Source organism: Adiantum capillus-veneris, chromosome 1 (genome assembly GCF_014529385.1).
Source record: "Adiantum capillus-veneris isolate H3 chromosome 1, ASM1452938v2, whole genome shotgun sequence".
NCBI classification, from domain to species: Eukaryota; Viridiplantae; Streptophyta; class Polypodiopsida; order Polypodiales; family Pteridaceae; genus Adiantum; species Adiantum capillus-veneris.
Genome location: NC_140931.1, coordinates 104840739 through 104984917, shown reverse-complemented (window position 1 = coordinate 104984917; position 144179 = coordinate 104840739). Strand labels below are relative to the sequence as shown.

The 144179-nt window shown below is 43.1% G+C and overlaps 1 protein-coding gene across 1 annotated transcript; it reads right to left on the bottom strand.

Annotated features, from left to right (window-relative positions):
* Positions 1 to 57900: 57900 nt before the first annotated feature.
* Positions 57901 to 135949, bottom strand: LOC147465306 (tobamovirus multiplication protein 1-like). Its single transcript, XM_086519341.1, has 11 exons — positions 135546 to 135949; positions 120818 to 120908; positions 120660 to 120712; positions 120501 to 120593; positions 120333 to 120404; positions 120187 to 120259; positions 113431 to 113476; positions 113294 to 113357; positions 112639 to 112692; positions 112486 to 112563; positions 57901 to 58197 (listed from the first exon to the last, which is right to left on the bottom strand). The coding sequence occupies exons 1-11, from the start codon at positions 135705 to 135707 to the stop codon at positions 58105 to 58107; spliced, it is 879 nt and encodes a 292-aa protein (XP_086375467.1). The 5' UTR covers positions 135708 to 135949; the 3' UTR covers positions 57901 to 58104.
* Between the last annotated feature and the right edge of the window lie 8230 nt (positions 135950 to 144179).

Below are 144179 nucleotides of genomic sequence, written 5' to 3'. Positions count from 1 at the left end.
TGTAAGATGTTGTGGATAGAGCATGACATAACTAAGTTGGAGGTACCTACAAAAATTTATTTTGACTTGCTAAAAGTAGGGTTAATATTTAGTATCATTTGTGCAACCAAGACTTGTTTGCTAGATTTTGGACCCTAGGGTTGGTCTAGATGGTCTTCTCTATCATCCTAGCAATTTTGGTAGTGATTGGTTATCATATGCAAGGTGAAATGTATGAGTTTGTCTAGCGGCTGTAGACTAGTTCTCAATGATTTGGTGATCACTTGAGTTTGGGTATTTGATTGTAGTGCACGTCACATTGTTTTTCAAGATTCTAACACATTCTTACTACCTCCATGTCCTAGTTGAGTTGGATAGGCCCCTCGTATTGACATTAATATATGAGATCTTGCTATTTCTATAATAATATTAGTGGAGTTAGGGAACCATGCTAGCATTTGGCACCGGTCTCAAGGACATAGCCACCTAAACTAGTGAATGTTTTTTTTACCAATCGTTGTTATCTCAAAACTTCCTCTAGATCACTCCCAAAGTATTTTTTTTATTGAACACATAATGATTGGTTTTACTATGGGGATTTGGAGGTGCTTTGGTACTTATTGTAGGCCTTTTAGAGTAGTTTGGACCAGTGGGATACACTCTTGGGTGAGGAGAAGGAATAATCATTGAGTCAAATAGGTTAAGTGAGTTGTCTTCATTGTTTTAACATCATATACATATTTTTTGTTTTTCTATAGGAGTAGGGCAAGTAGGCACTGTATTACAGGTGTAGCCACCTCTAATAACATTGTTTTCATAAAGATCAATCTTGGTACATTTTAGGTTCTTATGCAATTTGTGATTTAGAAGTATATTCTAGATATTTGCATAATCAATACTAGACAAGGATGGCATGAAAAAAGTGTACACATTGATGTATGTCTCTTGCCATATTTCAATATTTAATTTGTCGTTCTCTACATGATATTTGTTTCATAACTTGAAATTTGGGTATCTGATTGAGAAACTATAAGTTGTTATGGATAGAGCACGCTATAACTAAGTTGTAGGATGCTCATAATGTTAATTTTGACCTACTAGAATTTGGTTACTACTTAATATCAATTTTGTAACTGGCTCTTTTTGGTGAATTTGAGACCGTAAAGTTAGCCTGGCTAGTCTTGACTATCATTCTAACAAGTTTGGTAGCAATCGGACATCATATGCTAGGAGAAATATATGAGTTTGGCTAACATTTGTAAACTATTTTTGGTGATTTGGTGATTGATTGAGTTTAAATATTGTATGTAGTGCTACATTTCAAGAGTTAGAAACACTCTTATTGCCTCTATACTCAAGCTACTTCAACTACACCTCTAGTTCTAACATTCAATATAAGAGATTCTCCATATTTCGATAAACAAACTAATAGAGTTGGGAACCCAATTAACATGATAATTTAACTTTACTCATAGAGATGATTAATCATTTCATGATGCAAGTTGATACATGTTCATCAAAGACCATTGCTATGGCTGGGTAGGGGGCCAATGGAATTTTGTCATCTCATCAAAGTCTCCTCGTTTGTTGGGGAATGACAAGAAAAAACTTAACATGGATAAAGGATCATCCAAATAATGCACAAAGTTGTCGTCGAGCGAGGTAAGCAAAATGCCGAGAGCTTGCTCGTCTTTAGCTGCAAATTGTGCTAAGATTTGTCGTGTTTCTGCTGTGTCATCGTCACTTACCAGCTTAATGATGGACCATAAATCCTTTGGCATTAAGTAGCCCTTAGTTTTTGATTTCCACGTGTGAAATCCATGACCGTTGAATTTGTCGATTCCCCTTTCTCCCACGATGATGCACTCTTGTCTGTGGTGAGAGGAAAATCTTACTCGGGTGATTGGGCAATATCTAATCCTTGTGAACAGTCAATTGTAGTGATGTTTACAAATGTTTGTGAAGTCACTCTCCATATTCAGAGAGTACCTCTTCACAAAACATGAAAAGCTTTGGTGGGCACACATATAAGCACAATTGGGGAAGATAATTTTGGGCGTCACCGGAAGAGTAGCCAAGGCGATGAGACGGGCTATTTTTGAAAAAATCCACCTTTAGAGCGAGTTTTATTCGCTTGCCGATGGTTTCCAAGAATAGAAAGGTTTTTTTATCATTATTGATCTGAGTTAAGAGGCAAAGATGTTGGCTATGGGAATAACCTTTCTGGCCTTCTTGAGGTGCAAAGTTTGTGGTGGTTGGGATAGCTGCTTGCAAGTTTTAAAAAAATTATAAGAAAATTAAGTGGCCAATACACACACACACACACACACACACACACATATATATGTATCTTCACACAAAGGTGGGTGAGCAGGAGTGTGGTTAGAGGATGACACGAGGCTGAAGGTACGTGTGAGCAAGACGATACAGGGGTCGCAAGAGTTGATGGGTGCAAAAATCACAATGTAGAGAGGGAAATGGGTGGGGTTTTAAGTGTAGGTAAATAACTTGAGGTTGAGTGCTTGGGTAGGGCCTCGAGGCTTCTCAAATTGTTAGGATCTACAGCAGTTATGGTGGTGCGAGCTGGGTGATGCAACTGGTTTGGCGAGTGCAGGTGATGACGTCAAAGCGTTATACAGAGGGTTTGGCTAAGAATGCTGAGGGATAGATGAAAATGCTTGTGTGATATTGAATTGGGCTGATCCAATTGTAGAGAGGTAACACTACTTACCGGGCGGTACACCAATGGGGAGTTCAAACGGTTGCCGAATCGAGCAGTTGGAGCTGACGAGTTGCAGGTCAGAATGCTTGAAGGAGGCCTGAACTTGGCGATGTTGAAGGCCTTGTGATGTGAGCTTCAAATCTTCTATTGAAGCTGAAGGCAGAGAGAAAATATAGGCCAAGTATAGATCTCACAAAAGATAGGGGAAATTTCTCCAGCTCCACCAAAGTTGGTCGAGTAGCTTCAAAAGCTTTCCAGTGTACGTGTTTGGTTTTAAACCTTTTGATAATAATGGATGAAAATCAGACCCTCTTCATTTAACTTTCTTCTCTACAAAAGAAAAAGAGGTGGATCCTTCCCATTTTGTCCCCATATCCACACACATCCACATACACAAAAGCACTTTCAAGCTATTATTATGCAAAGATTGTGCATGCTAACGATGCACTTAATCATACAAAACTAATTGGTTGCACTAACAAAGCCCAATTAGAACAAGGTGATGCTTGATGGAAAACTCTTATCAAACACCTTCTTCACACACAAGTAATGCAAGCATGTTGTGATTTCAAAAGAGCTAATTGAAGATCAAAGTGTGTAGAAATCGACACTAAAATGCAAAAACAATTGATAGATTATGCAAAACATGAGAAATTAACTCCCTCTCTCCTAATCATCATGGGTAGTGGAGCATGCTAATATCCCAGGTGATAATTAGAAAGTGAGATCTATTAAAAGTGCAAACGAATAAGCGCAACCAATACAGGTACTAATGATGATCGAAAGGAAGAGGTTAATACGCCTAGGTGTGGAACCATCGGCTTTGATACCACTTGTTAGTTATGGTGGATGGATTAGTGTGTCATTCATTCTAGGAATGCTTGGAGAGGTTAGTGTAGTGCTTGAGAGAGAGACTATTGCACAATACAATAGAGTATAATTTCAAATGGTAGACTTCATTTTTATTTAGCACAATGTGCCTCTATATAGGCATATACAAAACAATAGCCTTTTGACACATGAGCATAAGATGTGGCTGCCTATGGACAAACACAAGTGGCTAGTCTTTACACCTGGGTTGTAAGAGGTTCTTCACATGGGTCTAGGTGGAATAGGTTGTTCACACACAAAGATGCAACAAAAGCCAGTATCCCAACATATTTGAGATGGCAAAAGAAGACAATTTGTATGTAGAACAAAATGGCTTGATTATTGAGCCTCTTTCCTCCTAAAATCAGATCGTCCTTGAAAAAATAGATTTTCAAAGTCTTTTGCACCCACCTGCACATTTCAGCCATGAGGCCTCCCGTGGGCAAGCAATCTCTAAATAGATGGAGGGGTTCTTTGATTGAAATTTTACATCCTAAACTTAGGTTAGTGCCTATTACTCTAGTTTTTCATTTGATTCCCATTGGCAAAGCCCCCCACATCACATTATAGGTGAAGATTTTCATTATGCTAGGCCAAGGAGGATCCCATATGTTGTCTAAAACTATACGCACTTTGCCTCAGACGACTATAATATTCATTGTTTGTTAAGTGGATGAATCTTTCTGCCTTGTTTAAAAATTTGATGTCAGTTCTCTTTGTTTATGGTAGAGTGAAATCATTGTTCATGGGTTAGTGCCAGACATTCCAATCAAATTCAACCTCATAAATAGGCCCTAATAGCACTCAAACCTTCGATCACTCTAGAGATCAATAGGATTTCATCTCCATTGAGGTTGATTGGAGTAGCCAATTCTACATTTTTCCAATTTAGGCTGTTTTTATCCTAGAACTGAGCTAAGTGCATTAATCATTTATTGTTGAGTTTCTTGGCTATTTCTCTCCAAAAAGGATTTAATGAAATACCTCCAATCTTAGGGAGCCATGGGGATCAATGGGTGATGGACTTTTTGCAATATCTACTTGTATCGCCCCATTTGAGTACTTATGATGCTTTGGCACACTTTCACACAAGCTCGCATGTGATGCTGCCTAGTTTCCTATCCCCTTTCCATGGGTCCCTCATAGAGTAGAGCTTTACCTTGTTTTTCATATCCCATGTCATAGTGTCCTAGGCCTGATCTTGATTTGCTATTGCCACTAGGAACTTGACACATTGGTTCTCTCTATAGATTTTTGGTTTGAGTATCCCATCTTTTCTATGCTCCTTGGGTCTAGCAACTGAATTTCATTTTACTCATTTCCATGGTGTCGTATCTATTAAACTATTTTTCATAAGAAGCATTTCACAGGTTTTAAAAAACTCTTTCCAATTGCATTTGGACATCTTTATGATAGGGAAGAAGATGAAAAAGTATGGGATCATGAAGGAATAGTTTACCTTGATTCTATTGTGAAAGGGAAGAAGCACATATTCCCATCCTTCCATCTTGCTCCTATTTTTGTCCATGAGCCACTAAAATTTTTTCTTATCAAAGACTCCTACGCCTAGTGGGCCCCCAAGGTGTCAAACCATTTCCTTTAGAGACAATTTCACTCGACAATCAATAGGAGCAAATGAATCATTCTCTAACAAGGAGATCAATCTTGACTTCTCAATGTTGCATTTGGAGAGTGATGCAGTGGTGAGTATTTGCACTATCTCTAGTACTTTTTTGAAAATTTTTGTGGTGGTTTTTAGGAATAGTAGGGAGTGGAGCCTAATGTGGTTGCAAACATTTGCACTATGTTTAGCACTTTTTTGAAAATCTATGAAATGAGTTTTAGGAATAGCAGGGAGTGATTGGTCTCAATGTTGCATTTGGAACCTAGTGTGGTGGCAAACATATTTACACTCTCCAATCTTTTTAGAAAATATATGGATGGATTGAAGGAATAGCAGGTAGTCATCAACAGCTTGGCCAAGTGCTGTTTGTTATTTGTAAGAGAGAGGCCTTGAAAGTTTGCTTTTGTAGTGCTATCCTCGAGTATGGTCGCAAGGGGATGTGACCATACTCTAGTATGGCCGCAAGGGATGCGAACCAATTCCAAAGAATATTAGAGGGGCTAGATAACATCCTTATTTTCTTGATCTTATGGCTATGAGGGATTCCACAACTTTTCTTTTGAAGAGAAGTTCTCAGGCTCTTATGGTGTGCACCCTTTGACACATACATGGCCTTATTGACTTTCCTTTAATACAGTCACATTGGTGGGGCATGATTACCTTTTCCAAAATTGAGACAACCTTAATACAATAACGTAAACAATAGTTTTGTAAACCACTATCATCATTGTGATAGGCCGCCGGTGTTTTAGCTAGGAGCATCACACTTGTTTAGGGATTGGCTTAATTATCCATGAAGACTTTGTTAGCCAAGTGAGTGATGGGAGTTTTCATGTCATCCCAAAACTCCTTGAAAAAAACACAAATTGATAGGCCATCCAACCAGAAGCACCACTTGGATGCTTCTAATAAAAGAGAGCAAGTAGTGGGGAAGAAGTTAGTCTTCTATGGAAGAGGAATTGATGGGTACAATGGAATCCTCTCAATTGTGGACACAGAAGCCTATGGTAATCTTCAACCATCCTTTTCAGAGAGCTCTAGGATTGAAGGTCATGTGGGCATATCAATCTATTACCATTATCAACATCTATGGACCCTCCACTGCGAAGGAAAGAGACAGACCATGGGAGAAACTCAAAGATTGTTTTGTTGAAGGGGAATGGCTCTTAATTGGATACTTTAATATGATGTATAAGAATAAGGACATAATAGGATCTTTAAGTATCTTATCTAGATCCAAAAAGACTAAATGGCTAAGCTTGCGTGAGAAGTAAGGTTTCTTTCACATAATGCAGTGCTCACATGAATATGATTACTCTCTAGTTTTAATTTATTTGTGAGTCCAAGTTCTCCATTGAGAATGTAATAGACTCTCTCTCTCTCTCTCTATAATATATATATATATATATATATATGAAAATACATACACACACACACGCACATACATGTATATGTATGTATGTATGCATGTATGTGTGTATGTGTGTCCCAAGGGGTTCACCTTTCAAAAATACCTATAGCACATGCATTCAAGAGGTATTTTAAAATTCCTCTACACACACACACTTCATCATGAATTAAAAGCCCCCTGTTCCTTCATAAACCTGTAACTTTATCTCATTTTTTCCTTTTTTAAACCCCTCTTTTACATGTAATTTTGTAACTCTTTGGTATACAGAATACCACTCCGAGTAAAGTCACATGCTACACTTACATATTTTTAGGTGGGCCCCTAGGTGTGTGTGTGTGTGTGTGTGTGTGTGTGTGTGTGTGTGTAATTTTGGTCTAAAATGAATTTCTCTCTCTACAATTTCTTGTTTCAAAGAGAAAAAACAAAAAGAGTGGAAGGACTAAGATTATGAAGATGACTGTAAGGTGCATCTTGGACCTTAGGATACCAAAAGGGTGAAGCAACCTTCAAAAATACCAATGCAATTAGTCTAGGTGCATCTCAACACCTTAGAGTGCCAAAACAATGATACAACCTTCATAAGTGCTAATGGAACTTTTTCCAAAATCAAATGTGCTTTTAGAGACTAAAATGCCTCAAACTTTGTAAGTAAAGCTCCTTCAAGAGAAGCATGCACATGTTTTTGAATTCTTTTGTGTGTTTTTGTGATGCTTCTATAGGAGGAAGAAGAGATGTCAAAGAAAAAAAAAATGACGCTTTTTCAAAGAGGGGACTTTGCGAGTCTATGTTTTTTATCAAAGAAAGTCAAGATTGTTGGCTTGATCAAATAAGGCCATTATGTTGGCATGATACAAGGCCACCTTATGGACAGATTGATGTGTCAAATTGTATTTATCTCCACTGAAAGCTTATGTAATATAAAAAGCCCTAATGGGGAGGTAGGCTCTTCCAACCCTCAATACTATGTCGTATTTCTTTCCCTCTTCCTCTCTAAGTTTTTAATTATGCTTATGTGATTTATGTTATGAATCTCTTATTTTGATGATGTTTGAGTGATGGTGGCTGTATATTTTTTTAAAATTTTATTACATTGGTGTCAGAGATCAAGCTGCTTTATTCTTCTATGAAGCAACCTAGTGTAAGAAACTCCACCATTGCAAGGTGAGATTCTATCAACTTGAGCATCTTATCTATGAATTTTTCACAAAGAGCTGGATGTTCTTTATGCATTAAGATTTATATCAAGGAGACAATTCGAGCAATCATACTTACTCTTTCTTTGAAGAAGGAAGAATTATTGGGGAGATATATACTTCCAGTAAAAAAAGGTACACTCATTTTTTATTATGGATTTGATTTTTCATGTTTCTTACATTTTGCAAGCAAAGACATGTAAATTATGATTTCTCATAATGCATAATATTTCTATAGCATATCTCCATGGCTACTTAAATGATAGATATTGTAGAATTCAGTACTATAATTGGTGCACAATTTTGTATTGCATGAATGAGGAGAGAGAAGATCGTGCTTAAAACCCATGTCGTTTTTTGCTACTAGGGGTAGTGTGGTATTTAAGTTACATTTAACGGTTTCTTTTTTGCCAAACTCACAATGGTGAGTCGGAAAAAAAGCAACCTCAAGCTCAGAACAAGTCTTGAGGTGTCTCTCAACCACTCCAAATATTACAAAGGGCTATCCCAAAACTAACCAATTTCCATGAGTACTTACTCTTTGCAACGGAAAAAGTGGCCCGATTCCACTCATCTAAGCTCCCTAGTTTTCCAAGGGCAAGAATATTTTCCCTATTTTCTTAAATAATTTCCATGAAGCTGTAGAACCAGCTACAAAGTGCAAGAGAGGGAAGGGGATGAGAAGAACACCGTCTATTTTTGGTGGAGCTTTAGAGAGTGGAAACTCTCTACTCCTTATTCTTCATTATAACCAGACAATAGAAGTAAAGATGGGCAGCCGGCCATTGCCTAGTGGCCACTTGGCCTAAAACCCAACAATCTTCCACTTGAATGCCAACGTGTCCCAAGTGGCTAAAGAATGTAGGGGATATTATGTACAGTTGTACAAAACCATGAAGCATAAGTGTAGCTTCATCCTACGCCCATCATCTCTATGCAATGTGCAAATGGCTCAGAGGCTAAGCTATTTGTTAGATCATCCGCATGGTTTTCATCCATGTGAACTTTTGACTAACTCAATGCGTTTGCTAGCCAAAATATCTCGTACCACATGATACCTAGCCTCTATGTGTTTTGACTTGGAGTGAAACATCGGGTTCTTTTGCTAATGCAATCTCACTATGACTGTCGCAATGTGGTATTGGAGTATGGTGTATACCAAAGTCTCCCACTAGACGACACAACTTCCTTACTAGAACTAGAAACTGCAACATACTCTACCTCAGGGTGGTGGAAGACGAAGTGCAACTTTGGATACATGATACTCCAAGAAACTTCCACTCCAGTAAACAAGAAAACATAGCCAAATGTGGATTGCCTAGTGTCCACAAAGCCTGGGTAATCCAAATCAGTGTATCCAGCTATGGATGCATCATGGTTCCCAAAGCGTAAGCACTTGCTAGCTGAGCCTTTGACGTATCTCAAGATGTGCTTCACTTCTTCCCAATGCTTTCTACCTAGATATTCAATGTCTGTTTGTGTGCTAACCATGGCAAACATGAGACTACCAACTGGCAAAGAATATGGCACCTTTGCTATCTCTACCTTTTCAGCATTCGATTTGGGACAATCATGCTTGCTAAATTTTTTGTATGCATCCATTGGGATATTCAATGGTTTCCCCCCTTGTATATTAAAACGTTGCAATACCTTGTGAATATACTCTTCCTGTGAAAGTTCAAGTATACCACTTTTGTGATCTCTCTTGATACGCATACCAAGAAAGTGATGTGCATCGCCCAAATCTTTCATAGAAAATTGGTTACTTAAGGTATCCTTGAGAAGTGCAATCTCATCTTTTGACTTCTCGGCTATGCGCATATCATCCACATACAAAATCAGGATGTTGAGAAAACCATTGTTCAACCTCTTTGTGTACAATTAGTGATCCTCTTGGCTCCGTACATAACCCTGGGACTAAATGTACTTGTTGAACTTGATGTAGCATTGCTTTGAGCCTTGCTTTAATCCATACAAAGATTTCTTGAGTCTACACACAAATTCTAACTGTGTTGGCTTGTCAGGCTTTATCGCAAAACCTTTTGGCTATTTCATGTAGACATCATCTTCAATATCCCCATGAAGAAACATTGTCTTCATATCCATTTTTACCAATTCCATGTCATTAATGGACACTAAACCAAGCATAAGATGCAATGTAGTCATCTTGACCACTAGAGAAAATATTTCATCAAAATCCATGCCTTTCATTTGCGTGAACTCTTTAGCAACCAATCTAGCCTTATACTTAGGCTCAAGATCATCTATGATATACTTCTTTTTGTACACCCATTTGCATGGCAAATCTTGTTTACCCGCAGGTAACTCTATCAATTCCCAAGTTTTATTTACTAAGATCAAGTTATACTCAAATTAAATAGCATGTACGAGTAGATATCCAAAGTGCTTGACTACTGGATTCCTCTCTCTCTGGAGAATCATGTGTGTTTGTACTAGTGGAAGGTGCATTACTAGCACGTCAAACATTCTGTATAACTAGTGGTGAGGTAACATCCTCAAACCGTACTCTATGATACTCAATGTGTTTCACTAGCTTTCTATGCATCTTAGACTCGTTGAACATCACCTTTGAGATTCATATAACCTTATTAGTTTCCAGTGCCAGAGACGATATGATATCCCATCTCTCCATCCACACAATATCCAATGAAGGTGCACTTGTGTGATTTGGGGTCCAGCTTTTGTCTAAGCACTTGTGACACATGTGAGAATGCCTCACACCCAAATACATGTAACCTGTTCTTTGCCCGTTCACATCTCCTGCAGAACCTTGTACTCTAGTGGTATACTAGGTGATCGATTGATCAGATAAGCAGCCATCATAATAGCTTCTCCCCAAAATTCTTGACGTAAGTTGGTCGTAGACAACATAGAAGTGACCCGTTCCTGAATGGTATTATTCATTCTCTCAGCCACACTGTTTTAGGTGGGTGTGTAAGGCATGGTAAATTATCTTCTAATGCCTCGTTTACTGCAAAATTCCTTGAGATCGGAGGAGATGTAATTGCCTCCATTGTCATTGCACAAAGCTTTAAGCTTTCTACATGATTTAATACTCTACCAATGCTAAGAACTTTTGAAAGACACTAAATACGTCACTCTTTTGCTTCAAGAGATAAACCCACACCTTTTCTAGTAGATTCGTCTATGAATGTTAGGAAGTATAATGCTCCCCCTAGTGACTTGACTGGCATAGGTCTGCACAAGTCACTATGGACAAGATCTAGAGGACTCCCTAACTCCTTGCCCAAAGTGGATGATGTCAACCTATAAGTCAATTTGCCATAGATACAATGCTCACATAAAGAGAAGTTAGAGTAATCTAACACAAAGATATAACCAGAATTCTGCAAGACTTTTTTTCCATTTTGACTCATATGTCTTAGCAGGCTATGCCACAACTCTGTAGACGGCAGATCGCCTACACAAATAGAACTCTATTTCACAAAAGAGGCATAACGTGAGTACAATGAGCCAGATTTATGGCCTTTAAGCATGACCAAATTTCCTTTCTTGATAATCCAAGAACCATGAGCAAATATGGTAGTGTAACCCAGATCATCCAGCTATCCAACTGACATCAAACTCTTTGTCAATTTGCGTACATGTACGACATTATGTAGCATAAACTCAGTACCATTACGCATAGAAAATTTGACGTTGCCCACACCGCATATATCAAGCTCATAAGAATTGCCTAGCTTCATCGTGCCATCTATGGTAGTGTATGTAGAAAACCACTCCTTGTGAGGAGTCACATGAAAGCTAGCACCTGAGTCCACAATCCAGTTCTGTGTATAACACTCGCCAAGAGCTAACAGTGCATCAGGACTTAAAATGTGAAAATCAACACATCATTTGACACTTCAGAAACTTTTTCAATGGCTAGAGACTCAACCACATAAATTTCTTCAATCTTCACGCTGCTTTTGGGTTTGTTAAACTTTGCTTTCTCTTTGTCCTTATCACGCTACATTATGCGGCAATATTTCTTCAAGTGTTCCTTTTTATGGCGGTAGTAACACTCAACATTTTTCATGTCTTTGCTGCAACTCTTGTTACGACCTTGCCTGCAATCCTGAGAACGAATGCGGCTATGAACACCCTACCTTTGCTTGTCAGAATTGCCACTAGACACATATGCATTACCATGCCCACTCGCATCAAGAGATTGACTGTGAATCTCCTCAATGAGCAACACACCAACAATCTTGCTGAAAACTAGCTTTCCAACCGGTGCAAAATTGCTTATGGCTGTGTTGAAGGTATCCCATGATGATGGTAGTGAACATAGTAAGAAAATGGCCTTCATTTCATCATCGAAAATTGAGACCTTTTGAAATAAGCTATGAATACACATTGTTGAACTAACATTAGTGCCCTCTTTCATATTTTTGTGCATCAATTTCTTCATCAAGAAAACCTTGTTTGAGGCATTGTTTTCATCGCAAGCCTGACATAGAGCATCCCACAAATCTTTGGCATTGGTCTTATCCATTATGGTAAAGTAAATGGATTCACCAAGGTGTAAGCGAATGGTCACCATAGCACGCTCATTCAAGTCATCCCACTTATCATCAATGTATACATTCTCTCTTTTTCATGCAAGAGTGCGGTCAAGCCTTTGTTATCAAACATCTTTCATGTGTTGCCGCCAAATGACAAAGTTTGAGCCATCAAACTTTTTGATGTAGTACTCCTCTTTTGAAAGCACTACTCACAGCCATGACTCAAGTTAATGTAGCCAAAAACTTTATGGCAAATTACTTGAGATAATTTTAGCAGAGTTTTCCTTAAAGTAGGAGAAAAAACGCAAACCAAAAGTAGTAAAATCATTATGTAAGAACATCTAGAAGTGCCAAGAACGCACAAAATGGACTCGCGAGAAAAATCCGACAGAGTCTCTCTATATGAGGAGCAAACTCTCAAACCTGATAGACCAAAAGTAAACACATAAACTGCATAAAACAACCACTAGGCATAAACTGCTCAAAACCACTGTTGTGTGACCGTCAGCTTAGCGTCAAAAGCACAAAAACCCGCCCAAATACATGTCCTATGGTGAGGGTACCATAAGAGGGAAACTCTAGCTACCTGTATCACCAAAGGTATCTCAACCTTCAAGAATACCCCAGCTCAAATAGAACCTCACGCTATTGACCCTCCAAATGCTAAAGCAGACTCAAAAAACACTAGCCACAGTCTCAGAAAGCGCTCTTTCGGAACCGAGTCTTGAAAACGGTTGGGAAAACTGCCAAATAGCCAAGAAGTGGCTTTACACGAAGTACAATGGGTAGTGTTTGCAACTCAACGTACTTGAGTGGCTGCGCTCAAACAGGTGCCAAGAAATGCTACATGCAGTAAAAAGTATCCATGTGGCAATATCTGTGCTCAAAAGAGCTCAATAGCACTATGATGCGCTAAAGCAAACATGCATCTGTCAATGCATTTGTTTGCAGAGAAACTTCTGTCAAAATGAGTCCCAAAATCGAATAAAAGGTGATGTGTCAATAAGTGTATGGAAACCAAGAGAAACTGGTGTAGGTAGGCTCAAAAAACCCCATGTGTACTTGCATGTCGATGTAGATATGTGCCAATTTTTTTTGCCAGACAGAAATGTGCTAGCTGAATAGCCACCAAAGGTGCTTGGAGTTGAAAAGGTATCATAGAGCACGATGGATGCACTCAGTGCCGATCTCGGGTGACACTCCTCTGTGGTAGAGGCATCTCACCCGTGCACGTGGCAAGCACAACTATCCGCGGGAATGGTCGCCTGCGGGAACATTGACATCAGGTTCGAATGTCAAAAACCCACCGTGTAAAGAGAGGTGTCGGTGCCAAGTCACAAGAGCGGTGTCGATGTTGAGTCCTAGAGGAAACTCGTCAAAAGCTGAGTCAATGTCGAGCCGTCTATGCCAGGCTCATCAGAGCGGGGAGTCGATCTCAATGATTGAAAACCAGAGAGATGTCAAGTCTTTCTCTCTTGCTCTCTCACCCTCTAGCCAAGGCCGAGGATCACGGGACGCTGTCGATGACTAAGATGATGTTGACATCGAGGTTGCCGAAAAAAAACTTGCTCGCTCTGTCTCTCTCACTCGCTTACTCTCTCACAGCTTCACTCTCTTACACTCGCTTTCTCACTCACTCCTCGCTGAGGTCTTTCTGTCTCTCTCACATACTCACACTCTCTCACAACTCCCTCTCTCTCTCTCTCGCACTCTCTCTCTATCGGGCTTGTGTGAACGGGGGTCAGAGAGTCGAAGGGTCGGGGTGTCGAGGTCGCTCATGTGAGCAAACCCTTGCACACAAAAGATGTAAGTTAACAATGATAATATATTTTTGCAAACTATCTGTCAAACGCTCTGCAGTTTCTGACGAGTTGACGAGCGGTGTGTGTGTGAGAGCTGCACACTGCCGACCCTGCTTGTGCCTCAACCCAATGCACACAAGGCTCATGCGCAATTTTTTTTTCTTGGAATATTCCTCACCTGCTCAGGATGCGATTTCTGGGTGAGCAATTTCTGGCGAGCGCTTTTTAAGAATCGGGCGAGCGGATTCTCAAAAGAAGAGACAATCTACCCATCTCTCTCTCTCTCTCTCTCTCTCTCTCTCTCTCTCTCTCTCTCTCTCTCTCTCCCTCTCCAACTAAAATTTGATTGTCATTTCACGACCAACTTACATTCAAACAAAAAACACCCGCGAATCATTCAATACACTATTAATAAGAGAAATAGAAGTTCCTTACACACAATTACGGTCTATTTCAAATAGAAAACCCCAAATCTATGAGTTCCATTGCATCCAAAATAAATACATATGGGGGGTGATACATCATGGGTGACGTGGAGGAAAGAAGGGCGGTGGGGGGCCATATCCTCTGGGAGGAAACAAAGGTCGTGCCAACGGGGGCAGTGCACCAAATGGTGGGGGAACTACTCCAAATGGCAAAGGGTATGAACTATATGTGGGGGGGGCTGCAGGTAGTGAAAGAGGCAATGGATCAACCCCGGGCGGAGCCTCAGATGTGGAGGCAATGAATGCACTGGGAGACGATCCAGTTGCACGCCATGCCAAAAATGGGGCTGTGAAAGTGGGATATGGTGTTGCTACTGCCCCGCCCTGACTGCTGAGTGGTGTCGAGAACGGTGGGTCAAGCGGATGAAGTTGCTCGGGCACCTGCTACGGTTGCTCAATTACCTGAGCTCTGACACTCCTATGAAACATCAATGTCGAGCCTAAATCGGAAGGTAGGCGCTGAGCTGGTTCTCACAACTGATGCAATGTCTACGTAGTAGTAAACATTGTGCTGCCAATGTCCCAACTCCTGTAAAACAATCCAACACAGCATCTCCCATGTCTGTGAAGGTACCTAGTAGCCATCTACAAAAAAAAAATTACCTTTAGATTTATTATACCTATAATTTTATAGGAACAATAAAAACAACTAACAAAAAAATTCTACCACCTCGCAAACGCTGGACTCCTCTCAACACCTCTACGATAAGGCCGGCCCATACGATCCAGCGTCCACTGTGTGGAATCTGATCCTGGTAGCTTCTCCCACAACATGTCGTCATCTGCAGAGAAGCCACATACATTTGCTGCAATCTCTCCATCCGCTCTATCGTACCTCGCAATCCGACACCTACCACTTCTAGGGGGTGAAAAAATGGCTAGCAACAAAGTACTAACCTGCGGGGAGCAAGTAAAACATTATTTTTTGACCCACGAACATCGAAGTTACTATTCATTATCAAAAAAAAAAAACAACATACCCCCTGTAAATAGTCCTAAACAGTCGTACAACTAGCCTCCGGTAGCCGTAAGTACAATATCCTCAACAGCTCGAAACCAACTCCCTCTACCTTCGAAGTGACGATGGAAAGATTTTCTGCACGACATGTCGCCACAATCATGCCATCCACCAAAAGAAACTCGGATGCCAGAAGGAATGCAGCATCCACAAGGTCACTATCCCATTGGATCCATAAAGGAACCCCACCCGTGCTAGCTGCATGTGACCTAGTGTGTAAGGGAAAGGCCATGTACACCAAATGTACGCCACCCAATCTCAAGATGGGGTTCATCTTCCCTGCTCCTGATAGAGAGCCCAACAATCTACGTCGTGACTGCATAGAACTGCATGCAGTTTTTGTTAGCACTATAAGTGTGCACATAACTATGATTGTAAATAAGCGTGGCTTACCTGTCATTGCACAACACATCTGGAATAGCTTTTGCCAACTCTTTGGCACTAGCATGCACTGCAAGGTGGCATGGCTCTACATGCATATCTGTATGTAGCAACATAAGATCAAATATATCTTTCAAGCAAAGCTAAAGAAAACAACACAACATTAAGCATTTTCACGTATCTAGATGGTTATCTCCCACAACTCTAGCCATGTCTAATAGGTCCTCTGCAGCCCTACCATGTGATGGTGAACATGGAGGGGACTCCTGGATGCCCCCCACTGGTCTGGGAGTCAAGGATAGTGTCGGTACACTGTGACTCATAGCACCAAGGCTATGAGCACTATCGCTGACTTCTACAGAATACTCCGCAACCACATGCTCGCTCTCACTGTCACTCGAAACTACAGCCCTCTTCTTTCTCTTCCCACGTTGCTTGTCAGCTTGTTGTGCTTGCGATTATTTCCTTGAGGTCTTTTTCTGTGCGCTCCTTGCCGCACTGTCGAAGCAAGGGACTTGCCAATACACCGTGTGCGAGCCACAAACGGCTCCAAGCACACAACAAGCCTAAACTAGCAAGCTCAAGAGAACAAAGGGTGTGTCACTCACCGCTCTACGCTCGCCTTCGTGGTGGATTCCTCGCCGCGATGAAGAAGAAGCTGCAGTCGTGCCGCGCTCAACCGCTTCGCCGCCGTCGTGCCTTCGTAATGCTCGATCGCACACACACTCTCCCTCTCTCTCTCTCTCTCACACACACACACACACACGAGGAGGTGAAGAAGAAGAAGATGGAGATGGAGCAAGAGCACTCTTCTATTGCACAAATGAGAGAATGAGTAAAAATTAGGTTTAGTTGGCTTTTATAGGAGCTCACCCCATTCACACTTGGGCGCCCATGCTTAACCAACTAATCCCTTGAATGTTCGTGTTAGAGTGCGCCTCTCATCGGCGATCACTCTTACCCTTTTCCTATTGGTCCGACAAGCCCAGTACCTGACTCTACCAAATACATAATACACGTCCGTCGTAGGTGATAGGGTGTCCGTGTGCCGTGAGGGTTAACATGCCCCCCTTCCTGATGTAGATTCCGTCCTCGGAAGCTATTGAGTTGAAGCTGGTTCGTCGAGGTGGAAGAGCATTTGAGATGAATGTCCTTAGCCTTCTTCACTCACTGCAAAATCAAACAACATTGGCACAGTAATTGCATTCTCTTAAAAAGCATATGCAGTTTTAGGTAGACAAATTGATTGGTAAAAGAATTTCAAACAATTGGTTAGCAATGAACATTAAATTGCAATGTAATCAAATGCATAAACAGATGTAAAGGTAAAAAATTAGACAAGTCTGGGGTCGCTAATTTGACGGTCGAAAGGCACTAGAGATCGAATATTAATACCATGGGTAAGCTTCTTAATTGTCTGTGGTCAATTAAGTTGTTTAATCGCGAGAGCCAAGTATTCATGTTCGAGGGCTGACTAGAGGCTATATCTAGAAAACCTTGTAGTTAAGCTACGATAAAAGGAATTTCTCATGAAATCATCGCGTGACTGATTACTTTTTCTTTGACCCCCCAAAGTCTTTTCACATTGATTCAATTATGATGTGTGTGCTTATTTTGTATGCCTTGGGGGTTTGCTTTTCAAGGAAAAGCGCCCACACTGGGAACCTCTAGGGCTCAAGTACCATAGGCAATACATGTGAGTGAAGTACCAAATCAAGCTGAGATTTCTCTTCCAACTTAAAATTTTACATTGTGGCACTTTGATTTTTTGTTTGTTCATTTTCAGCATTTTAATTTTGTAACTTTGGGGGGTCATATAACACTGTTACCCTCCCCAGGCTCATCACATTAGTAAACTCTCTTTATAATACTTAAGCTAAAGGTCAATAGGGTTAAGCCCACTAGAAAGCCCTAGTACATTTCATACAATGCTGCCTAAATCGGATTAAGAACCTAAGTAACCATTGTTTATTAGGAAGGCATTCCCCATGGTATTAAGAGAAGATTTCTAATACCTAGCTTGGTCAAACTAGCTTAGTCGGACTGCTTGATTTTTAAACCTAGACAAGTGATTATGACAAAACATCACATTGAATTAAATGTTTGATACTAAGCCAATGCGCTGAATATTATGCTACCAATCACAATCAAAGCAGACAATCATAGATGCAAAAAGATAACGGCAATGCTAATGGACAAGAAACACCTGTTTGTGTTGATGGTCGTGCTTGATTTGAAGGTTCCATGAAGGTCCAAATCCTATCAATAGCAACACGCTCCTGTACACACTAGGAAACAAAAGGAATACCTCCAGGAGGCACATCAGTGGGAAAAATTAAAACTCCTAAAAAACAAACTCAAAACACAATCTAGACCCCTAACCTACCTATCTGTCACCCCTTTTAGAATCAAGGAAAGAGGATATTATATAAACCGGGTGGCCACCCTAAGGCTAGGCCTCTATCCTCATCATCTAGATAAATAAAATCGTTGTCCGTGAGGCCATAGTCTTCCTCGGTCTCTATTAGTTCCTCTTCATCATCCTCTTGTGCTAGCATGCTAATCAAGAACCTCGTGATGCGTGGATACTCATCTTGTGCAAAAGAATAAGCATGTGCCATTGGAGACACATTCGCTACTGGGTAGGGATCACTAGTTAGCCATAGACGTATCAGCCATTCTAACTCCTCAAAATTTCTCTCACATGCAAGGCTCTCTATCAAATCCCATTCGCAAGAAAGTATAGGGTAGCATACGTAGAACACTTGTTGAAAAGACAAGGGGTACCTTTCATCAAAAATAGAAGTGCATGCCTCTGGTGAAGTAGCCATTTCTGACAAGACAGATATATTTGGTTAGGCCTTTAAAACATAAGAGTTGTTTTTGTGTGTTGCTTGAATTGACACGGTGAATTTGGACTTATATGTAAGATCTGATAGGGTGCTCTCTCATTGCTAGGCGCTCTTGCTCTTTACTATTTTTGTTTTTTTGTGAGTATAAGGCTATATATATACATTCACTAAGATCGGAGATTGAGACGTCAGGGAAAAAGGTTGAGAGGGAAACAAATGAATGATGACTGTCAGCAAACACTCCCCCCTTCCTTGGGTAGATCATACCGTTTGAAATGAGCTTGTCACCCTTTGAAACCAATTGTTCCAGTTGGTAATAGGTGAGGATTTTAACCAATAGTTTTGGACCGCCCTATGCGTTTCATCTAGTTGCAAGGGTGGTAAGGTACTCTCCCATGATTTTATTTGCAACGTTGTTGTAGGTGGTGAACTTACCCCAGAAGGTGCAAACTCTTTCGTGCTTGGATGGATATGTACAGTGGTAGGTGGAGGTTGTGTCGAAGCTTCTATTTGCGTATAGGAACTACATGAAGAGCAAGAAGCTTCATTTGATTTCCCTGTTCCTGAGCTAGGTGGAACAAATCGTTCTTTCTTTGGTACCCAAACTAGCTCTAGAACGGGTGTGTAACATTCCATGATTTTTTGCTTTCCGCGATTTTCAATTTGTTTTGGAGCCACAGGATTGGGTTTACATGGGTCAGGTGACAGGTAAGAGTACACTTTACGTTTGGGCACCCAAATTTGATCATTTCCTTCATAGTATCCTTGGGCTTCCAATAGTCGTTTAGGGATCCATCGCAACATTTTCTTATTTTTCTTGGAGCGAGTGGTACGTTTCTCACAAGGCTTCTGTTTTTTAGCACTAGCTATGGTCACTAAAGAAGCTTTAGGGACCCACTTGTATGTTTTCTTCGTTACATTAGGATGAGTCTTGTCAGAAGCGATATGCATCGCTTGTAGCATATTTAAGGGTATAGGCATTTCATCCCCCTCAGGTGTTACCCAGGTCGTCCCCCTATTTCCCCAAGTGTCTATGGTTGATGCTAGGTGGACCCAGTCTACATTGTCCGACTCAGTCATACCCGGTAACACATCCATGTAAGGAGAATCTTGGCCAATGTCTGTATCCTTCTTACAAGTGTAACAATATTGTAGTGGAGCCGAGTGAACTGTGGTGTCAGAGCGATGATCAATAATGGTTTTACTCCCTAAGGGGTGTACCTTACCAGTCACCAAATCCACTCTAAGGACAGAGTCTTGGAATTGCAAATAGACATGATTTTTAGACCAATCGTGAACCATTTGTGCTTCCCTCATGAATGGTCGTCCTAAAATCATCTCACATGACATAAGGTGTTTAGAGAAATCCATTACAATGAACGTATGTCGTACCTTGTGTCCTAGAAATTTGATCTTAAGATCCTTGAGCATCCCCATAGGTTTGGCTATGGTACCATTTGCCATCTTTACCACAATGTTAGTAACACTGAGGCGGGGTTTTCCCATGGATTCCCAACAATCTTTTGTAACGATGCTAACTCCCGCACCACCATCAAGAATTCCCTTTATAGTTAATCCCTTGGTAGTGATGGGTAGGGTCGCATTAGACTCGTCGCCTTCAAAATACTGCCCTAATTCGTTAATGGGTACCTCGATCACAGACTCGTGTCCATCTAAGTCAAGTGATTGCACATGATTTTCCTCATCAATCATAATCGAGTCAGGCCTATTTGGTTGTGCAAACTGCGGTAATCCCGTTCGTAGCTCTTCGTTAAGGAATGCTCGAAGTGCAAGGAATAACTCAGGATCTCCATACAGCTTTGCTATGATCGTGGTTCGGACCTCAGAAGACATGAAGTCCACTAGTTTGGCAACATTCATTGGCGTTTTGCAGGGTGTAGGTCCTTGACTAGGAACTGGTGAGGATGGAATCTCATATTCCTCAATGGGATCAGGTATTCCTTCGTTAAACATCCTTTCCAACAAGAAAGGTGTATGCTCACTTTCTGATGTCCCGTCCTCACTCCCTTCTTGGATGATACTAGATATGGCTAACGGTCTATGGTTCATGTGGGGTGGATGAACTTGCGTGGGAAACACTATGTCATGAATTTTGACCTGCATGGGTTCTGGTTCTAGTTTCCTTTGAGTCTCCTCCACTAAACCTCTTAGATGTTTCACCTGCTCAATCTCGTCTACTGGGTTTGGGTACGTCCCAATCTTCTTTTTACGATTCTTCCCTTTTTGCCCCTGCGGTTTATCTTGGGGGTCTTGGAATTGATTTGGAAACACTTGTGGTGTTTTCAGAGGCTCTTTATGGTTTTCTCTTATTCGGTTTTCATTTGGTTCCATGTTACGGTTTTCTTTGTCGGTCTTTCTCTTTGTGGTATTGGTTCTAGTCTCCATTGTCTCGACTGAATCTGAATCATCCTCGAGGTCATTCATATACACGGGGTCATCTCCTGTTCCTATGTTTGTTTTGGAACTTGGCTTTGAATTTTCCGTATTTTGCAACTTCTTCCTTCGTGTCTTCTTTTTCTTTGCTTGGATAACTGACGCGGTATCTCTCTCTTCGAGGATATGTCCGGGCCCTTGAAGCATGGACCGTGTAATCGCATAAGCGGGTGTGACGGGTGGTATTGGTGATGTCACACTAGCAATTTCGACCAAATTCAGGGGTGTGATTTTAGGCGCATTTGGGTTATAGGGGCATTGGGCAATCAAGTGATCTATGCCACAACGATTACATGTGAGTATTGGCATTGCAGACGTGCTCCCTTGATTCAATTGCATCTGTGCAGCATTCTTTTGCAGCCTAATAGGGCACTCCGCTGCTCGATGTGGTCCACCACACTCGTAGCATTGAAGAGGTGGCCTCCTAGCCTGGGTGTTGATATTTTGACCTCTGGATGCGAGAGCAGCAGCTTGATACACCGGCTTGACTTGTCCCCAACAATCTTCCATGTAGTATATAGGACACTCTTCCAATGTATCAAGTCCGTAGGCAATACTAGTGTCTATTTCCTCCTCACAGCCATCTGCATAAGCATTTGATGGCTCGCAACCCACTTGGTTCATAGGGGTGACTCTTGGATGCGGGGGCTGCGGTCATAGCACAGGAGGTGGTAGCGGTGTAGCTTGTACAACATTTTGAGATCTAGGGACCATGTGTTGCAGTAGTTGCTCAACAGGTGGAGTAGGCATCAATACAGGAGCTCGAGGCGCATCCGTCCAGGCTACAGGTGGTCTATTTGCCATCATACGTTTGATCATTAAACAATCCTTAGCTTGGTGACCATACCTACCACATGCATTGCAAGTTCCATTAAATTTTACTCTAAACGTAGGGCACTCACTAGTGCTATGTGGACCTAAGCAAATGGAACACCATTGTTGCTCCCTTCTTGGATACATGTGACTATTTTGAGGGGGTCGATTATCCTTAAGAGACTCTTGGATTGCCTTGGTGAGGTCTGTCAAGAATGTCTCAAATACCTTTGGCTCATTGGCAATGGGCTTTGCAGTCATGGGTTCATACTCAATGGCTTGTGAGCTAGTGGATCTCGTGTCAGTAGACACCCTCATGCCTGCTATCATCAAGTTGTCCTCTAATTGGATTGCATTGGCAGTGACATCTTCCCAGGTTGTGATACCTCTAATCACTAGTCCATTATAGATTCCTTCATTCCTCAACCCTCGAATGAATCGATCAAGCAGTTGGTTATTGCTGAAGCGCTCATTTACAGGGCAGCGAGAGTTTAAGTGCTTTAGACGACTAATGAAGTTCCTTACTGACTCTCCTTCCTTACGTTCGGCCTTCTGTAGCTGAGATGCTACACCCCAAAGCACACCTTCTCGTATGTACTCCTTTAGAAACAACCTTCGAAGGGTAGGGTAGATTGTTTTCTCGTCCACCCTTAGGGTCCTATACCAATCTCCAGCCTTCCCACTTAATGTCAAGCTTAAGGCATTGCACTTATGTAGTTCGTTGCGTTCCCCTAAGGAATCACATACTTGTTCAAACACTTCAATGTGTTTCCTAGCATCTTCGTCCCCATTGAATTTTTGCGTGAGTTTGGCAATTTGTACTGCCTTACTTCTAGGCTCTCTATCAGATGCGTGACGCATATTTTCCGCGATAGATCAACCTATGGTTTGAGCAAACGCTGCCAAGTCACCTATGTGAGGAGGCAGGGCCGGTGGAGGTACTCTAGGAATCATATGTGGGAGAGGAACGGGTACCGGTCTTGGCATATGTGTGGATGATGCAGGATATGGAACATAACCAGGCATAGGTCCACTCGGATAAGAGCTAGGGAGCGGCACTCGAGGAGCATAAGCAAGTGGTACTATTGGAGGTGTGGGGGCCATGTGTGCATAAGGGGCTAGAGGCACATATGGTCGAGGCCCCATATTAGGTACTACGACACTAGGTAGTGGCACTGCGCTAACCGTAGATGTCATCGGTACATTCTCTGTCAGGCTTATCCCTGGAGTGAGCACTGTGTTTTCCTTAATAGAGGGTTGAGCCAAGTTAGGGAAGCTAAAGTTTTCGCTCGGAGGCTCAGATTGCATAGAGAGCCCAGGTGAAATGACGTAAGATGGGTCCATGGGACTCATTAGAGGAGTCTCCATTTGTGATAGAGTAGGCTGTTGAGCCTTGCTCGTATCCAGAAATCTCATGGGGCCAGTTGAGAGTATATTTACCCCTCGGTTTTCCCTTTCTGATTGAATAATTCCATGGATAACATTACAGATCATTTTCTGTTGATCTTCGATGCTCGTGGCACTAGAGGTGGATTGTACAATCTCTATCCATCCTACATGGTAGGCGTGGCCAGAGTGTAGATCCGTCAACACCTCAGTGTGGAGGTCGTATGTCCAATGATCATTAATGAACAATCCTTCTAGAGTCGACGTGTTAACGGTTTCTTGTGAGGTAGAAGCAATGTTGCTCCCCGTGGTTTTACTTGTCACCAACGGTACTCTAGAGGGAACTTCTGAAGGAGGCAGCTCAATAGGGCCTTCTTGGTAAGAAGTTGGCAGGATATCCACATGGACACTCCTTGGGGGTGTGGGGTCCACGTGCGATGTGAAAGGAGAGTCCACTTCCCCACCCCCTTCGTGTGCTTCATTTGCATCAGGTTCTGAGCGAGTAGCTCTACCTAATGTTTCCATGAAACGGCTAAACATACTAGTACTAGGCTGTGGAGCTTCGGGAGGTGCATGGCCTTCTCTCTCAGTGTTTTGGGTAGGGTATGCTTCCATGATCTCTGAGTCGGAGGAGGAATCACTAGCGGCTATTTTAGGGTCTTGGGTGGTGCTACCTTGTGTCCCCGCTGAGGGTCTAGAGCTTATCGTGGATGGGTAATGGGTGTCCGTATGAACAGAGGCACCCTCAATATACTCGTGTTCTAGCACCCGCCCAGAGCGTAAGTGCATGTGCTTTTGATACCCTAAGGTGTCAAAAAGCTGCTCTAGGAGGCCTTGTGACTAGTTTTTAGCGTGTTTTTTGTTTGTTTTTTTGCTAGATTTTTTAGAGCGTGTCGTGGAATGGACCGTGTGATAGCTCGAAACGAGCGTATCGCTAGGAGGGACGCGCCGTGCTTTACAGCCCTCCGTTTGGTCACTCTATGCCCTCGGAATCCCTAAAACTATCAATTTCCAGTAGGGAACTAGGCCCAAACTAGAAAGTCTAAGGGTGCAAGTGGGAAGAGAAAGGAGGAGAGTGGAGGACTTGTCCCACATGCTCTCATTCTCTCATGAGGGAGTAGGGTATATATATAAGAGTGAGTCTAGTATATATCATAGGACTGAGGGCTAGGGCTTGGGCTTGGGCTTGGGAAAACGATCCCGATCTCGATCTACCTTTTATACAAACCAACCCGTCCGTTTTAAGAGTCACGTTTTTTATTTTCGAAAAATTTCGCTGCCCGCTCACTCGCATTTTTAATTTCCGATTTTATTTTTTATTTTTTTAAATCAATTTTTTTTTTCAGAATTTTTTTTTCAAAAAAACTTTTTTTTTTTAATGCAGAAAACGCAGAAATTGAAAATGCAGAAATGCAGAAAATTAAAAAACTGCAGAAAATTGCAGAAATTGAAAATGCAGAAATGCAGAAAATTGAAAAAACGCAGAAATGCAGAAAATTGCAGAAATTGAAAACGCCGAACTTGAAAATGCAGAAATTGCAGAAAATTGAAAAAACTAAGAAAATAGCAGAAATTGAAACTTGACAGCAAATGCAGAAAACGCAAAAAACAGAAATCTCCACACACTCCTTCCCTGCCTTTCCTATGATAGAAATTGCACCACAAGGAAGCGTAAAGTGCTAACCGAGCTTAGTGTAGGACATATCCCCGGCAACGGCGCCAAAAATGTGCGCTCCTTGCCGCACTGTCGAAGCAAGGGACTTGCCAATACACCGTGTGCGAGCCACAAACGGCTCCAAGCACACAACAAGCCTAAACTAGCAAGCTCAAGAGAACAAAGGGTGTGTCACTCACCGCTCTACGCTCGCCTTCGTGGTGGATTCCTCGCCGCGATGAAGAAGAAGCTGAAGTCGTGCCGCGCTCAACCGCTTCGCCGCCGTCGTGCCTTCGTAATGCTCGATCGCACACACACTCTCCCTCTCTCTCTCTCTCTCACACACACACACGAGGAGGTGAAGAAGAAGAAGATGGAGATGGAGCAAGAGCACTCTTCTATTGCACAAATGAGAGAATGAGTAAAAATTAGGTTTAGTTGGCTTTTATAGGAGCTCACCCCATTCACACTTGGGCGCCCATGCTTAACCAACTAATCCCTTGAATGTTCGTGTTAGAGTGCGCCTCTCATCGGCGATCACTCTTACCCTTTTCCTATTGGTCCGACAAGCCGGGTACCTGACTCTACCAAATACATAATACACGTCCGTCGTAGGTGATAGGGTGTCCGTGTGCCGTGAGGGTTAACAGTTTCTTCCTCTCTGGTTTCTTTGATGTGTTTGGAGATAGAGCATCCTCTATCACAACCGCTTTCTTCCGTGACGCACTATGCTCCACTATTAATTAAAAGAAAAGAGTTATTGAGCCCATTTTCTATTGCTTCATGGCAAAGGTAAAAACTACATAGAGGCATACCTATGTATAGCTCTTCCTCTTCGGGTGGTTACTCCTTGTCCGGGTAGTCCAGCCACCAAGGACACTTGAGCCACGCTCCCTTTGGTCGCAAGTCATCTATCCACTCGTTAGGATATAAGTCCGTCTCCTCTCTCTCCGACCTGCACCATGCATCACTGGGGTGCTCGAGAATGGGAAAGACAAGAGCATCTCTCCACCATCTACAAGAAAGACCACAATGTTTTCATTTGCATAGAACAAGATTAGTGTAACCTACTACATTCTTAATTTGTCAATTGAAGATGTCGAACCTGTACAACAAGCGTCGTGTCGTACAAGCAAAATGGGGTTGCTCTTCGGGTTCATGTGTGGATTTGATCCGAGCACTCCACTTCTTGAAGGCCTTCTCAAAGTGCTTGTGTCTGTATGTCAATAATGTGTGGGCAAGCGTGCAACCATGCCTACCTCCAGCCTTCTCATATTGGATAGCAACATCATGATTCTCGGCCTCCATTTTCTCGGCCATCTCAAGCACTCTTCTGCAGCAACAAATAATAAGTCACAATTTACATAACAAATTGCTAGCTGGTGCAAATGTTCACTAAATCTAACCTTTCCAACTGCCACCAGTACACGTGATATCGAAGCCACTGGATCCAGGCCTTCTCCGTCAAACCGATGCCCTTCTCCTTCAAGGATGCATCACCGCCTTGGAGCAAATCAAGCAATCGGCACTTCCTATCAAAGGAAAAGCGAGACTTATTTTTTATTGCTACATAATAAAAAGAGAAATATATCCAATGATTTAAACGACTATTACTTACTCTGTTGGGCTAATGCGTGCACACGCTACCTCTGCCACTCTCGAGGGTGTCATTTTCGTGGTCCTCTTGCCCCAACCTGTAAATGAAATACATTTTTGGAAAAAATCGTTGCCATTCTCTGGATTTGCAATGGTGGCTATCTCAAGCCCTTTGCGCGTAAAGTATTGCTCCGTTTGAGATAGCGCTAGATTGATGCTTTCCTCGTATGCATCAGGTGCCAACTCGTAGTCAAAACTCCCTTTTGATGGCAGCCCTTCCGTTTTACTACTAAACATATGATCGAACTCTTCCTATTATTTTCAAAAGAGTCGATCAAAATACACATAATAAGATTTCGTAATCAGAACATATTCTCATATACAATTGGTTTGAAGCATACCTTCCAAAGTAGTTGCGCAAGGACAGCCATTGGCAATTTTAGCCACTTAGACTTATTTGGACCTCTAAAATTCAAAGCCCTTTCTGCTGCCAAACGCGCTCTTTCGGGGAATTTTTGCAGAAGTGATGGAGGGTCCGCCAACCCTAGCTTTCTCATCATGAAAATATCATGAGCAGTCGTGTAAGGCACTGAAACCCTCGTGGCCCTGTTTAACAATCGATTGTAATTTATATAGTTTACAAATAAGATGCATTTACATTAGCAAAAAAACAAAGGGCTCACCTATTGATCATACCCAAAACCAATAAAAACTCCGCTGCCTCATGTGGCTGAAAGTCAACTAGAACGCACTCCACCTTTGGCGCTTTCTCATTTGGAATGTCATTCTCGTTCATCCACCGCATCCATGCCTCCAATCGGTGATTACCATCCCAAACCACAAAGTACCTCTCGACCATGTGACTAAGCTCGGGGATTTGGCGAAGCTCTTCATCCAAATCATATGACATTGCAAGATCCCTCACAGCGTGACCACGATGAGTAAATTGTTTGTGATCCTCCCCAGGAATTCGTTCACTAACAATAAATCTTGCCATCGTTGGTTGGTAGCTTTTGTTTGCAATAGAGAGTTGCAAATCGGCCACATAGTCATCATGCATGCGGATGGCGGGGTTTGAGAGAAGTCGACAAAGAGGCAATCGTGGAAGTTTCCCATCGTATGGTACTCTGTGAGAATCCACCCAACCCAAAGAGATGTGTTTGTCGACAACATTTCCAAACGCTTCGTCTTTGACATTCTCAATAGCGGTACCTGTTTCCACACGATGACTGGGTCCGACGCTTGATTGTGATGTTCTAGCCACTCCAGTTACAATGGATACAATACGATCCAAAGAACTTAATGCCTGAGATTGTTGGGTATCGTGTGTGCCTAACGGAGGTACTTCTTGTGAGGTAGTAACATCCACCTCATCAATTGCACCAGTATTTTTTGTTTGGTTTCTTGTTCTCATGCTTGCGAGAAAGAAGGATAATTTATAAGAAATAGATATAGGATGATTTATGAGAATTTGTAGGTTGGAGCTTGAGATGTGAACTTGACACACACACACACACACACACACACACACACACACACACACACACAGAGAGAGAGAGAGGTCTGTGTAGCAAAAGAGAATAGAGAAGAAGAAAATGAAGAAGAAAAGGTTACTTTATAAAGCTTTTAATTTTTAATTTATTTTTATTTTTATTTTTATTTTAATGACTGTGTGTGTGTGAGAGAAAGGAGTGTGTGTGTTGCCATGTGCGCACGTGTGTCCGTGTGTACGTGTGCGTTTGTGTGTACGTGCAGTGTGTGTGTGTGTGTACATGTAGCGTGTGTGTGTGCGCGTGCACCTGCGTGTGTATGTGTGCGTGTGTGTGTGTGCACACACACACACACACACACACACGCTACACGTAGGCGTACGTGTGTGTGTGTGCGTTTGTGTTTGTGTATGTGTGTGTGTGACATCCGTGTGTGTGTGCGCGTTTGTGTTTGTGTGTGTGTGGACACACACACGTGGCAAGGCACGTGGACACGCTGGTGCAGGTGGTCGTTGCGTGTCCACGTGGACTGGCCACGTGTACCATCGCCAACCGACAGTACACGTGGCCCGCCACGTGGTCACGCGCACTGCCACGTAGGCAATGAGCTGGCCACGCGTCCTGCCACGTGTACTGTCGCGACAATACACGTGGCAGGACGCGTGGCCAGCTCATTGCCTGCGTGGCAGTGCGCGTGACCACGTGGCGGGCCACGTGTACTGTCGGTTGGAGATGGTACACGTGGCCAGTCCATGTGGACACGCGCGCCACCGTGTCCACATGGACTATCGTGGGCCCGTGGGCGCCTCTGTCTCTGGCCAACGTGTGGCCAGAGACAGAGGCGCCCACGGGCCCACGCGCCCACGGCCAGCGCGTTGGCCATGGGCGGGCACACGCTCGTGTGGAGCATGTGTCCGCCCATGGCCTTGAGCGCTGGCCATGGGCGAGTATGCAGACCATCCCACTCTGCTCCTCCCCCCCCCCCCCCCCCCCCCCGCCCCCACTTGCCCCCTCATCCTGCCCCCGCCTCCGCTCCTGTGCCCACTTGCCCCCCCCCACCCAAATCTGCGGCCTTTGCCCGCCCCCGCCTCCGCTGTCCCCTTGCCTGCCCTCCCCCGCCCTCCCCCCCCCTCCCCCACCCCACCCAAGCTGCGGCCTCCGCCCGCCTCCTCCGCCCCCCTGGCACCTTGCCCCGCCCGGCCTGAGACCGCCTCCATTGTCCCCTTGCACCTTGCCCCGCCCGCTCCTGCGCCCCCCCCCTCCCCCCAAAACCTCCGCCCCCACCCAACCTCCGCCTTTGTCCATACTGGCGGCCCATCACGCAAAACCCGGTCGTCCATTGCCTTGGTCTCTCTCCCTCCGTCCCCCTTGCGTTAGTGCCTTGCTTCCGTCCACGTAAAACGTTCCAGCCCGTGATCACACACACGGTCACAAACAAATATTTTGTAATTTTAAAATATATATATATTTCATATTTTTTAGCATTAATTTTTAAATTAATAAAATAATATTAATTTTAAATTTATAACGACTACTTATTAGACGTGAGTATATAATCAATTTGTTTTAGTTTATACAATGTGATCTTGTGCTTAATTATTTGTTTAGCATATTATTATGGCTTGCTCTTTATTTTTCTTGGGTAAAGAGTTTTCTTATCCTTTTTACAATGGTAAATTCATAATATCTTAATCATTTCTTTTAGAATTAATTTCTCCAATGCAATTTACAACTTTAGATGCTGTTATCGAAGTAGGTGATATTGAAATGAATTTGCCTTGTGAGAGGACTCTCAACAATTTGGGTGAATTCATCTATGTATTGGATGAGCAGCTTTTACGTAAATACAAAGTCAACGTATCTCATCAAACACAGTATGCCGGCTCACCTAGTATGATTCCCATTTCCATTGTGGATAGTCCGTTAAAGATGCAATTCCGTCCAAAGGAGTACAAGACAAAAGCTCTTACAGGCCGAGAAGAAGGGCACATTGACAAAGCTGTTAATGCAAATCAAAGTAGTGGAACAAGTTACAGAGATTCCAAGAGATCTCATTCTAGAATTTTCACTTACCATGGGAAAGTTGCACCATATGGATGTGATGGAGCATAAGTATGATCCTCATTTGTGGTCGAAGCCTACTACATCCAATATTGTATTTGCAGGTGTAGTGCGTCTTAGTCATTGCATAGGATCTCTCAAGTGCATGAATGAACAATGTGTCCGCTTGGTTAATTACCATATTCCCAATACAAGTCATTTCAACGGGTACATACAAAAGGCAATTGGACCTGGGGAATATTGTAAGATTGGAGATAAGAGCCTTACATGCCATTTTTGTAAGGCAATTGCTTTTTGTATTGCAACATGTGATTGTGTAGTATACTATGTCATGCCATCCGATGAGACTGCCACTAGAGTCATGATTCATCGTGGCACACATCGACACGATGTGTACAACGGCACATCCAAAACACTAACGGACAACACCAAGCTAATGGTGCAAAGGATTTTGACTGTTGACCCACATGCAGGAGCCAGGAAGGTTCAAATGTGTTTGGCAAAAGAAATTATAAGTACAACACTTCTTCGCAACAACACCAACGAAGGTATTTTAGGCGAGCAACAGCTATTTGCAATCGCTGAGGAGTTGGGCCCATTGGTACAAGATAACTGGTATGAGCATTTCGTAGATTCTTATTTCGATGCAAAACTCTATGCTAAATTATTTTTTAATCTAAACACTTTTAACATTGACAGGTTTTGGAGGTCAGTATCTATTTTACGTAGAGGGGTTGACAAAGAATCTTTTGGCATTGATGCACTCCTAAAACTGAAGCGAGACTGCACATATGAGTTTTTCCATGGAAGCCAGTTTCCTGGTCAAGGTATGGAGGGGGAGAAATGTTATGTCTTCAAAATGTCCACAATTGGTCCGGCATCCGGTGTGGACCTAGTCAAGCGAATGAGACAAGATCGGGATGGTGATCTTCGACGTGCGTGGATCCAGTTTGATCACACCAGACGTGTTAACGATTGGGTGACTATGGCCTGTCATGTCTATGATCCAAGGTACATGGCCTATCTTAAGAGCTTTGTGGCTTTCCATTTACTCTCTCTCAAACAATTTGTTTGCAGCATGCAGGACCTTTTGACTATTGTAACTTGTGAAATGAAACAAGAAGACATGGAAACGCAATGTTTGTCTTGGGAGTGCCTTAATGATGTAATGATATCATGTGGGTGTGACAAAGCAAATTTCTTTGGCTACATGGCTGATGAAGCTCAAGCAAATTGGAATGCAGTTCGAATTGTCTTCAATGGTGGTTACAAGACCAATACAATGAGCGGCCGAGAGCGTTCTTGTCTTTTCCATTGGAAGCAAAGCTTGAATCAACACACAATGAAGTATGTGGTGCAAGCTTCTCAACACACACACAAAGAAATGTGTGAGAAGTGGAGGCAAGCACCAACAAAAGAGGCAGCAGCAGCAACAGCAGCAGAGGCTCGTCTGATACGCCAATGGTGGCGTAACGGTCATTGCATAGACCGTAACATTCCATACATGTATTCATGGCTTAGTTGGTGGGAAATTCGTATTGCACATTGGGGTGGCATTATGACATGCATAGAAAGTAGCTCTGATGGACCAAACACTCCACGCACTAACCTTGCGAAGAGCAAGCATGACAGCTGGCTAGCAGGGGAGGGTTTCCGTAAACGCATATCATTATATGATGCATGTACAACCGACTTTGCAAATTCCATCTTACAGAGCACAAAGGCCATTTCATACAGCCATGGAAAACACATTGGGAAGGGTCCATCAATACAAAAGCTTACGGAACGCCATGAAAAACGTCCTAGCCAAGTGATTAGAGCAGTGAATGTGGCTACTAAGGGCACTCCAATGTATAAACAACCAACTCCATTAACAAGAGATAAGGAGACATCAAGGCGAAAACGGAAGCCAAATGAGGTTATCAACGTGGAAGATGATGCATCACATAGGCCTGAGTACAACTCGGTCACCAAAGATCGCAAGAAGTGTGGAAGACCACGTAAGATCAACTTTGCAGAAGAAGGGATATCACAAACCCCAAAACGAAGTATAGGTTCTGATGGGTAGTATGTAGTTGAGCGCAAGGTCAATGAGGCAATGTGGGCCATACGTCGAACTCCACAAGGTAGTAGGGTCACATGTAGCGGCACACCAAGAGACGGACGCAGGTGTGGATGTAGTATAGCAGGTTCTAACCTTGGTATACCAGCCCCATCGTTTGAAGGATATCGAAAACATCCAAATGGTGTGGTGCATCAATGGTTTTGGTTTTGTCCGGATCATGTCTTGCATTGTCATATAGTAGACCAGAACATTGAGCCGCAGCCTCTTCATCCACCACACACTTGGCCCGTGCATGTGGGCACCAACCTATCGGAGGATGAGGTGCAAATATTGCATGAAGGGGGGTATCAAGTGGAGCTAAGCAAAGAAGGAGTATCTAATGTAACGCCAGTTTCTCAAGAACAAAATATAACAAACTCTCCTTTCAAGTCAAGAGATGCATCCACTCCTGAAGGCAGTGCAAGAGCCACAGTGCGAGATGGTCTACGTGTACGATATCGGACTTCCATTTTCAAGGATGCTGCTCGCAAGATCAGTCTAGCACTAGCCCTGAGAGCGAAGGTCGTAGAAGAGATATGTGCAGCAGATGGTGTTAGTGAGGTCTTCAAACTAGAGACGAACAGTGAAGATGGTCATGTCGGGATGTACAAAGTTTGTATTAGCAACCAGCCATCGTGCACATGCCCAGACTTCATGGAACGAGTGTCAAAGCAAAAACCATATCTTGCATGTAAACATTTGTATTTTATTTATCTGCGTGTGCTAGGGCTAAGCCAAAATGAGAACATGTTTATCCATCAACCAATCCTGGCAGATGTTGATATCTTCAGGGCACTGAGTCGAAGCCGGACTTATCCAGGCATGGATGCATAGCATTTGACAATGCTCACTTCTTCTTAGTATGCTTTACCTAAACAATTGTACTACTTTCTAATTTTATCTTAGGATGGTCACATTGGGATACATTCATTTGCAACTTTTTATCATATTTGAGTACTGGTTGTTTATGTGTCAAATCGTGTATAAAATAATATAATATTGCCACAGTGGCTATAAATTGCCATAGCTTGAGTTATTTTTGTGAAAGCGTCTACTAGCTTCCTAGCACACCTCTCCTTCTTTCACGATGTCCGATGATCTTGCGAGTAAAATAAAGTCTGTGTGGGATGCCATGGAAGCCATTCCAAACGGAGAGGCATTGTATGGAGCCGACTGGTTTCGTCAGGCTCTCAAGGCAACCATCAACGTATATCACCTCTATCAATGCCGCAAGGAACTCAATATGCACAGCTTAATCAATTTGAACGAGATGGGACAACTAGCTTTCTTTTGCTGGAAGAAAATTGGGCTCATCACAGAGGAGGATGAGGAGGAAATGAGGCAGCAACTAAGCAACATGGTGAATCTGAATATGCCAATCAAAGGGAGCACATCAACTACTAAAACCGGGCCTTCCAGAAGATGAACACTTCTTGTTTATGTAATGCAAGTTTAATAAAATGTAGCTAAGCAACATGGTGAATCTGAATATGCCAATCAAAGGGAGCACATCAACTACTAAAACCGGGCCTTCCAAAAGATGAACACTTCTTGTTTATGTAATGCAAGTTTAATAAAATGTAACTTTTTTATTATTAATGGGAGTTCTTGTTTTAAGTACCCTTGTCTATATTGTTTTTGAAACAATTTGTCTAGCTTCCATACCTTTGACTCTCTCTCTCTCTCTCTCTCTCTCTCTCTCTCTCTCTCTCTATCTATCTATCTATCTATCTATCTATCTTAAAGAGAGAGATAGAGATAGTCCACAAAGAGGAAGAGAGAATCTTTTTAGGAATCTGCTCACCTGAGTCCTCAAAAGCGCTCGTCGAAAACTGCTCGCCTAGAAATATCCCCCGCCTGCTCACAAGCTCAACTTTCTTTGTTGCTGCTTGGGAAGTTGCAGGATTGCTACTCAATTTTGCTCGGTTTCCTTTGCTCACCTGAGTCCTCAAAAGCGCTCGTCGAAAACTGCTCGCCTAGAAATATCCCCCGCCTGCTCACAAGCTCAACTTGCTTTGTTGCTGCTTGGGAAGTTGCACGATTGCTACTCAATTTTGCTCGGTTTCCTTTGTTGTGAGTGACATGTTGCCCGCATGTGCCCTCACTGCCTATTTCCTCTACTCAATGGCTCAATGCCTTTGATTGCTTTGTTTCTCCTTCTTGATGTTGTCCCGCTACTCACAGTCCTTGAGTTGCTAGACTTCTTGTTTTCTGCTCCAATTCCAAGCTCCCCGATTCCTTACTTTGAAGAACTTCCAAGCTCCCAACCCCTTGCTTGACTGGGAGGATTGCACACATAGATAGGAGCAGGGATCAGGGTTTGCCTCCTCGGCTCTGATACCACTTGTAGAACTGGCTATGGAGTGCAAGAGTGGGAAGGAGAGAATGGAACGGGATGAGAAGAACACAGTCTGTTTTTGGTGGAGCTTTAGAGAGTTGAAATTCTCTACTCCTTATTCTTCATTATAACTAAATAATAGAAGTAAAGATGGGCGGTCAGCCATTGCCTGGCAGCCACTTGGCCTAAAACCCAACAAAAGCTAGCTATTGATAGGTCACTTTCAAACATGTGATGATTTCTAGCCTTCCATGCATGCTGTAGGTAACAAAACCTACCAATTTACATTCAAATTAATAGCACTTGAACTTTCTTGTAGAACCCTATTTTCCATGTTCCTAGAACCCATTTACATAGCTTCCTTGCAAGGCCACTAATTGTCGAGCATACCTTGAAAAAGTGGGGGAGGTCCTCATTTGCATGTTTACACTTTGAACACCTATATGAGCCAATACCTCTAGCCAAAATCTTCACGCCTATGGACAGAACCCCCCACAACACTTTTCTTGTACAAGAATACCTTCATCGATAATGGCCATTGTGGATTCTAGATGTTTTTTGCTATCGTCACCTATGTTACTTACGGCCATTGCAAACCCCATTGTTTCTTAAGGGGTGAAAATCAATCATTTTGGAATATTAAGTGCAGTAAACACTCATGGATTGTGGATTACAAAATTCTATGTGCTTAGGCCATCGCCAAGCTTTCCACTCAAGGTTTGACTTGTAGAAAGACATCACACACTTTTCCAGCCCTTCAATAGTCATGTTCACCAATAGTCTTTCAGTGCCACTTAGATTGAACTGGGTAGCCAATTGTTCTACTTATTTCCAAGTCTTATTGTTGTCATCCCAAAAATGAGTCAACCATTGAAGATCTTTAATATTTACCTTTGTGCAGGATTTTAGAAGTACACCTCCTACTTTGGATATCCAAGGGGGCCATTGTGTTATGGAGTTCTAGAAATATTTGGTTAACTCTCCCCACTCTAAAGCCTCTCCCCACTCCAAAGCCTTTGTTGTTTTGGTACACTCGTGCAGTAGCTCACCTATTGTGCCACCTAATCTCAAGTTGGGAAATCTATGGGTAAGTAGTTTGTTGTGAAATTCTATCTTAGCCTTGGTCATCATATCCTTCCTCAGAATCACCCATGCCTGGTCTTGCTTTGCGATTAAACCACAAATTTGGCACATTGGGCTTGTGCATAGACATTAGGGTTAAGTTTTTTTGATACCTCCTTGCTCAATCTCCCTTGCAATCGACTCCCATTTGGCCCGCTGCCAAGGCAGTGAGTCTTTGGTGTTCTGTTTCCACAAGAATCTTTTTACTGGTTTCAAGAATTCTTTCTAGTTGCATTTGGTTATCTTGAAGAGTGGGCCAATGAATGCTATATAGGGGAGCATGAATGAATTGATCATTGTAATCCTGCTTGAAAAGGGAAGAAACACAAACTCCCACCTTCACATCTTGCAGCTTATTTTATGTAAGACCCACTAGAATCATAGTCATGTGGATATAAGCTACATTTAATGTTATGCTAGCAATGTCTTAACTTGCAATATTTGAGAACAAGACAAATGCTTGAATATATTTTAATTGCCACAAAGTGTATATACTTTTCTACAAAAAGGTATGTGTGTGATCTTCCAAATATAAAAGCACACCATCCTTTATGATACCAAGGATAAATGTTTGGCTAGTGCATCAAAGTTATGTTAAGATACACTCATTAAATGGTTGTTATGTCATGCCCAATAATACTTGTAAATGAGTAAACATAAGCAAGGACTATAAGGGTGAGAAATACACATCACCAGCCTCATGAAAAGTTACTCAAATTATCATAAACATAAGTTTTTTGTTTTATGAAAAAGGTAAATGGTTTGCTTATAGGCTCAAGTTGCCAACTATTTTTCTAAAAGTTGTGTCTTTCAAGTAAGCCTATGACTTCCTCTTTCAAGTAAGCATATGTTTCTCTAATTAAAGCTCAAAACACAATTTTCCCTTTTTGATCAAATACTCCATAATGCTTAAATTGAAGATGCAAATGTAATGGGAATGGTCATGCTAGACTTAAATAAGCTACATGTTTATGGAACATTCAAAATCCATTAAGGATATATCTATTTGACTCAAAGTTAATTTAAACTGAAAGATTAAATGTACTCAGTTAATGCTTATATTGAACTGCATAAAAAGTGATCATCAATGTAAATGCTGCAAAGAAAAATGAAGGAAAATATTTTAGTTTGTTTGAGTTTTTAGTTTTAATGATTTTCTTTTATGTTTCAAATGTTCCAAAGTGTAAGCATACAAAAAACACACTCAGTTGTGGAAGCTATGTTTTCCAAGTACTAAGTAGACTTGTTATCTATAGTAGAATTGTGTGCTAGCTACAATGAGTAGACACGTTTACAATAGCTTTGCCTTCCAAGCACGAGTAGACTCGTTGTCTATACAAAATGGTGTCACTATGCTAAGTTAAATTCCAATGGACCTAGTTGACCTTCCCTTGTATATGTGCATTATAGAGGAGGATTATGATTTCAAGGAAGGGGTAATGTCACCAAATATAAATTTGGTTACTTAAATGAATTTTTCTGTTTAGAATTTAAGAGAGAAAATAAAAATACTAAAAGGATTAAGATTATGAAGATGGTTGTAACGTACATCTCGAACCTTAGGGTACCAAAAGGGTAAACCAATCTTCAAAAGTACAGACACAATTAGTTCAACACTAGGTTGGTAACATAACAGGACATAATAGTGTCCTTTCAAGATTTTGAAAAAAAACTTCCGAAACCATAGTAGAACCATGCATTTTGGAAAATCCTTTCATGAGCTTATAGTTCTTGCAAAGGACTACTATATATGGAAAAGATGAAAAACTTGTAAAAATTTTCATCTCTTGGTCACAACAAGCCTCCAAAGTTGATGGACCGATACATTTTACCCAAAATAGCCATTTCTTACGGTTGATTGTATATAAATGAGAATAGGGATTTTTGTAGGAAATGAGATAAAATTCCATGTTAAATTCAATGGATTGGTGATCAAAGCATATGGTTGTGTTTGCCTCACTATTTTTCCTTTTGGCAGAAAAATGGGTACAAAAAAGTTACATTTTTGCCATTCTACAAATCTGTCATCAAAGTTTCTATAGTCACATTTAATACAGATATTATATACATGTCTTTTTAGTTCCCTTTGGGCCTTTAAATTCAAAAGGATCCATGGAGCATGTCAAAAGAATAATAGATCTCTTACCTAGTGGAACCTTACAGACAATGATGAGTGTTAAATATAGCAAATATGAAAAAACTCAGTTTAGCATTATGACCTATAGAATTTCATAGAAACTACACAATATCTAGCCAAATTTGAAGTTTACAATTAGATATGAGTACTACCAATAAAATGCACACAATTGGCTTAAGAAACTAGCAATATTGAGAAAGCTATACTTGTTACACTAGAATGTCTCGTATTCTTTTGCAATTGAAAAACTAACCATTGTCGTATACTATGCTATATAGCATATTATTAGATACCCCAAAACTCAAGGAAGATTAGTTTTATGTTACACATGCCACTTACACAATCAAAATTGCATTTGAATATCAAGAAAGCCACCCAAAAAAAATCATAAAAGTGCTAAATTTGGCTAAAAATTAGGATTAGGTAATTCTTATAATTTGGCCATAACTTTCAACTTTAACACTTAAATCTTCCTTGAAGCAAATCAGAACATGTTGAAAACTACTAAGGCTAATCCTATATCAATCTAAACCTCACAAAAATGAATTGTAGAGTGGTATAGTTGCAAAACTTTGAGAAAAAAATCAAAAGCAAGACATGTTCTTCCACACGGTTTAGGTTTAGAAATGTTGTGCAAGAGTAAGGTTAATAGTGAGATCAATATTCAAAAAAAAGTCAAGTATTTTTAAGCTCATAAGAAAACTTTGTGGATATATATACTACCTACAAATTCAGTTTCAAACTCTTCAAAAAATTCAAGAAAAATGGTCACTTAACAAAACATAAAAGTGTAATGGGACATAAAAGTGTCCCATTACCAACCTAGCGTTAATTAAGTGCATCTCATGACCTTAAGGTATCAAAAGGATGATGCAACATTTACAAGTGCTAATGGATTTCTTTCCCAAAGCAAATGTGTTTTGACGAGACTGAAATGATTAAAAAAACGGGGTTTGAATGCTCCAAAAGTGTGTGAGAATGCGAATTAGAAGAGAGATGTGGGCTAGCTTGACAAAAGGTTGAGGATCTCTCATTATCCATGCACTGCAATGATGGCTTACCTCTTGAATAAGTGAAGGAAGATATACTTGTACGAACAAGCTAATGGTAGTTTCAATGCTATAAACATTGCAAATTTTAACCTTATTAATCTCATGAAAATGTTCAAGGCAAGATTATTATTGAAATTTCAAGAGAATTTCAAAATCAACGCTTTATTCAGCTTCATGGGCGCATATATATATATATATATATTCTTTGGGAACTACAAACTTTAACCTAGACCTGGAATATAGCTTCATGGTCATAGATACCTTCTTTGGGAAGTACAAACTATAGCCTAGAAGAATTCGCTATGATGCAAGTTTGCTCTTTGATTCATTGGTGGGTCACCTATGACTTTAGTATAACCTAGAGGAATTCGCTTGGATGCAAGTTAGCTCTTTAATTCCCTAGTGAGTCACTTATGACTCTAGTTGACATGGGGTCCTAGAGGGGGCATCCATTGGGCTGAGGTTACGTGTTGCCCATCAGAGACATTCTCAGCCTAACTGAGGATAAACTAGGGGTAAATAGTTCACGCTCCCTTGTTTATAGGAGGGATATGGCAATCGAGAGCGACTACGAGCGGCAATGCCTACTGTCGATCGATGATCTCTCTGCAAGCAGCTTTGTGCAAGATAGGGATTAGGTGGGTAGCTAGGAAGTTGTATTTTTAGTGACTTAACATAAATGAGTAAATGGGGAGAGGCTTACTTCGACAATTGGGCTTAACACTCCACCAAAAAAACAAAAAAAAAAAAGAGGAAGGAAGGAAGGAAGGAAGGGGGCCCACAATAAGTTTTGGATAAATTCTCACAATAATTTCCACATTGTGACTTACCTCAACATCATGAGCTTTTGTGAGGGAGGCACCGTATACCTAGCTAGGTATGATTGGGGACAGGGGATTGCCGGCCCAGTGGGGGGGACCGACAATCCCTTGCCGCCGGTCGTACCTAGCTAGGTATGTGGTGCCTCTCGAGCATAAGCTCATGATGTTATGCATCGTATGAAAAACATTGAAAAAGACTCTGTTTTCCTACATGAGAAAATTTCTAAATCTTCTTTTGGGTAGGGGGGCGGGTTGGGGGGGGGGCCGCGGGGTTGTGGTTTTTTTCCTTTTTTTTTTTTTGGAGGGGGGGGGGGGGGGGGGGGGGGGGGAGGAGAGGAGGGATACGGCTGATTGTTGTTTCTTCCGCCCTAGCGTGGTTTCTGATGCTTGACGCCCTTCCTAAATAAAATGCGCTCGTGGAGGCTCGTCTGCATGCAGATTTATGGCAACCAAACTTTAATGGATTGCTCATTAGCTTATGATTTATCTAATCTAGTTGCTTAATCAACTTGATTAGCAGCCTGATTAGCAGCTAGCAAGCTTAGCTTATCCATACTGGTTTGAATAATCAACTAGATTGCTTGTTATAAACCATGGCTCATCGAGCTGCTCATGTTGCTAGAGCTACTACCAGCTTCCCAACGTGGGCAGCTTCAGCTATGGTGCTTCTTCTTCAGCTAGCTTCTTCCAATTATCTAGCACTTGCAGGAAGAGTGGTGCAGGAAAGCTTACCCATGAGCTCAACCACCAATATAGGGGGAATGAAAGTAGATATGATTCATGTAGACTCATTCATGGATCAAGCTGCCTTCAATAGCCCGGAAAGACTTCGAAAAGCTGTCGAGAAAAGCAGCAACCGCGCACAAATGCTCGCATTGCGGGCCAAAGGGTCGTCCGCCTACATGGATGCAACCAGTTCTAATGAGGGAGAAGTTGATAATGTAGAAGCAAGCCCAGCCCCAGTGTATAGCTCTGGCACTGGGGAGTTTCTAATGAACCTAGCCCTTGGCACCCCTCCCCAGAGCTTCAATGGAGTTCTTGACACTGGAAGTGACCTTGTATGGAGGCAATCCAAACCATGTGAAGAGTGCTTTGAGGAGCCAGACCCGCTCTTTGAGCCCTCTAAATCCTCCACTTACAAGACCCTTCCTTGTGAAGACACTTTATGCAATGCCTTGCCTGTGCCTCTATGTGAGAACTCTACTTGTAGCTACTACTACTCTTATGGAGATGGGTCCACCACGATGGGCTCCCTTAGCACGGACACTCTCACTATCGGCGGCTCTAGTGTGGACACATTTGTATTTGGGGCTGGCTTTAATAATTATGGAAACATTGGCCAAGTTGGCACTGATGGGATTATTGGCATGGGGGCTGGCCCTCTCTCATTGGTCTCTCAAATGTCCTCTACAATTGGAAGTAAGTTCTCGTACTGCCTCGGCACTTGGGACTCCACCAAAACTAGCCCTCTCTTCTTTGGTTCTAGTGCTACTCTCACTGGAGGACAAGTTAAACACACCCCTTTTCTCTCTAGCTCTACACAACCCACATTCTATTATCTTGATCTCAAAGGGATTAGCTTCAATGGGACTCTACTCGACATCCCTTCCGGCACTTTTGATATGCAATCCGATGGAACGGGGGGTATCATTATCGATTCCGGTACCACCGTCACCATACTTGTCTCTGAAGCATACTCTCTCATAAAAGATGCTTATGCTTCTGTCATAAAACTTCCCAAGAAAAGCGGATCCCCTGTTGGACTTGACTTATGCTACGACAATTCTGGCCATGCTTCGACGGACATTCCCTCTCTCACGTTCCACTTTGATGGGGCTGATTTGGAGCTTTCCCAAGAGAACATTTTCTTTGATTTCCAAGGCTACTATTGCTTGGCAATGATAGAAACTCCTTCTGATATCAACATTAACATCTTTGGTAATGCCCAACAGCAAAATATTCAGTTCTCATATGACAAGGGTACGTCCAACCAACTCTCTTTCAAGCCCATAGATTGTACTAGTCTTTAAGATCACTATTGCACATTAAGGCACACTCTTCAGGGAAGAGAACAGTTCTTCTTTTGTAAGTTTTACCATCAAACTCTTCAAGACATCAATGAGAACCCTAGGAGAAAGGAAATAACTGTTGCTTCAAAAGACATGGGTGCATAAAGAACACCATGGCTCTCTATCTAGAAATATAAGTATTGTAATTTACAAAGATCCTTCAAATATTCATTCTTTTTTCAACCTTTGTATGTATGTGGTTTAAATTCTCATGAAACCACCCCTTCCCCAAAGGCACACCTTCTCCCTTGCAAAAACGTGTACCAGTATTCTATCACCATGGATTGCATGCAAGTTAGCAACATGGGAAGCTTTCAAAATGGCATTGTATACAGTTGATGCTTTATGAGATTTTTGGCTACAATAATGGGAACCTCAAAGTAATACCAGAACATAACCCAATGAATCCCGAGTGTCATGCCACATAGAAATGCCTTGCTCCGAGCCATAGTCAGCATGATACCCTACTAGATCAAATGGAATAAGAAGGAATTTCCCAAACATTGGAGCAACATAATATTCACATGAGCATGCACCCATCCATATTGGACCTGCTTTTCAAGATCCCCAGAATCTCCTGGATCAAACACAAGTACATAGCACTAATGAGCCCCACAATATACTAGAGCTTCAGCTGAAGCATAGTGCAACATCCACATCCCATGAAATTTTGGCTAATTTAGCTCGTTACCAGTAAGCATTAAAGAGCAGTGAGGGGATGGGATACCATCCAACAAAGTAAACTTGGGTACCCAAGTTTAACTTCACCTCCGTTTCCCCACCTACGAGGATTCAACCCACAAGCTGCGGTGAGAACCATGTGCCCTAACCACATTGCCCGTGCATATTGGACATGGAATGTAGACATCTTCATCAAGTTTTAGCGTCCAAACATATTGCAATGTGGGGAAATAAACTCGGATACTTCTATACCCGAGTTTACTTTCACGACAAGATCTATAGCGCCCGCTTAATGTCCGAGCCCTAGATTGATGGGGGCCTTTGATCCCATCTCCCATGATTGTGTGAGATATAGTTGAGGAATGGCACGCATGCACTTTCATCTATAAGAGAAAAATATAGTGTATATGGATTCTATTCAACAAAATAGTGGCATTATATTGAATTGTTTAGGCATCACGTGTATAATCCATGCTAGTTAGCTATATATACTACATAGACCTTGTGACTCTTGTGAGAAAGGCAACATGAAGTCCCTAAATCTAATCAACACCTACTCGTCCCCAGATAGCTCTTGCTCAGAGCTATCTTTGTCTAATTCTATGTTGTATTGTCTTGCCAAGTTGATGCCACTACTACTATGTGATCACACTTGTTCATAACAATTTCATATCATATGTGACCATTTTTTCTCGAGTCTTACAACTTTTGATGGGATGGAAGAGCTATATATGTTCATGCTTCAATTGTGGTTTATCCAACTTGATATGGTTGAATATATTGTGTCATGTAAGACCACTAAAGAGGCAAGAGAGGAACTATCGATTTGTATAGAGGTCTTATAAAGCTTGTGTTGCCTATCTATGTAAGCAGCTTGATAATGGGCATTGGAACACAATAAATTCACTACAAATGGTGTTAGGACACAATCCTATGATCTCGCATATGGTGGCTAAGCCTAGGCACGGATCCTATAGGCCACAAGCCTAGGGGCTAGGGCCTATCCTAGGAGGATAGGGAGCAACTATCCCTAGGGATGCATGTATAGCAAGGGTCTTATACATTAGGAGAAATTTAGACTCTCAAAGGGGCTATTTGAAATTTTGGGAATTAGATTGTACTCTTTGAGATCTTTTTATTGATCATGGCATGCCGAGATTTCTCATATTCTAGAAGATTTCTTTTCATGATGTGACAACTCCATTTTAGAGGTGGCATCTTCTCACAAATCATTTAGTGAAGAGGCCACAACTTCTATACATCAACTCAAAATTTGTCAAAGTTCATGGATCTAGAACCTGATTTTTAAGATCTTTCAATAGTATGTCATTTGACAGGGTTTTTTATGAAGCCTTCATGGACGTCATGGGGTTGCCCACTTTGGACATGAGAGAGTTCTAAAGTCAACCATTATAATAAAGCTCCTTTGAAAATCCAAAATTTCCCTAAATAGCACTAGTTTGGTACAACAAGGACACTTTCATGTTCTTTTTTCACGAATCTAAATAAAACATAAAATCTAAAAAAGATGCCAAGAAATGCTTTTGCAAACTTATAAAATGTTAGCCAAAGCACTCATAAAAATAATTATAATCCGTCAATCAGTGCTCACTTTTGTACACAACCTCAATAGTAACTACACTCATGAAAAGCACCTGCGCAAAACAATAGTTCATGTTTCACTAAAACTTGTACCCTAGTCTAAGAAAAAAAAAAGCAAGATACATGCAATAATCCATGGTAACTAGTTATATATATGCTTGATATTTTCTGCAACTTTCATGTGGGAAAAAAAATTCTTTGTGACTAGAATCAAATATAGACAGTCGTGTAGGTTGTATATGCAACACTTGTGAATTTGATTAACAACCACATCAAAAAAATACTCCATCTAAATTTTCGTTGCTTTATGCGGCATACATACTAGATCTACCGCTCCACTACTTAAGGTGATACTATTTGATGGTTATGCAAGCCACGTTTGGTGAACTATATTATTTTTTTAAAATTGTGCCTGTTGAAATTCTTACTTTTTATATATCGAAGATTAACCTTGAAATAAAGTCCACTTTTGGATGAAAGGGACCCTCTCTCTCTCTCTCTCTCTCTCTCTATATATATATATATATATATATATATATATATATTCATCTTTATGGACCACAATATTCCAAGTTTCTATGCTCAACTTCGAAGGGATTGACTGGCATGCGTAAAGATTCAAGCCAAAGTTATTGGCTCAGATAGGTGCTTGGGGTAGAAAATGGCAAGAGAGGAGCCCTCTCACTTATTTATACAAACTAAAATTATAAATGTTTCTCGTTTGCAAAATTGCACGAACTATAATATTGTTTTTTCATACGAGGATGTTTGTTATGAAATTGATAATATCTTTCAAATTTATTATTAACAAATTCATATCAAATTCCTTAGCAAGAAGATAATTGAAGCATCTATTCATTTAATCATAGAAATTTTCCGTAGTTTTAACAAGATTTCCATCATTTGAATATAACCTCCTCAAGATAATATTTTGCATAGATTTCAAGATTTATAGATAGGAAAAAAATTATTATAACAAGAAGTAGAGCTTCAAAACTTAAATCTTATACTAGTTTTTTGTTATAATTAAAAAATCCAAACCTTGAAAACGCTCAGAAAGAGGAATATCTGGTCTTTCAAATCCTCTTTCATTAACATGATGAGGTTATGGACAAAACTTAAGGTCTATAATGTATGTATATGCCGATACCCAACCATTAAACTAAAACAAATTTTTTAAGGTTCAAACTCATAGATATCTCATAATTTATACTCCATAATTTGTTGCAAACAACCATTGCTATGAAATACCAATGAAAGTGTGCATATAGATTCCCTAATTATGTCCATATGAGGTATTTGTATAGGATTAAATGATATTGCGGCATATTAGCCTCCAAAATTATGGACGCCATGGAGGTCTAGCAAAGAACATCATTAGAAACAAATGACCACCTCTATCCCACAATTACTTGACATTGCCAATATGAAGCTTCCTTTCAAAAATTACCATACTATTTAAGTACAATTTATTGGATTTTTTATTTGACTAATAATAAATTCCAATTGTAAGGTAGTAAATCCATGAAAATACCATGTGATAATGTGTATTACATTGACTAGTGGGGGACAAGTCTAATTGGTGGCCTATTCTCCATTGTGGGCCTCTCCTCAAGGATGGGGGAAGGCCACACATGCGCAAGCGTGTGCGCACGTGCACACACACACACACACACACACACTGAGTATGCTGATAGAACAACACATTACTCGCAAATATAGACTACTCATTTTTTAATCTAGGTGTCGTAACAAAAGGGATGCAAACACACTCTTCATATGTCACTCCCATACCTACAAGGAACACACAAAAATATGTTGGGGTCAATCGCCATTCACAATCACCCTCTTGGGGTACGTCAATTCTATTTTTATACACCTCTTTTACAAGTCTAGTACGATTGATATTAGTGTGGGTGTTAGTGAAAAGGCATAGGAATAGGACCAAGAGGTTCTTTTTAGCATGGAGTCTCTTGCGTGTACAAGTACTTCCATGGCATTAGATCATATATTGTTTTAGGACATATCGGGTAATTTGAAAACTCGTTTATCATATGGTCAAGCTATAATAACATATTAGTGGCAGGTAGTGAGTTGAAGTCAATTTTTATCATGAGTAGCTTTCAAGGTGCAACATCTTCTTGACTGACCGCTTATGTATACAAAATCATAGCTATCTTTTGATGTATCTGTCATGTTTGCCTATAGGCTACCTCAACGCACACAAACTATGATCTACGCTTGTGTAATGATGTCATATTCTACTACCTCTTGTACAAAATCCAATGGCTTCCATGTGTTGAAGACATGGATGTACCTTAGAGTAACACACACACAGCTTTGAGGGACTCGTGGCTTGCGTCGATGGAGTTTTTCTTATGTTTTGAGCAATATTAGAGCCAAACGGACTAGTTTTAGGGCAAGCAACATTCTCACCAAAAAAAAGTAGTGTGGCTAACTCAGCATCCATTTAGATCCATTCTTGTCCGCGGGTGTACACATGCTAACTTGCCCTAGCTATGCTTGTACACATCCACTCTCTCTCTCTCTCTCTCTCTCTCTCTCTCTCTCTCTCTCTCTCTCTCTCTCTCTCTCTCTCACACACACACACACACACACACACACACGTCCCTTCTCTATCCTCCACACTAAATCACACGAGGTCTTAATGACGCCGGAGTGGTGGGATCAATGGTTGTGGGCCGCGCGCAGGAATCTCGAGGGGGATGGATGGACGAAAAAAAAGTCGTGATCAATACTCGCGCAAGGTGCATCAAACCCACGACCTACCCGATGAGATAGGCAGATGCCCTAACCACGTGGGCGGGTAGCTTTTGATGGCATCCAAGGCAAAACATACCATTATATGATGAACACAAACAAGGAGACCCTCGTCTATATGTAACACGGGGTCCAACTCAAGGGATCAAAGGTGGGAGTGAAATCAGCCGTTGATTTTTTTAAGGCCTATCAAATATTGGGTGCAGGCGAAAAGGGAAGGCTCTGCGCAGGTTAATTATTGACGTCGAAAAAGGCTTGTACTAGCGAAAGCGACGCGAGGCAGGGACCCTGTGCAGGAAGAGAAAGTGGCACAGCTCCAAGAGACCTGTGTGTGTCAGAGTGCGCCTTGACTCCAACTGGTCCATGCACAGCACTAGCAAATTACACACAGTCTCGACAGGTGTTCGAGCTGTGTTGAGATTACTGCGCAGAGACAGCACCTTCAGAGTCAATCACAAGGGGAGGCCACACAATTGCAATGGCGCCCAGGGGCTGGTTTCGCATGCTGAAGCAGGTTTAGGAAGTATGCTCAACCTCCCATCAAGCTTTCAGCATTGGCATGGTGAGCTTGTCTGGGTTTGCCTCCTTCGATTACTTTTTGGCATGTCAGTTTTTAGCAAGGCAGAGATCTTGCCTCAACTCACACACAGTCATGCAGGTTTAGGGCTTTTCTATGGTTATCTGTGTCGAGATTACTGCACAGGCGGGTTATCTGTGTTGAGATTACTCCGCAGGCAGGTTATCTGTGTCGAGATTACTACGCAAGGCAGGGGTATTATAGCAGGTACAGAGCATCACGGGGAGGTGTTCGAGCAGTTATTGATTCTCTGATGTGCTGAGTTTACTGCACAGACATGTCCGATTTCAGCATTGCAGGGATGTTATAGCAGGTACAATGTGCAGCATGCAGGTGTTTGAGCAGGTATGTGGTCTCTGATGTGCTGAGTTTACTGCGCATACTGCCGAGATTACATTATTGACACAATCTCCAGCGAGCTGCTGTGTTAGGTTGAGAATGGGGTGCTCATCTTTTTTTGAGGGCATCGTGGGTGTTTTTGAGAGAGAATGGCATTGTGAAGGTTTCTCGACTGAATTGAGTTTTTGCAAAACAGAGAGAATCGTTTTCAAGAAGGTGACAAGGTCCACACCCAGCTTGACGTGATGATTGCTTACAAACAAGCTCTTTGTACATGGGCTCAATGGGTCGATAGGCATGTAGATCCACATGAAACACGTGTCTTTTTTCGGACATACTCTCCATAGCATTTCAGGTAAAGGACAGGGATTGCACTAGCTATTTTGCAGTGTGACTTCTGATAGGTGCAAAAAACCATCTTAATCATTTCTATTTAAGATGGCTTAATCTTCTTTCCTGCTTCTAGGGGAGGGCGATGGAATTCAGGCGGGCATTGTGAAGACAAGACAGAGCCAGCAAACGACAAGTCTGATCTGCCCACATATCCAAATGAGATGCGAGCTCTAGAAGAAGTCCTGGGAATGATAAAAGTACATGTTCATGTGCTCGACATTATGAAGCTCTCCGCATATAGAAAGGATGCACATCTGAGTGTCTATTGCCATCCTCAACAACTGAATGTGCGGTAGCAAGATTGCAGCCATTGGTGGTTACCGGGGGTTGCGGACATCTAGAATGAGCTTCTGTACTATTCAATCACCTCGGCTCCCTAGAATCTGCATGTCACAGCACATGCCGTTTGCTAATCGCGCATTGTGCACCATTGCTTGGGAAGAAAAGGAAATAGCATCTCTAAGTGGCAGCTTCATGACGCTGTGGAATCAATATGTATAGCATTGCTTGAGCAACATGTCTCATGGAAACAGCACCTCTTTCACGAAGTCGGGATAGCACCGTAGGCTCTGGCTTTTGTGGTGGCTAGAGTTGGAGAAAATTAGCATTCCATACTACAGCTGATATACAGATTTTGCACCAAAGGCTGCATTCCTTAACCAAATTTTGGACAAGGCCTTGTTCTGAAAGCTGCAGAACTGGTCACCAATAAGGCTTATTTAGTAAACAAGTGATTTTCATCAGCATGCCATATGTGAGCAATGGAAAGCACAAAATTAGATATGTATATATGTTTATCAACACCAAACCTTGAACCATTGTTTGCTTTGTAACGCCTTTTTAATGCAATGGGTCTGAGGTGAGAGGTTGAACCCAACACCTTTCATAGCACTTGTGCATTCGTTTTTGAGTAAGTTATGCCTCTACTATGCTACCTTTGACGTTGTGTAGGTTGCATTGGAGTGCACTTAGATACCAAATACATCTTCAAATCACTCTCTAATTTGATTGAAGCAAACTCTTTGCCACGTACAGTGACTAAATAAATGAATCACATTAGTGATGTTTGTATGGTTTCTTTCTAGGAATATACACATTATCATGCACATGATCGAGACTCCTATCTTGAAAATATCTTTAACTTATGGCAAATATTGAACTAACAATCTCCTCACAATCAAAGATATTTTGACCTTTCCACTTTAGTATCTATCAATTTATTAGCTAAGTATGGTGAAGTAAACCTTGGAGCAACGTGATGGACCACATTGCGACTAGATAAGAAGCAATGGCCTCCTTAAAAGGACATCTAACAAGAAAGGTACAATAACATTAGCCTTGCTAGCAAAAAGTCACTTGTATGCCTTTAAGGGACTTTGGTAAGATATTTTTTTCGTATTATTACGATGTCCAAAACAAAAACCCTTTAAAGGAAACATGTCCAATCGACAACATAAGTACAACTAATAGCAACAAAAGAAATGAAGTATAAAATTGTTATTCAATGGCAATTACTTATCTAAATTCTTTCAAAGGTAGGCCAAATAATGCTTGAGCAGGCTCAAGCTCCTTTGAAAACTCCTTATGTGAATATATAATAGAGTTGCTAGACTTGTGCAATACCTACATAGGACTAATGACATTTGCAATTGCTTTAGTTGATTTCTATTTGAGAGTATGAAGATAAAGGATGGTGCATTCAACAAAGGGGTATGTGCATTGATAAAGGCATTGTGTTGTGCTCATGATAATAAGTGACATCGTAAGGAAAATATCCTTGTAACTTTGTCGTGATTTCTCATGAAATACGCCCTCTCATCAATACTAGGGGAGCACAATAATACTAAGTTGGCAATAGAAACCTATTTAAGGTACCATCAAATCTTATAACACTTTCAAGGGCTTAGGGTAAAAATTGATTAAATATTAATATACAAGGATTTGCATGGTTTAGTCAGTGCATGATGTGAGTGTTCCTATCTTGATTACTGCATGCTTGACTCATTCTATCCATCTGTGCATCCTCGTGTATATATAAGACCAAGAAAGCGCTTGCCCCAAGCAATTATTTCGGAGTCAATGACGTAGCTGGCTTGAAGATCCAAGGTAGATGAACAAACAAGCACATGGGATGGATTGGTTCTCAACACTTGTAGGAGCAAAGCTACCATGAAGGCCAAAGGTGACAAGACACAACCCTATATGCTATGTAGAGATGCCAAGGATAGACATCGCACCATGAAAGCACAAATCAAGAAAGAAGATAGTCTAGTCAAGCTAGAAGAAAGCCACAACAATCAAAGTCCTATACCTCTAAAAAACAATCGAACATGAAGCAAAGATCGGTTTTGACATTTCAAAACTAATTTACTTATGAACGAGAATTATGCCATAGCTACATTATTTGTGTGTTGCAAAGTTGAGATAGAGTTTCACCCTGAGAGTGCTAAGTAGTTCACTACTCAAATTGATTTCAAGGGTTGCAAGGCTAGATTGACATCAAACCTACAAGAATATAACTATGGACAATGGTAGTGAAAGGGATGGTACAAGGTTGTACCTGATGCATTAAGTTGCATGCTAGAAATCCATGCTCTTTTTTACAGAGATTATGAGTCAATTTTGGCATATATTTGCGATACTTGTGAGCATGATTAGTCATATGATAAGGTGCATATTCGTGTAAGAATGTAAGATCTCTCGTACACTAGAGAGAGTGTTATAGATGACTCCACAGGTAGCTCCACTTTATTGAGTGATGAATTGTAGTTATGAGTTTTTTTCTATCAAAGATGGGTACTTGCTTCACAAGGGGAGAGTATGTGGACTCTCGTACATAGACTAAGTGCTAGATTCTTTTTGAGTCACAATAGCCCAAGTGTAGATCATTTGGTATTAGAAGACATGCACCATTAGAAGCCAATTCTATAGGCAAGTTTTGCATTAGAATATGTGTTTTTGAAAGTGTCGAGCAACAAAGGCAAAGTTTCATAAGGTGGGTTGGACTCTTGCATTGCTTAGAGATCCCTAATATGGGAGAGAAATTCTATGGATTTTTATGGTTGGTCTCTTGCTTCAAATTGCAATCAAAATTCAAGGTAGACCACTTGACAAAGATGTGTCCTCTTAATCTTACTAAGATGATGCTCAAGGCTTTATAATTAGCAAGGTGTCAGAACAAGGGTAGGACCAAGGGGGGGACCGTCCCTAGGCACGACTGGCTAAGGATGGCTTAGGAGTTCATAAAGATAGGTTAGGATGCTTATAAGAAGATGATGAGGGTGGAGAATATCATGCTTGGTCCCCTATCTTCTCAGTGGTATCAGAGCTATAAAGATTTTTGGAGAAAGGTGGTCGTGGAGAGACAACCACTTTTTACATGTGCATGGATTCTCTCTCTCTCTCTCTCTCTCTCTCTCTCTCTCTCTCTCTCTCTCTCTCTCTCTCTCTCTCTCTCCGTCCGTGAATGAGGGTGATTGGATGAAAAAGCACACTTCTTTGCGTCCGTGAGTGTGAATGTTACTGTGTGAGTGTGCAAGCACGTGTGCGAGAGAGGGGTAGAAAGAGAGTAGTTTTTTTTTTTGCGAGTGTCGAGATTACACACAGTGTGCCAAGATTACATACAGAGTGGGTTTTTGCATTACTTTGATGTGGGTCGAAAGTTAGACTCTTTAAAGTAGGATGAGTGAATGCTGAGCATACTTGCAAGAGTCATAAATGAAAGAATCTACTTTAAGCTTGACTTCAATGCACAAATAAAAGGCACCGTGCCATGCCGCCGAAAGTTATGACTGTGCCGAGATTACTTTTTGTGTTGAGATTACAATTGCACGGCGCCGAAAAAATCCGCGGTCCTCATTGAATCTTGATCCTACTTTTCACTCCCACCTTTGATCCCTTGAGTTAAACCCCATGTTACATATAGACGAGGGAGACCCTCGTCTATATGTAACATATAGACGAGGCAAGGAGACCACCGTCTCACGATGCAGGCTGATTTTGAATTCCACGCCCTGATTGCCAATTCTTGATCCTGGGACCCGGTGGTCTTTAGTGTTGAGACTTCTATATGAGCCTATATCCTTTTTCCTCTTGAATTTTCTTGTAATGATTATTATTATTTTATTTTATTTATTGTTATGTTTTTCTCTTACCTCATTCGTCTCAACCTTTCTCCTTTTCTCACTCCCCCTCTTCACGATTTTATATTTCTTTTGTTTTATATTATTCTTTCGTGAACCCCCCCCCCCCCCCCCCCCCCCCCCCCCCTCCTCCTCTTTTCCTCACATTCTCATTTCTCCTCACTTACTCTCTTTTCCTACTTTTTTTTTCTTCTTCTCTCTTATTCACTCTCTTTTGTTTATAGACACATCCCATCTTAAATTAAAATTTTATTTGGAAGTAGTAACTAAACCTAAACTAAGACCTAACTTTAACGCTCGTCTTCACCTATGTCCCACAGGCCTCTCACTCGTATCCTTTCTCCCTTCACTCTCGAATTCACTAGCTCCCTCTATGTGTGTGCCACAAACCCTTCATGACTTCTATGTTCTTTGCATTCCAAATCCTCATCGTCATCATCACCATTGTTCTCTACCTCATCCGTGTCGAGTAACCACGTTGCTCCAATGCCCGCCACCTTAATGCTATCCTTTCCAGCTCCAATAGCCATGAGCCCTTGCATTGCCTCCTTTGGGCACTATACAAGGTTTCGTCAAGATGTTCATCTCTTTCCTTGTGTATTGAAGAGAAAATTCTCCACATATTGAAAACACAAAAACCAATTGGAAATTTCTATATTTTGATTGAAAATATATATCAAGAATTCATGGAATTATAAAATTGAAGAGATTTCCTTATCAATAACATAGGCTAAACGTTGTACTAAATCTCATATTTTTTGTTAGTGAAATGTAGTACCGCTTCATTAATGTGAACCTCCAATGAAAGGTAGCTTTGTAAACCCCTCCATGTGTGATTATGTGATGATAAGGTTAAGTGGGAGTGCTATGAAAAAATTAGATAAGACTTAATACATTTGCCAAAAGAGAAGAATGATTTGTTGCCTAAATGGGTCTATAAGTTAAAAATCACTGTCAATAGTGCAAGCTTAAGTACGTATTTTCTTGCGTTATCAAAATGAATACTTTACCAATAGTACCTACTTTGGCCATCAACAAGAACATAGACATTGTGGTCAGCTTTTGCGTGGACGATATGATACTTTTTGGTCAGCTGTTTTTGGACCTGGAGGCATCCAGGGCGGGGTATGTATGACTATTGCGAATTATTTGTAGTAGGCCATTGTGGGCAGACAGATTATTGTGCCAGGCAAGGCTTAGTGGATCACTATGTAGGTTCAGGGTTGTCTAGTGGGCTTCTTGAACATCTATGTGCCCAATGTGGCGAGTGCACGAGCAGAGTTTGGTCACAGATTGTTCTACCGCAAGCAAAGCAATGGTGCATAGGGCATGACTTCAACATGTTGGAGGACCCCTCTGACAAGATTGGTGGTAGCCATGCTACTGTGCATGGAATTGAGCTGACAACTTGGGAGAGGTTTTGTATGACTCTGAGGGTTTCGGATGTGTGGCAGCATTCTAGCTTTGTGAGGCCCCCAGACAAGACAGACTGGCCTTCTCTCGTTCAGACCACAGAGTGGGAGGAGTGAATCTATTGCGGATAGATCACTTCTACACTAGTAACCACTTCTGTGACTTGGGTGGGACAGTTGGCATTCTGGCAGGGACTTCCTTTTCGGACCATGCACCAGTGATCTTCACAGTGACTGACAGGCAGAGGAGGGGGAGCACGATGCTACGCATCCTTGAGAGGGTCTTGCTGGACTCTACGCTTAGAGAGCGAGTGGAGGCTCTTTAGACAGAGAGCTTAGACATGCAAGATTCTCCTGCTGACAGAATGGCCTCAGAACTAGCTTAGCTTAGTCGATTCTTTCTTCAGGAGTTTTTGGCTCGCCTGGCTACAGCGAGAGAGGAGGAACAGCCTCTCTGATGGGGCATTGCTTCCTTGTAGAGGATGCAGGAGCAACATCCAGACAGTCCTTGGTTGGAGGAGCAGTTACAACAGGCTCGCCAGGAGCTTGTTAGCACAGAGGAGAGGCGTCATGAGTTTGCTTTCCATCAACATGCATCTCAATGGACCCAGGTGGGTGACAGAGTGACAGGCGCTTTCTTTGAGGCAGTGAGACCTCAGCATACACATACCAAGGTCAATCAATTCAGGAGGCCGACAGGTCAGTTGCTTCAGAGCCAAAGGACATGCGTGCAATTGCTACTGACTTTTACCGTGATTTATTGCCTGCAGAGCCTTGATCAAAGCGTCAGGATGCATGCAGAGAGTAGGTGTGGACACGGATATCTTGTCTTGTGAGACTGAGGAGATGCGCCAGAGGCTTGAGCTGCCTTTTCAGCTAGAGCTACACACGGCTGTTACTGCACTCCCTCGTGGTAGCTATCCAAGTGAGGATGGCTTGACTCCCAGTTTTTTCTTGGAGTACTGGGACTTGCTTGGCTCATATCTCTGCAGTGCCTTTCAGTACATCTTGAGATGCCTGACAACATGAGTGAGGGCCTGATCTACCTCATTCGCAAGGAGGGTGGCTCCTTGGATGAGATTCGACAGTGGCGCCCCATCATCATCCTCAACTCAACCTACAAAATTCTTGCCAAGGCTCTGAGTTTGAGGATTCAGCCACTTCTTGAAAGCATCATACATGGGACTCAGATGGGTTTTGTCAAGGAGCGTAGTATCCTTGACAATATCTTTACTTTTTGGGAGGCTTCTACCCTAGCGCAGCTCCGTGGTGAGTATCTGGTGATTCTTCTTCTCGATTTTCAGAAGGCCTACAAGAGAGTTGACTCGGACTTTCTGGAGGGCACTCTACGCAAGATGGGCTTCTCAAATGCTCGAATCAGAGGGGTGTCAGCTTTGTATTCACGAGCACACAGTCAAGTACTTTTGGTAGGAGATAGGGGTGATCGCTTCATGCTCACACGTTCGATCAGATAGGGCTGCCCTCTTGCCCCCTTCCTCTTTCTGTTCTATGCTAAGGCGATGAGCAAGTTTCTGGTGTCGCAGCAGGTTGGTTTACGTGGCTTAGCCACAAATTGGAGGATTTCTCAAAGCATGCTTATGGTGGGGCAATGATTGGTTGAGGTTATGTATGCTTGCTGTTTTGGATAACAATTGGTACATGCCGAAGGATGTGCAACTTTAGAGGGGCTGGATGTCATGTTACTTTGCTTCGACGATGAGGAATAGGAATGAAAGATGCAAGTATGAAGGTCAATTAAGCATGAGGACATTTTACATGCAACGATCTAATAATTTTGTATAGAGGCAAAAAGAAGAGAGTAAGCTTAGAAGAAGCCTTTATGGCTCAAAGCAAGCATCAAGGGAATGGTATGATAAGTTTGATGCTTTAATGAAGTTTCAAGTCAAGTCCGAGTGAAATTGATTGTAGCTACAATAATGAAGTTTGATGATTCAATGAAGTTTCCAAGTCTAGTCTGAGTGAAATTGATTGCAACTACAATGAAAACCCTGCAATGGTAGTGTTTTGATTTTAAGCCTTCACCCTCATAGCTTGGAAGAACCATCTTGAGGTAGATGCAATGAAGGTGATGTGGAAAACCATATTCTTGACATGAGAAGCTTGTGGGCAAGTCAAAGAAGGTTCTTTACTTGTCGCAAAACGAGTACATTTGCCAATATTGAAACATTCAAACATGAGGGGGAGAAGCAGATCTCTTTTTCATTGCCTTCATACGTGAGCCAAGATAATTGTCTAGAATCTGATTAATAAAGGGCTGAGATGGCCAAAATTTCTCTGGAGTGTGTTGCTATTTATTACGCTATGTATGCCATGATTAGAGACTCATTCAAACATTGCTTTTTAGTGGGAGTTGACATGGTTAAGGCACACTGTTGCAAGAAGGGTTGGCAATGACATGTTTGATAAACTACTTGCATGGTGCATACCAGTTGTACATTTCTTTGGACCCGAAGGTGCATGTGGATATAAATTATTCAAAGATTTTGGACAACTTTAGGTCCATGTAAGGTAATGATTACATTCGCCGGTGGTGCGCTTTCATGACAATCTTGCTTGCAAGCTTGCAAGTTCTAGTATACCATAGAAGCAGAGTATGTTAGTGTAGTGGGTTATTTGGGCATCTATCTCAAGCAAGTAGTCACAATTCAAAAAATATACTAACAATTACCATTCAGCTTGATCCGTACGAGACTCCGGAGCTAGACTAACTTGCAACTATGAAAGTTGAGTTTCACCCATCCCTCAGTCATTTCTCTCGCTTTCTCAATCTCGCTTTCTCAATCTCATGCCCACTAGAAATAGTTTGTACACTAAAATAAAAGCACTAAAAACAGTTTCTATACTAAGAGACATTCCTTTGTTGTTAAGTCAAAAGAAATTTTGCATTTGTTCTTTGCGGAGCAGGGACACAGCCAATAAACTCCACTAACAAATCCGAACAAGAACACTTAAGTTTCGGACAAGAACACTAAGTTTCTCTTCATGCCAGTTAAAAATCTATGAGCCTTATACAATAACCAAAATTTTCAAAGAGGTAACTACTCCATTTGATAAGCTAAGCTGGGAGAGACACATCAGTAAAATTGCAGATGAAGTTAAAGAGGGCCTAACCCACAAGTCTTATAAAATATACACACACATCCACTCACATTGTAGGCTCCAGGCGGTCACAATAGGTTTAGTCCCTTGATCATTCACGTGATACACAGGTTTTGAAAGAACAAAACAAAGAGTCCATGGCTCTGACCTAGAAACAAGGAAAAAGCTCCAAACCATCCTTTCTATTTCAAGATACGACAGACCATTTAAGAACCAATTCGTTTGAAAAATGGTACTGCTCTCATTAGATTTTTAGCTATGCACATTGCAAAGCTGCCTTTCTAAAAAACATGTAAGCTGTCAAGCACTTCATTCGACTATAAAGATTGTTGTGGCTTTATTCTTTCTCCAAGGGCATAACAACTCCATAAAACTTCCAAAGAATGGAAGACAGTATGGCTCTCAAGGGACTCGAGCTCAGAGAGGGTGAGAGGGAGAGCGAGAGAGCATCAGCATATTGGTAAGACCGTGTGCCACTAGTTGCTCTGGTCTACATTGCCTAACAAATGGCAAGAGGAGCTTGATACAGAAACCTTGCATGATTTCCCAAAGGCTTGTTGAAAATATATATGTAAAACCTCCAGAAAAATTGCTTCCAAAAAATGCATTAGAAAAGAGGCACATCATGTGCGCGCATATTTTCACCCTCATTACCTAGGTGAAAAGAGTGTCACCCCCTACTCAATGCCCCTTTTGGTAAAAATAAGAAAATAAATCTGCACTCTCTCGCAGCCACCCATATATACGTAAGACTATGCTCTAGAGAGTGGAAGAAAATAGGCTTTCCATCATGAACGTGCAACGTGGCACTAATACCTTATAAGGCCTTACTTGAGCCAAAAAACTGCAATGCTAGTGGCAAAAAGACTCGCTTGCTGGTACTCCATGCATTGTCAATCATGGGTGGCAATGCATTAAGTTCTTTGCTATTTCATTTTTAAAAAAAATGCAAAGAAGAGAATTGACTATTTCTATACAAAGCAAATAGCCCTTACATACAAAAACCAGAAATCCCCCTCCCCAGGGGAAAAAGGGGGGTGAGACTCTGGATAAGCTGACTGCTGATTATCAAAAATGCGGACTTAAAAAAAATGCTAGCGGATTGGATGATATTGGGCCGACGTTCGCTTTGGTGGAAGCTTTCGAAGAATGAAGAGAACGAGTGCAGATGGTAAAACCTCTACAACCTGCAGAATCAATCAATCAATCAGTCAATCTCTCTCTCTCTCTCTCTCTCTCTCTCTCTCAAATTAAAAAAAAGAAAAAAGGCTGTAAACAAAGAGACCTCTGGAGATCCTCAAAGAACTATCGGGAGTACAATGTGAGGGCTATGTATACATCAAGGTGGTCTAAATGAAGAACGCAAAATGAAGCACTTTGGAGGTGCATAATGCCATGCGATGTCTCCACGGTCCATACTGAAAATAAGAGAAGATCTCGCCCATGTCCGAAGAAAAGAGTATTGGCACTGCTCCGTTGCCCTGGAGATCTCACTGAAGAATCCCACTGGCTGCAAAGAGTATGTAGCAGCTCAGTCCAACTAGCTCTCAAAGTGGTGGATGTAGGGGAAGACTGTGAGCACAAGTCTTCCACATGGTCCAGAAAGTGACGCTACAGATCGTAGTAAAAACTCCATCCCTCCGAGAGAGGTCCGACCGATGACCTGTACCTAGAATCATCTACAAAGTGCCCGGTTTATATCCCAATGAAGCATGAAAACTGTATCTGTCAGAGAGCCCTGAAAAAAGGTGTGACCCCGGAAAACAAAGCCATGCAACTGCCCCCCACGTCACAAACCCATCATGAATGCCCACCCCGATCAGCAAACAACAAACTGCCCTCTACACTTGCTAAGCATATGGACAAACCTAGAAACAATGCCTTAAGGACTCAGGCTGCAAGTTGGATTATAACCAGTAATCTTGAGGGTCCAAATGCATGACCAAAACTGTTGCTGAAAGGCTTGAGAAATGCGCCGATCTCACCGTACTCCTGACTGACATGGACGGTGAACCGGGCGTCGTGTCTTCAAGATAACCCTCCTCCTAAGCGATACTGTCTACTCAAAAAATGAGAGGGGGCCCCCATTGGCCTCTAAAGAAGGCCACTGCCACTCACCAGGATCCTAGTCCAACTCCGTGAGTCACCATCCCTACCAAATCCACAACCTCCAAAGCCATGCCTCCTTTGCAATGAAAACAGGGTCAACACAAGAGCGCCTCCCCAAAGATCCCACCACTCGAACAGGCTGCCAATGAGCATCCAACTTCTGATCAAGAGCCACCTCACCCTGAGAGGCCAATCTCATGTGATTGCCATGGTAGCCCGTCTCTGCAATGCCAAACATTTGTGTCCCATGCTGATCAAGAGCCAACTCACCAGGATCCTAGTCCAACTCCGTGAGGCACCATCCCTGCCAAATTCACAACCTCCAAAGCCATGCCTCCTTTGCAATGAAAACAGGGTCAACACAAGAGCGCCTCCCCCAAGATCCCACCACTCGAACAGGCTGCCAATGAGCATCCAACTTCTGTCAAGAGCCACCTCACCCTGAGAGGCCAATCTGATGTGATTGCCATGATAGCCCGTCTCTGCAATGCCAAACATTTGTGTCCCATGCTGATCAAGAGCCAACTCACCCTGAGAGGCCAATCTGATGTGATAGCCATGATAGCCAATCTCTGCAATGCCAAACACTCGTGTCCCATGCGGGAAGGCCGCCCCGAGAGGGGCGACGTTCTACGGCCGTCAGCAAGTGGGCACGTGGAGGCCCGCCATTGTTGCTGGGGCAGCTCGGGCATACCCCCGACAGCCTCCGGTGTCGGACCGCAGACCCCTAGACCTAACCCTCAGAGCCAATCCTTTTCCCGAAGTTCCGGATCCGTTTTGCCGACTTCCCTTACCTACATTGTTCTATCGACCAGAGGCTATTCACCTTGGAGACCTGATGCCATATGAGTACGACTGGGCGTGATCGCCATTCGCTCCTCCAGATTTTCACGGGCTGTCGGGGGCGCACCGGACAGTGCAGGACATGCGGTGAAATACCAGCCGCTGGACCCTATCACCGGGTGATCCAATTTCAGGGTGGCGAGCTGTTAAAGAGAACTCTTCTCGGAGCCCCCACCGGCCAACCCTGATGAGAAAGTAAAACAGTCTTCCCCAAATGTAGTCATGCCAGTCAAGAGGAATAGCCGCATCAATCTCTCTTATACGTGCAACAACCCCTCTTCGAAACCAATAGGTAGCACCAATGACCTCAGTACCAACCAAGGAAGCATCCGACCAACCATAATCCCATCTAGCCCAATTAATGTGCATCCTCTCTCTCTCTCTCTCTCTCTCTCTCTCTCTCTCTCTCTCTCTCTCTCTCTCTAATACAATGCCTCTCAAGTACAAAGGAAGAAGACACACACAAGATATACTTTCACGCTAGAGACCGATTCAGTCTATGTGGAAAAGATCTATAATAGGATGTGGTCAGCCGAGCCAGTATATACTGTAGAGGAGATTACTTCTCAGCTAACAGAGATACTACATGGACAAGAGCAGCACAAGAGGCATACCCACATACTCAGCCTGACCAGAAGAGAGGATCTGGGAACATGCCTCAAAACAGTTGGTACGACGAGGAATGCAGAGAGACGAGAACCCAGGTCCAAAAAGAGCTTAATCACATATAAGCAGTCTCGGATTGCTCTTCGGCGTATAGTACGTCGCAAGAAAAGGGCATTTTTAGCCAAACTGGAGAAGGATTTATATCAGCTCTTCTTGAGTCAAGACTCACATGAGGCCTGGCGTTTATTTCACGAGCACTCATCGCCTCTGACAATTACTTCTCCTGAGATTTGGGGTCAATATGTAACATCATTATATACGGTATCTGGACAACCTCCATTACCAGATCCGCTAGAGCCATGCCCTGCTACTAGTACTTTCTTTACTATGGAAATGGTGGAAAAAGCCATTGATAAGATGAAGACAAGAAGAGCATATGATCATGAGGGTCTAGTAGCAGAACATCTGATCCATGCAAGGGATCTACTTTCAGAAGTCCTTGCTCGTCTGTTTAATCTGGTCATGTGTGAAGGATTACTTGAATCTTGGAAATTATCTACTATCGTACCTATTTTCAAGTCAAGGGATCCTATGATACCCGGAAACTACCGTACCATTATGGTGGGACACACATTGACCCGACTGTACGCATCCATTCTGGAACAAAAATTTGAGTAGATGGGCAGAGAATGAGGGCATAAGGGCAACAAGACAAGCTGGATTCAGGAGGGGTTATTCCACTTTAGATCATATTCTTACGCTCAGAACCATTATTGAGGAAGGAAGAGCAAGTGGGAGAAGGATGTATTGTTGCTTTGTGGATTTTCGGAAAGCTTTTGATACAGTACCAAGGGCCAGATTGATGCGCAGAATGCAAGAGTTAGGGGTCCCCAAACAGATTATCTGGGGGATCATGGCCTTATACGGGTCAGTAACTGGCTATGTACGTACTCCAGAAGGGGATTCCGACATTGTTCATTCCACCGTTGGAGTAAAGCAGGGATGCCCACTGTCCCCTACTTTATTTGGTATGTATATGGATGAGGTATCAGATTACATTGATAGAGAGGGTGACAGAGGTGCTCAACTTGCAGGGTCATGGATCCCTTTGTTGTTATATGCAAATGATATTGTATTGATAGCAGAATCACCAGATGGAATGCAAAGGCAGTTAGATGCATTACATAAATTCGCGGAGGACAGCGGACTGTCGGTTAATTTGGGTAAAACCAAAGTTATGGTGTTTAACACCACACCGCAGTGGGTTAGGAGATCGGCACCTACATTTGCATATGGCCAGGATATAGTAGAGTACACAGATGCATACACATACCTTGGTGTGGTATTTACAGGACCGAAGTTTACTCTTAAGAAAGCAGCGGATGCTAGATTGTCCAGAGCCTCTGCGGCCTTGGGAGGGTTTCAGGAACCACGAACAAAACTTTGGCTCTTTGATATTGTGGTGGCTTCGGCTATGCTTTATGGGGTCCAGATTTGGTGACCATCTGCGGATCAGGATAATTGGAAGTCAATGGAGAGACCTTTGGTATCTATGATTTCCCGAATGATTAGAGTCAAGGCCTCCGTACCATACGCGATTACCCGAGCGGAACTAGCTGCCCCTCCGATAGAAATTGAAGCTCTTACCAGATCAGTGTCCTTTATACTTGGTTTATGGGATACAAATAATTGCCGATATACTAGATTGGCCCTCGAATCCTCTCGACAATTAGCAATGAAAGGAGATACATCATGCTGGTATGCGCAACTGTCCTCGTGGTTTCAGAGACACGAGTTCAGTATGGAAAGATTACCCCCCTTCCAATACTCTCTTGAGGCTCCATCACTGGCAATCACACGAACGGAGATTAATAAAATCATCCGCCAGGATCTTATACAGTTGGACACTAAGAGGACATGGGTAGACCCTACACAAGAATTGGGCAGGAAGATGGCCGACTACAAAGAAAACTTCCTACAGCTATCTGAAGATGGTATTGTGATTCGCCCGAGCTACATGGATACCCACCTGTCTCATGGTTTGAGATGTGCTATTGGTCAGATTCGTACATCCTCACACCAGCTGGAAATTGAATTTGGCAGATTTAGGGGAATCCCACCTGAGAGCAGAATTTGCAAGTTATGCGGAATGGAGCCGGAGACAGAATTACACTACATATGCCATTGCACCGTATACTATGAGATACGTGGGCGTTTCCATTGCCTATTCAAAGAAGGCTTTGGACCTCTAGATAGAGTCATGCAATACCAAGATCAAAGGTGCTTAGGCCTGTACCTACTGGAACTACATCTGCACAGGGATAATCTAATGAGAAGACAAAGAGCACTACAACCTCAGAGGCAGATCACAGATTTCTTCGGATCGAGAGAAGCAGGAATGGAAGGAGAAGCAAGAGGCCAGCAGCGAGCACAAAGGAGTACCCACATTCATACCAAAGGCACCCTCATTGACAGGGCGATTGAGCTTAGGAAATCGAGACGACCACGACCAAGATGCAGAAGCACACTTCACCGGAGGAGACTACAACAAAGGATTAGAAGCATTCTAGCCAGACACCCAGAATGCTCCTAAGAAGTTTATCTAATACTTTGTATTTAGATAAACTAATACTTTGTATTTAGTTTTTCGCATTTATTTTCACACTTTCACACTTTTCAAACATTGTAACAGATTCACCACTTTTGTATCAGTTTGGTCTCATAGGTCACTCTGGCCTTTTTGAAGACGTTAATATAACATTTCATTTCATTTCATATCTCTCTCTCTCTCTCTCTCTCTCTCTCTCTCTCTCTCTCTCTCTCTCTCTCTCTCTCTCTCTCTCTCTCTCTCTCTCTCTCTCTCTCTCTCTCTCTCTCTCTCTGCCTTATTGCAGAGGCAGGTGAAGACAGAAAACGTAGAGGGTGTAAGGCATCAGGCTATGGCGATGGCGAGGGAGAAAACGCAGAACAGCAGGGAGCGCTCAGAACAGCAGGGAGCGCTCTATGTCGCGTTAACGCCAATCCAACCCTCCTCTGAACGCGCAGGCTCGGCATTCAACGCCGTTATTCAATATAACGAGGCGTTCGACGGCGCCTCTATTCTCACCCAGCTACCTTTTCCTCACCCGAATATCCTACGGCCAAGCGAGCTTCCACTGTCGATCCCCTCCAAACACACAGCGTGCCATATAGAGAGGAGGCTTAGCAGCGAACTTGCGAATAGCTTGGGGCTGCGCCCTCTTCAACATCAGTCAGAAGCAACAGGCAACAGGGCGGTTCCCTCAGTTCTATCGGGTTCGGGGCAGCAGGCAGCAAGGCTGCGCCTATACCAGGCAGGTCGCAGGTACGCAGGCGATAGGCCTTTCCCTCTGTGGGGGATTTGAGCAGGTTGAACAGAAGGGCCGCGAGCTAACCCGGCAAGGGGGCCGCGTGCTATTGTATTGCCAGAACAGCAGCAGTGCTGGGAGCAGACCCGGCTGGGCTGCGTCTCTTGATTCGAACAGAGGGGACAGGCCTGTTGCTAAACAGCGGGTGCAAGGCCCCCCTTTCCACTACTTGTTTCCATTGCAGGTGCCCACAGCGGGCTGATAATGCACTGTACCCCCAAGGGGTTGTGGTTGACTGCATACTCCACCTGGTCTCAGCTGAGCCAGAGTGTCGAGCCTTTTTGAGGATTCAGCCGGTCTCCCGAGTGGGGCCTGTGCCCACATTTTGTACCTTTTTGGCAAGGGTGAGCCGCGGTGCTCCGATCCCCTACTGTATCCCTTTTTTGAGTCAGAAGTGCATATTGAATTTTTGATGGAGGTAATGACTGCTTCACCGGTGTGTAAGCCCCATCCGAAGGCAACCTTTGTGCTTACAAACAAGCGGATTACACAAATGGAGAGGGAGATGAAAGACTGGAAAGCAGATATGGAGGGATGGTGGAAAGAGAAGGCCAACCTTCTTCAAATGTTTCTCAACGAAGGCGCGCAGTGGAAGAAAGAGAAAGAGGACCTACACGTAGAGCTACAAGCACTTAAGGCGGACTCCAAAGCACTTAAAGAAGAGGTCTCAGCTCTCAAGCAAGAACTTGCTGATAGAGCGAGCAGTGGACTAGAGGAGGGGGAATTCCAACCTTCGGTAGGTAGAGGAAATCAAGGTCATCAAAGAGCAGGTACGAATGATCAAAGAGGAGGAGAAACAAAAGATGGTAAAGACGTCTTCGTGGATGGATGTTATCACGAAGACGCAAAAAAGGCGGATGAGGCCGAGAAGTGGATAGAAGTCGCTAAGAAAGGCAAAGGGAAAGAAACCACATCTGTCCCCACTCCTACAATCATCAACATGACTCTAGAAGAAGAACAGCGAAGGAAAACTAGAGCTTTGCATATGAGAGTAACCGGTCTAAAAGACTGAGATGATGTGGAAGGGGAAGTTGAAGAACTTCTCCGCATGATGGGTAGCGAGGCTACTCATACAAAGGCATGGAGGGTGGGGAAGAAGACACAAGGCAATGGGGAGACTTCAAAAGGGAGAGCTTTAATCATCCGTTTCCCATCCATGGAGGCAAAGAAGGACTTCTTGAAGAAGCGTCCTACACTAAAGAAAACAGGCATATTTCTTGGAGATGACCTCACTCTCACACAGCTTGCGCATATGAGAGAGGTAATGCCAGAGATTCAAGCGGCAAGGGAGAAGGGAAAGACGGCCTTCTACAGAGATGGCCGGGTTGTGATTGTAGAGCGGCGCTCCACATGACGGTGCGAGACCCATGGGACCACCCTCAAAGTTGCCACGTGGAATTGTAATGGATCTATGCGACTTGATGTGGGCGCCTTTGAGGATAGTTTCAGGGGAAGAGACATCGTCTTCTACTCTGAGACACATCAGGCCCCTGGGCAATCTATGCCTCACATTAGTGGATATAGATGGGAGACTGCCTATAGACAGGAGACACGATTAGAGCACAGAGGGCGGGGATCAGGAGGAGTGGCAGTGTTATTCAAGGAGGAGTTACAGCCATTGATACATATAGCCCGCAGAGATGAGCAAGCTAGGTACATGTGGGTGAGACTGAGAGCAAAGACAGACAGATATCTTTACATTGCTATTTGCTACTTTCCCCCGAGCACCTCAGTGTATGCACCACCCAGAGGACAGTCCCCTTTCTCTATTTTGGATGATGACATATGGGAGTTCTCTAGAGATGGTGACATCATCATTCTAGGGGATTTCAATGCTAGGACTGCCTATCATCAGACAATATTTTATCATACTTCAGAGGAGATGCTAAGAGAGCTGGATGCTGCAGAGACAAGCCTATCCAGACTATCACAAGATGGAGAACACACTGAGTATGGACGACACTTGATAGACATGGGGACTGCACATGGATTGGCCATCTTGAATGGCCTACAGAGATTTCCCGCTTCAGAGGGTTTTACATGCTTTCCACACAGACATGGAACCAGCACAGTGGATTATGTCATGGCACAGCCGACCCTCATCTCTAGTATCCAGGATCTCACGGTTGGACCCAGACCTGTTGGTGTGGCAGTGGATCATGCTCTTGTGTCAATGACCATCTCTTTTCAGTTTAGTGTAGCACACAGGCTACGGACAGCAGCCCCTACTCGCTACACCTTCACACGGGAGACAGACTCTTTATACATAGATGGGATCTACAGACGCCTATGCACAGAGGAGCCAGGGCGACCTCTGGAGGAGCTTACTACTATATTGACACAGACACTACATGATGCAGCAGCAGAGGCATACCCACATACCCAGCCTGAGCAGAGACGCCGTTTGGGGAGCATTCCCCAAAACAGTTGGTATGATGAGGAATGCCGAGACACTAGAGCTAGACTTCAGAGGGAGGTGCTTTTGGGGGACATCACTCACAGACAGTCACAGATTGACTTCCGACGCCTAGTGCGGCGGAAGAAGAGGGCATTTTTGGCTCGGCTAGAGCAGGATCTATATCAGCTATTCTTGAGCCAGGACTCACGTGAGGCATGGCGGCTCTTTCAGGAGCACTCTCCCCCCCCCCCCCCCCGCCATCACTTCTACAGAGGACTGGGGCCAATACGCATCATCTCTGCACACAGTTCCTGAGCAGCCCCCCCTTCCCGACCCTCCTGATCCATGCCCACACACAGGTGCTTTTTTCACCGCGGAGATGGTGAGTAAGGCCATTGACAGGATGAGGACTGGGAGAGCTTACGATCATGATGGTTTAGTGGCTGAGCATTTCATGCATGCCAGAGATCTACTAGCAGAGCTTCTAGCAGTGATGTTTAATTGTGCCATGTGTGAGGGCTTGCCTGATACTTGGAGCCTATCTACTATTGTACCTATCTTCAAGTCGGGAGACCCTATGGAGGCTGGGAATTATCGCACTATCATGATTGGACACACACTGGCACGGTTGTACGCATCTATTCTTGAGCAGCAGCTGAGTAGATGGGCAGAGAGGGAGCGGATACGCGCAGCGGGGCAGGCAGGGTTCAGGAGGGGTTTTTCTACTCTTAACCATATCTTGACACTCGGAGCCATCATTGAGGAGGGTAGATCGCGCGGGAGACGGATCTATTGTAGCTTTGTGGATTTCCGCAAAGCATTTGACACAGTGCCTAGAGCTAGATTGATGCGCAGATTACAGCAGATGGGAGTACCCACAGAGCTCATTTGGGGGGTCATGGCATTATACAGGTCAGTAGTGGGGCAGGTACGCACCTCAGAGGGTCTATCCACACCGATTCACTCCACTATTGGGGTGAAGCAGGGCTGCCGACTCTCTCCTACTCTATTTGGTATGTATGTGGATGAGGTTTCTGACTACATTGAGAGAGATTGTGATAGAGGTGCACAGCTGGCAAGGACATGGATTCCATTATTGTTATATGCTGATGATATTGTGTTGATCTCCGACTCTCCGGAGGGGATGCAACGTCACTTGGATGCTTTGAATAGGTTTGCTCACGAAAGTGGTTTGTCCGTCAACCTTGGTAAAACCAAGGTCATGGTATTTAATACCACCCCACAGTGGATCAGGAGGTTAGCGCCAGCATTCACATACGGCTAGGAGAATGTGGAGTATACAAATGCGTACACTTACCTCGGAGTGGTTTTTAGTTCTCTCTCTCTCTCGGAGTGTCCAAACCTATTACAGTGGTATCAGAGCTCAAAAAGATTCTTCTTCTATGGAGGATCCGATCCTTTTTGCAGCACACGTAGGGTATAAGCCATAAAGAACCCCAGATTACACATGGGTTCTCGGAGAGAATTTGACAGAGAAACACCTCTGGTGGGTAGGCAAAGAAAAGTTGAAATCCGGCGCGGAAACTGAAGAAAAGAATGAAGATTTGGACAAATTCTTGACGGAAAAGTTTGACAGAGCGGAGTACAAACCTCAACTGCAAGTTAACACGTGTGAAAAGATTGATCAAGTACTCTAGAGACCCACGATTTGCGAAATACTTGAAGAATTACCCGAGAAGACACCATCTGAAATCGGCCCGTAGGGCAGTAAGACTTCAGCTTTCACCCGAATCTTTGGTTGAACTTTACTACAGAGAGAAGCTTCACTAATAAACCTATGATTGGAATTTAACAGTTCACATAAACACACGGCTTGGCAACTGGAGTGCTTCTAAGTAGACAGCGACACCCTGTAGGCCCCAAAGACTGGCACCCCTTTCGCTATTGACCCTTCGTAAGAAGGTCTACAAGATTATCATCCGTATGTAGCTTGACAAGATGAATGCTCTAGTTGTCAAGTACACCCCGGATAAAGTGCTACTTCACCTGTATGTGCTTCGTCTTTGCATGAAAGACAAGATTCCGAGCTAGCATAATAGCACTCTGACTGTCACAATGGAGAATCGAAATCTTTGAAATGCCAAGCTCTCGTGAAATCCATAAAGCCTCCTTGCATGCCTCTGTAGCAACAACATACTTTGCCTCTGTTGTAGACAATGCAAGCACTAGATATCCAAGAGACTGCTCCCCCTGTGAACGTGAAAACATACCCTAAAGTAGACATCCTGCAGTCTGCATGGCCAGCATAGTCTGCATTCGTAAAGCCCGCCACAGATGCCTTCTGCTTACCAAAGCAGATGTACAAATCTGATGTTTCTCACAATACCCTTCACTGCTTCCCAATGCTTTTTGCCAGGATTTGCCATGTACCTGCTAACCACTCCCACCGCAAATGCAATATCGAGACGTGTAGCCGCCATATCATACATCAAACTACCAATAGCTGAAGCATACAAAATCTTGGCCATATCAGCCTTTTCATCATCAGATGTAGGGTTGTCCGTTGCACTGAGTTTCACATATGGAGGCAATGGTATACCAATTGCTTTCTCCCCCCCTCCATATGGAAACGCTGCAAAATCTTGGACACATATTCCTGCTCCGACAGATAAAGGAGGCCTTTTGACCTGTCCCTGAGAATACGCATTCCAAGAATATGATTGGCCTCACGGAGACAATGGTATACCAATTGCTTCCCCCCCCCCCTCCATATGGAAACGCTCCAAAATCTTGGATACATATTCCTGCTCCGACAGATAAAGGAGACCTTTTGATCTATCCCTGAGTATACGCATTCCAAAAATATGATTGGCCTCACCGAGATCCTTCATATCAAAGTTGTTGTGTAGGCTTTGCCTCAACATGTCCAATGCATGAAACATTCCGGCTTGCAATCAGCATATCATCTACATACAAACCCAAGGTAATTAGAGTGTCGTCTGCTGCCCTCATGGTGTACAAGCAGTGATCAATCTGACTCCGGCTGAACTCTTGAGATCGCATGAATGTATCAAATTTCCAATACCGTTCCCGAGGTGCCTGTTTCAGCCCATACGAACTCCTCCTGAATTTACATACCATCTTTTCCTTCCCTTTTGCGACAAAACCTTCAAGCTGCTACATATAGATTTCCTCATGCAAATCACCATGTAAAAATGCGGTTTTTACATCCATCTGTATGAATTCCCAATCCCCTGATGCAACCAAGCCCAAAACGATCCGCAATGATCTCAACTTGACTACAAGAGAAAAGATCTAATCAAAATCCATTCCCTATTCCTGCTTGTACCCTTTGACAACCAACCGTGCCTTGTACTTTACCGAGGAACCAAAAGTGACTTTCTTTTTGTAAAACCATTTGCATGGCAAAACTTTCTGGGCTTTTGGCAAATGCACCAAATTCCGAGATCATTCTTCTCCAGAGATTCCATTTCCGACAGCATGGCCCTATACCATTTCTCGCTGTCCGAACTGGCTGATGCTTCCTTGAAGCAAGACTGTTCACCACAATATGTCAATATGACATAATCAACACCGGGAATAGATCTATCTTGTTGCCTTGATAGTCGGGTTGACCTCCAAACCAAAGGCTCCATATTTTCAACTTGTTGTCCTATCATTTCAGACTGACCAAATTCAGACTGACAATCTGATTCAGACTGTATAAATTCCCTCCAAAAGGTAGATCTTCCCAAAAAACAACTCTCCTGACTTCTTCTGTCCTTTGAGGTTGTTCGTGCATGCGATCCTCCCAGAAGATTACATCATGGCTACGGACAATTCTCCTCTTTTCGGAATTTCATAATGTACACCCTATTTCACCATCGTCACCATATCCTAGGAATACACACTTACAGGACTTTGGCTCCAACTTGTTGCAGTCTTCCATACGGATGTGCACAAAAGCTTCGCAACCAAACGCTCTTAAATGAGCGTATGAAGATGGCTTGCTCGACCACGCTTCCTGGAGAACTCCCCCACCCAAAGACTTGTGTGGCGACCGATTAATCAAATGTACGACTATCATAACAGCCTTTGCGCAAAAACCATGGGGTAACGCAACATGAGACAACATACATTGGACTTTTTCTAACCACATCACTCATTGGTACATACACATCCCTTTGAAGTAAATTTTTTTTTTTTTTCCCTATTTGAAATCTCATGTCTTCTTATCTTCTTTCTCTTTGCTCTTTAGCAACCTTCACTCCATCATTGTAGGTCCCTTGGTCTTTAAGCTCCACCTTGTCTCTAATGCTTTGATACAAGAGAACCACAAACCTATCTTTCTTCAAAAAATCAAGGATCGTTTGGTTTAGGTCAAGTCCATTTATAATCCTTCTCTAACAAGCTTCAAACATGTTTCTATGTACATTAATTTCCTCATGTTCTCTTTATTGCAAGTTTCTTAGCTCTCTCCACAACACCATTCCGGGGTGGATTATGAGGTGCAGTCAGCTCCCTCTTTATCTTTTTACTGTCACAAAAGTCCCGAAAAGACTTTGACACATACTCTCCCCCATTGTCAAAGCGCAAACACTTTACTGCTGACCTGATTTTCAGTAAATACCACAAATTGTTTGAACTTATCCAGGGCCTCACCCTTATGCTGGATTGGACATACCCACACCTTGCAAGTAGCATCATCCACAAAGGTAACAAAATACTGCTTTCCCCCTAGAGATAGCTCTAGCATCTGACATACATCAGAATGTACCAATTCCAAGAGAGAAGCTTTCAATGAAAGAGATTTCTTGTGAGGAGTTTGAGCATGCTTTTCATAGATACAGTGATCACAATGGTCAAAATCAATATACCTCAAACGCGGTAAATACCCAAACGAGAAAGCACCTTCATTCCGGTTTTACTCATGTGTCCCAACCTACTACGCCACACTTGGCTGCTCGATTATGGCGACTATATGGTCCCGTACACTAGATACATTAAGTGGATACAGAGTGTCACTTATAGGACCTCTAGTAATGATCCTACATCCCTTGCTGATTTTCCACCTGCTATCCCCGAAGGTAGTGCGATAGCCATCAACATCTAGTTGCCCTGTGCTTATCAATCTCTTCTTGAGCTCAAGTACATGCCTCACATGATGCAATGTAAAATCTGATCCATGCTGAAATTTCAGTTGCACATTGTCGATTCCCTCAATATCACATGCATGGTTGTCGCCCAAGTGAACAACACCCTATCTGTCAGCACTGTAGCTAGAGAACCATTCCCGATGTGGTGTCACATGGAATGAAGCACCTGAATCCAAAATCTAGGTGTGCATCTCATCATTAGAATCAACAACCAAAGATTATGTTGTAAAAGAAGAAGCAAAAAGAATATCATTGCCACTGTCCTCATGACTAACTACAATGGTTTCCTCTATCTTAACCGTGCTCTTCTTTTCAGGTTGACCATCCTTTTTGCCATCCCTACTATCATCAAACTTTTTACCCTTGCCTTTCTCTTTCTTCCACTTAAAGCAATAACGATTAAAGTGTTGTTTCTTGCCATAATGATGGCACTCAACATCTTTCCCACGAGATTTCTTACTGCCGCTGTTTTCCAATTCCCCCTTTTGTTGAGATCTACCTCTGGTATGCAATGCACTGGAAGACTAATTAGCTGCAATATTCCGTCTGTTCAGCTCTTCCATTAGCAAAGAGCTCTCCACATCAGAATACATCGACATAGCATTGGAGTTGCTTATGGCTGTCCTGAATGTATCCCAACTTTCAGGTAAAGTGCATAGTAGGAAAGTAGCTTTGAGTTCATCATCAATGTTGAAAACCGAGTTGAACTCATTAAGATGTTTAGTCATGGTTGTACCTTCCTTCATCCAAGGTCCATCAACTTCTTCAACCAGTAAACCTTGCTAGAAGCATTTTTTTGAGCATACAACTCCTCAAGTCTAGTCCACATAGCATAGGCAAAATTCAACTTCTCTTGTTGAATAGCAAAGAGTCGGAAACTGAAAGCTCTATCGTAGATCGTGCAAGCTCATCCAAATCTTTCCAATACGATTGCTCTATGTCTGCTGGTCATACCCACTTTGTCTTCATAGGCTTCACCTGTTTCTTCTGCACCAAGACACTGTAGCACTGTTGTAACATTTAATGGCCTAGTAACTTGTGTGTAGCAAAAAATAGCATGAACATAGTGAGCATTTCATTAGAATAGATTCCTAATGAGAATAACAAGAGTGCTTGGGTGGAGAGAGCAACAAAAAGCATAACACCTAGTTAGATAGCATGAACAATACTTCAAAAGAGAGAGAAATTAAGCATCATAAGTGATAGCCTTCTGACATGTATCCCCCTTTCCCCTTTAGTGAGATTTTGCTAATTAATAATGCAACTCAACTCTCATTGGATCCCTTCGCCTCTTGGCCAATAGGAATCAGGCAAGCCATTGGGCTGCTGAATGCTCATTGGACCCCTTGGTAGACTGTCCAATAGTCTTCTAGAGAGCTTAATTCTTATTGGTTCTTTTATTAAGTGTTTTTAAATTAATTAAACTAGATTTACTCTAGCCTAATTCTCATTGGTCCACCTCCAAGGCCATCCAATAGGATTTGAGTACACCTTGTGCGTATCTGGGCTGGGGAGCTGACATGTGTCTCTCATTCCCTTTGTGTAAAGGGAGCTTGTGTGTGTGTGTGTGTGTGAGTTTCTCTCTCATCCCCTACTTCTTAGGCTCGCCTCCTCCTTTGTAGGGCTTGTGAAAGACTTTTTGAGACACACACAAAGCATTCAATTTCCCTAAGCTTTTGACTTTTGGACACAACCTTTGAATTTTGAAACCTTAACATTTTGGAAGTCTTAATGGGATGAACCTTAGGGTCTTTTAAGCCCATTGTTGCACCTTGCTCTTTTGCAGATGGCCCCCCCTTTGGATCCCTATTTTCCCTCCTTTGGATCCCTACTGTGGCCGATCTGACAGCTTAACCAATATTCTAGCTTTTCCTCCCCTGGCACTTCCCCATATTAAATGATCAGTTTAACATGAGAAAATCATTTAGGAGAATTAGATATTAGTTATTATGACATTACCTCTCTCTTGAAATCATAGTCGTCCTCGACTATAGGGTAGAGAAGATACAGCATATTCATTAGTCCTTTTTCCTAGTGGGTAGAGGATCCCTATGTTACCCTACGATATCGTTCCAGAATGGATGACTAGTCCATTTGGTGCTTAGCTGCCGCAAGCATGTCTGCACATTAGTCCTATCAATCTTCCATAGTAGAGTGACAAGTTCTACTTGGTGTTTGGGAGACGTCGTCTCCGCAATCTTGATCTAAGCATGCATACTACTTCATTTTTGTGCACAATAAAGAAAAAGAGTCTTATAAGACAAAAACTTTGTTCATTTTTAACATTTGTACATTTGCTTACGCTTGGGAAGCATTGTAAGCATTGACAAGGTTTAGGTTATCCTTTAATTGTATGCCTTGCATCCATCTAGCATCTTCAAAATGATAATTTTTAAACTTAATAAGATATCGTCGGATAGTCTTACCGCCTCTTAGTACCTTGTCTTCATGTCGGAGAATGGACTCGAGCTGCACTACCTCTTCTTGGTCCTCGATCTCCGGTGGGTCTTCAATAGTTGGTTCTTGAGGTGGCTCTCCTTTATAAGGCTTTAATAGGCTCACATGGAAAGCATTGTGTATGAGCCAATGGCTAGGCAAGTTGAGTTGATAGGCCATCTCATTGATTGGCTAAGAATCTGGAAGGGACCATAGTACCTTTTTGCTAACTTAGCATAGTACTTTTGGTGTCCCGTAGGATTCTTGCCCATCGTGTGCCTTAATCGAGCCTTGGGAAATTTGAGTAAGACCTAATCATTTTCTTTAAAGGCTTGGGCTCTTCTATGCTTATCAGCAGCAGCCTTTTGCCTTTGTTGTGAGATAGAGATCGCATCCTTAATCTTTTGGAAAGATTCTTGTAGGTCTCGGCTATACTCATCTGCAGCGAAGATCTTCCCGTGTACCTCAAGTAGAAGGAGACTTTTTGATCTCCCTCCATTACCTCAAAAGGTGCTTATCCCATGGAAGTATGTACAATGTTATTGTAGGAATACTCCACTGAGGGTAAGTACTTCTCCCATTCGGATCTTTGATCTACTTCCGTTACATAGGCTTTTAGTAGATCAACAATTGTTAGGTTAGCTATTTCACTTTGGCCATCCGTTTGTGGGTGATAGGCCGAAGAGAAGTTTAGCCTTGTCCCTAAATTCTCAAAGAGACCCTTCCAGAAATTACTAGTCATTCTAGGATCTCTATCCGACACTATGGACATTGGCAAGCCATGGTACTTGAAGATTTGTGAAATGAAGAGGGTTGCCATTTGATGGGCTTTGACAGTCTTTTTGACAGGTATAAAATGAGCTTGTTTACTGAACCTGTCTACTATCATCCATATTTCCGTATTCCCATGGATAGACTTAGGCAATCCAAAGATAAAATCCATGGATATGCTCTCCCATGGTGAATTAAGGATTGGCAAAGGTTGAAGCAATCCATGTTGCTTCTCTCTATCAAACTTCGTCTTTTGGCATACCACACATTTAGAAACATACTCTTGTATGTTTGCTTTCATGGTAGGCCAATAGAAATATGTTTCAATCCCTTTTAGGGTAGACTGAATCCCTCTATTCCCTGCATAAGGAGGAGCATGCGATTCATACATTACTTTCTCACGTAGTGAGCTAGTAACGCATAGTCTATTGCCATAGACAAGATAACCATCTTGTAAAGTAATTGGGTCTTACTCAGATTTCCCAAGGCTCGATTAAGGCATACGATGGGCAAGAATCCTACGGGACACCAAAAGTATTATGCTAAGTTAGCAAAAAGGTACTACAATCCCTTTCAGACTCTTAAGCCAATCAATGAAATGGCCTATCAACTCAAGTTGCCCAACCATTGGCTCATACACAATGCTTTCCATGTGAGCCTACTAAAGCCTTACAAAGGAGAGCCACCTAAAGAACCAACTATTGAAGACCCACCGGAGATCGAGGACCCAGAAGAGGGCTGTCCATTCTCCGACATGAAGACAAGGTACTAAGAGGCGGTAAGACTATCCGACGATATCTTATTAAGTTTAAGAATTATCCTTTTGAAGATGCTAGATGGATACAAGGCATACAATTAAAGGATAATCTAAACCTTGTCGATGCTTACAATGCTTCCCAAGAGTAAGCAAATGTACAAATGTTAAAAATGAACAAAGTTTTTGTCTTATAAGACTCTCTTTTTCTTTATTGTGTACAAAAATGAACTAGTATGCATGCTTAGATCAAGTTTGCGGAGACGACGTCTCCCGAACACCAAGTAGAACTTGTCACTCTATCATGGAAGATTAATAGGACTAATGTGCAGACATGCTTGCGGCAGCTTAGGCTCTCAAGCGCCAAATGGACTAGTCATCCATTCTGGGATGATGTCATAGGGTAACATAGGGATCCTCTGTGTTAGGAAAAAGGACTAATGAATATGCTTTATCTTCTCTACCCCATAGTCAAGGACGACTATGATTTCAAGAGAGAGGTAATGTCATAACAACTAATATCTAATTCTCCTAATGATTTTCTCATGTTAAACTGATCATTTAATATGGAGAAGTACCAGGGGAGAAAAAGCTAGAATATTGGTTGAGCTGACAGACCAACCACAGTAGGGATCCAAAGGGGAGGCCATCTGCAAAAGAGCAATGTGCTACAATGGGCTTATATCACCCTAAGGTTCAACCCATTAAGACAAAATGCTAAGGTTCCAAAATTCAAAGGTTGTGTCCAAAGGTCACACTTTAGGGAAATTGGATGTTTTGTATGTGTCCCAAAAAGTCTTCATAATCCCTACATAGGAGGGGACGAGCCTTGCAAGTAGGGGATGAGAGAGAAACATACGCGCACACACACACACACACACAAGCTCCCTTTACACAAAGGGAATGAGGGACACATGTCAGCTCCCTAGCCTAGATGCCCACAAGGTTTACTCAAATCCTATTGGATGGCCATGGAGGTGGACCAATGAGAATTAGGCTAGAGTAAATCTAGTTTTATTAATTAAAAAACAATTAATAAAAGAACCAATAAGAATTCAGCTCTCTAGAAGACTATTGGACAGTCTCCCAAGGAGTCCAATGAGCATTCAGGAGCCTAATGGCTTGCCTGATTCCTATTGGCCAGGAGACAAAGGGGTCCAATGAGGGTTTAGTTGCATTAATTAATTACCTAAAGCTCTCACAAAAGGGGAAAGGGGGACACATGTCAGAAGGCTATCACTCATGCTCTTGAAATTCCATTGGCTAGGCCTGGGGAGGTCCAATAGGGTTGCAGCATGAGCAAATAGCAAGAGGGGTCGACCAAGAGAGAGAGGGGGCTGATTTTCTCAAGGCATTATCCACACACACTCACACAAACTCATGTGTGAAGCAAGAAGACTCTCTCTCTCTCCTTCTCAAGCTTTAATGGAAAGCTTATCACCTACTCCAAGCTTGTGAGAAGGAAGGCCTACACCAACAACTTTTGGCTTTGTGATGCAAATCCAACCAAGAGCCAAGCTTCAATGCATGCTCATCTCCTCTACCATGCTAATTACTAAGCTAAGCTATGCTAATATGAGTGATTATGTGAGGAGATGTACATCTTTCTCGTAAGACTACTCCTTCCTCTCAATCTACTCTCATACCCCGCTAGCTCTCACCATCTTCGAAGGTGTGTGAGGTCTTGGGTCTGAGACCGTGAGGGAATTGATGTGGTGTTTGATAAGTGTTTTGCTTAGTGCTTGAAGTTTCCATCTTCATTGCACTAGCTAGTATTGAAGGAACACAAAGATTTGTATTGTAAAATGTCTCTTTCGATGGGAGAAACCAAAATACAAAGCCTTTTGGAGCGGGGACCGTCTCCATGCAAATCCGGTCCTCAACTATTGTCAATTGCTCAATTTCTCTCTCTTTTGAAGTATTGTTCATGCTATCTAACTAGGTGTTATGCTTTTTGTTGCTCTCTCCACCCAAGCACTCTTGTTATTCTCATTAGGAATCTATTCTAATGAAATGCTCACTATGTTCACGCTATTTTCCGCTACACAAGTTACTAAGCCATTAAATGTTACATTGAGGTTTATTAGGCAGTGAACTTCCTGGAAGAAGTTCAATTGCATGGTCATCATTGCCTCGTTTAGGAGGTAGCTCACAAGGGATGTCGTCAATAAAGACATCTTGAAACCCCTTGAGAAAGTTGGATAACTCTGATTCCTTGTGAGTGTGTTTATTTTCTTTTGTTAAAATATTAGATTCATTTTGAGAATTTTTAACAAAAATCATGTGCACGAAAATAGAGCTCTTTATTGACTTATTGAAAGCTTGTGTATCTACAATGGGTGTGGTGTTACCCATTTGCTTGGCATCTATGTACATATCTTTTTCCCTGAACCTAAAGTAGATTCTTCTTTCAGGGAATTCAACATTGGCAGCCATGCGATCAAACCATGGTGCCCCTAGGATTACATCCTCATGCTTGAGAGGAGAGATAAAGAAGTCCTCTTTATCCACATAGCTTTGGACATGGAGCCTCAATTTCTCGATTAAGGGAGTGACTAAAGCTTCTTGGCCCTTAAAGCACCATTTGCGGGTAGGACATATCCCATTCCGTAGGCTTGTATGCCTAGCTTGGTGGCCAACTCTGTGGATATGAAATTGTGAGTAGAACCAGGGTCAAAGAGAATAAAAGCATCGTGTTCTCTTACCTTTCCCAAGCATGGCATAGAGGAGATCCTTTGTGGTGAGTTTCCTCCTCTTATATTTCGACCAAGGTAGCTCTAGGAGGTTCATGGCAGGTGTTCTTTTGGGGACAAGCGCGGTAAGCATGCCCTTGCTCGCCGCACTTGAAACAACGGTTATCCTTGCCACAACGCTCAAGCTCTTCAGGACAGAGTTTGTTTTTGTCTTTGGAAACTCCCTTCTCCTTAGCGTTATAGGAATGGCCCTTAGGAGACTTTTGGACATTGTCCTTTCCCTTAGGCTCATTGGAACCCTTGTTTTCCGTGAGCTTAGAATTTCTCTTAGCCCCTGATTGGAAGTCGATTCGAGAAGCCACCATAGTATGGTGTATAACCGCCGATATGGTGCGTGGCCTTTGGGAGTTGACATACTCCGCCATTTCTTCAGTTAAGCCCGCACAAAATTGTTGCTTTTACTCTCCAAAATCCAACTTTTTGAAGACAGTGGCTTTGAGTTATAAGTCCCAAAACTTGTCTACATATTTGTGAATAGATTCGTAGGGAGAGAGCTTCAACCTTCTCCATTCGGTAAGTACTTTGTCTTTGGCATCGGTGGCCAAAAACTGCTTCATAATGGAAGCTCTTAAGGCTTTCCATGTTCGTGGAGCTTCACCGTTGGCCCGTAGGCTAGACCACCATTGTCTGGCGGACTTTTGAAAGTGCATATCTAGATGGCATAGCTTAGAGGACTCCGTGAAGCCCTCATCTCCAAACGCCACATGGAATTGTTGGATAAAGGCCAAGACTTTGTCCGTAGCACCAAAGGTGCCATCGTAGGTAAGGAAAGAGATGCTCTGCCCTCCCTCTTTGAACTTCTTCAACTTGAATGACCTCTTCCACACGGTATAGGATTTCCTATGGCCTCTTCTTTTTGATGGTTCAAAAGTTGCACCATCCCTTTCTTCAGAAGATGAAGAATTTGAGGAAGATGGAGAAGAGGGTGACCTCCTTCTCGCCTTTTTCTTGCCTTGATCTTCTTTGTCTTCACCATCAATTTCATAAGAGGAAGAGGATGAAGAAGATGGAGAAGAGGGTGTCCTCTTTCTCGCCTTTTTCTTCTCTTGCTTTTTGTCATCTCTCTTTGAATTATGCTGTGGAGAAGCATGCGATGGTCTTCTCGTTTTGGAGGTGATGGAGAGCGTTTAGCCCGCCGTCTTGTGGAGCCATCTCCGCCGAGGTGGCAGGAGACTCACTTCTTTCTCGTTCCTTCGGTGGGGACTCTTGAATTCTAGGAGGCTTCCTAGGTGCTCTCTCGTCATGGTGGGGAGCAAAGGAGCTTGGAGAATCCCATGAGAACGAAGCTGCTGTTGTACTTCACTTTGGAGGGATGGATTGCCCATGGCTTGTTGAAGCTTAGAAACAAGATAGTTAACAAGCATCAGAGCCTGCTCATTAGCAAAATCAAAGTTATCAACATTAATTTCACTCTCTTTACTATTGTCAACCATTCTAACAACTTTTAGGTGTAAACTTTTTAGGTGTACTTTGGCACTTCAAGACCTAGTTGCTACTCCTCTTTACCCCTTTAGAAAAAGCACTCAAGCTATTGTACCCGTGGCTCAAATACCATTAATTACAGAAATAGGAGAGAGGGTCGTTCAACACCAAAACAACGCTGGCTCCTGTCAAGCTTCTAATAGCTCAATAGTGGTTAAGCCGTAGGCAAGCCCCGTAGGACTCCAATATTAAGACCATAGCTCTCGACAGTGATGCCCCGTTCTCTGCACCAAGACAGGCGCACTGCAAGGCTGAGAAATCCCTATTCTACTTACTCACATGCAATTAATAATACCAACCATTTATAGCTAGCTTGAGGACCTCCCTTCTTGAGCAAGAAAAGAGAAACCTTGTGCTCTGATACCAATGTAACATTTAACGACCTAGTAACTTGTGTGTAGCGGAAATAGCATGAACATAGTGAGCATTAAATTAGAATAGATTCCTAATGAGAATAACAAGAGTGCTTGGGTGGAGAGAGTAACAAAAAGCATAACACCTAGTTAGATAGCATGAACAATACTTCAAAAGAGAGAGAAATTAAGCAGCATAAGTAATAGCCTTCTGACATGTGTCTCCCTTTCCCCTTTTGTGAGAGCTTTAGGTAATTAATTAATGCAACTAAACTCTCATTGGACCCCTTTGCCTCCTGGCCAATAGGAATCAGGCAAGCCATTCGGCTGCTGAATGCTCATTGAACCCCTTGGGAGACTATCCAATAGTCTTCTAGAGAGCTTAATTCTTATTGGTTCTTTTATTAAGTGTTTTTAAATTAATTAAACTAGATTTACTCTAGCCTAATTCTCATTGGTCCACCTCCAAGGCCATCCAATAGGATTTGAGTACACCTTGTGGGCATCTGGGCTAGGGAGCTGACATGTGTCCATCATTCCCTTTGTGTAAAGGGAGCTTGTGTGTGTGTGTGTGTGAGAGAGAGTTTCTCTCTCATCCCCTACTTTTGGGCTCATCCCCTCCTTTGTAGGGCTTGTGAAAGACTTTTTGGGACACACAAAGCATCCACTTTCCCTAGGCTTTTGACCTTTGGACACAACCTTTGAAGTTTGGAACCTTAGCATTTTGGAAGTCTTAATGGGCTGAACCTTAGGGTCTTTTAAGCCCATTGATGCACCTTGTTCTTTTGCAGATGGCCCCCCCTTTGGATCCCTATTTTCCCTCCTTTGGATCCCTACTGTGGTCGATCTGACAGCTTAACCAATATTCTAGCTTTTTCTCCCCTGGCACTTCCCCATATTAAATGGTCAGTTTAACATGAGAAAATCATTTAGGAGAATTAGATATTAGTTATTATGACAACTGTTTTTGCCATATGGCAAAATTGCGTGCACCCTCAAGCTTCTTGATGTGCAAAAGATTAATGTTGTCAATCTTGCTTGCCATGACTTCAGCCCAAAAAAGGAAATTGAAGCCTCAGTTGACCGGAATTTTTAACTCGGTTTGCAGCACTAATAGCCACTGACAAAGAAGCACAAGATCAGTTGCACAGACTGTCACGAGGACGTGGCAACTGTTAACTATGTCACGAGAACGTCTTTAGTTGTTGGTTTCTTTCCAATGATTTTTGTTTTATTTTTGAGACCCTCTTTTGGAAGGTGCAAATGATCGGACATTGTATGGCCAATGTGAACGATAGTTTCACCGGCAGACGGGAAGTGGGTCAGCACTAGAAATCGTATTGAAAGGGATGTCTAGGCTCAGTTCAAGATCATGTAGGTCCCCCCGTCACACTTAGCAAGTTGGTGGATACTAGGAAGTGAACTCAATAAAGGCACAAAGTCAAGGTGGGGTCACCAAAAGAAAGTACTAGACAGTTGGGACACATTGCATTTTTGGATGCCGTCCCAATGGGGATAGATGGTCAGAAGACCAATGGGAGCCCAACGGAAGCATCTCCTAAAAATTAGGGGACTGCTATTTTGGGCCATGAAATCTGTTCGCGTCATAATCTCCGGAATGACAAGGGAAACATTTAAGAACTCTGCCGCAAAGTCAATTGGGCAACCAGTCGGGAGATTTTTAGCCGGCAATTCCGAAACGGAAAATTGCTTATAAATGCACCAAGTGGCATAAATTGGTGCACTTTCCTCTTGCAGAAAAATGGGCGGTGATTTTTAAGCTAGGAGAGCTCATTTGGGGGATTTTGCCACAAGTTAAGAGCTATTGACTGCAAGCGTTCCCTCTCATGTACAGTGTGGTGCAAGAAGTCATGTCCCGCACACCTCGCACTCCTCTCTCTCTTCTATGTGTCTAAAGTAAAGTAAAGAATTTCGGGTGAAAGCCAAAGCCTACCGCCCCGCGGGCCGGTTTCAAGGTTCCGTTGCCGGGACATCAATCACTTGTTCCTCAAGAAGTGAGCCTCGGTTGTTTTGGATAAAGCCATAGAGTACAGGAACGCGGGATTACACTATGGCCGACAAAGGGAAGGGCATTATGGAAGAGGGCTCCTCTTTGAAGGAGAGACAGGAAGTTCCTATGGTGTTCGAGATTGGCGAGAGCTCACAGCCACGCCCGTCTATACCTCTTGTTGATGTGAATGTCCCTCTAGTACACGGCTTTATGACTGGGCAACTTGAGGATGATGCGTTTAGAACTCGGTTAGTTGCTGCGGTGAATGTGTTTTCGCAACTGGTGCAAAACCCAAGGTTTATGGAGTTCTTGCAAGTGCCACCTGTTGCTAAATTGGCTTTATCTGACAGAAAAATAATTCTAAATGAATTATTGGATTTATAAGTGAGGGTTTTCTCGCTTGGAACATCAAGGAAAAATAATTCTAAATGAATTATTGGAATTTTAAGTGAGAGGGTTTTTCTCACTCGAGACATCCGAGTACGGAGTACTCCTAGTGCGTCATTCAAAGTAATGACGGGAGCACTGTGAAAGGGAATATCTGTAAGGCCACCATGAACGGGTGCTTCTGATGCGTCACATCGGATGGGTGACAGGGAGCATCGGAAAGAAGTATCCGACCATCCGGGAACGGACATCTCTGATGCGTCATAGGATGGGTGACATAGAGCATCGCGAAGGAGATTGTACCGTAAGTTCAGTAGGAAAGGAATAGGTGATGGGTATTCCTGATGTGTCACAAGGTGGGTGACGGGTGCATCGGAAAGGGGATATCCATAGTCGAGAGGAAATTCCAAACTGCGTTAGAATTGTGCACAAGGAAAAAGCAAGCACTTGAATGAAGATGGGTTCAGAGGAAACTTTGAGGAAAAATAGATGCTTTCTGAGAAAGCGGGATTGCTTTTCGGGAAAGCATCTGCTTTCCCGCGAGGAAGTCGATGTCTGCATTGCAACTGTGCGTGTGATTGCATCCAAGGACGCCTGGGAAGTGTTGTGAAAGCATTGTTTTTAACTTATAAGGTTTTATTGAGTTTTTGGACAGATTCAGACTATTTTTTAAATATGACAGCCACCCATTTAATAAGTGGGCAGCCATCTGATAAATAAGGCCACAGATCAGCCAACGTTTTCTCTCTCTCTTTTTCTGAGAGAACAGCAAAAAAAAAAATTGAAAAAAAAAAAAAAAAACGATCGCGATCTCTACGTGAGCAGCTATTCGTGCCCGTGGCTAGGAACTATAAAAGAATCACATGCCCTCACTCAGAGGGAGGATCAGTTTTTGCAAGAAGGAGATGCTGCTGCAGAGTTTACCCGCAAAGAAGACGTTTGCCGGTGATGCCCATGATTGTCCCAATTGTACCCGATGTCGCCAAGACCCAATGCGCGAGTTCCCTCGCGAAGAAGTGCCTACGGAGCATGTTTCCATCGCGACAAGCTGCTGTTTTTCTCAGTTTTCAGCACATAAACGTCGTAGACGGGGCTGATTTACGAGAAGGAACCCAAGAACACACCTCTTTTGTGTGTAGGATTGGAAGAGAGGATTATCTATGTAGAGATCTCTTCCGGGGAATTGCTTTTTCGAGAACCGAGTTGCGTTACGAGTGTCGAGACTTTGAAGGTAGATTTTCATGTTATGATCTCTAAGTATTTGATTGCAGGTGTACTTCCTCTTCGTGAGGGAGTAGGAGCAGAGGAAGGCATGAGCCTCTGCAGGAGAAAAGCGCTCTGAGGAACTAGAGCCAGATCAGCCCAAGGGTTTCGTACCCAAGTTTGGGAAGCAGATCCACGGATCGAAGAGAGGTAGACTCTCGAGATGTGATCCGGAAGTTGAAATTCCCAAGGGAAGGACTTCGTGTCCAGGAAAGCGGAGTTAATCTGCAGGAAGAGGACTCTGGAAACAGAGTTAGAAAAGAGTTGCACGGATGTCATGCCCTGAGTCTGGAAGGTGAGATCCAGAGGCGAGAACCTTGGTTCTCAAGGATTTGGAATAAGGAACGGAAGTTCCTTGGAATAGGGTTTTGCCCTAGGAATCGGGAACCATCAAGTCTTATTCTAGAACGAACGTGGTAATACGTTCGGTTCAAGTGCTTGTATAGACTTCTCCTCAGTAATAAAGATACTATTTAGGGGGGGGGGGGGGACCAGCCCATCTTCTCGTCCCCAGTACTGTGTCGATCTTCTCACTCTCTATCTCTATCTCTATCCATTTCTCTCTATATCCTTTGGCTTCAGTAATAAGTGATAAATTCTATTTATCCGAATGTATTTTATATTGTTATGCACTCCCGTTTGTGACAGTGGTATCAGAGCATGGTCTCCTCTCTTTCTCTGTAAAGGACGACGACTCTGGGAAGATACGGAAAGAAGCCATGACAAGCCAGGAGAGAAGTAAGCAGGCGAAAACCGGCGAAACCTAAGTCTTGCAGGAAAAGCTCGCAGAGTTGGGAAATTTTTTTTCTCTCTGCAAGAAGTTGACAGAAGACTTGGGATTCTCTGAGAAGGCGACAAGAGCATGATGCTCAAGAACCTAGAGAATCCAAGGAGCGGAATGCTCAAGATCCTTCAGAATCCAGAAAATATCCATGAACATCAAACTATAACCATAGCCAAGAAATCCCGTCATTTCGGGAAGGATATGAAGATGGTCTTTAGACCTAGGAACACTCCAATCAAGTTTGATACTTTTGACGGAAGGGAAGATGTCCTGAAAGCTACTGCTTTCATTCAACAGTTTGAAGGTTCCTTTGCAAACGGCAATTTCTAAAAAGCGTCGAAGGTGAGGCATGTGACCAAACACCTCAAGGGGAATTGCAAGTACTTGGTAGTATACCAAAGCTTTGCAAGGAACTTACAGCAAGACTTGGATTCAATTCAAGGCTGAATTTTCCGGCAACTTTTTTTCCTCTACACTTTGAGAAAGGCATTCAAGAAGATTGGGATTGGTTTGCCCAATAGGAACATAAACGAGTCAAAGCAAGTAGTGGTTCACTCTTGCCAAGGTAGCTCCATTCTTGATCCTCTCTGAGGAAGGAAATTCCGACACGAGAATCTCTATTTGAGATGTGTTTGGTAGAAGGAATTTGAGTTTCTCTACGAAGAAGAGGTTTTCTGATGATCGTTGATCATTGAGTACGCTATGTACTTTTACCATTACAGAAGCAACTTTTGGTTGCGGTATATGTTTCTCCATGAGCAGGTCAAGTAGCATTTACACGCTGCTAGAATAAATTCGAACTATTATGTTCGTAAGAGTAAAATTCGCCAAACGTTTTAAAAATGGTGAGAATTACCTTAACCACATATGGGAGAACATCATTGAGATCTAAAGCGTGTTCGCCCTTAAGTGGGTCGAGTTTGAACTTATGTTCACAGAATGATATGGCTAGAATTTTATCTGCCTAAGATTTTGCGAGGAGTCTTAGATGCTTGCAAGGATGGCCTCTGCAAGGAAGAGACGCTAATGGGCGTCAAGAAAACACTGCTGGTGATAATAACTTGCAGGAGGAAAAGATTGGAAGGAAGTGCCGGCGTGCATAAAGAATCTTCGGATTGGAACCGTCCGCCTACGTTGAGCGACGGCCCGAAACAAGAACCTTCTTTAAGGTGATCGCAAACTTTGTTTGTGAAAGAAAGACATCGAGCTTAATGCTCTATGACTTGAGCATTCCCTATGTGGGAGGACACAAGAGGTTTAATATCCTCGAGACTAACAGCGTAGGATTATGCGCAAGGACAGATACCTAGATTGATTTCTAGGAGGATTATTCTTCTCGGATTGAGAAGGTGGATTTGAGTTAACAGACTCTCGAATGAGGAAACGTTCGATCTGTTGGAAAGACACGAATGATGAGTTCTTCCACGGCTCGTAAGTTTGATGATTGGTCAAGGATATCCTCGAGGTACTAGAGGAAGGACATGAACCGGTAAGCTAAGTATTGAATTATTAAATTTTTGAATTTTTGTTTAATTTAATTTTTAAGTTCTCTTTTGAGAAGGACTAGCTCAACTCACCATTGAGCAAGATTTGGAATCTTTCCGGTTTCTCCCCGGCAGTCAGTTGGACCTCTACAGTTGAGGAAAACTGTTTATAAGTGAGAGGGATGTTGCTAAATTGGCTTTATCTAACAGAAAAATAATTCTAAATGAATTATTGGATTTATAAGTGAGAGGGTTTTCTCAGTTGGAACATCAAAGAAAAATAATTCTAAATGAATTATTGGAATTTTAAGTGAGGGTTTTTCTCACTGGAGACATCCGAGTACGGAGTATTCCTAGTGCGTCATTCAAAGCAATGACAGGAGCACTGTGAAAGGGAATATCTGTAAGGCCACCAGGAACGAGTGCTTCTGATGTGTCACATCGGATGGGTGACAGGGAGCATCGGAAAGAAGTATCCAACCATCCGGGAACGGACATCTCTGATGCGTCATAGGATGGGTGACATAGAGCATCGCGAAGGAGATTGTACCGTAAGTTCGGTAGGAAAGGACTAGGTGATGGGTATTCCTGATACGTCACAAGGTGGGTGACGGGTGCATCGGAAAGGGGATATCCATAGTCGAGAGGAAATTCCGAACTGTGTTAGAATTGTGCACAAGGAAAAAGCAAGCACTTGAATGAAGATGGGTTCACAGGAAACTTTGAGGAAAACAGATGCTTTCTGAGAAAGCGGGATTGCTTTTCGAGGAAAGCAGATGCTTTCCCGCGGGGAAGTCGATGTCTGCATTGCAACTGTGCGTGTGATTGCATCCAGGGACGCCTGGGAAGTGTTGTGAAAGCATTGTTTTTAACTTATAAGGTTTTATTGAGTTTTTGGACAGATTCAGACCATTTTTAAAATATGACTATTTTTAAAATATGACGGCCGCTCATTTAATAAGTGGGCAGCCATCTGATAAATAAGGCCACAGATCAGCCAACGTTTTCTCTCTTTTTCTGACAGAACAGCGGAAAAAAAAAAAAATTTTAAAAATTTTAAAAAATCTCTACGCGAGCAGCTATTCGTGCCCGTGGCTAGGAACTATAAAAGCATCACATGCCCTCACTCAGAGGGAGGATCAGTTTTTGCAAGAAGGAGATGCAACTGCAGAGTTCACCCACAAAGAAGGCGTTTGCCGGTGATGCCCATGATTGTCCCAACTGTACCTGATGTCGCCAAAACCCAATGCGCGAGTTCCCTCGCGAAGAAGTGCCTACGGAGCATGTTTCCATCGCGACAAGCTGCTGTTTTTCTCAGTTTTCAGCCCATAAAGGTCGTAGATGGGGCTGATTTACGAGAAGGAACCTAAGAACACACCTCTTTTGTGTGTAGGATTGGAAGAGAGGACTTTCTATGTAGAGATCTCTTCTGGGGAATTGCTTTTTTGAGAACCGAGTTGCGTTACAAGCGTCGAGACTTTGAAGGTACGATTTTCATGTTATGATCTCTAAGTATTTGATTGCAGGTGTACTTCCTCTTCATGAGGGAGTAGGAGCAGAGGAAGGCGTGAGCCTCTGCGGGAGAAAAGCGCTCTGAGGAACTAGAGCCAGATCAGCCCAAGGGTTTCGTACCCAAGTTTGGGAAGCAGATCCACGGATCGAAGAGAGGTAGACTCTCGAGATGTGATCCGGAAGTTGAAATTCCCAAGGGAAGGACTTCGTGTCCAAGAAAGCGGAGTTAATCTACAGGAAGAGGACTCTGGAAACAGAGTTAGAAAAGAGTTGCAGGGATATCATGCCTTGAGTCTGGAAGGTGAGATCCAGAGGCGAGAACCTTGGTTCTCAAGGATTTGGAATAAGGAACGGAAGTTCCTTGGAATAGGGTTTTGCCCTAGGAATCGGAAGCTGAGGCTTTCGGGAACCATCAAGTCTTATTCTAGAACGAACGTGGTAATACGTTCGGTTCAAGTGCTTGTATAGACTTCTCCTCAGTAATAAAGATACGATTACGGGGGGGGACCAGCCCATCTTCTGGTCCCCAATACTATGTTGATCTTCTCACTCTCTATCTCTATCTCTATCCATTTCTCTCTATATCCTTTGGCTTCAGTAATAAGTGATAAATTCTATTTATCCGAATGTATTTTATATTGTTATGCGCTCCCGTTTGTGACACCACGAGTGCTACAACAAAATAGGCAACCTACACCGTGAACAGAGCTTGTTGAGGCTCAAGCCTAAGTACTTCATGCGTCTCAGTAGGATAGGGAACACTCGCATGTTGCGGAGTCGGGGGCTCGAAAATAGGTTCCTCTCGTCCTTGAACAGGTGGCTAGAACGCCTATTTCACATGCTATGCCAGTTCAGCCCGCCACCTTTCAGAGCCTGCATGCTCTCTTGAATGGACAGGAAACTGGTTACCAAGCAATGCACCCAGTTTTTCCACCACCCACGGTACATCCTGGGTATTTCGGGGGTGGATCTGTATGGCTGATTATGCGCTTGAAAGTTAGCCGTACATGCCAGAAACAGTGTTTGGGGGTATGCAAGGCATGATGCCAAACCCCATGTATGGTAGCATCAGAGCAACCAGGGCCAGTTTGGGGTGTCACAGGCTCATTTTGGCATGGCTGGACAGCAGCCAGATATGGCACCTTTGACGCAAAATGTTAATGGCCAAGATGTGCCGATGATGCCTACTACAGTGCCCATGTTGCAGACTATTCCTTATGACAACTTGGGGGCACTGGAAAAGCCGAAAGCTTACAAAGAAGGTGGTGCAGCTGTGAAGTTCAGCACTTTCAGTGGCTTCGAGGATAAAGCAAAGGCTCTCGCTTTCCTCCAGCAGTTTGAAACAGTTTATGCAGGAGGGAATTTTACAGAGGCCTCTAAGGTCAAGAAAGGTGCCACTTTCTTGAAAGACAATGCGCTTACATCGTGGACGACATTGTTAATGCAAGGACAAGCACTCGCCACTTGGGTCTACTTCAAGCAAATGTTTGCATCTGCTTGGCTGTCAAATGAATTTAAAGCCGATGTCATGACAGATTGGCACCAACTTACTTCAACTACATGCAAGAGCTTACTGGAGTACAATCGGAGGTTTTGTAAAGCGTTACTCTCAATGATCTCCTACAGATTTGTGCCATTGACAGAGCAGATAGAGAAGGATTGTTGTGGGCTGCCCAAGAACAAAGTGGCTACCCTCACCCAGCTCATGGAAGTTGCCAACACTGGTCTTGCCTTGTTGAAAGGAGAGGACAGTGGGTTTCCGAGCAACAAAAAGGAGGGCAACAAAAGAAAAATTCAGCAAAGAAGCCCTTTGTGAAAACGGCTCTTGAAGCGTCACAGGGGTCAAAAAAGGCCACCAAAGACAAGGATTCAGCCGGGACTTCTAGAGCACAAGCAAAGAAACAAAAAAGGAAGCCTTTTGTGCGTAAGTTTCTCGAGGAAAAGAAGGTCTTAATGGCTGAAAACAAATGCTTTATATGCGAGCAGCCTAGTCACTTTGCTACCAATTGTCCACAAAGGAAAAGACCACCTGACTCAGATGATAAAGAGGACCAGAAAGGCAACAATCCTAAACCCACGACAGGTTTGGTGCCAAATATGGTGGGTGACAAGCCGAGTACAGATGCCAACGAGTTATGCAGAGCATGGGGTAAAGTTAGAGATCAGACGGCACTTATCTTCTTTAATCCAGGTGCGAAAGCAAACTTTATCTCACCAGAGTTAGCTATGAAGCTGGGCATCAGAGCTGAAGAGATGGGGTACACAACAGAGGCAGAGTTGGCATGTCCTGGCTACTCAGAGTGTGTTACTCCCATTATTGGAAAGTTGCGGCTGCATATTCGGTCATATGTAGACACAAAAGAATTTTATATCATGCCATTGGAAGAGTGCGATGCGCTACTTGGAATTCCGTGAATGTTCAGAGCACATGGCGTGCTGGATGCCTTCGGCAAGACGATCACCCTTCAGCATAGGGGCAAAACTCATGTTTTGGATGTAAAGCTCAAAGGGGAGTCTGTCCCTATTGTATCTGCTTCCGCTATCACTTCTGTAATAAAGAATCATCAATCTATGTACTTGACTTTTGCACGTGATGTCTCAGATAATTGTCAGTTAAATTTATTTGTGTTAGATAAAGAAAGGTCAGCATTTTTGCGAGAGTGTAGCCCACCAAATAGACCTCCCTGCAGGGTTAGCGCGGCGCAACAGAAAGAGATTATGGGCCAGGTTGAGGAGTTATTAGAGAAGGGGCTGATCCAGCCTAGTTCTTCACCCTTTTGCTCCCCAATGCTCCTAGTGCAAAAAAAGGATGGCTCATGGCGCATGTGTATTGATTACCGTGCATTGAATAAGAATACCATCAAGAATAAGTTTCCTACTCCTAGAATTGATGATATTCTCGATCGTTTAGAGGGTGCTGCAATTTTCAGCAGGATAGACCTTAAGAGTGGGTAGCATTAGATTCGTATAAGGCCAGAGGATGTGCACAAGACTGCGTTTAGAATGACATGTGGTCTTTATGATATTCTAGTGATGCCGTTTGGGCTAACAAATGCTCCTGCCACGTTCAACAGAATGATGGACCGGATTTTCCGCTCGCATCAACAGTTTGTTGGCACGTTCTTCAATGACATGATAGTCTATTCGAAGAATGAAGAGGAGCATAGGCGTCACTTGACCATTGTGTTCGAAGAGCTGCGCAGTCACAGGCTACTTGTCAATCCAAAGAAAAGTGAATTCTTCTTGGAAGAGATCCACTTTCTTGGCCACATAGTCTCAAAGGATGGTGTCAGAATGGATCCCGCAAAGGTCAAGCTATTAAGACATGGCCAGACTTGAAGACTGTGAACGATGTTAGAAGCTTCTTGGGATTGTGTTCCTACTATAGAAGGTTTATCAAAAATTTTGCAGAGATAGCATCACCTCTTCACGATTTGCAAAAGAAAGAGGTCACTTTCAAATGGACCCAAAAAGAGATTTCAGCTTTTAGTCTCCTAAAGGAAAAGTTGACTTCAGATGTTTTGCCAGACCTCAGGAAGTCATTTGTGGTCCAGTGTGACGCGTGTGGCAGTAGCATCGGAGCAGTGCTAATGCAAGATGGATCTTCACGATTTGCAAAAGAAAGAGGTCACTTTCAAATGGACCCAAAAAGAGATTTCAGCTTTTAGTCTCCTAAAGGAAAAGTTGACTTCAGATGTTTTGCCAGACCTCAGGAAGTCATTTGTGGTCCAGTGTGACGCGTGTGGCAGTAGCATCGGAGCAGTGCTAATGCAAGATGGATCTTCACGATTTGCAAAAGAAAGAGGTCACTTTCAAATGGACCCAAAAAGAGATTTCAGCTTTTAGTCTCCTAAAGGAAAAGTTGACTTCAGATGTTTTGCCAGACCTCAGGAAGTCATTTGTGGTCCAGTGTGACGCGTGTGGCAGTAGCATCGGAGCAGTGCTAATGCAAGATGGATGGGTAGTAGCTTGTGAAAGCCGAATTTTACAAGAGCCAGAGAAGACTATGCAGGTCTATGAGAAAGAGCTCTTGGCCATGATTCATGCGCTTTCTAGTTGGAAGCACTACCTCTTAGGTGCTGATTTTGTTGTCCAGACAGACCATCAGACCTTGCGATACTTCTTGACAAACAGTCAAAGTTATCCGAAAAGCATATGCAATGGGCAAACATTCTTTCTATGTTCCACTTCTAGATTATGCACGTGGAAGACAAGAAGAATGTTGTGGCTGATGCGTTATCAAGAAAGCCACAAATTTTAGTTGTGTCAATTCCTTATCATCATGAGTTGGATGACATGAAGGAACAGTATGCTACTGATCTTTGAACAGTTACAAGAGGGGCTCCTCAGAGATGGTTTTATGATTATGCATGGCAGACTTTGTGTCACTAGGCGATTGCGACATAAGGTCATGGAAGAGAGTCATGTCCCACCGTATGCAGGGCATCGTGGTATTGATGCGACAATTAAAGCAGTAGAGACATTCTTCTATTGGCCTACCTTGAGGAGAGATGTGGATGCCTTTGTACGAGCATGCCTGATTTGCCAAAAGGTCAAGTTTGACAAGCAAAAGGCACCAGGGTTGTTACAACCACTGCCGATTCCGGATAAGCCATGGGAAAGCATTGCTATGGACTTATCTTCCAAGAACCCCAACAGGGAATGATGGTATATGGACCATTATCTGCAGGTTCAGCAAGCAGGCCCATTTTATCCCTGTCAGGAAGAAGATAAAATCTAACCAAATGGCACACTTGTTCATGTACAATGTCTTTAAGTACCATGGTATGCCACAATCGATTGTTAGTGATCGTGATCCTCGCATGAAAAGTTTGTTTTGCAAACGATTGTTTGAGAATATGGGCACTACGCTCAAGTTCTCGTCTTCATTTCATCCGCAAACTGATAAACAGTCAAAAGAGGCTAATTCTACTGTCTTGGATCTGCTGAAATGTTATGTGTCAGATAATAAGGGCAAGTGGGAACAGTATTTGCCTATGCTAGAGTACGTACAATAATACGGTGCATTCATCGACTGGCAAGGCACCTTTTGAGATTGTTGAAGGCGGCAAAAAAGTTCCTCCCATTTTGCATACGAAGGACAAGATCTTTGAGGCAAATCGATACGTTGAGAACATGGATGAAATGTACAAGAAAACTAAAATTGCCTTGGAGAAGACTCCGGCAAAACAGAAAAAGGCTGTTGATCATCACCGTCGTGAATTGTTGTTATCACCTGGTGATTGGGTTCTGTTAAGGTTCGAAAAAGGCAAGGTTAAAGAAGATGAAGGGCAAGCAACGGCTGTTTCCTAAGCTCAGCATGCGTTACTATGGGCCTTTTCGAGTGCTTGATAAGATCAGCGATGTGGCTTACAAGCTGAAATTGCCTGATGCGTGGAAGATTCATAATGCGTTCCATGTGAGTCTTCTAAGACCCTTCGTGGGTGATGTGCCAAAAGATATGATAGATGAGGATTAGCTAGAAGTTGAGGAACTTGATGAGATCCTGGTACCTGAGCAAGTTTTGGCACATAAGGACATAAAAGTTAAAGGACAGGTTGCAAGACACTACTTGGTGAAGTTCAAGAACTATCCGCCTATGGATGCAAAGTGGATGGAAGAGCATGAACTGTCAGAGTCACCAAATGTATTGCAGCTTTACCTTGAAGCCTTTGGATTACAGCCTACTTATGCCCCAACCCAACGTGTGCAAAGGAGGGGTAATAATAGAGCTAGCACATCAACTGTATATATAAATTCAGTGTAATAGATGAAAATGACAAAAATATGAAAGCCTCATTTGTATCTATGTGTTACGACCTTTCGTGTGGATACATGCGATGATAAAAGAGTGCTAATAACACAAGATCATCAGTGGCGTGTATTTATGGTATGCAATCGAGGACGTTTGCGATTTCAAGAGGGGGGTATGTCACGAGGACGTGGCAACTGTTAACTATGTCACGAGGACGTGGCAACTGCTAACTTTAGTTGTTGGTTTCTTTCCAATGATTTTTGTTTTATTTTTGAGACCCTCTTTTTGAAGTTGCAAATGGTCGAACATTGTATGGTCAATGTGAACGGTAGTTTCAGCCGCAGACGGGAAGTGGGTCGGCACTGGAATTCGTATGGTAAGAGGATGTCTAGGCTCAGTTCAAGATCATGTAGGTCCCCCCGTCGCACTTAGCAAGTTGGTGGATAATAGGAAGTGAACTCAATAAAGGCACAAAGTCAAGGTGGGGTCACCAAAAGAAAGTGATGAGCGTGCGGCGATGTGTGCAAGTGAAAGAGCACGCGAGGATGTGCAGTGCGTGTGCAGAGAGGGGAGGCGAAGAGCAGCAGGAGAGAAGCGCTAGCAGAAGAAGAGGGAGAGAGAGAGCTCACGTTTTTGGGGAAAACTCAATAAGTGAGTTTTGGGTTTTCCCACTTTTATTATAAGTGACCTTTAAAAAATGTGTCCAGGTTCAATATGAACATATTGAACCTGGACAAAGTATAAAAATGTACAAAAAGGGGTTATTTAGGCCTTTAACCCAACAACCTCCCACTTAAAGGCATAAATGACGCCTTTAAGCTACGTGACTCCCACCATCTCTATGCATAGATGATGATGTGCTTTGGGTAAGCACTTAGTGAGAGCATCGACTAGATTTTGTGATGTATGGACCTTAACCAATGTAATAAGGCCATCCTCAAGCACTTCTCGTATGAATGATACCGCACATCAATATGCTTTGTGCGTGCATGAAACATGGCGTTCTTTGCCAAACATATGGCACTCTGGCTATCACAACCAAGCATAGGTGCCTTGGCAGGCAAACCAAACTCACCGCATAGGCGTGCTAACCAAATAGCTTCTTTGGAAGCCTCAGTGGCTGAAATATATTCAGCCTCCGTAGTAGACAATGCAACAATCTTTTGCAATCTAGAACGCCATGAAACAGCACCTCCCGCAAGAGAAAATACATAGCCACTTGTGGATTTCCGTGTATCCACATCACCAACCATGTCAGAGTCACAAAATCCCTTCAACTCCATTGGTCCTTTACCATAGCAGAGGCATTTGTTTTTAGTCCCTTTCAAGTACCTCATAATGGACTTCACTGCATCCCAATGCAACCTGCCTGGATTAGCCATAAACCGACTCACAACTCCCACTGCATGGGCTATGTCAGGCCTAGTAGCAACCATAGCATACATAAGTGAACCAGAAGCTGAAGCATAAGGCACACTTTGCATGTCATTGGCTTCTTCCTTTGACTTGGGACAATCATCCTTGGAGATTTTAACATATGGCTGTAATGGCACACCAAGAGGCTTTGCTTCAGCCATGTTAAATCTGTCCAGTACCTTTTCAATGTACTTTTCTTGCGACAAATACAATAGACGCTTGTCTCTTTGCCGTGTAACACGCACTCCAAGTATATGTTCAGCTGTCCCAAGGTCTTTCATTGAAAACGCAGATTTCAGCTGCCCTTTAAGAGCATCAACAATGCTTCTTTTCTTTGCAGCTATCAACATATCGTCTACATAGAGTACAAGAATGATAGGGCTGCCATCCTCATCACGTTTGGTATACAAACAATGGTCTGCATGGCTTCTTTTGTAACCATGTTTAAGCATGAAGCGATCAAACTTCTTGTACCACTGTCTACATGATTGTTTCAGCCCATACAAGCTTCTATTGAGCATACATACCAAATGTTCCTTGCCAGGGATAACAAAACCCTCGGGTTGCTTCATGTAAAGCTCTTCTTCCACATCACCATGCAAGAAAGCGGTATGTACATCCATTTGGTCCATTTCCAAATCAAGAGCAGCCACAATGGCAAACAATACACGCAAAGTGGTCATCTTCACAACAGGAGAGAACACTTCCTGAAAGTCTATGCCCTTGGTTTGAACATATCCCTTTGCCACAAGCCTTGCCTTATACTTGGGTTTTGCATCAACAGTCATGATTTTATACACCCATTTGTTAGGAATAGCCTTCCTTCCTTTGGGCAATTCAACCAAATCCCAAATATGATTAGCATGCAAAGCTTTAATCTCTTCCTGCATAGCAAGCTCCCACTTGTCCCTGTGCTCACATGTCTTTGCCTCTTTGTACGTCAACATAATGTAATGCAAAGAGGGGTCATATCGACTCACAGGCCGTCTTTGACGAGTAGACGGCCTCACCCAATGATCCACATTATCCGGCAATGGGTTTACATTAGGTGGCACTACAAAATCATCAACAATGGGCTGCTGTACATCATTTTCAGCATTGTTTCTTGGTTGCAAATGCCCTTCAGGAGCCTCAATTTGCTGTCCAACATCATCTGGCTCAAAACACCACTGGATCATCTACATTTTCAGCCATTTGTGGTGCATCCTGAGGGTCAAAAATAGGCCTAACAGGTGGCTGTTCATGCTGAAATTTCACCCTTTTAATGGTCATGCTTTGAGGCACAATTGTTTTGAAGCAGCCTTGCCTCATTAAAAACAACATCCCGGCTGCGTACAACCCTTTTGAGCTGAGGTAACCAAATCCTGTAACCCATTTCGCCTTCTTCACCATATCCCATGAAGAGGCCTTTAATGGATTTCGCATCTAGTTTACTCCTCAACTCCGGTCTTACATGCACAAAAGCTTCGCAACCAAAAATGCGTAAGTGATCATATGAAGCAGGCTTGTCAGACCAAACCTCTTCAGAGATGTCACCTTTCAAAGACATGTGAGGGGATCGACTACATATATGCACTGCAGTTTTCAAAGCTTCTCCCCAAAATCCATGAGAGAGATTAGTTGTGGACAGCATGCATCTCACCCTCTCACAAAGTGTCCTATTGAATCTTTCAGCCACACCATTAGAAGAGGGCTTGTATGGCACAGTAAGCTCCCTCTTAATGCCCAAATTTTCACAAAACTTGTTAAATTCAGCACTTGTGTACTCCCCCCCATTGTCTGTACGCAAGCATTTTAGCTTTCTACCAGTTTGGGTGGTCACAAATGCATGAAATCTCGTAAACGCAGCAAAGGCTTCATCCTTAGACTTAAGCAAATAAACTCAAATTTTCCTAGAATGATCATCAACAAAGGAGACAAAATAACATGCACCACCCATAGACTTAGTAGGCATCCTACATACATCGGAATGTACAAGATCAAGCACACAAGATTTACGAGACACCAGAGTAATAAGAACGCTTTACTTGCTTGCCATATTGACATTCATTACAAAAGTCAAGCTTTGTGCCTTTAGCATCAAGCTTGTTCAAAGTACAAAGCTTAGAAAGACCCTTTTGGCTCATATGGCCAAGCCTCCTGTGCCACAACTCCATGTGAGAGTTAATTTCAACCAATGCAATAAACTTGCCCAACACGGCCTTTCCATGCATGCAGTTAAGTGTCCCTTTCTTTGTGCCCTTTACAATCAGCCTTGAGTCTTTAGTCATTTTCCATGACCCTCTCTCAAACAAGATGCTGTAACCATGCATATCCATCTGACCAACAGAAAGCAGACTCTTCTTGATTCCCAGCACATATCGAACATCATGAAAGACAAGCTCATTCGTGCCATCTATGGAGAGATGCACAGTGCCAATACCCTCAATGGAACATGCATGATTGTTTCCAAGGTAAACATGGCCACGCTTGCCTACATCAAAAGTAGAGAAACACTCCTTGATAGGAGTCACATGAAATGAAGCACCAGAATCAACAATCCAAGTCTGGGACAATGCATCATTGACAGTCAATAAAGCATCAATAAGATCGCTCTTGGTGATCTGCATGTCCTGTAAATGAACATTTAGAGAGGCATCAAAGTCATAAGCATCATAATCTGACAAAGTGGCACACAAGATGTCCTCTACATCTGATAGCTCCTCAATCACGACACTAGAAGCCACATTGGCCTCTCTTTGTCCTTTGAGCTATCCTGTACATCTGCCTTGACTTCCTTCTTCTCTTTCTTTTTGTCTCCGCCATTCTTTTTTCTTTCTAACTTAGCTTTATAGTACTTGCAATCGGGTTTCTTGTGACCTTTCCTGCCACATTGATAGCAAGTCACATCACCCTTGCCTTTGCTTGCATTTCCCCTTTCTATACTCTTACTCTTACTCCTTTGTGCATAAGCATTCTTCTTTTCTGTCCTGCCTCTAACCATGTTGGCAGAGCTGCCTCCCTCTCCACTTGCTTTCCTCCTGATTTCTTCATTCAGGATAGAACCCCTAACACAATCAAAGGTCAAATTGGGGTTATTGGACAACGAAACCACCAAAGTTTCCCATGACTCAGGTAAGGTTATAAGCAAGAAGATAGCTTTCAGCTTATCATCAAAAGGGGGCAAGCCAGAATCCTGTAACTGCGACAAAGTACCTGCGAACAATGACAAGTGCTCTGCCGCACTCTTGGACTCATCTAGTTGCATGCCAACAGGCTTTCGCATCAAGTGCACCTGGTTGACAGGCGTTGTATTTTCATACATTCCCTTTAACTTCTCCCACACATCAAAAGCAGTCGTGAGACCTTTCACATCAATGACTGTCTCATCGGTCATGGCCATTTTAACGTATGTAACGGCCTTCCTGTTCATGCTAACCCATGCTTCATCCGTCATATTCTGTGGCTTCACCTGTTCAAGTGCCCCTTCGCAATCCTTAAGAAATAGGATTCCCTGAATCCTGTCTTTTCAAAGATCAAAACCTGTACCATCAAACCTCCTAATCTCAAAGAGGTTCTTCACATCCGAAGAAGATGAGGCCATAGTTGCACGAAATAAGAGGGATAATATGCTGAATTTTTGGGCAAAATGCGCAAAAATCGGAGTATAGCCTCACAGAGATGTGCACTGCAGCTCCAAATGGTCACATGAGCAATTTGGGGCAAAAAAGGACGTTTTGGGCACAAAATTCAATTTCTGAAATTTATGTGCAGGAAATTTCAGAGAGCGAATTTGTGCTCGAAAACAACGAATTTAGTTGTTTTTAGCCTCAGAAGACATACATAAGGCTAATACACAGCCTTTAGAAGCATGTAAGCGCAAAAGCCCCAACTTGTAGCATCAAAATTGCATGAAATTGAGCCACAAATGGTCATACATCGACAAAATTTGTCAAATGTGCGTAGATTGCATCAATTTGCACTTTCCCGAATGTAATCGCACCATAAAAACACTTGCAAAAACCTGCGTAAATCTGAAATTTGCTTAAAACACTTGTTTTAGGGCTTGTTTTTCGGCAATTTCAGGGTTTTCGGGTAGCGGAGACTTAGCAAAAGTATTCCCACACCTTAATACATCATTTGCAAAACCTGTATTTTCACTGTCATAACCTGTAATTTCCTGTTTTTGACCTAATTTCAGCCTGTTTTAGGTCAATTTGGGTTGCCAGGAGCTCTCTAGTGTTCGGGGACCAATCCTTTGGCGACGAAATTGCAAAATCTCGCGATAAAGTTGACCTTGACTGAAATTCAAGGTTTGCAGGTTTGGAGGCAAACCCTAATCGGGCTCTGATACCAGTTGATGAGCGCGCAGCGATGTGTGCAAGTGAAAGAGCACGCGAGGAAGTGCAGTGTGTGTGCAGAGAGGGGAGATGAAGAGCAACAGGAGAGGAAGCGCTAGCAGAAGAAGAGGGAGAGAGAGAGCTCACGTTTTTGGGGAAAACTCAATAAGTAAGTTTTGGGTTTTCCCACTTTTATTATAAGTGATCTTTAAAAAATGTATCCAGGTTCATATTGAACCTGGACAAAGTATAAAAATGTACAAAAAGGGGTTATTTAGGCCTTTAACCCAACAGAAAGTACCCGACAGTTGGGCCACATTGAATTTTTGGATGCGGTCCCAATGGGGATAGATGGTCAGAAGACCAGTGGGAGCCCAACGGAAGCATCTCCTAAAAATTAGGGAACTGTTATTTTGGGCCATGAAATCTGTTCGCGTCAGTATCTCCGGAATGACAAGGGAAACATAAGAACTCTGCCACGAAGTCAACTGGGAAACCAATTGGGAGATTTTTAGCCGGCAACCCCGAAACGGGAAATTGCTTATAAACGTGGCAAGCGGCACAATTCGGTGCACTTTCCTCTTGCTGAAAAATGGGCGCTGATTTTTAAGCTAGGAGAGGTCATTTGGGGAATTTTGCCACAAGTTAAGAGCTATTGACTGCAAGCTTTCCCTCTCATGTACAGTGTGGTGCAAGAAGTCATGTCTTGCACACCCCACACTGCTCTCTCTCTTCCCTACGTGCAGTAATGTGATGCCCTATAAGAAACTATTGACGTGTCAAAGCCCTGAAGAATGGAGTCAACTTGCAGATGTCAGCCAAGGGGCCTAAACCCTAAGAAGAACAAGTAACAGAAGAAGAAGTCCTACCAACTTATGGGGACACCTTTTAATGAAGCCCCAAGTGACAAAGGATTAAAATAAAGCAGGACCTACACACACAAACTGATGACGTGGCAGAATTCCAAAAATTGCGCTGACATGATGACGTGGTAGGCTGTACGGATTTCCGCGTTTTGCGTTGGTTGATGACGTGGCAAGCTGTACGGATTTTTGATTTACACTGGCAGCTTTTTGGCTTTGCTTTTGGACCAGATGCTTTTAAGTTTGAAGGCTTTTTACTGTAAACTGCTTTTTAGGCCAAGGGCCTTTAAATATGAGGTTAGGGCTCATTCTCTAGCATGCTTCCTGGCGAAGGTGCAAAGTCTGGAGTACCGGCTTGTACTGTGTTGATGCAATATAAAGAAATACCGAAAGGGCCAAGCCTCAAGGTTTGGGGCCAATACTCTCTGGGGTGGAATTCCGCCACTCCGTGTCGTGTGTCGTCTCTCTCTCAGTTATGTTTTTATTGAAGTGCTAAAAGTCTGTTCAGTCTGTTCTTTTCTATTGGCACGTGGTGCCCGTCTTGTGACATGCCCCACAAGAGGGCTCTTCATTTGACTCATGTACAGCTATGTGGTTACATGCGTTTTTGTTGAGGCAAGAGCCTCCCTGAGCAGGAACAAGAATAGCTGACTGTTGCTTCAAAAGCAGGCACCGGTGAGGGTGATAACCTCACCATACAGGTGCGATTTCAGCGTTGGTTATGCGCTATATTTTGATTGTTGTTTAGCCATACGTGCCCCACTGCTAGAGGGTAGTTCGGGGACTGTTGGGCAAAAACCAGTAAATACAGCGAGCTGAATTTACTGTTTTTGGGCAGGAATCAGAGGGTTTATGCCAATGGCAGTGAGTTCCAGCAAGAGAATTGGTTTCGGGCAAGTTTTAGACCTGTTATGCTGCCGAAATTTTGCTAAAACAAGTGGTATCTAGCTGGATACAGGTAAAGAATTCTCAGGACTCTACTTTGTAATCTACCCTCTTTAAGAATAAAGAAATACCGTAAGGGGCGCCAATTTTGGGGCCTACAGGTTGTTGGCGTCTGCTCGGAGCATTCTAGCTTCCGAGCCGTGTGTGTGTCAAAGTGTTAATTCCCGTCGCACGTTCCCTTTGCAAAGTACTCTCTGTGTCTAAAGTAAAGTAAAGAATTTCAGGTGAAAGCCAAAGCCTACCACCCCACGGTCCGGTTTCACAGACTTTTTTGAGCCAATCTCAAAAAAATTGCAAATTCAAATTATCTAGCAATCTAATTCAGCTGCAGCAATCCATTTCACCTTCAACAATTTCAACCTTAGCAATTCGGATTCCGTTCTTCTGCACTTTTGAAATAAGACTTCTGAGCAATTTTGAATATTTCGAAAATCAGGTCCAACAGCCCTAAAACAAGACTCTAGCACACTCTAAGAAACCCTTGTTGCTTGCCTACCTCGAAACTGAGTTACCAAGCTTACGGATGTGAGAGCTCGAAGCTCATAAGCACCTCAGGCTTGTGTACACTCTCCGCAAGTCTATTGTTCCACCTTTAAGACCAAGATGACCTTGCTCTGAATCTCGCACACTGGTGCAGTGACAAAGACTGCCTACACACTCTGATGCTGACCCAGAACTCTGCTGCCAAAACAGGGCTCTAATGCTGATCCGCGCTCACTGCACCAACTTGTGAAACCACAGCTTTGATACCAGTTTGTAAGGATTGAGTGAAGCTTGAACTGCAGAATCAGACTCAGTAGTCTACATAATTCAGAATCAGCAATCTGATTGTACTGCAAAATCAGACACAGTAGTAAAGTGATGGAGATGCATACACAGAAGATGAGCAGAAGTTAGAGATGGAGAGGATAGCTTCAACATAGCATTTGTGGATACAAAAGAGTTGTACCTCTTTAGGTTTTTTCTGATAGATAGTGTAGGATTATACAACCACCCGATAAGGGTGTGAATATACAACTACATCAATAAGGGTGCAACAAGGAAAAGAGGGGGTGAGAGGGGCAACGTGAGGGGGGAGGCATGCGTTGGGTTCACAACAATAGCTTTTAGCAACGTCGATCTTCAGAGTGGGTATTATCAGGTAAGGGTATTTAAGGGCGACATCTAGAACATTGCCTTCTGGACCGAGCAAGGACAATGGGAGTAAATGGTTATGCCTTTTGGATTGACACGTGTCGTGGGTACTTTCAATCGTCTGATGATAGGTCATTTTGGTGACATGATCGGCCTAGGTGTATTTATTTTCCTTGATGATACTCATCATGGGAGCAACATGAACGGGATGTAGACAAGGTTTTAGCCCGTTTAGATGAGTGCCAACTGTATACTGCAGCTAAGAAGTCAGAATTTTTTGGATTGAGACTCGCCGTCAGCACGTTACCTTGCCTGTCACAAGCTTGGTTACCCCCAAGTCGAGAATCCAACACGACACACGACAAATCACTTAAAAATACTTTACAACTTTAAAATTTGAGTCGACACGGCCCGGCGTAATTCCTTGCCCAAAGGTATTGGCCCCAAAGACTTGCGCACCTTTCGGTATTTCTTTTATATTAATGAATGAGCAAAGTACAACTCCCGCGGGTCCTCAACTCTTAGACTTTGCGTCCAAATTCTCTGAAGAGTGAGGCGCTTAGGGCTCTTTTATTCTTACAAGGGATGCCCAAAAGCAAAGCCCCAAAAATCATCAAACTCAAAAGCAAATTGTCCCAAAAGCAATAAACTCCCAAAAACTGCCAAAGGCAGTCAACACAATTTTCGGGTTGCCACGTCAATGTGAATTACGAACGTCCGTACAGTGTGCCACATCAGTACCTGTCTGCATGAAACGCGGGTTGCCTGCCACATCAGGATGTCAGCGCGTTTTTCGAGATTTCTGCCGCGTCAACTGTCAGGCGGTCATGCCACGTCATCAGTTTGTGACATACCCCCCTCTTGAAAGAATTGTAATCACCCTCCATTACGCTCGCAAAATCAGACACAAGCCATAAACCAATTCAGTAGACACCGACTTTAAGTACCAATGCACTAGACGACACAAATCCAGCACTTGTACAAAGACGACAGTCACGTCACATCACATCACATGACAGATCAAATCATCACAGAAGAATTCATTCCAAATCTCAGAGCATGACTGCCAGTAACGTAATTAGTAATTGCATTAACTAATCCTTATTGTGATCATGTCTATAGAGATTTTCCACTCAAGCGCTGTCGTGTGCGAGTAATCATTCTCCTCGAGCACTGTCGTGTGCGAGTAATCATTCGCCTCAAGCATTGTCGTGTGCGAGTAATCATTTTTCGGGGATCCCAATCCATCACTAAGTTCATAATGAACAGAGTGGTCCAATCATTCAATTCTAGCTGTGTGGCCATCTCATCCCGCAGGAACTCTTGATGCGCTCACGACAGTTCCATTGAATCACTCGTGATTCAAAATTCATGATTCGATATCAATTTCATTCGACAGCTGTCACTGCTCCAAAATCATCACCATCTCATTCCTAATCCTGTTATCTGATTACAAATAGCAGGTTCTTTCATAAAACAATAGTTTCATTCGAAATTCAAAATCATCTTCCAATCAGTCTTATTTCATAAATTCATAAAAGAAAAATAACGCTAATTCATCCATAATTTTCTATCTAAAATCAATTCTAGAACGAGCATCGCCTCGTCTTGCTGTCCTTTCAATTTGTCAGCCGTCCTGCTTCTTGTGCCTTTTTGGGGCACCGTGTAGCGATATGTCCTTGTTCTCCATATTCAAACACTTTCCTACTTTGAAATATTCATCTCTTTAGTCTTTTGTCAGTGGAGGTTGTCTATCTCTCTGTTGTCTTTTTCTGTTCTGACTTGTCGAAGGTTCATCTGGTGGGTAAGTCAAGTTACTCGAATGTATAGCAAATTCCCGCTTTGCATGTCACATCAACTATTGTATAGACTCAGACTTCTTTTCAAGACAGTAGTCTCAGATCTCTTTAGGAAGTCCACAGCAGAACCGTTCAACCTGTTCCTTAAAATTGATCTTCTTAAAGGATGAAGCAGGTAGAAAGACATCCCGAATCCTCTCACAATAAGAATCCAAAGACTTTGTCTTGACCATCCAAATATGATTCCAATCAATAATCACATCTCGTTCATATTCTTGTGTGAGCCATGAAAAAATAAAGAGTTTCTTGAATTTCGACCACTTTGTTGGTGCTTGTTTCCTTAACAAAAGAGTGGACCGCCATGTGCCGTGCATTGCCTTTGAGAAAGGATGTTGCCCGTCTGATCTTGGAGTGCTCTATATAGTGGCCTTCATAAAACGCTATATCAAAATGTTGGATAAAGGCTATAGCCTTGGGAGCATCTCAAAACCTGAAAAGTACTCAACTTTACTGCATGTCCGCCCTCTTTGAGTTCTTTGGCCTTTTTGCCCTTGTCGTCGAGGAAATCATACTGATTGGCTCTATAAAAATGCTTCCTCTTTGCATAAACATATGATCTTTCCGTCGTTCCTTGCCCTTTCTATCCTCATCACTCAAGTTAGAAGAAGATGAGCTGTCTAAGCTATCAGAAGAAGATGAGGACGAACTGGGCAATCCTTCGAAGAATACACGCTTTTGTTTTCTGGCGTTTTCAAAAGAGGATTTTTGGCTCAAGTAACCGGGAAAATCAATTCCCTTGTTATGTTCCTTCAATTGCTTTTCCTTTGATCCCAATAGTTGGTTGACTCGTTTTTCAACAACATCCTCAAGTTCATCTTCAGTAACGTGGAACAGGAGGTTGCTTGAGGGTTGACTTGATTGGGGAGTTGATGGCTTTCTACCAATGAGTGTGCACCTCGTCAATTGGGTGCCGCGTCAAAAATTTGGCATACTGAGGATCCTTTGCAAATTTGAGCATCTGCTTTGCACACTCATCAACTTGCTCTTGACGTTGCATCTCCATTAGCTGATGCGTAGGCCCACATGGCCCATATTCATGATCTGCTAATCCATTCGAATTTTCAGTACCGCCTCCCATTTTACAAGTATCAGGAGGGTTCGTCTGATTCTTGCGGGATTCGTCGTTTGAACCCATGTGTGTCGTGGTAAGAGGATTGGATTTCCCGGTAGAAGAGAAATCGATCGTGCTCTGATACCACTGTCACATGCTTGGTTACCCCCAAGTCGAGAATCCAACACGACACATAAAGAATTGCTTAAAAAGTACTTCACAATTTTAAAATCTGAGTAGACAGCCTCGCGTAGTTCCATGCCCAAAGTTATTGGCCCCAAGACTGGCGCCCCTTTCGGTATTCTTTTATATTAATGAATGAGCAAAGAACAACTCCCGCGCGTCCTCAGCTCTCAGACTCTGCGTCCAAATGCTCTGAAGAGTGAGACCCTTATGGCTCTTTTATTCTTACAAGGGATGCCCAAAAGCAAAGCCCCAAAAATCATCAAACTCAAAACAAACTGTCCCAAAAGCAATAAACTGCCAAAATCAGTCGACGCAATTTTCGGGCTACCACGTCAGCGCTGTCAGTGCGAATTACGGACGTCCGTACAATGTGCCGCGTCAACACCTGTCAGTGTGAAACGCGGGCTACCTGCCACGTCAGCATGTCAACGCGTTTTTCGGGATTTCTGCCACATCAGCTACCCAAGTGGTCATGCCACGTCATCAATTTGTGACATTGCTCGAGGCAGATCTCAAGGTTGCAATGACCTCTGCTCCGTGTCTCATCCTTGCCTTTTGGGATGATCCCTTGAGGTATGCATGGATGCGAGCAAGCCATAAACGGCGTGCTCCAGCAGCATCGCCGTCCGCTTGCATTTCTCAATAGAAAGTTAAACAATGCGAACAAGAATTACTCAGTGTACAATAAGGAACTTCTCTCTGTCATTTCATTCCTTAAAGCATTCGAAGCATTTTTTTATGGTAGAGATTTTCATATGGATCATCAAGCTCTCAAGTGGCTCGAGTCTATGCTTAGTGCACATTGGAGTGACCGCCAGGCAAGGTGGTCCCAATTTTATGAGAAAGTTGGTGGTTTGTGTAAGATCTAGAGCAGCATGCACACGAGAAACTGAAACGATTGAACAAAACTCAAAGAAAAAGACAACACGGCACAACGGAGTTCCGCAACCAGAAGCACTGGCCCCAAAGAGTGGCGCTCCTTCTCGGTAACAATGTCCGAGGGTCCTCTCTCTGGCAAACTCCCAAGCTAATGTCCCCAAAGAAGAGGCCCTGGCACACTTATATAAGGGATCCGGGCTAAAGACATGTTGAGAAAGTTGGCACGTCAACCAATCTATGAAGGCGCCAAAATATCTGTGCTTCGTACTTGTCTGGCGTTTTTGAATCTTCAGTCAGTGTACGGGTGGTCAGATGCAAGCGTCACTGCTTTGTTTAGGTACGTAATTTACAAAAGAGATTTTCCGATTGCAACGGTGATGTGCTCGGAGAGCTTTAATTTTAATTTAATGTGGCTTAAACAGGTTATTGCTGGAGCAACTTCTCCCGGCTGGCAATGAAATGCCCCCCTCCAGGCCAAACGTAAAGCAACTTCTGACCTTAGTTGGCTTGGACTACAACAAGATTCATGCATGTCCAAATGATTGCATTCTTTTTCGCAATGAATTTGCAGATTGTCTGTCGTGTCCTAAGTGTGGAGCAATGCGCTACAAACAAGATGCAGTTGGCGAGACAGTTCCAAAAAGAAACTACATGAAAAGCATAGATTCTAAAAGCATCTGTAGTCCCAAAGCTAGCGTCCCCAAGGGCCGTCCGTACAGCATGCCACGTCAACCTATGAACGCGGTGCAGCACAAATCGCAGACGTCCGTACAGCCTGCCACGTCATTAGTTGGCTACGTAATTTTGTTCCCTGTTTTTATTTTTAAGATTTTAGGCCCCTCAGTCGGGGGTACCATAAGTTGAACGACTTTTGGGTTAGATTTAAAACCTAATCCCTTCTGTGCCACTCGGAAGAGTCCTATAAGTTGGTAAACTTCTTCTGCCTCTTTTGCTAGGTTTTAGGCCCCCTTTCGTCCTTTAGGCCATGCCACGTCATCACTTTGTGACGTACCCCCCTCTTGAAAGAATAATTGCCCTCGATTATGCCTGGAAAACAAACATAGAAAAAAAACCAGTTCGGCAGACACTGACTCTAAGTACCGACGTACTAGACCACATAAATTACCACTGTAATAGACTTGAACACTCCAAGCCGAAGATCTAGAGAAACACACGTGAGAGAAACTGAAACAAATGAACAAAATTGAAAGAAAGAGACGACATGACAAGGCGGAGATCCATGCCTACCCAAAGACTAGCGCCCCTTCTCGGTATTTCTTTATTTATTAAGGTCCAACAAGCACAATGTCCAAGGGTCCTCTCTTTGGAAAGCTCCCAAGCTTACCTGCCCGAAGAAGAGGCCTTGGCACCACTTATAAAGGCCCTTGCCCATGCCCAAAAGCAATTACATGAAAAGCATAGGTTCTAAAAGCATCTAGAGTCCCAAAAGCTAGCGCCCCCAAGGGCTGTCCGTACAGCATGTCCGCTGTATCCATGTGCTCCTGGTATCTAGCTGAATCAGATCCTAGCGTATGAGTCTATTGATCTCTATCGGTGTGTGAGATAGGGAGGGTGCACCCAAGGAGTTCCGGAACGGAGGCAATCACAATATCGTCAGCATATAACAATAGTGGGATCCACGTCCTTGCCAGTTGTGCTCCTCTATCACCATCCCTCTCAATGTAGTCAGAAACCTCATCCACATACATACCAATAGTGTAGGAGATAGCGAGCAGCCCTGTTTCACCCTGACAGTGGAGTGGACCAAATCAGAAATCCCCTCTAGAGTGCATACATGCCTCACCATTGACCTGTATAGAGCCATGATTCCCCAAATCAACTCTGTGGGTACCCCCATCTCCTGCAATCAAAGGCTTTGCGGAAATCCACAAAGCGACAATAGAGCCGTCTCCATGTGATCTCCCCTCCTCAATAATGGAAGTGTCAAAATATGATCAAGGGTAAAGAAACCTCTCATGAGACCCGCATGTCCCGCTGCCCATACACCCTCTCTCTCTGACCATCTACTCAATTGCTGCTCAATAATGGATGCGTATAACCATGCCAATGGGTGTCCGACCATGATAGTGCGCGCGCGCGCACGCGAGAGAGAGAGAGAGAGAGAGAGAGAGAGAGAGAGAGAGAGAGAGAGAGAGAGAGAGAGAGAGAGAGAGAGAGAGAGAGAGAGAGAGAGAGATGAAATGAAATGTTATATTAACGTCTTCAAAAGGCCATAGTGACCTATGAGACCAGAAAGTTACAAGGTGGTGGATCTGATACAAAGTCAGAGTAACAAAATAACCTAATCAACAGTACAAAACAAAGATATATATTATGGGATTCTAGATAGGTCGATGTGAGCTAAGCCGAAAAACTAAGCAAAAATGGGCGGCTAGTTGGGATAGCTGAATCACAAAAGATCTAGCATCGGTCATTGGCGAATCTCATCAATTTCCTCCATGGTTAGTATCTGACCGGGCGTCGTTCATGCCTGGCCAGCGTGCTCTGAATCTTTTGACGTAGCCTCCGTCGATGTTGTGTAGTCCTGCGCAATCGTGGGCGCCTGGATTTCCCCAGTTCAATCGCTCGGTCAATCAATGTGCCTCTGGTGTGAGACGGGGGGGAGCTCTGCTATGGGAGTGGCTCTTGCGGCTGTCCCGTGTCTGCTCTGAAGAAGTCTGTAATCCGTCTTTGAGACTGTTTAGCCTCGCCGTTCATCAGGCTCTCTCTGTGTCTACGCAGCTCGAGCAAGAACAAACCCAAGCATCTTTGATCTTCGTATCCCATTATTCTTGAGAGTGGTCCAAAACCCTCTATGAACAAGCAATGGAAGCGGCCTCGTATCTCGTAGTAGACGAGGCAGCGGCATGTATAATGCAGCTCTGTCTCAGGTTCCATGTCACACAAGGGGCACGTCCTAGCCTCTGCTGGTACTCCGCTATATCTCCCGGTTTCAATCCGCGGCTGGTGAGACGATGTGCGTAACTGGCCAATAACACACCGTATCCCATGAGACAGGTGGGTATCCATGTATCTGGGTCTCATCACAAAACCATCTTCCGTGATCTGGAGAAGGTGGTCTCTGTAGAAAGCCATCTTCGTGCCCAGTTCTTGTGCTGGTTGTATCCATGTCCTCCTGGTATCTAGCTGGGTCAGGTCTTGGCGGATGAGCTTGGTGATCTCCGATTGTGTAAGAATGAGAGATGGTGCATCCAATGAGTACTGGAATGGTGGCAGCCTGTCTATGCTGAACCCATGCGCCTGAAACCATGATGTCATCTCCCCATACCAGCATGTTGTATCTCCTTGTATGGCTAACTGTCGGGAGGACTCAAGTGCTATGCGAGCATATCTGTCTCTGGGAAGTTCCCATGTGCGGTTTATGAAGGAGACTGATCTGGTGAGCACCTCTACCACTAGTGTGTGTGTGTGTGTGTGTGTGTGTGTGTGTGTGTGTGTGTGTGTGTGTGTGTGTGTGTGTGTGTGTGTGTGTGTGTGTGTGTGTGTGTGTGTGTGTGTGTGTGTGTGTGTGTGTGTGTGTGTGTGTGTGTGTGTGTGTGTGTGTGTGTGTGTGTGTGTGTGTGTGTGTGTGTGTGTGTGTGTGTGTGTGTGTGTGTGTGTGTGTGTGTGTGTGTGTGTGTGTGTGTGTGTGTGTGTGTGTGTGTGTGTGTGTGTGTGTGTGTGTGTGTGTGTGTGTGTGTGTGTGTGTGTGTGTGTGTGTGTGTGTGTGTGTGTGTGTGTGTGTGTGTGTGTGTGTGTGTGTGTGTGTGTGTGTGTGTGTGTGTGTGTGTGTGTGTGTGTGTGTGTGTGTGTGTGTGTGTGTGTGTGTGTGTGTGTGTGTGTGTGTGTGTGTGTGTGTGTGTGTGTGTGTGTGTGTGTGTGTGTGTGTGTGTGTGTGTGTGTGTGTGTGTGTGTGTGTGTGTGTGTGTGTGTGTGTGTGTGTGTGTGTGTGTGTGTGTGTGTGTGTGTGTGTGTGTGTGTGTGTGTGTGTGTGTGTGTGTGTGTGTGTGTGTGTGTGTGTGTGTGTGTGTGTGTGTGTGTGTGTGTGTGTGTGTGTGTGTGTGTGTGTGTGTGTGTGTGTGTGTGTGTGTGTGTGTGTGTGTGTGTGTGTGTGTGTGTGTGTGTGTGTGTGTGTGTGTGTGTGTGTGTGTGTGTGTGTGTGTGTGTGTGTGTGTGTGTGTGTGTGTGTGTGTGTGTGTGTGTGTGTGTGTGTGTGTGTGTGTGTGTGTGTGTGTGTGTGTGTGTGTGTGTGTGTGTGTGTGTGTGTGTGTGTGTGTGTGTGTGTGTGTGTGTGTGTGTGTGTGTGTGTGTGTGTGTGTGTGTGTGTGTGTGTGTGTGTGTGTGTGTGTGTGTGTGTGTGTGTGTGTGTGGTGTGTGTGTGTGTGTGTGTGTGTGTGTGTGTGTGTGTGTGTGTGTGTGTGTGTGTGTGTGTGTGTGTGTGTGTGTGTGTGTGTGTGTGTGTGTGTGTGTGTGTGTGTGTGTGTGTGTGTGTGTGTGTGTGTGTGTGTGTGTGTGTGTGTGTGTGTGTGTGTGTGTGTGTGTGTGTGTGTGTGTGTGTGTGTGTGTGTGTGTGTGTGTGTGTGTGTGTGTGTGTGTGTGTGTGTGTGTGTGTGTGTGTGTGTGTGTGTGTGTGTGTGTGTGTGTGTGTGTGTGTGTGTGTGTGTGTGTGTGTGTGTGTGTGTGTGTGTGTGTGTGTGTGTGTGTGTGTGTGTGTGTGTGTGTGTGTGTGTGTGTGTGTGTGTGTGTGTGTGTGTGTGTGTGTGTGTGTGTGTGTGTGTGTGTGTGTGTGTGTGTGTGTGTGTGTGTGTGTGTGTGTGTGTGTGTGTGTGTGTGTGTGTGTGTGTGTGTGTGTGTGTGTGTGTGTGTGTGTGTGTGTGTGTGTGTGTGTGTGTGTGTGTGTGTGTGTGTGTGTGTGTGTGTGTGTGTGTGTGTGTGTGTGTGTGTGTGTGTGTGTGTGTGTGTGTGTGTGTGTGTGTGTGTGTGTGTGTGTGTGTGTGTGTGTGTGTGTGTGTGTGTGTGTGTGTGTGTGTGTGTGTGTGTGTGTGTGTGTGTGTGTGTGTGTGTGTGTGTGTGTGTGTGTGTGTGTGTGTGTGTGTGTGTGTGTGTGTGTGTGTGTGTGTGTGTGTGTGTGTGTGTGTGTGTGTGTGTGTGTGTGTGTGTGTGTGTGTGTGTGTGTGTGTGTGTGTGTGTGTGTGTGTGTGTGTGTGTGTGTGTGTGTGTGTGTGTGTGTGTGTGTGTGTGTGTGTGTGTGTGTGTGTGTGTGTGTGTGTGTGTGTGTGTGTGTGTGTGTGTGTGTGTGTGTGTGTGTGTGTGTGTGTGTGTGTGTGTGTGTGTGTGTGTGTGTGTGTGTGTGTGTGTGTGTGTGTGTGTGTGTGTGTGTGTGTGTGTGTGTGTGTGTGTGTGTGTGTGTGTGTGTGTGTGTGTGTGTGTGTGTGTGTGTGTGTGTGTGTGTGTGTGTGTGTGTGTGTGTGTGTGTGTGTGTGTGTGTGTGTGTGTGTGTGTGTGTGTGTGTGTGTGTGTGTGTGTGTGTGTGTGTGTGTGTGTGTGTGTGTGTGTGTGTGTGTGTGTGTGTGTGTGTGTGTGTGTGTGTGTGTGTGTGTGTGTGTGTGTGTGTGTGTGTGTGTGTGTGTGTGTGTGTGTGTGTGTGTGTGTGTGTGTGTGTGTGTGTGTGTGTGTGTGTGTGTGTGTGTGTGTGTGTGTGTGTGTGTGTGTGTGTGTGTGTGTGTGTGTGTGTGTGTGTGTGTGTGTGTGTGTGTGTGTGTGTGTGTGTGTGTGTGTGTGTGTGTGTGTGTGTGTGTGTGTGTGTGAGAGAGAGAGAGAGAGAGAGAGAGAGAGAGAGAGAGAGAGAGAAATGAAATGAAATGAAATGTTATATTAACATCTTCAAAAGGCCAAAATGACCTATGAGTCCAAATCAAATGATTATGCATTTGATTGCGTTGTGACCTAACCATTTCTGTCATGTGTCGACCCATCAAGACAGCCCCAATTGGCAGATCACCAGAAGGGAACATATGGCATGTCCTCACTAAGAAAAGGGGATCTAATATAGAAAATTTAGTCAGCAGACACCTCAAAAAGGGGGCCCTAGGCCCAATTTCTAGGATCAACCACCATAACTAGAGTGCTAGTAAAGAGACTTGGACAATGCACCTCGAGGGGTGAGGCCAGATGTATGGGAGTAACATGAGTCAACCTGAGCTAGGGGTTCTACCAAATGGTGGCTATGGTCAGATATTTGTCCGATTCATGTTCATAGGTGGTCCCAAAAGTTCAAAGACAACCTTCCTCAGAGGAAAAAGGTTTTTTTGGCCAAGGTTGTTTGCCCTTCTTTTTAGGGGGCTTTTTTCTTAACAGGATTTCTTTTTTCTTTTTTTTTTTCTTTTTTTTGGGGTGGGGGGGGGGGGGGGGGGGGGGAGAGGGATATATACACATGCTTGGCAGTGGGGCTAGTCTGATGCTGTTTACATTTAGCTCAGACTGCAGTTTCCAAGAAAGGCATCCAAAAAGGCCCTTGTCATTGTATCAGCAGATTCCGTTGTCAAAACGTCTAGCTAATATTTAGGTATCAGAAGCCAAACAATGTTTGAAAGTGAATTTCAAAGAAAGTATTTCTTACCATGTAATAGACCAGATTGAGAAGAGGATGATTTAGCACGTTCAAGTCAGCAACTTCATTAAAGGCTGATATGGCAACCTGAAAAATTCCGCAGATTATTAACCATGTGAGCTCCTAATTCACTCTAAATGAGAGATTTTTGACAAGCCTCACCACCACAGTTCTAATGAAGAAACATGAGAAGCATACAGCTGTTATAAATCCAACCTGCTCAGAAAAAAAGAATGAGATCGATATAGTAACAACCTGAGGCCTATTGCTGCAGTCAAAGAGCACCCACTTAAAGTTGATCAAATCAATCATTCAGAGGCGGCCTGATAGGAGATATTTCCAAGTGCAAGCTATAAAGAAGTGTGTGAAGAACTGCCTGCCCATGTGGGAAGCAGAGCCAGATCTTGAGATTAATCAACCACTCTAAACGTAATCCAGGGTTTAGTTTATTGGTTGCAGAGGAGTTATAAAGCATTTAACATTTCTCCCTAATTTGAGGCTGGCAATTTGAAATTTTGTACCGTGCTGACCTTTTCCTTGCACAATCAAGAGAGATCGACACAATCCAGGGTTTGGTTTATTGGCTGCAGAGGAGTTATAAAGCATTTCCCATTTCTCCCTAATTTGAGGCTGGGAGCATGCACATTCTATATTTCTTAGCAATTTGAAAATTTGTAGTGCAGCGACCTTTAACAATTAGAAGGGACCTTTTCCTTGCACAATCAAGAGAGAGAGACACATGAAAAAGTGGTTCATATGCTGAACTCCTAATAACTAAGCAGTAGAAAAGCCTAGACAGACCTATCAACTATATTACCTCACGCAATTTCTTCTGGCGACCTTTAGATTCAACTGGAAACCTCCTCAGCATTAGAAATAACCTGAAATAGTTAACAAATAACAGAAGTTTTTCCGCAAGTGATCAAAGCTTCAACAGAATCCAATAATTGGTACCTTCCTCCATATAAAGCAAACCCAAGTGCAGCACCAAAGGAAACAACTGCATAAGAAGCAAATATAAGTAGAACAATCACTACAGTGGGAACAGATTTGTTTATAGAAGTGTACTAGAGATTCATAGCATCCTAAGTCCATATGTGCAAGGCTTCTACCAAATGTATACACAAACATTGCGATCCCTTTGTCATTGAAACATCGTCCTTGTTTGCTCTTGTTTTCCCCAATGTGGAAAAGCCAAGTCAACAGTCTCGGGTAAATGTAAAGAAGAGCCTCTTGATGCAATTGTTTCCAAACTCACTTATGACACTTGCTTCTCCCTTCACTCTGTCATAAATATCAAGAACATCCAAAGGTCTTTCATACTTCTTTGGGTTTAGTCCCTGGAATGAGCTGGAGGCTTGAAGGATATTCTAGAGACTCAAAGTAACTGAACAGTTCAGACTTGGATGTCAAATGATCAGATGGGTTGACTAGGTCAAATACCATAGATCAGATCATGTGATAGCATAGAGTTCAAACCAAGCACACGTCAAATGAAAGATTCAACCTGTTGATTCAGCCGTAACTCTTGGAATAGTCGGTGCTAAACCAAAAGCCTCAAGGTAAATGTCACATGCACATCTAACCCTACGTGCATGTGGACAAGCTATCCCAAGTCTAGGGTTCAGGTTAGCCCAAGAAGTGTTCTAGCACCCTTGTGAGCCTGTGCGCAGGCCGTGCATGTCCAGGCACTTAGAATAGTTGCATACCCTCTGATTGCACACAGTAGGATCATTAGCATGACATTCATTACCCATCATGAGCATTTTCCAGAACATATAACCTTTTTGACCAAAGTAGACATTTAGCATGACATTCAGTACCCATCATGAGTATTTTCTAGAGCATAGAACCTTTTTGCCAAAGTAGACAATTTTCACTTATTTATTAATAAGTAACTTTTGTTGGATAAGTAAGTAGGGCAATTTGCTAAAGAAGTATAAAAGAAAACCATTGGGCAGTCAGTAGAAACAGAAGAAGCAGGGACACAAGGAGGCAGGCACCCAACACTAGGTAGCACCTCAGCAAGAGCCCTAGCGTTAGAAGATGATCAGTGTTTTCAGCCACTACCACCAGCGTTTTCAGTTTTCAGTCTTAGCCTCGCGAAAATCCGCACCCAGCCGGTTGCAGATGCTCGCCAGATTCTACATCTAGTACCAGATCAACCTAGAGTTTAAAAAATTCACCAGATCAGCCAGCGTTTTTGCATTTCAGCCCTAGTCCGGCAAAGCAGTTGCAGATTCAGGCCGCAGTACCGCCACAGCAGCAGATCCCCAGCACAGCATCTAGCGTTTTCAGTTTTCAGCCTTGACACCATCGTCGTCATCGCAGTCCCTATCTTGACGACGACATCTTCGTCATCGTCATCGTCATTGTCATCGCAGATCCCTATCTTGACGACAACACCATTGTCGCCATCGTCATCATTGTCATAGTCTCCATCGTCGTCGTCGACTTGTCATCATCAAGTTCAAAGCATCTAGACCATTGTACGAGATTTGGGCAATCTATAGCATAGACCTCTCTCACCATAGAGAGGGGGGCGCTTGGAGGGGGGTTTGAGAACCATCTGGTGTCGTATTCTCTCTCTCTCTCTCTCTCTCTCTCTCTCTCTCTCTCTCTCTCTCTCTCTCTCTCTCTCTCTCTCTCTCTCTCTTTCTCTCTCTCTCTCATTCACAGTAGCGTTCACTTTGTTTGTGATCATTGCACTTGCACTCTCTCTCTAAGAACGGAAGGCTCTCCCTTCCGTACGTAAAAGGAACCCTTGAGCACATTTCGGAGCACTCATCCTAAGCGCTAACAACATTCACTTCCGCTGCACCTTACAATAAATCTCTAGTCTCCGAGGAGTGTTTGCTAAGTCCTCCTCCTCCATCCACTTGGCATCAAGAGCCGGATAATTCCTGAACTTGGCCAAAAACCATCGTGTCAGTTTACCCTTCACTTTCCTTTCTTTGTGAGCCGAGAGCTGTTCCACAATGAGTTTCTCTTCCGTCTCTTCTACTTCTGGTTTCTCGTTTGTCTCACCAGAGTTCACCTTTAAAAGATCTCAATAGACTCACATGAAATGCATTGTGAGTCTTCCAAGTATCTGGTAGCCTCAATCTGAAGGTGCATCATTAATCTGTTCCAACTTCCTGTATCTGGAAAGATCGATAGTATAGCATACTTGATTTAGAAAAAGCCTCTCCTTACCCTTCCACTTTCGTAACCGTGCTTTCTCAAAATTGAGTAGCACCAAATCATCCTCCTTCAGCTGCAAGTCACATCAATGCTTGTCTGCTACCTTCTTATACCATGCTTGAGACTTCTCCAAAGCCTCCTATACTTAGCAAAAGCACTGTCCAAATCCTATGTATACTGATATGTTTCAAAAATCTTATCTTTGGTGCTCAGAATCGGTGGAACCTTTCTGACACGCTTGATAATCTCAAACGGTGCCTTCCCCGTAGACGTGTGGTCTGTGTTGTTATAAGCAAACTCCACTAAGGGCAAAAACTTTTCCCATTAAGTCTTCTGATCAGAGATGTAGGACTTTAACAAGTCTAAAACCACTCAATTGGCTATCTCTGACTGCCCACCTGTCTATGGATAAAACAAGGACGAGAACTTAAGCCGTGTGCGTATACTCTCTCATAGTGCTCTCTAAAACAAACTTATGAAGTGGGAACCTCTATTTGAAACTATAGATTTAGGCATACCATGTAATCTGAAAATCTGCGAGACAAGCATTAGCCAAATGATCCACTTTAACTGTCTTCTTTATCGGAACGAAGTGAGCCTATTTACTGAAGCGGTCGATGACTGTCCAAATGCCATCATGCCACATTGTGTCTTTAGAAGATCAAAAATAAAGTCCATTGCTATATTCTCCCAAGGTTGATTAGAAATGGGTAAAGGTTGTAGGAGACCAAGTGCCTTGTGTCGGTCAAACTTGACCTTCTGACACACTAAACATTTGCGGACAAACTTGTCCACATCCTTTTCTAGAGCCCAAGCCAATAGAAATATTTTTCCACACCTTTCAAGGTGCTTTCGATGCTGCTATGCCCAGCAAAAGGTGGATCATGGCACTCTGCCAAGACCTTGTTCCTCAACTCCTGAGTAACATGTATGACTGCCATATCTCCTTCTGTAGATCTGTGTAATCCACTCTGGTCGTGAAAACATTCTACTCTCATAAACTACAACATGGCCCTCCTCCATTAAGACCGCCCCTAGACTACGTCCGCACACATCACAGTAAACCTCAAATTGTTTATGCAAATCTCGTAGAATCAAGACCGGACCAGTTGTCAATTTCTCGTTAAGAGTCTTGAATGCGGCATTTTTCGATGGTCCCCAAGTAAAGGGAACTCGTTTTTGAGTCAGTGTGTAGGGGAAAAGCAATCTCTACGAACTTTCAGATGAACCACCTGTAGTACGAACATAAGCCCAAAAAGCTACGAGCTTCATGTACATTGTTCAAACCTGACCAGTCTCTAATGGTTCAGGGTCCATCTTTACACCCTTTGAAGAGACGATGTATCCCAAAAAGTGCATCTCTGGCAAACTTGCTCTTTTTTCCTTTAAGCACCAATCTACATTGCCATGATGCCTGAAAAACTTGTAAGCGATGGTGTTTATGCTCTGCTTCATTCTTGAAGAATACAATGATATCATCGAAAAAGGTGCCCACAAATGACCATTACTCTCTAAAAATTTTGTCCATCGAACTGTTGAATGTTGCAGAAGCATTTGTGAGACCAAAAGGCATCACCAAATATTCGTACCATCCAAAGGACATCCTGAATGCGGTCTTATATACATCTCCAAGAGCGATCTTGATATGATGATAGCCACATTTCAGGCCAATTCTGCTAAAGCATATAGAAGCATGTAACATGTCTAGTATATCATCATTCCTGAGTATTGGAAATTTGTTCTTGATGGTGATTTTCTTGAGAGCTCGCATATTCTTTTAGATCCATCTTTCTTCAACACAAGCAACACTGGCGACCAATAAGGTGATGTACAAGGCTGAATAAGACCCTTTTCCAGAAGCTCTTTCACTTGGTTCATAATTTCCTCATTTTGGGCTCTCCTTACTCTGTAAGGTGGCCAGTTCGGTGGTGTGCCGCCAAGAATCAAATCAATCGTGTGATATTCAAGTCATTGAGGAGGTAACTCTCCAAGCAAACCCTCAGAGAAACAATAGGCTTGACCTTGTAGAAAGTCTTGTTGTTCCTTCTCTGGATCTAACATATTTGAAGTTTTTTTTTTTTCATTCAGCTCATTCAAGTAGATTGAGTAACAAAAGGACTGGATTTCATTAAGCAGATACAAGTGGGACGAACTCACCCTTTAATTTTACATCAAGAATAATCTCTCTACCATTCTCGTTCTTCAACATTGCCTTTCTTGCCTTGTAATCGACCACGACACCGTTCTTGTCGTCACCAGGGCATTCCAAAAAGGACGTCACACCCTTCCAAAGGTAAGATGGTAAAAGTCCTTGTGCTCTACATACCCCTAACAATGCAACCGAAGTTTGCCTATGACAAGTGTAATAGCAATATCCTGTCCAAGTGCCGCTAGAACTGCATGCATTGGCGGTCCCATTTCCTCTGGCATGATTCAAAGTCGAGCCGCCAATTTAGTCGAAATGAAATTGGTCTTGGCTCCTTCACCGTCAAAAAAGATAAGGACTTGTTGATCTCGTACTTTGCCCCACGCTCTACAGAGCTCCATACTTCCGTAAATCTATTTTGGGTCGATCCCCACAAAGTTCGGAACTAGTCCTACCTTTGTTTTACCTTTCTTTGCTCGCTCCTCTGCCACTTTAGAAGGCTTGCCCTCAACCTGATCATTGACGCTTTGTTAGGGCGCTTGGCAAGAACGTTCCCCTGCTCCCCGCATCCATAACATTTGCCCTCTTTATAGTATTTAGCTCGCTGCTTGGCTTACAGTCTAGGACCGGTTGGTTTTTTCTTTTGTTGCGTCCCCTTCTTGTTACCATTGGGTTGGTTTGGCCCCCGTTGAGCAGACACTAGCTTGTCCATTGGGTACATCAGTATACCACTGTGCATACCAAATCCTTGCTTGGCGTGACCCATTAGTCGTTCAATGGAGTTCATCTTCTTTTGCAAACAGTATCGCCATTCCGCCTTTTTTTGCAAACACTATCGTCGGATCTCCCTTGGCAAACCGCAACAAAACCGCTCAACTTGTTGCTTAAATCTAATTTTCTTGAAGGACGAAGCTGGTAGAAAAGTATCTGGCAATAATCGTCTAGGGTGTCTTCTTTGGTCATCCAAAAATGATTCCATGCTCTGATAACATCCTCTTCATACTCTTCGATGCGCATGCGGAGGTGGAAACACGTTTGAATTTATACATGACGTGGGTGCTTCCTTTCGCAAAAGCAAGGTCGACCACCAAGTCTAGGCATTGCCTTTCAAATAGGAAGATGCTCGTCGTACTTTAGAGTGTTCGAAAAAGCGTCAAAACAATTTTAAACTGTTGTATGAAAGCAAGAGCTCTATGGGTGCCTTTATATCCCAAAAGAGTGTCAAAATTTAAATGCTTGCCAACCCTCTTTAAAGTCCTTTGTCTTCCTCTCCTTCTGTTCAAGATAGTCAAACTGATTCAATCTGCAATCTCGGCCTCGTTCCAAACATTGACTCGTGCATTTCAGAACTGTCCGACGTATCCTCGTCAGAACTGTTAGAATGCTTTCTGTTCCAAGATCCTTTACGGGATTTGCTCTTCTTGAGTCGTTTTTCCCTGTTGTTCTTGTTCTTCTTGCTCTTACGAGTCTTTCTCTGCTTCCGATGCTTCCCGTCCTCGCTACTTGTCATGTGCACATCTAACCCTCTGTGCATATGGCCAAATGCTATTTATTGTAGCTCACATGCTACTTTCCCTTTACCACATGTGGTGCATATCACTACTTGCATGTATTACCACCTTTCAACTTAAGCTTACATATAAGGCCATAATACTAAACTTGCATTCTCTCTCCGCTTTTATTACAACGAATCAAGCAAGTTTCGTTTCATTGTATTGAGTACATTTTATCTCTATTTCCATGGTGCTCACACAACCATGAATGCTATATTGCGGGATCCTCCATAGTTCAATTCTCCTTTCACGGTGCCCACAACAGCTCTTGGCAACACCACGTACACATGCAGTAGCATAAGGGAGGAGACCAGCTATGAGCACTATCTGCACAACACTTGTGGGAAGCAGTTGAGCGTCAGAAGCGCGTGTGCGGGGGCTGTCAGGCAAGTAGGTGGCAGCCCCACGCGTGCAGGCAATCAGCTACGCACGTGGGCATAGTCTCCATGCAGCTTTCTACATGGGTTCCTTCGAAGGGAAATGGCCAAGGTCCTTAGCTTCTTTTCTTTCAAGCGCCAAGTTGGCTACTTGGAGAGCACGTAATAAAGTTGCAATAGTCTTCTCTAAGCCTTTTACCCATGTGCCCCCCTCCCCCTCCCCCTTCCCACAAATAAAAAAAGGACTTTGACCCTTTTCTCAAAAACCCTTTGTTTTTGCTATGATGTGCAACCATCTCCACAATTCTAATTCTGGAGACTCCTTTTAATTTTATTTCACATGTCATTGACTGAAAAATATTTGAAGCAGCTGTAGTAGACTCACTTTCAAGAATTGACCCTAATTCAAAAATAACTTTTTCAAAATCGAAAGAAAATATAAACTGTTTACCAGCAAAAAAAAGCCTTGCTACAATTCGAGTTACTGCATTGTAACTCAACCATTCGAGTACCCAGATCACTATCTGAAGATTCAAACAAGGGTTTAGTACAAAAGACGTAATAAAGCTAGGCATTAACAATGTAGTGAATTTTTACCTGTATAAAATAAACTAGACCGTTTATCAAGAGAAATGCAGGACGAAGCCTATTGGTTGGCATGCTTCTTGCCTAATAAATCAATCAAATATTCGCAATAAGTTCTTCTCATGATGGTCAAAGTAACAAAAAAGATAATTGCAATTAAGTAGAGTGTTTCGACTGAACCTGGTAGTAAATTTCTGCCCAAAATAGCACAAGCAATGTGTATGTTGAAAAAAAAAGAAGTCCCGGAACCTCCAAAAGAATGACTCTCAAAATCTGTACAATAAATCCCCATTTAGAGAGACAAAATCAACGCTGATTCACTGAAAATAAGATCATTACCTGGATATTCAACGAGAAGACACTTTTGTAGAAGCCAAAAACCAGGGCCCTGGCTGCACAGAAAACCAAAAGATAAACATAATTATAACCTTTGAATACGGCAAGGAGCATGGAAATACCAGCCAGAATTTTGAAATATGAAAGGTTAAATATCATACCGGCATTCACTATGAAGTTCATAAGATGAAAAACTTTCTGAGTGGTCCAGCCATATTCTGGTACCCGAAATTCTATCCGTATAAGTTGAATCTAATAAGCATAAGCCAGCAAACTTAAAGAGTAAAAAACAGAAGCAATTGCAGTCATGCTCTAATACTTAAAGGTGGGACATTAAGATAACTATTATAATCCAGATTAGGTTCACACTTCAGCATTCCCAGTGTACTATGTGATCAATTAAAAATGAGTTATACAAAAGGTTAACCTCTTCTGAGAACCTTTAAAATAGTCAAGGGTTGCAATACACAAACTTTCCCCTTGAAGGACAAGCTTGAGGTCATTTTAACAAGATAATTTCCTTGCAAAAGACACTCTTCCTTGGACAACTTTCAATAGCTTCAAACAGTACTTCTTAAGCATATGCATATATATGCCTTCATAAGGTCAAAAATACACGTATAGCGGCTACATCTGTTATGAAACATTTATAAAAGTAAACAATTCCCTTGTCAATAAAATCCGCGGCAACATTTCTTATGAGACATTTATAAAAGTAAATCAGTCAAAACTGGCAATTATGCTTAGATTGCTTTAAACCCTTTGTTAGCTAATTTGTTGTTTTTTATTTACAGGAGCTTGGGATCCCCTTTTCTCTCCCCTTGCCAGATAATCTTGTTACAAAACCTGCTTCTCTTACTCCCTAGAGCATACAAGTCTTAGGGACAAGCTCTACGTTACTATCACAAGACCGGGGGGGAGGGGGAAGAGAGAGAGTCGAAAAGCGGATCACAAGCTGGCCAAGTCCTACGTTTTTCAGCAGAAAAGAGGTAGTATACGTAAGTACAAAGCCCATCCGTAGGGTACGTCTATACGGTATGGATCCGAACCATACAGATAGGATCCATACGTACACATTTTATTTTATTTTAAAGGGCAACAACAAGCCACCTGTGGGCACTTAGTCTACGCGAGGGTTACTTTTTCTTTGTTTTGGCTTTAATGTGAGTCTACAACATATTGGACTGCAACCAGAGAGTCTCTGCTATAGAGAGTGCAAAGCCCTTCATTGCTTCTGAGTGCTTGTAGTCTTGGCAAAGAGCAACTTTGGAGTTTGTCAAAGATATTGTATTTGAAGCACGTATACATGGTCAATAGGTCACTTGATTAAAATTTGATAAATGTAGGTCCCTTCATTCAACTATATAGAGTAATAGTTTATATATTTAAAGGTTTTTGTTGTGAAATTTCTATTTTTCTCTATTGTAGGCCTTCGCGAGACGCTGATGGAGATCTCTCTGCTGCTCACGCTTCGCAACCCGCCCCCCCCCCCCCCCCCCCTTCTCTCCTCGCGAAACCACCTCGCTGGCCTCCAGCGGGTTATGTTAATCCCCATAGGTACACAATTCCATCGCGAAGGATTGAGAAAATGGAGATTTTTCTCGTGTGAAAACTCGTCTGATTCAAAGAGAAACTATCCCGTTGCGTGCGGGAGCACTTGAGACACTGCAGGCGTGTTCGCTCAGCTCAAAACAATCCAAAACAGAAAATTACAGCCTGCTATGATTTTTTTGCAGGTTTAGGGTTTCGCACCTAAACTGCAAAAAATCACAAGGGGAGCCTTGGGATGCATGTACAAGGTTTTGGGCACCCGACAGTGACAAAACAGAGAATTACAGCACGTTGAAATTGACCTGCAGCTCACCGGAAAGCTTCAAAAAGCAAGGGAAAGTGTCCTTGACGTGTATTTTTGACCTACACGAGTTTTGCGCCGTTATGCTGGTGAAGTTGGGTCAAAAACCTGCAATTACAGCCATGGACAGGTTTGGATAGAATTAGGTGAAAGCGTTCGGATCGTCTATTTGCAATAAAAATACAGAAAAAGCGAAAGGGACGCCAGTCTTTGGGACCTACAGGGTGTCGTCGTCTGCTTGCAAGCACTCTTTTAGGGTTTATCGGTGTAAAGATCGGGTGCATGCTAAAGTCTACTGCCCTCAAGTGAGTCTACGGGCCAGTTTCAGTATGACCCCTCACATGTAGCAAATGCTACAACGTATCGAAAACTGGTCGGTTTTCTTATTCAGGTTCTCGAACACCCGAATTGCTGTCGATTTCCCGACAGAATTTCTCACTTCTTTCATGCAGAGACCGGCAAGTAACCTTTGGAGCAGGGTCTTGGGACTCCATGGTATTTACAGAGACCAAGTCACTAGGCATTCACTATACAGCCATCTCTCTCTCTCTCTCTCTCTCTCTCTCTCTCTCTCTCTCTCTCTCTCTCTCTCTCTCTCTCTCTCTCTGTGGCACATCTAACCCTATGTGCATGTGGACAAGCTTGTGATCACTTGCACATCTCTCACTAAAGGAACGGAAGGCTCTCCCTTCCGTAAGTAAAAGGAACCCTTGAGCACAGTTCGGAGAACTCATCTTGACCAAAGTTCAACATTCACTTCCGTTGCACCTTACATTGGTATCAGAGCTTTGGCAATGTTCTGTATCACTCAAGGAAAGAACCACATTTATTTTTTTTGCTTGTTGCGGTCACACGTAACCCAAGTCCACTTGGGCGTGTCGATTCCTAATCGTGTTTTTGAAGAGTGACAGGAATCCCAAGAAAGAAGGGCTTGTCCAGTGTCCCCTTGTTTCTCTTTTCACTCATTGAGAGCGGACCGTGCACTTAGCGGCCGGCCAATCGACGTGAGGTGGGAAAAAGCAACCTTGGTGTGAGCGCAAGGCCGCCAAGGGGTATGCCCGCAGGAAAGAGAAGAGCTCGGGTAAAGAGAAGATCCTTCTCTAACACAGATTGCAAGCTAAAGAAAGAACCTCAAGAACCTCAAGAACTCAAGGACTCGAGAACCCAAGAACCCAAGAAACTCAAGACCCCAAGTTCCTCGTAAACTTACAAACCCAAGATCTCAGTGTATGGTCATCACCCGAAGCGGAATGGATACTTTGCATGAAGGTGATGAGCATGAAGGTGGTGAAGAAGAATTTTCCCCGCCAAGAGGTTTTTCCGACCCTCCCCTTCCCCCATCTACGCCACGGTTTGCACCAAATCCGATGGAGACTTTGGTCAAGTCGATGATGGACATGATGCTACAAAAAGAGGCGCAACGCGCCACCCTTGATCACGAGCGCGAGCAAGCGCGCTTAGCGGCTGAAGAAAGACGGTTAGCCTTGAAGCGAGAGCGTGAGGAAGCGCGCTTGGCGGCCGAAGAGAGAAAAGTAGCCTTGGAGCGTGAGCGTGAGCAGGCGCGCTTGATGGCCGAAGAAAGACGAGCGGCCTTGGAGTTAGAGCGCGAGGCGCAAAGAGACCAACACATGCAAGAGTTGGTCCTACAGGTACTCACCTCGAAGTCTGAACCGGTCAAAGAAGTTGGTAGTTCATCAAGTAGCACAAGCAGAGATTCGGACTCCAAGAACCTCGTCACAGAGAAGCTGACGTTTAGTAAGTATGACGGTAAGATGGATGCTACTATTATTCATTCTTAGTTGCATCAATTTAATGCTTACTTTGCGACAACTAAGAAGACAGGAAATAGCAAGGTTTTGAAGGCAGCTATGTACCTTGCTGGTGATGCCATTAATTGGTACCACGCATGGCAAGAGGCACACTTGACCGTGCACCTAGAGGAAGCCGAGGAAGGCATGCCCCTTTCTTTCAATTGTGCCGACTTCCAAGACAAGGTCAAGACATGGTTTATGCCACCCTAGTACCTCGCACGGTTGAAGGACGATTGGCGCGGTCTCAAGCAAAATGGTATGCCCGTTATGTCTTTCTCTAATCATGTTTTGCAGCTCCACACTCAATTACGCAATCGGATGCTCAGCACAAGGAGGCATTCCTTTATGGATTGAACGAGTATATCAAGTGTCACCAGGAGGTGTATTTTTCCTGTTGCCTTCCGTAAATAAGTACTAGATATTTTTATTTATTTTTATTTTTACTTGTTTTCCCCGGAACCCTTGAAAAGGTGCAAGTGGACATTGCATGGCCAGTGTGAAACGGCTACGACCGAATAGGTTTCTCACAGCGGGAGTCTGGGTCGGTCAGTCTGGGACTCGTCGGGCCAATTAGCACTGAATTCTGATGAGTATGGAAGCCTGTGTGCGCCAAATGAAGTCTCGGCCACTCGGAAAGTCACTTATAACTTTATAAGTCAGTGAGAACTAGAAAATTAACTCAAAAGGGGCAAACTGGACACATGGCGGCTTCTGGGGAGTTTGCTACTTCCAGCTGAAGAGGGGGCGTCCAATTTGAGGGAGGAGGCTGATTTTTGATCATAAGTGACCTACAGTGTGTGTGTGTGAGTAGTGGGTGGGTGCAGGTCTACATCTTTAATGGAAAGCTTGCCTTCTCCTCTGTCTCATGTAGCGCGATGATTTGCTCTCGTGCATCTCTCTCTCCCCTTTGGCACATATGGTAATGCCCCACTAGTTGGGCTACTCAGTTGAACATGTACAGTTCTGGGGGTTTATGCGCGTTTTCCAGGGCAAGAGCCTTCTGAACAGGAACCGGATTAGCTAATTGCTAGTCCCCCACAGGTACGCACAGTTCCATCGCGAAAGATTGCGAGTTCGGAGAGTTTTCTCGCGTGAAAACTCGTCCAACTCACAGGGGAACTGTCCCATTGCGTGCGGGAGCCCTTGGGACACGCGTAGGCGTGTTCGCTCCGCTAAAAACGATCCGAAACAGCGAATTACAGCCTCCTGTGTTTTTCTGCAGGTTTAGGGTTTCGCACCTAAAGTGCAAGGGAACACCGGGGGAGCCTCGTGAGAGCCTTGGGATGCGTGTACAAGCTTTTGGGCACCCGGCAGTGAAAAACAGGGAATTACAGCCCGCTGAATTTCTGTGACAGCTCACCAGAAAGCTTCCAAATAGCGAGGGAATCCGTTCTAGACAGGTGCTTCTGACCTACAGGGGTTTTTGCGTCGTTATGCTGCCAAAATCAGGTCGAAAACTTGCGTTTTCAGCCCTCGCCAAGTTTGGACAGCTTTGTGAAAGCCTGTGCGAAGTGGTCAGATCGTCTACCTTAATTTGAATAAAGAAATACCGAAAGGGACGCCAGTCTTTGGGGCCTACAGGGTGTCGGTCTCGTGTGCGCAGTGACATTCTAGTCGCTGCACACAGGGTGTCGGTCTCGTGTGCGCAGTGACATTCTAGTTGCTGGACGCAACAGTGTTCTCTTCCCTTCTCAGTGCTCTGTATAAAGTTAACAGGTAATTGAAATAGTACCGCCCTCTTCGTTGTACAGGCCGGTTATATGGTTCCATCGACGGGATAGTCACTTTTTCTTCAAAGAGTGCAGCGTGGATTGTTGTGGGTGAAAGCAACACAAAGCTTGTCGTTATGGCAGAGAAGAGAGATCAAGTACCTGAAGAGGGATCTTCCTCACATGGCACGGAGAAAGTTCCTTCAACTCTTCAAGAAGAGGACAGGTTGTTTAGAACTCAACTGCGTTGCTGCATGGACATGTTTCAGCAGTTGGCTAACAACCCAAGGATGCAGTATTTCTTACAGGCTCCGACACAGGGTTTTCAGCCTCCTACACAGGGCACGACTGAGCCGTTGCAAGAAAAGGAGATTTCCAATGCGCAGAGGACTCATGATGCTCGAGGGAAAGCCCATGTGGTTGAGCAACTAGCGGTGTCCAATGATCCAAAGCAACTTGCTTTAGCTGGATAGGAACCGTTTGTGAATGGTCAAGGGAGTAATGAACACGCTATGCGTCAGACACTTCCATTACCTAATACTTATCCTGGTTATTTTGGAGGTGGTTCAGTGTTTCAAGCTATGGCTGGACCTTCCACAGGTTATATGCCAGGGAATGTGTTCGGGACAATGCAAACAGGCATGGGTAACCCTATGTATGCGAACATGGGTGTCCAACCAGGTTTTCAGGGTGCCTACGGCCAGTTTCGAGTGCCTGGAACACAATTTGGTATGGCTGGTTTTTCGCAGCCATACGTACAAAATGCAGATATGACAGGTAAAACAGTTGATGCGAGTGCTGGAATGAACAATCATGGAGCACCACTGTTACAGGCACCTGTTTATGATAATGTGGCTCCTTTGAGTCAGCGTAAGGATTACAAGGAAGGTGGGCAGGGAGTGAAGTTTGAAACTTTCAGAGGAACTGAGGATCAATTGAAGGCTTTGACCTTCATACAGCAGTTCGATGCAGCTTATGCTGGAGGAAACTTCACGGAATCTTCAAAGATACGCAAGGCTGCCACTCTCTTGAAAGGGAATGCGCTTCAATGGTGGACCGCATTGTTGAACCAGGGTCAAGCCCCAACAACGTGGGTCCAATTCAAACAGCTTTTTGTGCCTGCATGGTTGACGAACACTTTTGAAGTGGATGTGATGACAGAATGGCACGAGTTGAATGCTAAACAGTGTGCGAACTTGGAAGAGTACAATAAAAAGTTTTGGGCCGCGCTGTTGCCAGTCACCTCTTACAGGTTTGTGCCATTGTCAGAACAGATTGAGAAGTACTGTTGCGGATTGCCCAAGAAAATCAGGGACTACTGCACAAAGACTACTGTCATGAATATGTTTCAGTTGATAGAGAATGCAAGAGTGGCCAGCAATCTGTCGAAAGGAAATTCCGATGGATTTAATAGCCACAAGAAAGGGTCCCAGGGCAAACAGTTTTCAGCCAAGGGCAATGTTGCAGCAAAGCCTTCTGAGCCTCCCACAAAGAAGCCCTCCACTGAAGAAGGTGATACGTCCAAGAAGCAGTCTAAGTCTTCTTCGGGATGAGGACAAGGACAAAAAAGGCATTTTTCTGGCAAAACCTTTGAAGAAAGGAAAGCTCTTAGGGAGGCCAAGAAATGCTACATTTGTGAACACGAAGGACATTTTGCAAATGAATGCCCACAGAAGAAGTCACAGGATAAGGATGACAAGTCAGACCATAAAGGGAAGAAGCCAAAGCCAAGTGCAGGACTTGTTCCAGATTTGGTTGGAGACCAGCCAAACACAGATGCCACAGAGCTGTGCAGAGCTTGGGGCAAAGTTAGAGACCAGACAGTGCTGGTTTTCTTTGATCCAGGAGCCCGTGTAAATTTCATATCACCAGAATTGGCATCAAAGTTGGGCATTCATGCAGAGGAGATGGGTATGACAGGGGAAGCAGGTTTGGCATGCCCAGGTCATTCAGAGCCCGTTACTCCCATTTTGGGGAAGCTTCGTCTGCACATTCAGAGCTATGTGGGGGTTTATGCGCGTTTGCCAAGGCAAGAGCCTTCTGAACAGGAACCGGATTAGCTAATTGCTAATCCCCCACAGGCACACACAGTTCCATCGCGAAAGATTGCGAGTTCGGAGAGTTTTCTCGCGTGAAAACTCATCCAATTCACAGGGGAACTGTCCCATTGCATGCGGGAGCCCTTGGGACACGCGTAGGCGTGTTCGCTCCGCTAAAAACGATCCGAAACAGCGAATTACAGCCTGCTGTGTTTTTCTGCAGGTTTAGGGTTTCGCACCTAAACTGCAAGGGAACATCGGGGGAGCCTCGTGAGAGCCTTGGGATGCGTGTACAGGCTTTTGGGCACCCGGAGTATGATGTCGAGGTACTCGATTCAATCGATCTCAACAAGGCGGTAGCGATTGCCCCCGCACAAGAGATGAAGCACAATAAGGGAAAGCCTAAGGAAAACAAGACTTCTCAAAGTACCTCTCAAACCCCTCAGAATGGTAAGAATGGTAACTCTTCTAGCTAATCTTCCTCTAATCCTTCGGAAAAGAACTCACAAAATGAATCTAAGGGTAAAGCTAAAACACCTGCTAAACCTAAGCTAACCCCGGATGAAAAAGCCGCAAAAGGAATTATAGGAGGATACATAACGGCAAAAGAACAACTCATTTATGCTAAGGAAGGTCGTTGTTATCAATGTCACGTCAAGGGTCACATTAAAGCGGCTTGTCCTAAGACAGCCCCACCTAAAGACCCCAAAGAACCCACAGCTACCACAAGCACTTTAATGAATCAATCTGAGTCTTCACATGTTTCTGACACACACATTGATGAGTCTCTCATGAAGTGTTATGGTCATGTAAAGGGTCAGAGTTTTGTCATATTGTTTGGTCCAAGTAGTATGCATGATGTGATGAGTGCCTCTCTTGTCGAGAGAGCCCGCCTAGACGTTAGTCAGACATCTCTCAAGGTGTCTAGCTTCGCTCCCGGTATGGACTCTCTCATGACGCAAGAGTGCTATGATGTGTTATTTACAGTTCAACAAGCTACCTTCCGTAGGAAATTTGTCGTGTCTCCTCTTTCAGGATGTGATATGCTTTTGGGCATTCAATGGTTTCATGAGCACAACCCTCTCATTGATTGGGAGGACAATACTCTCATATTAAATGCCAAAAGTGACTCCCATGATCATTCGTGCTAAGGAGGGTCTGCATCCTTTGCCTCTCATTTCTCATGCACAAGCAAAGCGTGAATTACGACAAGGAGCACAAGCGGCATTCATCTATGCCACTCCGATTACCCAAAGCATTCAAGCTCCAGACAGGTATTCAACTTTGTTTACCAAGTTTAAGCATCTCTTTTTGCAAGATGATCTTCCACCCCGTCTCCCACCCGAGCGGCCGGAGGACCATCGCATCGAGCTTGCGGAGGGGGCACAGCCTGTCAGTAAGGCTCCCTAACGATTGAACAAGACTCAAGAAGAAGAGTTAAGAGCGGCAACTCACTGAGTTAATGGCCAGAGGATTCATACATCCTAGTGTAAGTCCTTTTGTTGCTCCTATTTTGTTTGTCTGCAAGAAGGATGGTTCGTCTCGTTTGTGTGTTGATTATAGGGCATTGAACAAGATGACCGCCAAGAACAAGTTTCCGATGCTTCGCATTGAGTATATCCTCGATAGGCTCAATGGAGCAAAGGTTTTCAGTAAGGTTGATCTCAAAAGTGGATACCATCAAGTAAGGGTATTCAAAGGCGACATCTTCAAGACCGCTTTTTGCACAGAGCGAGGGCAATGGGAATAAGTAGTCATGCCTTTTGGATTAACAGGTGCATTCAATCGTCTCATGGTAGGCCGTTTTGGTAATATGGTTGGTGTATGTGTGTTCATCTTTCTTAATGATATTCTCATTTTTACTGCATCATGGGAACAACATGAAAAGGATGTAGAAAGGGTATTCACCCGTTTGGATGAGAGACAGTTGAACATTGCAGCTAAGAAATCTGAGTTTTTCTCACTGAAGTTTCTTATCTGGGTTATATCATTTCTGCAGAAGCGTCAAGCTAGACCCCGCAAAGGTGGAACAGGTACGTAATTGGGATTTGCCCAAAACTGCATATAATGTGCGTTCTTTTCTTAGTTTATGTCAAGCATATAATTCGCACATAGAGAATTTTGCACGCATTGCCGCACCCATGACGGATGTTTTAAAAGAGGTAAAGACTCGCCGACAACGCGTGAATTTACCCGAAGCAGACATTGAGGCTTTCGCAGCTCTCAAGGTTGCGATGACAGAAGCGCCATGTCTTATCCTTGCCTCTTGGGATGACCGGTATGGACGGATGCGAGCAATGTCGCCATCGGCGTTGTGCTTCAGCGGCATGGTCGTCGAGTTACTTTTCTTAGTCGAAAGCTCAATAGTGCAAAAAAGAATTATTCAGTTTATGATAAAGAACTTTTGTCTGTCATTCACTCTCTTAAGCATTGGAAGCATTTTTTGTATGGTAGAGAGTTCACAGTTCGCACAGATCACCAAGCCCTCAAGTGATTCCAGTCTATGCCTAGTGCACATTGGAGTGATCGCCAAGCACGGTGGTCACAATTTTTTGAGCAATTTGGAGGTTTGATTGAGTAGTGCCTGGAAAAGCTAACCCTGTTTTGTAGATGCGTTAAGTCGCAAAGGACAGATTTTGGCTCTTGAGTCAAAATCCACAGTCTCTCTTCAAGGTGTGTCTTTCGACAGCATGAAGAACCATTATGCGGATTCCGAGTTTGGTAAGCAATGGTTGTAGGCTCTTGCTTCCCAAGGGCCAAGCAACTATCTCATTCGTGATGGTTTGTTGTATTTTCGTCAACGTCTATGTGTGTTGCCCTCTCTCAGGACAACCATATTGCATGATGCACATGACTCTCAAAGGTGGGCACAAGGGAATGAACAACACTCTAGAAAAAATAGAAAAGATTCTTTTATTGGCCTAAAATGCGAAAGGATGTGTTCCGTTATGTCACACAGTGCACTATTTGTCAAAAGGTAAAAGCTCCTCGGGGTAAACAGCAAGGTCTCTTGCTTCCGCTGTCTATTCCCGATGGACCTTTTCAAGATATTTCCATGGATTTTGTGACTAACCTTCCACCTAGTTTGAATTCAAGGAACACTCAATGTTTGACAATTGTTGATCGTTTCAACAAGTTTTGCATGTTAATTCCTTGTACGGCCACAGTCACCGCACAAGATGTGGCACAATTGTTCATTAAGCATTGGTACCCCCTCTGTGGTTTGCCAAAATCGATTGTTTCAGATAGGGATGTTAAGTTCACGTCCAATTTTTGGCGTACACTCTTTGAAAATTTTGACACTAAGTTGAATTTTTCATCGGCTTTTCAGATGGTCAGACAGAGATTTATAATCAGTTGGCTTTTGATGTTTTAAAGTCATATGTGCATGATCAGCAGTCTCATTGGGTGCTCTATCTCCCATTGGTTCAGGCTATTTTGAATGACTCTTTTTCCTCTGCCATTGGTCGAACTCCGTATGAGGCAGCTTTTGGCCGTCCGTTCCAGTCACTTTTGACTCTCTCGGTTAGTCAAATGCCTGATGCCAATGCTGAAAGTTAGTCGTTGGATGAGATTTCTGAGAGTGTGAAGCTTTGGCTAAGCAAGGCTCGGGAGTCTTGCTTACGCCAAGCTAACAAGCATCGTCAGGATGTTTCGATCAAGGAAGGGAATTGGGTGTATTTAAGAATCATGAAGCAACGTCTTAAGCAAGTTGGAAAGAAGTGTCCAAAGTTGTCTTTCATATTGTATGGTCCATTTCCTGTCATTAAAAAGATAGATGAGGTTTCGATGAAATTGCAATTGCTTAACTCATGGTCAATGCACAACGTTTTCCATGTTTCTTGGTTTGAAGTGTTTCCGGGAACACCTCCAAAGGACATTTTCCGAGAAGAAGAACCGGAGATCATCGATGAAGCTCAAGTCATGGACTCGGAGCAAGTGTTGTTGCATCGGTTTCGCCATGGTTCAAAGAAGTAAGTGAGACAGAACTTTTTGAAGTTCAAGGATCGAGGAACCCACGAAGCAATGTGGGTTGATGAAGAGTTTTTCAAATTTCAAAGATTATTCGAAATGTTGGCAGCCTACAAGGAAGCCATGCAGATCGGTACCAGTACCTCACTTTAAAAAGGAGGGGATGTCACGTGCACATCTAACCCTATGTGCATGTGGACAAGCTACTACATGACAAGGGTTCAGTTAGCCTAGCTTAGGAAGTGTTCTGGCACTTTTGTGAGTCTGTTCGCAGACCGTGCATGTCCAGGCACTTAGAGTGGATGCATATCCTCTAGTTGCACACAGCATGATCATCAGATTATTATCAAAACTCATCAGGAGCACTTTTAGAGTGCATAGACCTATTTTTCCTATTTTAGCCATTTTTCACTTATTATTAATAAGTGACTTTGTTGGGAAACTGGGTAGGGCAAATTTGCTAAGTTAATATAAAGGAAAACTGGCAGTCACTCAGTAGAGGAGAAGAAGCAAAGAGAGCACAGGCAATCCTCTTGCAGCATGCCCTCTAGCTTCCCTTCTCAAGCAAGAACTCAAATCCAGCCCTAGTGTTTTTGCATTCCAGCAGATTTGCTAGCGTTTTCAGGCATCAGCCATTAGCCTCTACCAACCGCCCGAATCGCAGCAGATCCTCACATTGAGAGTTTGCCGTAGCCGGGTTTATAGCGAACAGTTTCAGCCACTACGACAAGCATTCAATCTCAGATTTAGACCTCAGATCTGCCAACGTTTTCAAGCCTGATCTGCTGCCATTTTTCAGCATAGCAACCCAGCGTTTTTCTCTTGCAGAATCAGCGTGTCTTAAGACCTGCTGTACCAACATTTTTGCAGCCTGTTGTCCAGCGTTTTTCTCAACCCTAAGAAGCAGCGTTTTTCTCAGCCATCAAGTTAGCAAATCAGCCCCCGACTTGGTGCAACAGTTACCGATTCACAGCATTCAGCTTTCAGCCTTAGCATCCTCTCCGTCGACATCGACATAGCATCATTTAGAACTCACAGCATCATCACCTTGTATCAGATTTGTGCAATCAATAGTAGATCGCTCTCGCCATAGAGAGTGGGGCCTTCGAAGGAGGGTTTGACAACTTTTCTGGTGTCGTATTGTTCTCTCTCTATCTCTCAGTCTCAGCACCTTCAAACACAGTGTTTATCCACTTTGTTTGTGATCACTTGCACATCTCTCACTAAAGGAACAGAAGGCTCTCCCTTCCGTAAGTAAAAGGAACCCTTGAGCAGAGTTCGGAGCACTCATCTTGAGCAAAGTTCAACATTCACTTCGACTGCACCTCTCTCTCTCTCTCTCTCTCTCTCTCTCTCTCTCTCTCTCTCTCTCTCTCTCTCTCTCTCTCTAATAAGAGGTCTTGAGTTCAACTCTCCTTGTCGGGTAGATCTTTAAGGTCTCTTGGGATAGTTTCTTACTACGTTAAAATTCTCTTCTCTTCTCTTCTCTTCCCCTCCTCTTCCCCGCCCCTCTCTCTCTCTCTCTCTCTCTCTCTCTCTCTCTCTCTCTCTCTCTCTCTCTCTCTCTCTCTCTCTCTCTCTCTCTCCGTGTTTTTGGCCTGCGATCTCTCTTCCTCTCTAGCACTCCCTCTCCCTTCTGTGTAGACACCCTATACGACACGTGATTGCTTGCAGATGGTTTCCGTGTCCTACGGTGGGCAGTTCGCACTAGGAGCTTGTGTCATAGTAACAAGGAACGGGCGGAACGGGGCCCTCCCGTTCCCGGAACGCGTTCCCAAGCATGGCGCCTCCTCGAAACGGGAACGGGACCGAAACGCCGTTCCCTTCCCAGGCATAACTGGAACGGCAAGCGGAACGGGGCCCGGAACGGCAGCCGGAACGCGGAACGGCAAATCCGGAACACCAAAGTTTTAAAAAATGACAGTTTGGGGCAGATTTTTTGAACTTTTGGGGGGGTGTTATTTCCATCCTCTCCTATTTAAAGAAGGGCTTTAAACCCTCTCTCTCTCTCTCTCAAGCTCTCTACCTCACCCTCTCCCTCAAGGCTCCCTCTCCCTTTCCCTCTCCCTTTCCCTCAAGGCTACCGTTCCAGCCTCTGTTCCCGTTCCGCCACCCCGAGGGCCCCCCATTCCGGAAACGTCCCGGAGCCCCCCCGTTCCCGTTCCCCGTTCCCGTTCCGTGTAACTATGGCTTGTGTACGAGGAGATCTATGGCAATAGATCCGAGATCCATTGGCTGCCCGGTCGCGAGAGGAGGTTTTCTCGCGGTTGCAGTCGAGGTCATCACCAAATTCACCCTTTTCCATTGCACCCTTGACATTCTCGTGTCGTCTCGATGCTTCTAAATGATTTGAAGTAGAAAGGTCTTCGTGTGCTTTTTGATAGATGGTTTACATCATCCAAACTTTTGATGCATTTGACTACTAAGGGACATGGAGCCACACGCACATACATGACAAACAAGAAGAATTTCCCCAATGTACAAATGTTGAGTCTTGGTCATTGTGAACGTGGTTCATCTCAATTTGCGTATTGAATTTTTCTTCCAATGTCTATGGCATGAGAGAGAGTAAAGTTATAAGAAAAATTGAAAGTGGCCGTAAAGTTGCCCTTCTATATCCGGAGATAGCTATGCAATATAATAAGTGCAAAGCTAGGTGTGATGTCTTTGATAGTATGGTATGGGTTCTGGGTATGGTCTAGCGACTACTATACATGGCTGGAAGTGGTGACATGCATTGTTTTGGGGAATGTTGGGATTTGGTTTTAGCAAACGCATATATTATTTGAAAGTGCTTGCATGGCATGAAGAGTACAAGACAAATTAGCATAAGAGAATACTTTCCGTAAGTCAAGGAGAGATTTCCCACCGTAGTGGTTAAGGCATGATTATGCTCATAGCTCTTCATCCCCTTCATCTAGCTACCTTTCCTTCTGTCCACAAATACTCCTTCTGTCCACAACTACTAACGCCTCTCGTAGCCCTAGTTCTTGAGACCAGATTGATCTCACGTGAAGGTTTCTGAGATGTTGACCTGTCAAATTGTGAAGCCCTAAGCCTTCAACCCAATATGCTACATAAAAGAGCTATACAAAATGTATGGCTTTTATGTTTTGATGATAAATGAAAATTCCTTCCAAGGGAGGTAGGCTCAGCCTCGTGAAAGAAGAACCTCAACATAGTGTTAATCTGTAAATTACTTTTTCTTGAATTTAATTTGTTACATTACCCACAAATCAATAGTTGTTTTGACACAATACATTATCAGGGCCACAATCGAGCACTGACACTAGCTACTCCAAACTGAATTTCATCTAGCAAAATCATTAATGTCATTAAATGAATTCAAACATAAATCCTTACCGGGGAAATCACCATTGGAATAAGTTAATCATATTCAGAGAAAAAAAGTCAAACTTTTTCCATGATTACTTGCCCTGCTCATGATTTGCTTAATCATCAAGATATACAGGAAAAGAAAAGGTCATAAAGTCAAGCACACTTACAACTGCTACAGCGCCGACAAGCGAGTATGCAGCGCACAGTGTGTAAAAGACAGCCTCTTGCCATGTACTGGAGGTGTTCTCCCACCAGCCTTTCAAGGCATTCAGCATGTCATGTGGTGCACCGACAGTTGCAGGAAATACACTGTAGTAATCTGCTCTCATTGCTTGATACAAGTATTTTTGGCTTTTGCAGGCCCTCTGACGAGTCTTCCCTTTCGTACAGAAGAGGTGCGTGTGTGTGTGTGTGTGTGTGTGTGTGTTTTCAAAACAACTCACAAGATGCGGCTAAACGAGCAACTGCGCCGCTAGTCTGCGCGCACGAGAGCGGAGAGAGAGAGAGCGCCATGTTTCCTACCAAATAAGGTGTCCTCAGCACGTGGAAGATCAGGACCTTGTACACCTCATAACTTAACTTTTGACCCCTTGTCTTTTGCTTCCCATTCCAGAATCTTTGTGCTCAACTCGATGTCTATAACTACATCAATTTCCTTCCATTTTTGCGAGACGTGGAGGGACATGGAGTGAATATATATCCATGGATATTCACAACACCTCTTATTTACGTGGCCGTGTCCAAACAAGCTATGCCAGCCGCATTAGTTGCTTCTTTTGGACTAAGTCGCATTTTGCATTGGCTGGGGTTAATGCCCACATGGAGGTGTGAGCATGCATTTGCACATGCTGGCTTGGGTTAACGATGCATACAGTTCTAAACTCTACCCAAATGGGCGGAGTTACCAAACTGCACCGCTTGAAGCTTTGCCAAGGCTCACGCACTTGGGTTTGCTACGTGCAAAAGCTTCGCTTTGTTGGCGGGGGTAAATATAGGTTGAGCAGGTGTTGGTTAAAAACTGCGTCAACCGCTGCCAAATGCGTTTTTGAAGTTCTTCAAGGCTGAAAATTCATGGTTGCTTGCGTAGCACTTGCTTCAGGCACCTTTGCTTCTAAGATCACTTGGATGATGCCGTTGGTTGTCATCGGCATCAACACTTTTTGTTACTTGGCATCAACCCCCCGTCATCATGACGAACTAAGAGGCATTAGGTTGCATGCACAACATGCACTCACATTCATAAACATTAACATGGATGCAATGTATTTATCATTTCTTGCCTGATTCAAAAAGTTCAAGCTTTAATTATTATGCATAAGGGTGCACACAAGGTTTGTAAGTGGCATTTATTTTGCTCTATAGAGATATTCTGTTATGTTTTGGACATGGATATTTTCTTACAAGCATTTGTGTTGCATTTATGGATGAACAACAACTCGTTTATAATTGAGTCTCATCATTCTTATATTCATGCAACAGATGACGTCTTTTCTTCCCTATAACATGGTTATTAACCATAACAAATTAGTCACCTAGCAAGTAATTTTTCATATCCCTTATCATTTTACAGTTAAGCGTTCCATTGCGATACTCTATGAAATATGTGCAATGACATACAAAATGTTAAGATATACATGGTGATTTTTTGTTGAGGGAAAGGGTCATAAGGGTATCACAATGATCCAAGATGATGACAAAAGATTCCAAGCTGTTATGACTAGTGTGTGACGCGTGCGTTGTTGCGGCCAAGAAAAGCATGACCATTGGGTCATACACATACAAAAATCTGTAGGTGTGTGTGTGCGCGCGCGGGCGCACTAGCAAGGCGGGTGTACTTTAGTCCTTGTAATCACTCTGGGAGGATGGTAATTCCCTCTCTCTTTCTTATTAGATCTTGAGATCAAGACTTGTGGGGTAGATCTTTGATATTTGTTTGGATTGTTCTTATGACTACAAAAATTTTCTTCTTCATCCTCCCTCCCTTTTCTCTCTCTCTCTCTCTCTCTCTCTCTCTCTCTCACACACACACACACACACACAAATTTTGAGTTCAATAGAAACTCAACCTAATGATTTTTATCACTTTCTTATTGTTTTAGAAAGCCATCGTGACCCTTTCACTTGTTTGACTTTACATTTTTACATTGTCAGAACTTAACTCATAAGTCTTTCCGTTTTCTACTATTTAGTACTTACGCTTCACTTTTTCCTTTCAAATTAAATGTTTCTTAAGGTTTTCTTTGAAATGAACCACAATGTGACACATGGATGCTCTCTCCTTCTTTGAAAATTTTTAACTCCATATATAGTATAGATATAGATATAGATGACAACACATGTGGACAGAGGTCCTATAGTTTTGGTTCTGAAGAGAGGGAGGTTCTTTATTTGTGACAAACAAAGGCATGGCTACAAATTTTAGCAATCAAGGGAACTTCTATATTTATATTATTATGCATATTTTCCAAAATCTTGAAAGCAAGGTTGGATTATGAAGATCCAATTACTACATGGGTAGAGATCTTTTTTATGGAACTTGTTATTAATCACAAGGGTGAATAGTATGTTTAGGAGCTCATGGAGTTCAGTTTAGCCACAATTCCTTTTTGAGAAGGAGATCAACACGGATGCTTAAGGTACCGACATCAGTATATGAGGCATATTCTACATGCGAAGAGTATGAGTTCTCATGGACTATAGATGGTGCCATATTTTTATGTGTATCATGATGGGTTCTACGATGCTGATCACTCTTGTTTTATGAGGATCATAAGTGCACTCTCTTTTTTTAAAGAAATTATGTTGTCAAGGTTGTCTATTTAGATACGATCAAGATTTTGCGTGCAAGTGGCAAGATAAAGTATTACAACCTTATGACAAGTTGTATGGTAGTAATGCACATTTTGGGTAACTTTAACCCTTTTCTTTTTAAGGGTGCATCAAACCATTCCACTTATAAAGTGTTTATGCTATGAGTATTTTAATTTACCATTACATGTTTCATCTTCTCAATTAATATGGCTATTTGTGTTGAATATGGTTTTATGATGTTTACAAAAAAAAAAATCGAGAGGAAAGATAGATCTCCAATTACAAAAGCATTCGTGTGATTAAGAAAATGATTATCCCACCTTTTTTCCAAGGCCAAAACTATCTCCAAGGGGGGAGTAATGTGAGGAAGAGGAAAGAGATAGAGAGAGAGGGAAGGAGAAAAAAGAAGAGAATTTTTATTGTCATAAGAACGATCCAAACAGATATAAAAGATCTACTTGACGAGTCTTGATCCCAAGGTTTGATGAGAGAGAGAGAGAGAGAGAATATTCCAACCCACCAAAAAAAAAAATCTGATAGACTTCAGGGATCCACTTGTAAGACTTGAGAGAGAGAGAGAGAGAGAGAGAGAGAGAGAGAGAAGAAGAAGAAGAGAATTTATAACGTTGTGGAAAACTATCCCAAGAGACCTCAAAGATCTATCCAACGAGAGTTGAGCTCAATACTTGTTATTCAAGAGGGAAATGGCATAACCAATCTACCACACTTGGGTGATAGAAAGGTTATACCATTTTCCTCTTTTTATTCACACACACACCCACACCCGAGAAGAAGAGAATTTTTAACATCGTGAGAAACTATCGCAAGAGACCTTAGACGAGAGTTGAACTTCAAAGATCCATGTGGCCAAGACTTGAAGAGAGAGAGAGAGAGAGAGAGAGAGAGAGAGAGAGGGGTTTTAATATCATAAAACACATCAAGAGACTTCAAAGCTCTATTTGAGAAGTCTTTAACTTAAGACATGATATTTACAAGGGAACTATGATAACTAATCTACTACACTCAAAGGTTATTATAGTTTCCTTTTCTTATTCGCTGAGAGAGATCCAAAGGTAACTAGAATCAGTGTTCGAGAAAGGATTTAGCCTTGAGCCGGTTAAAAATCGAGACTAGCCAGTTGCAAACCATGGTAGAGGGGGAAAAAAGGCGATGAAATATGTGACAAAATAGTTTAAAAATCCTACAATTTTTTGCAAGTATTTTCGGTTTGATTCTTTGCAAGGAGGAAATTCGATCGACAGTCGCTTAATAAAAGAGACTTTCCGAAACATTGACTGGAATTAAGCTATAGAATGCAAGAAAAGTCAAGCCATTTGAGGATGTGAAATGAAAGGTAAAACAAAAAGAACTCATTAAAATATGTGTGTGTGTGTGTGTAAATCACTAGAATTATGCAAGGTGAAGCTTCACTTTAACATTATATTAATAGTTTTTGAGTGTTAAAGTGAAGCAACTAAACCCTACGCACCTCAACGCTCGGCCTGAGCTTGGGGCTGATTTATATATTTGTTGGTGAGTACATAATACAATCACTCACAATTGTGAGTTTTGTAAATAAAAAATTAAAAAATCTAAAACGATAGTGCAAGAAAAGTCAAGACATGTGAAGATGTGAAATGAAATGTGAAATAAAAGGATCCATTTAATATTTTAAAACTGAAATAACATTACAGGTAAGTCTCAATCATCACTAAAATCATTGAAAGTATGCATAACTGAACTCTCCTCTAAGGCTTCTTTTAAAAGGCCAAAAACTTAGTAATCTATCTATATATATTATCTATAGTGGTTGTACTTTGCATTTTGAAGTCTCCCCTTTTCTCTCTATACAAATGCACACCTAGTCTTCAATTTATACTTGAGCTTTAAAAATGCCAAACTTTTGAAGCTTCCATGCATCACATAAGGTTGAGCTAAAACGTTGCACTTGGCACCTCCATGTGACATTGTCCTTCTAGCCCTGACTATGTGCACATTGCATGTTGTAGCTTTGTGCAAAGGGCCAGAGTGGGATGGCCTTGGAGTTGAATTGGCACTACCTACACCTAATGTGGGACAACGTGAGTGTGCTGAGAGAGAGAGAGAGAGAGAGAGAGAGAGAGGTCTCGAATAGGGCTAGCCAAAAATATTTTTTTAATAAATAAATTTAAAATAAATAAGGGTACAATAAAACTTTTTTGGATTTTAGGTCAAAAGTTGAAGAATTGATGCTGTTTATATTAAAAGTTGCAAAATTTTGCCAATTTTTTTCAAGGTAAGCTTGGAATCTAGCCAAGGATTTGCCATTAAAATGTACACTAAACCCTGATTTATTGCAAACATTGGGACTCTCAAATAGCCCCAAAATGGAAGGGCATGACAAATGTAGAAATGTTGAATGCCCAATACATCCATAATCACACTCTCAACACCCCAAGGACATGGTATGCCAAGAGAGGAGGGAAACACCTATTGAAAATCTATTACACCCTCATGTGAGATACCAATTTGTGTGTGTGTGTGTGTGTGTGTGTGAGAGAGAGAGAGAGAGAGAGAGAGAGAGAGAGAGATGGGCCCTGGAAGCATCCATGTGTCATATAAAGGGTGACTCTACTTTTCCTTCTAAAGAGATTCTAGCACTCAAGTTTGATGGGTGACTTTGATACTTTATATTAAAGAGCTTCAGTAAATCTGAGCTCTTGACGCTTCCACGCATTGCACAATGGAGAGAGAGAAGGAGGGGGGGGGGGGAGGTTTAAATGTCATAGGAACACATCAAGAGACCTCAAAGATCTATCTGACAAGTCTTGAAAAGACCTGGTATTTAAGAGGGAATTGTGATAACCAATCTACCACACTCAAATATTATTATAATTTCCTCTTCTTATTCACTTGGAAAGATCCAAACGTCTATCCAAAAAGTCTAGAACTCAAAACTTTGTGTGTATGTATACGTGTATGTGTGTGCATGCATGCTGCACATGTGTGTGTGTGTGTGTGTGCAAGAGAGAGAGAGAGAGAGAGAGAGAGAGAGAGAGATTTATTATCGTGCTCGAAGGTCAAATATGACCTATGGGACCAAAGCTACATGTGATTTAGTATGTGTGTGGCTGATAAGTGATTCTCCATGCTCCAAAATTGTAGTGATGAGAGTCGCAATGGAGAGCCCACACTGTGGCTGGGAGAGCAAACCATCTAGGTCTAAGTCCCGAGGAATCCACTAGGAAATATCTAAGATAGCACGTGTGAACAAAATAAAGGATATATAATTAGGTACATTTATAGAAAAATGTACTTGCATAAAGGGTTTTTTAATTGATAAGTGAAAGTTTTCATACAAAAGGGCTAGTATTTTTACAAAAGTGCATACATAAGGGATACATATAATACTTGAAAATATACAGGTAAGGGATTATTTAAATACGTCTTATTCACAAGTGCTATATGTAATTTTTACATAGTGGACTCCTTGGGGTCTAAGTCATGGCTAAAAATGTGAGGGAAGCAAGTTCGGATGTGACCAAAAGTTGAGCACTCTAGTAGTGTGTGGTACTCAGACTCTCGAACTTGCAATAGTGCACATAATGTGCACAATCAGTTTGACTCTTCTTTAATTGGAAGAGATCCTGACTCAAGAAGTAGGAGCATATATGGCTTTTGTGTCTTTACTTGGAGAAAGTTTGTAAGAAAACGCTTTTCGGCATTCTCAAACTCTTTCCATGTAGATTTTGAGATGCTCCTGCCCCACACTTCAACTCCATAAAGAACTGGTGTCATCAATGTGTCAAAAAGTTACTTCTTGAGAACCCAACACTTGATGTTTCGCGCATTACACATGTTCTTAAATGCATAGTACGCTCTCATACCGGCATCAAACGACACATAGTACATTCATGCCATTTGTGATTGGCCGGAACTTCAAGGCCAAGGTACTTAAAGTGTGAGGTCCCCAACCCGTTACCATAACCTTTTGGCAACTAGAGGGTAGCTGATTGGTCTCTATCCCTAATCGCTTGAGAAAACATAGTCAAGAAAAAATTGATTTCCAATGGACGGCCTCCCATCACCAAGTAACTTGAGTCCGAACCATTGAAGAGGGTTCCTAACCCTGTCTCGTAGGGAAAGCATGAACTAACATAAGAATTTTATACGTCCCTAATTCTCACCTTCCAAAAAAGAGAACCCAAATACCTTTTTTCCCATAGCTTTCAGAGGCACGTATATTTGGTGTTGGAATTAGGGTTATAGAAAAGCACACACAGCTTGAAGAAGACGAAGGAAGCTCAAGGCACACAACACATAATGTATTACTTAGTGTGCAATGGGAAAATAGATAGCCTAGAGTGATGGGGGTATATACAATGCACGAGGAAAAAAACCTTGCAGATCTTTTCACAAAGGCATTGTCTCCTGACATAGTGGTAATGCACCTCGATGTGCTTTGTGAGAGCATGAAAAACTGGGTTCCGTGCAGCTGCCAATGCACTCTGACTGTCAGTGTAGATAGTGTTGGCAGTGTCTTGTCCAACACCCAAATCATCCATACGGAGTCTGAGTCATATACACTCAACCATAGCTGTGAAGACTACCTTGTACTCAGCCTCACAACTAGAAGTGGCCACAGTAGGTTGCTTCTTGCTCAACCATGATATACATGAACTGCCAAGCATGAAACAAAAACCACCTGTGGGCACTCTCGTGTCAAAACAACGACCCCAATTTGAGTTCGAAAAAGCATGTAAGTTTGGCGGAAATCATCCCCCCTTGGGATAAAACAAGCCAAGAAGTAAAGTGCCACTCAAGTAGTGAAAAATCCTCTTGACAGCCTCCCAATGCTTATACTCGTGTTGCATATATAAATGAGGTAGCAGTTTGGTAAAGAGTGACATCGGCAGGATCTCCATCATCATGAAGACTCAACTTCAAACATGTTTCCATGGGAGTGGCAATAGGTTTGCAAACCTCAAGTCCAAAATTACATAGCAATGTCTCAATGTAACTTTCTGACACAAGGCAATACCACCATCACACTGCTTAAACTGTATACCCAAGTAATGATGCAACATCCTCAAATCTTTCATCTTGAAAGTAGCATTCAAATCAGCCTTAAATTCAGCAATATGTTCTCATTTGGTCCAGTGATCAGCAAATCATCTGCATAAAGAACCACAATGAGAAGTACATCACCCTCACGCTTTACATACAATGTGCTTTTTGTTGGACTGTTACAAAAGCCTCGTTTTACCAGTGTCAGCCTTCACCAAGCACGAGGAGATTGCTTCAACCCATACAAAGATTTCTTACAATTGCACACTTTATCCTCTTGTCCTTTCTTGACAAAACCGCGAGGCTGCGTTACATAAACTTCCTCAAATATGTCACCATTCAAGAAAGCGGTAACAATGTCTGGTTGATGTACATCCCAACCAAAATGAGATGCCAATGCACATAAAAAACGCACAGTAGTCATACGATAAGTGGGAGCAAAAGTCTCTTCATAATCTATGCCTTTTTGTTGTGCATAACCCTTTGCAACAAGTCGAGCCTTATAGAAATCAATCTCACCATCCGGCTTGCGTTTCAACTTGTAAACCCACTTTGTACCAATGGCCTTTTTGCCAGGAGGCAAATCACATAAAGTCCATGTGTCATTTTCTAGAAGTGCATCATATTCTAATTGCATGGAAGCCATCCAATTTTTTGATTTTTTTGCTTCATCAAAAGATAGAGGTTCCTCAACATACCAAGGTATGCTTTGTTTGCAGATGATACAACCTGTAACCTTTTCTTTTAGGAGTATAACCAACAAGATTACATTTGACAACCTTATCATCCAATTTTCTGCGCTGTGTTTGTGGCACCAAAGCATATTCCAAACAGCCAAAAACACGCATGTGCTCAATAGAAGGTTGGCTATCATGCCATGCTTCATAAGGATTCATAGACTGCAAAGCTTTTGTAGGACGCATGTTAAGCACATAAGTGGCACA

Bases quoted from the DNA above. Each gene is read 5' to 3' on its own strand.
- LOC147465306 (XM_086519341.1), bottom strand. From the start codon at position 135,707: ATGAGAGCAGATTACTACAGTGTATTTCCTGCAACTGTCGGTGCACCA. The intron at 120,909-135,545 runs GTAAGTGTGCTT...TATGCTTATTAG, and splicing joins TTGTCGGCGCTGTAGCAGTT to ATTCAACTTATACGGATAGA. The intron at 120,405-120,500 runs GTTCAGTCGAAA...TTGATTTATTAG, and splicing joins GGGCAGAAATTTACTACCAG to GCAAGAAGCATGCCAACCAA.